Genomic DNA, 121,896 nt, shown 5'->3' with positions numbered 1-121,896 from the left:
GAAAGGACTAGGAGCATGTGAAAGGGGAAAACCATGAGATACTCAGTTTAAATTCCATGTTCCAATCCTTCTTTGAGGTGGGGCCTGGAGATCTCTTGGGATTATAGCTGATCCCCTGGAGAAAATGGCTGCTTCAGCTGCTAGACTCTACGGCATTATACCTTGCTAAGGTCCTCTCTCCAAACCCTGCCCTCCCTAGGCTCCACCCCCAAATCTCTAGACCTTTCCCAGTCTATACTTTTTTTCCATATAAAGATGACAGGAGATTTGAGAATCCAGCCACCATTTCTAGGTCGAATCCCCACTTGAAATTTGCACGCAGATCCAAACCTGTTCATTGTGAAACCGTGTCCTCTTAATCGGAGTTTCTCCCTCCCCACCGCAGCGAGCACACAGCACACATACCCGGTTGCAGAACTCTTAGCAATCCCCACTACCAGGGGAGCTCACTTCACTGGTCTCCCCTGATGGCGTGCCTTGATGGGGCAGGACCTTTTCCCACTACATTGTAGGGGTGTGATTCAAAAAATCCTAATGTCTCAAAAGCTTACCCGCTCATGAACTGTTTACGAAAATTGTGCAAACAGTTAATCTGCTACCTTGGTAAAACCCATTTAACAATTCAAAGCTACTAACATGATTGATTCTGTTTGAACATTTGTGTCCCTTCTGCTGGCCAATTCTGCAAAAGCGGAAACGAAACCAAGGAGGTGCTGTACGCGCATCGATTTGAGCTTGATTTGGTTTGCCCTGAATTCCACCTCACACTCCAGGGTAGGAAACAAGTCAGGGTTTCAACCTTCATCCCTCCCCTCGGATCAGCTCTGAACTGTGTTAATGGGGTCTATGCCACTTGCAACCAGGTCCTGCTGGAACGCGGATTAACGGGGAGAACGAGCGCCAGAAACGAAATCTGCCATGCAAGCAATGGGGAGGTCGTCCCTCAAACCTGGTTAGTTTGTGTTCTGAAACCTGGCTAAGATGGTAGTGGGGATTCAATCCTAGATTGCTCCATTTGTGTCCCATTTGCCTCCATTTGCCTTGGGGACAGAACTAGGTAGGCACCAGAAAAAGAAAGGAGGTAGCAAAAAAAAAAATCAGGAACTGTGGAAAAGAAGGTAGCGAATCTACGTTTCAGTTCCTGTCTGAGGTGTCCTTATGATCAGACTGGCCCTTTATTGAGCTACAGCACCATGCTAAGGGCATTTATGCTGAAGCAGAGGCACTTACGCCAGTGTTGGGGAGCTGCACAGGGGCATGATGCCTGGGCAACAGAGCAGCCATGATGCCAGCACTCCTCTAGGGCAGAAGCCCATGCTGGCACTGATATTCCTAGGGGTGGAGTGGCTTTAGTTGGCTTCATTAACCTTTTTGACCCAGGAACACCCACATTTGCTGGCACAGACTTACACCAGCAAAATCAGTGGTGTATCAATTTTAATGATATTGCTGCCACATTTTATAAGCATGGTAAGGAAAACAAATAACTAGTTTTGTCCCAAGTGAGGATTCCTGTGACAAACTCGAACTTTCAGAGCAAAACAGTGTATCCATGAAATTTAGTAACATCTTTAGAAGACATCCAGAATCTTCCCTTATGAGAGCCCTAATGTCTACTGAACTTCAAATGCTACTTCTTGCACCTCAGTGAATGCTTAGTTCAGGATTCCATATAATCCTCCTTCCTCTTTAGATATTTTCTTCCATGCACCATGAGAGAGAATGATCCTATTGGTCCACACCCTTCCTGCCTGGGGTGTCCTCATGGTTAGGCCAACCCTGTGGAGGAAAAGAAAAAAGGTAGCAAAAAAGCAGGAACTGTGGGAAAGGAGGTGGTGGAACTATGTTTCAGTTCCTCTTTGGGGTGTCCTCATGGTCAGACCATTTGTCACATGGTCCTGCTGAGCTGCAGCACCATGCTAGAGTCTTCTTAGATGTCTGTTTACATTGTTAGGGGCAAGTTAATCACTCTTCAGCCCAAGCTGCAACGTGAACATAGTTATACCATATACCAGAACTCTCCTCTGTAATTGTCAAACTGGTCAGAGGCCAGTATACTCTCACAGAAGGAGCTCCATAAATGCTACTGCTGATGACACTCCCCTTGATAAGGCATGGATCAGTCACAGGTCCTTTATGCATGCTGTGCTTACCCCGTGGCCTGTCGGACTGTGTCAGTCAAAGATTAATCCAAGTCCAGTCATTTCCTTTGAGACTGCATCATGTGCATTTCATTAGTTCCAGAGGGGTTGCTGTGCTAGTCTGTTAGGAGTCTTCTGGCAGCTGCTAGATTTAACAAGTCCAATGTATCATGAAAGATCTAGAGCATGTCCTGGATAATCATTCTTCTTTCTCACAGACCTTGAGGTCAAGCCTTTCCTTGTTTACAAACAGCTGCCTAATATAAAACAGCTTCTTACCAACAACAATACACCAACCCAGAGACCAGACTGTTCAACAAACCAGGATGTCAACTTTATTTCTCCAAACAGAAAATAGTGTTATACTACCTAATAACATCAGCTATACTGTTGTGGGCTCATTCACTAGGTCATCCTACAATGTGATATATGCCATCTTATGTCAGTGATGCGCTTCTATTCTCTGAATAGGGCAAACAGGTAAGTATCTATGAAAAAGGGCAAATGTATACAATTCAGACATTAAAAATCACCACATTCAGAAACTAGTGGCAGAAAAATGTAATATATCAGGACACAGTTCTTCTGACCTGAGAATCACAGTTCTTCAACAAAGATCTTCAAAGGAAGACTCCATTGTGAAACTGCTGAACTATGATTCATATTTTAGGCTGGCAAGCGGGCAGGGACACTTGGGAACAAGCACTCCCCCCACCTCTATGCCAGGGCTGTATGGTAACACAAAGGAACCCTGTAATCTACAACCAGCTGTTGGTGGATATCTGTGATACATTCCTAATACAAGGAAGGCATCCCAAGGGTTGGAGAAAAAGTTTTGATTCACTGTTAAGCATTTTAATGAAATCTGGAACTCTCTGTGTATTATAGATGTCAAACAGATCAGCAAATATATACAGTCAAACCAATACTGAAAGATTTGAGGCCAGCCAAGCCTAAAAAACAAGGACTGTATATATAGGGATACAAGGCAATGAGGTATAAGCAGTTAGTTTGAGTATAATTTCAATAGACACTTCATAAACCATTCATAAAGATTATTCATAAAGATATATTATGATTATGTAACTGGATATAAAGGTCATAAACAAACATATAATGAGAGCATGTCATAAACATTGTCCATGAGGCACGAAACCTGCAGTAGTCATATTGCGTTCCAGTCAGTTGAAAGAGTCAGTATCTCCAATATTCAATGAATCAAAAATATTAAGCTGAATTAAGACAGTGGCTGCTGTTGCTGTAGTTTCTTCATCACTTGCTGGAGCTGTTGCTGTCTACTACCACAATTCATCTTAATATTTTTGATTCATTGAATATTGGAGATACTGACTCTATGTTTGTTTATGACCTTTATATCCAGTTACATAATCATAATATATTTATTTTATTTATTTTATTTATTTATTTCGATTTATTATACCGCCCCATCCCCGTAGGGCTCATATCTTTATGAATAATCTTTATGAACGGTTTATGAAGTATCTATTGAAATTATACTCAAACTAACTGCTTATACCCTCATTGGCCTTGTATCCCTATATATACAGGGTCCTGAGTTTTTAACAGCTTGGTCATTCCTCAAATCTTTCAGTATTTATAGACAAGCTCAAATGAAGCCAGCTTAGCATAAATGGTAAACGGTTTTCACTTTTTCTTAATTAAATTTGAGGCTTGCATAGTTACGTTTCAGTTCATACTTTCTGCATTTCCTGGTCCCTGAACCCTGCTGTGTGTTTTCTTCTCATAGCTATTCCATACATTGTCTGCATAATGAGAATCCATTTGTCACATCTACAATTGAAGGGCTGTAGTCCACAAATACTTATGCTGGAATTCTGCCATAATCTACCTCCTGGTTATTATTCTTTATTCAGGCATCCAGCAACAGGGATTGATCCTGATTTTCATATTAGTACAGTAAGCCCTGAATGCCACCCTTGCTACAGGCTATAAGTGGCACAGGGAACAGGAACACTTGTCCACACAAAATGGAGTTTTCCCACAGACTTTGGGATTCCATTTTGTGTGTCAATGGCTGCAGGGGAGGAGCAGAGAAATAGCATGACAGCCATATTTTTCCCTTGGCCCAAAGTGTGCGTGGCTGAACAGTGGGGCTAGCTGATCCCCATTGTCTCACTAAGGTGATTGAATCAGTGCTTTGAGCATCACAACAATTACTCAGCATTCAGGTGAAAAACTTGCATCCATCCCAGCACTCAGCTGCACCCATCATGGCCATTAATCAGTCTTCAAGAGAATAACCAAGGCATTCTCTTGCATCGTGATCATTCATCAAGCCTCTCCCATATTATTGTTGGAACCCTGGAAAAGCAATCAATTCTTTGTCTCTGGCCTTCTTGCCAGCCTACTTCATACTGCTTCAGGACCCATTATTACTCCTGTGGCCATATGTAGTGTGTGCATGGGTCTTGGATCCCTGCACCACATCCCGTGATCATGTGGACTCCTTTCCTCTTTGAGCTGCTGCTTTGTTGGATGCCCTTCTCTGCTAGACTGGTATCACCAATCCCTGAAATCTATCCAGTTTCCTCCATTCTCCTTCTAGTTAGCTCTTGTATGCAGCATGTGCGTGAATGTATATACTGATCAATCGTAATCTGGTTTCTATCACTTTATTAATAAACATCTTTATTGTTATAACTGTCTCTACTGGAGTCTCCATTTGGATTATCCTGGTATAAACAGGTTATAAATCCCAATTACCCCCTGTAGCTAAGCTGTCTCCAAAAGCTAATTTCCCCCAACTAAAAGTGGAGGCAGTCTACTTTAGTTAATAGTACCTTGAGTGAATACTCAGGATGTCCTCAGGTAGTCAGTGGCACTTAAACACAGATTCTGTCCCGCACAGTAAGGGAACATTTTGAACATTTCCTTTGCAGCAGAGATTTCTGTACCGCCGAAGATCCTGAAAGCCCTGCAGTTAGTGAAAGCAGAGAAACCCTGATGTTTTCCCTCATTTTGGGGTTTAGGCTCCTTCCGGTCTCCCCTCCCTTTGTCCCTGTTCTGTGAGAGAGGGACAGAGAGAGAACTGTCAGAGGCAGCAGGCAGCAGCAGCAATGGAAGAGCTGGGAGAGAGCAAAGAGAAGGATCCCATGGGGTGCACAAGCAGACCGCCTGTGCTCCACCAAGTCAGACAATAGCTGGATTTGCTGCTTTTGTTTCAAAATCACAGCAGTGTCAATATAACAATTGTAATATTACAGCAATATTGATATAACAGCAATTTTAAGGGCTTTAATAAAGCCAGCAATCTTTCAACTACTAAGTGCAACCCAGAAGTGGGGGCAGGCAAACTCACAGCAGGCAGTAGGCCACTTTCTCAAATGTCAGAACTCTCTCAGCCCCACTTATCTCATGAGATGTCCATTGTGGGGACAACCTATGTCCAACGAGGTTCCCAGTCTCTGCTGTGAAACTCACTGTGGTTTCCGCCCCTCCCTCCATTGCTGATATCATCACTTCAGAAGACTTGGATCCAGCAGGGCTCCCAACCACTGCTGTGGAACCCACTGCCACTTTTTCCCTCCTCCACCCATCACTGAAGCCAACATAAATGACACAGACCCAACAGACTCCCAGTCTTGGCTACAGAGTCCACTGTGGCTCCCCCCGCCCCCATTGCTGCCACAATGAGGACGACAACCTGGGCCTAGCAAGGCTACTAGCATCTTCCTCACCTGAATGGTAAGTGTATTGTCTGTGCATATTTTGTATTGTTTTCATATTTCTCTGCAAACCTAGGAGGTCCTCTAATCTGCAGAAAAACATGTTGGGGTTAATCTGCATGCCCCTGTATGTGGATGTAAATATCCACGGGAGTGGGGGGGGGGGGGAGACTTGGGAACAGATATATTGATGATGATGATGATGATGATGATGATGATGATGATGATGATGATGATGATGATGATGATGATGATGATGATGATGATGATGATGATATTCATAGAAATTTTGCCATCTCTGAGAACTTGGAAAGGATTAAAAAGCTATTAAAAGCTTTAAAAAGACAATCTTTCACGTGTGCTGAAGAAGATTAATGTTGCTTGTGCTTATTCTGCTGAATGAAAATGCAATGAGGATTACTAATCATAGGACTACTTTTGTCACTGGACTGCATTACTGGGAAATTCCTTGTGTCAAAAGTCACAAAGTTGGGCTTCTCGGAAACCTGTTCATACTATGTTAGTTCAAACTAGGTTAATTTGGTTTTGGATAAACAGTTCAAGTCTAGCAATAAGCACAAATATTTCCTTTCATGTTAGCCTGCCTAAACCTTTTAATGTTCTAGCTCACCACTACTAATGGCAGAACTGATTGTTTTCTGCTATGATTTTGTTGTTCGAGTTATTATGCTACTAAATGCAACACAGATCCCTGAAGAGTTGCATACTGTAGTAATTTGTCATAGAAGAGCTTGTGCACTAATTATTTACTTAGTTTAGTTAAACAGTTCAAGTCTACTCATAAGCACAAATATTTTCTTTCATGTTAGTCAGCCTAAACCTTTCAGCATTCCAGCTCACCACATCTAATGGTAGAACTGACTGCTTTCAGAATAGTTTGTCTACTACGATTGATGTTGTTCAAGTTATTATGCTACGAAATGGTACACAGATCCCTAAAGAGCTACATGTTGTAGTACTTTGTTGCCACAAAGGAGCTTGGGCACTAATTATTTCCTAACATGATAGTTTGCAGAATTTGTGAACATGTTATTCAGTCTTAGGGGAGTTATGTCTTAAACAGTGCTTAACCATTTTTGTTAATCCCAAACATATTTTGTTGAGGTTAAATTGTATTTTTGTCCTCAAGTTCTCTAGATTCTAAAAGCCCATTGAATCCAGTTTCAAAAGTCAAGCTCCAACTGAGACCATTTATGCACTTGTGATCTCCTTCACATTGAGCGTGCATTCGCTTCGGGTTGGATTTTCAATTACGCATACCCGTCCCCCTCTTCAGAACTCACTTTGCACTCAGATCGGAGAATCTCCATGGTTTCTGAAATCTCTGAAAGTTCCATTTTTCTTTTCCCTTTGCAGGGAAAGTGAAGGGAATCAGCATGCATTTAGCTGTTCATAGGTTTCCTCACTCCTCTCCACCTTCCTTTCCCACACAACATCAGCTTCTCCCACTCTTCCAGTCTCTACTTCAGAAGGATTGAAAGGGCTGTTTTGCTTTGTAAATTTTTTTACACTGAAATTGACATAAAACTGACATGGTCTACCAAATGAATGCTAGACCAAAGATGGCACCAAACAAAGGCAGTAGGCAGCCTCCCCAAATGGAAGTTGCACAGAAACGATAAGAATGTGCGGGGGGGGGGGGGATGTCAGCTCAGCTAAGGACACTTTACAGCAATAGAATCCCTGTGTAAACAAAAAAACTGTGGGAAAAACCCACTGCAAACCAAACAACCATGGGGTAAGTAGTGCATGCATAAATGGGAGGAGTCTCAACAGTTTACCCAACCTCAAAATCTTCTCCACAGTGCACTGAACATTACAGCTTGTGAAATAATCTTGCTCCATGCATGAGGTCACCGATCTGATAAAACAGATGAGGGATGTGGAAATTATCATCTAACCAACATAATGGGCACATCTAATATATATCCTATTTATTTCAAGAGAGCTGGAGAACTCTTGTTCCAAGTATCTGTACCAACTCTCCTGGATTTTGTATAAATCTCCTAATAAATATTTTTATTTTTTAAAAAGAGGGCTGGAGCACTCTAGTTAGAGAAAAGGGTAAATGACAACTAAACTATGTGAGGACCTATTTATGTGCTACAAAATTTTTGTTTGTTGAGTGATGACATGACAACATTGAACCAGGCATTCAACATGACTTTTAATTCTCCTGGATACACACCAGCCTTTTTCTCCACAAAACTGGTGTACACAAGGAGAAGCAATGACTGCTTCTTCCCCTCCATTTTTGTTTTCTCCTCATTTGAAGTTTTCTAGAGCTGCTATTGGCTTCATTATGAAACTTACATGCAGCCAGAAAACACAGGTGATGATTGGGAAAAACTGGTGGGTTTTGTTCTGTTGCTGGAGCTTAGGTTAGAGGGTTGATTTTGAGTTCTTGTGTTCTAATGAGAGGAAAGAAGATGACAGAAATCATAACAGATGTTATGATGTCAGGTAGATTTTTTAGGAATTTTTATGGCTTTTTTTTCTTACTTTACCACATTGAGTTGCATTATTAAGACAGTGTCTCAGTTTTTTCAAATTCTCAAAATGTATATACATTGGTTCAACCTAAACTTCTATTTCTTTTTCTGCCTCAATAAATTATACATTTCTCTCCACAGATGTGTGAAATAGTCTGAGAGGAGGGAGTCTTGAGAGTGTGAAGTTTGTCTTGCCTGATAACCCATGCAGTCTACACAGAGAAAGCCCAAGGAATTTTTGGAGGGAATAAAGTCAATATGTTCCCCTTCCCACAAGGCAATGTCCTGGCAGCTGGGCCAGAGGCATAGCTATAAAGGGGCAGAGGGTGCACTGTGCACCGGGCGCACACCAGCAGGGGTGGAAAATCACTTCCTGACCCCACCCCCTTCCCCCGCCTGGCCTGGCCCCACCCCACCAACCTGGCCCATTTTCAGCCAGCAGAAGAAAGGTAAGTGGGGGGTGAGGGTGGGGCTGTGGGGGGCACAGGGGTGGTGGTGCTCAGGTGCCATTTTGCCCTGGGCACCATTTTCTCCCCCTATGCGCCTGAAGGGGTCATGAAGAGTAGTTAAACAGTACCAAGGGTGGTGCCTCCCCCTTGTGCAGGGCAACCCTCCTGAGAGGCGGCATTATGTGCCAGAGTATACCATCAGAGCAAGCTGTTACAGGATGGTATATGTTCATGTGAGAATTCAGTGCATCCTACTTTATTTTACAGAGGCCTGTGATGTACGTCTAAGATGTGAATTGGCTCATATCATCCAGCTAAAAATGACTGGATCAACAGAGAACTTGTGAAGTCGGCCCGCGGGGGTTGCAAGGAAGAGGCGAGACGCGGTGATATCATCCGGTGGAGAGAGCCAGCAGCAGGAAGCGCGGTCCTTCGACCGGGCAACTCTGCCGTGTGCTAGTCCCTGGCACCTTTTATTAGGGTTTCTCTGGGGGCGTGTAAAGGAGGTGAATAGGCAGGAGAGCGGGAGAGCGGGAGATCATCATGTGATGCATGATCTCATCGGGCTGCTACGTGCAGGAGGAAGCGTCCGCGTCTGGGTCTAATCCATACCTGGGGGCAAGAGCCCCCTTGTCCCTTGGTCTGGGACACCTGGTGACCGTGAGATCAGGTAGTTCATTGCGACCTGCTTGACTCACGGGGGACCGGGGGGTGGGGGAGCGTGTGCGCCCAGAAGGCCGCAGCTGGCACAGGCGGGGTTCCACATCAAGAGTCAAAGAGGCAATCGAGCATTCTGATTGGCTGGCACGCGTGTGCATCATTTACCTGCGATGGGAGTTGCAGCCAGCGAAGGCGGGAGCTCCATTTTGATTAGCTGACCCGAAAAGTTCGTTTTGGATAAGCTGGAGCGCATTGTTTTAAGGGCGTCTGCATGCGCTGGCGTCACTACCTGTTGCGGTGGCTTGGGCAGAAAAATGCAAAGTCAATCTCGGTTCCGGTTTACGCCGCCGACAATACAATAACTCAGCAACGCTTTGCCAGAAGCTGCAAAACAGTGGAGCTCGAGGCAAAAGAGAGCAAAAAAAAAAGAGCGAAATGTTGGCACATCTTATTTGTGCACCGCGTCTCAATTTCGAGAGCACTTTCTGGCGGGAATGCCCTCGGCTAAACAAATGGGCGGATCCACATTTCCTGATTGGCTTTCTGCGCGTCGAAGCCCGAATCAGCAGCGCATAAACAAAATGAACAGCCGAGGTTCCCCACCCCTCTGCGGCACCTATGGTTTTTTTGAGAAAATGTTGCTCTTTTCAAGAGGACCTAATTTGCCGCGTAGCGACAAGGAGAATTAGCGGCAAATTAAGGGCAGCAGCGCAGTGGCCGCTGGTGACGTGGGGAACGTCCATCCTCCTCGTGTCTTTTAAATTTATTTATTTATTTATTTATTGTTACAGCTTCTATACCGCCCCATCCCCGGAGGAACCTCTAGGCGGTGTACAACAAAAAATAGGCAAATAGACGAATTATAAAATCTTCACAAAACAAAGAATTAACAATAGCTTGGTAGAAAGTAATAATAGAAATCCCGACTAACCCCATTTTTAAAATTCACCTGCTAAAAAGGGGGAGGAGGGTGATGTGTCACATTTGATAATGGCCAAGATGAAAGGCCAATTGGGGGGGGGGGGGCACCATTTCAGCGGCTGGTCTCTCCAAAGGCCCGGCGGAACAACTCTGTTTTACAGGCCCTGCGGAACTCATTGAGGTCCCGCAGAGTTAGTTCTGGAGGAAGATTATTCCCGCAGGCTGAGAACTGAAACCGTAAAGGCCCCTGGCCACGTGGAGGCTCCAACCCCCGCATCATAGAGGGGCCAGGGACCACTAAAGAGGTAACCCCGCGGCTTATGGTGAGTGGGGAGTGGCCCACAGTGTTGGAAGGGACCATACAGGCCATCTAGTCCAACCCCCTGATCAACACAGGATCAGCCTGCCCTAAAGCATCCTTGACAAGTGTTCGACCAGGCAATGCTTGAAGACTGCCGGCGAGGGAGGGGGGGCTCACCACCTTCCTAGGCAGCCAATTCCACAGCTGAACTACTCTGACTTTTCCAGGTCTCATGCTGGGGGGGGGGGGGGGCAACCAGCCACAAACACCACCAACCATGAATAGCACACATCCTCAGCTGCTGCCATGCATACCAACTCTGTCTGCAGCTTGGACAGCCAGCTTCCAGCAACAATGGAGGCTGGCCTTGCACAGAATGAGGACCATCCTTGGCACTTGGGAGGATCAGGACTTCAGACTCACTAAGATTGCCCCTGAAGTGCATAATAGTAAAAATGTGCTTTGAAGGTTGGGGGAAGACACCTAATCTACCAGAAACAGAGGAGCAGTCCAGCTAGCAAGGAAATGAGCATTACTGTTGTGTGTAATTTGAAGAAGGTTGAAAAATGAGCATTGCCATTGTATGTAATTTGAGAAAGAAAGGCTTATCCCACAAGCCTACAAAAAAAGTGAAAGTTTTTATGCAGTTGAAGAGTGTATGTGGATATTTACTAGGGCAGCATAACCGCATTTATTTACCTGTGAATAATCCTTATTGAACACAGGGGGACTTTCCTCTGAATAAAAATGGGCTTACACTGAAAATAAACCCAAAGGACAGACCCGCACATGGTTGTGTGCATAACTGTGGAGAGGTTTGTTTATGCATGAGGCACAGCATCATAGGTGCTTATATGAATGGGCTTAGGACTCTGTGATTGTTTGTGTGAGTGATGTGAACTTATTGACCCATACTGACAACTGGGGCAGAAAGACGGTTCTATAAATCAAGTCTGTACAATGATCCCTTGCTAAGCTGTTAGCCACACATGATACGCCGGAATATGGAAACACTTCAAAACACTTTTTACATGAGTTTCAAAAACTTCCATTCATTCACATTTGTTATTATTTGTTTCCCTGCACAATTTAAAGTGCTAGATTTCACTTTTAAGTCTCTAAATGACTTGGGGTCATGGTGTCGGAAGGATCATCTCCTCCTACACCATCCCCCTGAGGCGCATGTGCACCTATCCTACCCTTTGAATCATGTGTTTGTTCTTCAAAAAATAGGTAACTCTCAAGGAACGAGTGGACTGCCTTGTGTGCAGTGGGTATGACTTAGTTGTGCAGGCTGTTTTTTTTTTCTTTCTGCCATCAAGTCAGAGCTGACTTATGGCAACCCTGTGGAGTGTTCAGGGCAAGAGATGTTGGGCAGTACCTGCCTCTGTGTCATAGCCCTGGTATCCCTTGGAAGTCTCCCATCCAAATACTACCAGGATCAGGGCTACGAGTGTGTGACTAGCCCAAGGTCACTCAGCAAGCTTCCATGATGCAAGTGAGCATCTGAACCTGGGTTTCCCAGGCTCATGTCCTACACCTTAACCACTAACCCACCAATGCTTGACAGGCTGAAGCCTAGGGCAAAGGTGTATGACATTTTAGACAGTGTCATAGGCCTTTCTTACACATCAGAAGTGTAGCAAGGGGGGAAAGTGCCCAGTGCACTGGTGCATCCTCCACCCCTGCCCTAGAACGCCCCCACGATGCCTCCAGAACACCCTCGCCATATCCCCACAGGGGCACGCACCTGGTGCGTCGCGCACTCCCGTCCCCTTGGAGCTACGCCTCTGTCATAAACAACTCTTCAGTAACTTTCCTTGCACTCCATGTCAGAATAAGCCAAGAACTCGACAGTAGACCTATAACTTAACACTAGCATTGATTTTGTCCTTCCAGGACTTAACTGACGTGGACCCCATTTTGTGGACCTTATCTTCCTCTAGTTGTGAAGGTGGGGGATTGGGAGGGGCCTAGGGCCTCTCTTCATCGAAATCTAGCACTGTACACCACACTGGGTTTCTAGACATGCCCTTCTTTTTTACTGACTTAAGGCAAACCTATAGGATTTTCAAGGCAAGAAATGTTCAAATATGGTTTGCCACGCCACAACCCTGATATTCCTCGGAAATCTCCCATCCAAATACTAGCTAGGGCTGACCCTGCTTACTTTCTTGGATCTGAAGAGATCAGGCTAGTTTGGAGCTAACCAGGCTAGGACCAAACATACTCTGAACAATTGGGGTGTGTATGTGTGTGTGGAATAGGCAGATATATTGTAATTTCAGTAACGAGAAATGAAACTCCAGTGAAACTAACTGGGTTTGCTTTGGAGAAACATATTAAAGATTGTCCTGTTAATGAGATAAAGGAAGCTAAAAATTACAAAGAAAGCAACACTAGAACGCAACCAGGAAGCTTGTTCAGCTGGAAAGGTAGAATTTATTCTGGTTTGGCTGCATTGAGCAAATTGGCTTTGTCCCAAGTAATCTCATTTAACTGTTTTGTGGACTGCAATTTTAATCCCTAGCCGTAGAAGATGGTGAAAAAGTATATTACTAGCATTGGAATTTAATAAGAGAACACCACGACCTCCAGCTGCCTTGACTCTACAAATCAGTTTGCTTGGGCTGGGTGGGGGCACGACCACACTCCTGTCCCTTTAAGGGGAAGGTGGATATCTTTTTTTAAAATCTCTGAGACGGAGTGAAACACGACGAGCTGCTAGTCGCTGCGCTTCGGTGAAGGAGCAGTTTCAGGGACCGGATCAGAACTTGGCAATCTCACTTGACTATTCCCCTAGCAGGTGTGGTATATAAGCGGTTTTCCCAAAGGGCAGAGGGTGCATGAGAGTATTTCCAAGGTTCAAGCCTCAGCAAATTTTAATTGAAAATATATCCCACCCAAGCCAATGGGGTTTCCTGCGGGCCAGGATCAAACCACAAAGACTCACTGCGTGAGCACATGGCCGGTGCAACAGCCCGCGAGCAGGCAGCAGCCCTCTTGACCGCCTCGCGCCCCGCTGCTTCCCCAAGCGCGCGCCCGGCTGTGACGTCATTTCATTCATACCTACATTTACAGAACAGGCGAGGCGCGGGGAGCTCTGAACAAAGGGACGGGGGTGTCAATTCCCCAGATCAATGCAACGGAACCGGTAACATCGGTTTTAAAACAGACGCCGGAAGCAAGTTGACCCACGAGCGTTTAAATGGAGAATTTTTCCCTTACTAATGTTTCCGCATCCTGCGTTCAGTTTGTGAAATGCCGTCAATATTAAGCCACCATGGAGTCCCTCCTCCCGCCCCCTTTTCAGGTCTTGGTGGTACAGTCCATTTGTGACATTCCCCAAGGAAACCTGTCTCGCTTCATTAACAGCAGAAGATGAGGTCGCTGCTCAGTTTAAAAGCTCATTCTTTTTAAAGCACAAGATCCAGCCAGAGTTTAGTATGTTGAAATTTACAGGTGGTGAAATTAAGTCCCATTGACTTTATAGTAAGTGAGCTTAGGCGTGTTATTTCTCTCCAATTGAAATCAGTGGATTTAAATTACTATATTTTGGATGCTTAGCAAACATGAAGATTTTGGAAAGAAGCAGGCAGGCAAAAACGTGAATGTAGGTGGTGATGTAGAATTGATAATGTTGTACATGAGCCTTAAACAAATAAAACAATAAAATAAAAATTTGGAATGGGACAAATTACCTTTAAAAGTTATCTATCCAAACAAAAGAGATATTTTAAAAGTTCATTACAATTATTCTGTGTAATGACAGCTACTGAAAATATTAACCAAGAACTGGTCTTATATTAGAGTTTGTACATTTGAGTATTGTTTGTTTACCAAGCTGAATGTTGCAGTTGCTTTGTTAGTGCAATTGTAGTGGAAAGATTGGCCTCTATTCTGCCAATAGGCCAGGCATCCAGGGGCACTGAGCTGTTGCACTATCTCCTGCCTGGAAACACCATCATGGGAAGAAAACCTGCCCAGACTCGGCTACTGGCCAGAGGACAAGCAGCTGAAAAGGAGCTTTCTTCATCTGTCTGCCAGAAAGAACTCTGCTCTAGCTGTCCTGTGACTTAAGGCCACTTGACTGCCGTCATCACAAGATTAAAAGCCACTGGATAAACGTACTGTCTGTGTCCTGGCAAGGCTACCACCAAGGAAAGATCAGCATGGATCCCACTGGATGAAAATCCCTGTACTTCATTCTAAAATGGTCAGACTGATCTTCCTCCTCTACCTGTTCCCACCCACTCTTGTATGCTTATAAACATCAGGAATGCCTCTTCCAGTTTGGCACTTTCTATCTACAGTTTGCCCTGACCTGTTGCCAGATTTTGTCAGATTTTGGAAGCTAAGCAGGGTTAGTATTTGGATGGGAGCCACCAAACATGTCCAGAATTACTATGCCAAGGCAGGCAACTACTCTGAACGTCTTTTGCCTTGAAAACTTTCTGAGTCACCATAAGGCCTTTCATCATAGGAAAGGTGCTCTAATTCCCTAATCATCTTGGTTGCTCTTTTCTGTGCCTTTTCCAACTCTGCAACATGAGATGTAGTGACTAGGACTATATATAGTTGGCTTGCAAAAGAACTGCCTTGGTGAGTCACATCCATCCAGCCCATTCCGTTTCCACCTGTAGAGGTTCAGATGCCATTGGATGCACCAAACAGGCATCTTTCTCATGATCTGCTCCGTCAAGTCAGAGGTACACTGTCATATGTTCATCTTCCATACACCTTTGAGCAAATGCCCATGGAAGTAATTCTTCAAAAACCATAGCTTAGCATGTGTGAACAAGATGATTTATTGTTCAATCTAAAGAACACTTTCATGAGAGTAGACCCATTTCAGTCCCTTCAATAAGGAGGAGTTTTTCATATTCAACCATGCGTAACAGTTTAACAAGTTTCATCAAGGATTCCTAGTCTGGTATGAGTATGATTGCCTCCTTTTCAGCTGGTCCCTCTAGATGTACCCTTAACATTAGTTTGATCTGCAAGCAATTAGGTGATGCTATTCATGCCCTGAAAAATGCTGGACATCCATTTTAATTAATTTAACTTCTGTTAAATAGATAGGACATTTACCCCTGGCAAGTTGGCAACCTTACTCATGAGCATAAAGGAAAAGCATACCAACTGTAGAACTTGATAGGACTATAAATAGTGATTTCATAGAAGTAGGTCATCAAGACTAGAATGAAATTTTCCAGTGCAAGGCTGCTTTAACTGAGACAATATTCCTCCTACTCTGAGATCACCTGGTTACCTTCTCATTCCTGAAGAATCTCAAGAATGGCATGGTGGTACTTTCCGAGTCTTGCACAATATTGATCTCCAGCAATAATCAACATATGTATACATACAGTCACTAAATGTAACTAAGTAGCCACTAACGTATTTCAGGCATGGTACTTGAATCTTTGTTATTATTTTGTCTATTGTTGTATAATCTTGCTTTCTGTTATTTGGGGGGGGGATCAGAATTTTTAAAGTCCTGTTAGTGGACCTAGAAGCCCCCCCCCCCCAAGCCATTACTCAGTAAATGAAGCTAAAGATCTGGCATTGAACAGTTAATTAACATAGAACAGGAGAACTTATCAACAAACACATGTATGTATTTAATTCATTTGTGCCCTGCCTTTCTCCCCAATGGGGACCTAAAGCGCTTACACTGTTTTCCTTTTCCCCCCATTTTATTCTCATAGCAATCCTGTGAGGTAGGTTAGGCTGACGGCATTCAAACCAGGGTCTCCGATATACTAGTCAAATACTCTTATCCGCTGTACTACACTGGCTGTTTGTACTGAGAAAGTGGCTGAAATTATTGATCTGACCATTAGGAAGTTGCTTAAAACTAGTCTAAGCAAACTTCAGGATGCAAAGTTAAACCTGTGATTTTTATGTGTTGCTGATCCCAAGGACAAAACCAGGAGGTGGTATTTATTCCACACTTGTAAACATTATAGTGCAGCAAGATCTAAAGCATATTTACACAGTCTCCTTGGAGTTTGATTACTTCCTAACAGGTGCACACAAAAGTCAATATGTAATAGAGACTATCAGCGGATACCAAGTGAAACCTGGTTGAGAGGAAATAGGGGAAGCCACCAATGTATCTCCCTTTTTTAGAGCAGGGAAGTACCTTTCCTCCCATATATCCTCAAGCTTTTAACTGCTAGCCACAAATTTGCACACTAATTTTTTAAAATAAAAAATCTGCTTTTGTCCAAGCCAGAGGCAAAGCCAAGAGAAATAATCCAAGTGACAATCAATATTCGAATCATTGTCTCAAGTAAACCTTGCCGAGTTATTAGCAACTTTTGGTGCTGGTGGGATCTACTATTCGAATTTGCAAACGGTGGGTTAAATCCGTTAGCAGGCCTCCCCCACTCCCCCCCCTCCCGGGTAGGAGCACTGTGCGGCTGGGAAAGCCAACTCTCCTTTCAAACGGAATGAATGAGGAGGCTGGCGAGCGGCACTAAGACCGCCCGGCTCGGTTCCCGCCTAGGGTGGATTGCAGAAGCCGAGAGGAGGAGAGATCTGTAGACACGAGAGGAGGATATAGGAAGAGGAGAAAAGCAATGCTCCATCAAGGATATAGCTGAGAGCCAACGCAAGGAGACCAGGCGATACCTGAGCCAGAGGCGTTCCGAAAAAGGGGTCCCCCGCAGACGGCACAGGGAAGCGGCGCCCCCTCCAAGACCGGTCCAATGAACATGTCAGTGCTGACTTTGCAAGAATACGAATTCGAGAAGCAATTCAACGAGAATGAAGCGATTCAGTGGATGCAGGAGAACTGGTAGGTGGCGGCGGCTCGACCCTCGAGCAGCGCGCCCCCCGGGGCCGTCTGGGGCTGGCCGGTGGCTGGCGCGCTCGCAGCAGCTCTCTCGGCTGGATTAGGCAAAGCAGAGCACCAGACGTGCGGAGAAAGGATGGGGTGAGCGGTGCGTCCGCGTGCGTGCGGGGGGAGTGCATGTGTGCGCGCACACGGTGTGGGGCTGCATCTCGAGGCTAGGTAACGCTTGCTTTGCCCGGGGCCAGTGGGGGGAACCTCGCGCCGACGAAACCGGTGGCTGTGGGGAGGGTAGGCTCCGGTGGCTGATTTCAGGGTCGAATTATGTAACGCAGACCGTCTCCCCCATTTTTAAAAAAAATTTCAAGCAGCAGCCAGGTGGTTTCCTCCGCTCATGCCTTTTTACGCCTGGCCTTCCGATTTCACCCGTTCTCAGCTCCCAAGCAGGCACCTCGCCTTTTACCCAGCCCAGGTGGGATGAGGAAGACGCTTGGGTCCATTCTACCCCGGAATCAGTGCAAAAACCCGCGATGTCGTTCAACCGCATCTCGGGTGCTATTTACTTTTTTATTCGGCACATCGGTGACTAATGTAGCTTGGTTCTCTTCCGTAACCACTTTGGGATGAGTAGGGATGGTGGCGCCAGGGGTGGGTTGCTTGGAGGTAAAGAGAGGTCGCGAACTTGGGAGAGCAAAGTCGCTACGATCCGGTTTGCACAGGGAGGAACGCTCATCAGGCGCTCTTGCATTTTACGCACGTTCCCCATTGCTTCCGCTGATACAATGGGACTCCGCCGTGGACTCTCCACCAGGAGCCCCGCGTTATGGTGATCCCCTCACCCATCTGATCTCCCCAGATTATACCTGTGATACCTATTCCAACAGTACACTTCTGAATACCCTTGGCCGCCCGAAACGTTGACGCCCTTCTGCAAGGAAGAGCAAGGGCTATGCAGAAAGGGGAGAAGGCCCCCAAATGCCACCGGTAGGATGACGATATTCATCTCAGCGAAGAGAACAGGTCTTTCCACACACTACTTGAAAGCATCCCCCAATCCAGCTCCAGCAGGCCAGACAGAAACTGCCCGTGCCCTTCTCAAGCACGCCCTGTTTGACCGGGGAGCTGGAGACTGAAAAGGAGGTTTGGCGACCCTGCACTTACCGGAAAACCGGGCCCAGGGCCGTGAAGTGTAGCGTGTGCCTCTGCGCATGAGCAAAGCGCACCCTTCCCCTTTACGGAGGCACCCCGGGTCCCCGACCTCTCGCACACCATCGGGGATTGAGGAGTTTAGGTCAAAGGGTGGGATTTCTGGCGCGGGGATGAGCCCCGGTGCTTTTTCTGTGAACTGCGGAGGGTAAAGCGGGATTAAACACCCCCTTTGCCTGCTTGCCTTCCAGGGTTTGCTTGTGTCTCTCCGAGCTGCACGCCAGCCGCCTTCCTCGCAGCAACACGTGCTTGCTCCTAGTCTGTTCACGCTCCCTCCGGTTTAAATTAGCCACTCCGCCCTGCCGGCTGCCGCTCCCTCCTCCCTCCGCCTTCTCCAAGCCGGGTTTGCAAATCCGGAGCCGCCGAGCTGCGCGCGCTTTGCTCAGCAGCAGATTCACCCGGGCGCGCAGGTCCCCTCCTGGGCCCCTCCCTTGCCCGGCCACGCAGCTTGGTGGCCTGAGGCTGCTGGGTCCAATCGCGGAGGAACCAGGCAACGGGGGCAAAATGAACATGTCACCATCACATGGCACCTTGTCTGGGGTGGGGTGGGGTGGATGATCGCAGGGCTTGGCGCCCAGCCCTGGCACATCAGGCTATGCAGCGCTGGTCCTTGGCCTACCTGGCTGGCTCCGAGTTGCCACAGTATATTAATCTACACCACTTCCCTCTGAGAAATCTGCCAATTGGGCAGTAAAACAGCCTGGCAGGCACTTGTTCCTTTGAACAAGGAAAGGCAGGGTGTTCATTGCTACAGAACAGGTTGCTGGGGTAGAGTCTGGTTTAATTGACTTGCTGGGTGGCCTGGGGCCAGACAGTCACACATTGTTAGACCTGACCCTGCCTAGTATTTGGATGGGAGATCTCCAATATCAGGGTTATGATGTGGAGGCAGGTAATGGCAGGCCACCTTCGAGCGCCTCTTGCCTTGAAAACTCTCCAGGGCCACCATATGTCAGCTGTGACTTGGAGGGAGGGAGGGAAAGTAACAGAATAAATGGTGAATAATCTGCATTGTGTTTTACAGTGTTCAAAGTATTTTCAAGCAGGTTTTTAAACTCATAATTTTAAGTGCTAACCCAGCCCAGAATTTGATCTCCAAGTTTACCCTTGGTCTGTGACCCTCCCCAGGGGTATTGAGAAATCTCAAGTCTTCTGCTTTACACCCTGCTTGTTCTGTCAGGGAGCAAAGAGCCCGATCTCCACCTGAGTGGCAGAGGCAAAGACCCTGATCATGTCAGCAGGCCTGCACACTGAAGGCATCTTAAAGGAGGGTAAGGTTTCCCCCTTCTCCCCCACATATTGTCTTTTTAAAAAGAGCCTGCCCTTCTCTCACTCTGTTCTTGTTCACCAACAGGAAAGGGAGAGAAGCCCCTCCACAGATACACACACACTGCTACTTGTAGGTGCTGCTGCTGGAGAGAAGGAAGGGGAAATGCATCCCCCCTCCCAATAACTCCAGCAATACAGTAGGGCCAGGAAGCACAGTTCGCTCTATGGGTCCATTCTCTCACTTGTGCTCTTGTGTGAGACTTTCTACACTAAGAGTGGTTGTCCTATCTCCCCTAAATAATCCTTCACTATGAGAGCCTTCATGGTATAGTGGTTAAGAGCAGGTGGATTCGAATCTGAAGAACCGGGTTTAATTTCCCACTCCTCCACCTGAGTGGCAGAGTGGTGATCCAGATTCCTGTTGGGTACCTTGGGCTAGTCACAGTTCTTCAAAGGTATCTCAGCCTCACCTACCTCACATGGTGTCTGTTGTGGAGAGAGGAAGGGAAAGGAGCTTGTAAGATGTCTTGAGACTCCTTACAGGAGAGAAAGGCAGGGTATAAATCCAAACTCTTCTTCTTTTTTAAATCAAGCCAGTAGTAATACTGAAAGAGTTGGACTAGGATTGGAGAGAATCAGGTTCAGATCCTTACTATGTCATAGAAGCTTGCTGGGTGACCTTGAGTCAGTGAACATTCAATCTCAGCCTAACTTACCTCAAAGGTAGAGAAGAAGAGTTTGCATTTATACCCTGCCTTTCTTTCCTGTAAGGGGTCTCAAAGCAACTTATAAACTCCTTCCCTTCCTCTCCCCACAAGAGTCACCTTGTGAGGTAGGTGGGGGCTGAGAGAGTTCTGAGATAACTGTGACTAGCCAAGGTCACCCAGCAGGTTTCATGTGGAGGAGCGGGGAAACAAATCTAATTCACCTGAGAATACCTGAGAATGCAAAGGGTCTCCTAACATACAGTGGCTTTTAACTCTCAAGAATTCAAGTATTCTTGCCAATGCTGCTATTGCCCCATTCCCTTCCTGACTCTTCCCAGCCCTTTCTAACATTGGTGGATTTGGACTTTCCGGCTGCCTGGCAGTAGCACTCTACCTTGCAAACCTCTTTTCCCTCATCCAAGATCTGTGCATAGTAATTGTAGCAACTTAAGGGGGAAGTAAGCCTTCTCTGCATGTTCTAGCTCTGGAGTTACACGGTGGTCCACATGAAGAGCTATCTTTGCCTTTCCACTGACTCCACACTTCCCCCACACAGCTCTACCCATTTTGTGCTGCACAACATACCGGTTGTGGCATCTCAGCCCTGTTGTTATCCTCCTCAGACTGAACATGAGTTAGAGCTAAGCAAAATATGTCTTGAAGCTTACCTTAGTAAATTCCCCTTAGTGGTTTCCCTTAGGGTCCTGTAATGGACTTAAACTGAGAGCTGCCATTCTCTCTTTCTCACCACACGGTTTTCAAGGGTTGAAATAAGGGAATGTTGAGGTTGTTTGCTATTGCCTTCCTCAGCACAGGGACCCTGGACTTCCTTGGTGGTCCCTTTTCAAGTTCTAACTAGGGTTGACCCTGCTTAGTTTGCGAGATCTGATGAGATTGGGCTAGCCAGGACCATCCACGTCAGGGCCTAGTTAATCAGAAATTTATGGTGTTTCTCATGTTAATTCAGTGGCATGGGAGATTCTTCCGTGTTGTAGGAATGTCTGTTGTGGCAGTAAACATCTGTACCATATTCACATGAATGGGACTAGTCAGTCACTGCTAAGGGGAAAAGGGTATGATCATACAGAGAGACCAACTGAAATTGGCCTCATGTTGTTCTCTACGTCATACAAATGTATTGTCGAAGGCTTTCACGGCGGAATCACTGGAGTGTTGTGGGGTTTCTGGGCTGTATGGCCGTGTTCCAGTAGCATTTCTCCTGACATTTTGCCTGCATCTGTGGCTGGCATCTTCAGAGGTAACAAATATCAGGGGAGAGTCCTCAAAGTGACTACCATATGGCTCCCAGTAGCATAGCATGACACATTGTAATTGGAACCACCCTGCGAGGTCTGTGGTTTCTGGCACTGTAGTTAAGCTCAGCTGTCTGTTTCACTGGTTAAACCCTGAACTCTAGAGCTTGTGCTCAGAGATAGAGGTTGACTGTTTGATGAACAGAGACGCCACAGTTTTAATAGGTGCAAAATGGCGGTCTAACCTGGCCATGGGTTTCAAACACTTGTCAGGGAAAACTTTCACCTGTTCAATAGTTGCCTGTAGTGCAGCTTTTCAATGCACAGAGTCCCTGTCCAGAAAAAGGTAGTCACTTTAAATGTGGCTAAGGCATTGCACATGAACGCCTTAGCGTTCCAGATACCAGATAATCCAATACAGGGTTAACTGCTCTAGTTAACCCCCATAATTTCATTGGATTTAGATGGGCATAACCCTGCATAGGATTGCACTGATAAATATCTTATGCCTGAGTATTGTGTGTCATGTTTGGTGTAGTGGTTGAGAGCAGTAGACTTTAATCTGGAGAACTGAGATTAAAGTCCTCCACATGAGCAGCAGACTCTTATTTGGTAAACTGGGTTTGTTTCCCTGCTCCTGCACATGAAGCCTGCTGGGTGACCTTGGGCTAGTTTCAGTTCATTCAGAACTCTCGGTCCCACCTACCTCACAAGGTATCTGTTGTGGGGAGGGGAAGGGAACGCGGGGTATAAAACCCACATCTTCCTCTTCTACTTACTCAGACTGGTGGGTATTTTGAGGGATTTGCTCATTTTTGGTCAGTTGTTTTATTTCTTCTTTGGAAAATTTGACCAGGACACATTCCTCTTGATGTACCTGGGACAAGCAGTGATTACTCTCTGGTAAGGGGATGACATTCTGAACATGTTCAGACATAGTCTTCTCTGGAACCTGCTGGTAGGTAGCAGACAACAGTTCCATTGCCAAACAGTCTTGGGTTCCACTTCCAGCTTCCAACGTAGATTTCAGGGTCAGACATCAGCAACTTTAAGCTGAAACTTTAAGCTTTCCTTCTGAAGAACTGAAACTAGGACTGCCATTGGCTATAGCAGGGCTCGTCTACCGTCTATTTAGTGATATTTCCTTCTGAGCGACTTATTGATTCATGTGTATCCTGCCTTTCTTCCCAGAGGGGTCCCCAAGTCGCTTGCACTGATTTTCTCCTCTCCATTTCTCCTCATTACAACCCAGTGAGGTAGGTTAGGCTCTCTCTGTGTGTGACTAGCTCAAAGTCACTCAGAAAGTTTCCATGGCAGAGTGAGGATAAATGGGAATATATACTCCTCCATTCCCTCTCGGCACGTTATCAAGTTTTATTGTGTCTTAGAGCCAGAACTTGGGCTAAGCAGCACAGAGAAAAATTATATAAAATGAACATTTTTAAAAAGTCTGAGAACAGATCTCTTTGTAATCTTTTCCTAAGTATTCTAGAAAGAGCATATTTCAAGACTCCTGGTTTACTGTCTTCAAAGTAGCCTCATTAACAGCATAGGACCATTATGCCAAACTGTAAGGTTTTGTCCCAGTATGGAATGCCTCAGTCTGCCTCTCTGCTGCTCTTATTGCGTAAATTTATCTGCAGCCTTCAATACAGTAAATCATGTCATCTCATTGAGGTGTCCTGAGAAAGAAGTAGGTGTCAGGGAATATGCACTGAACCGGTTTAAATCATCCCTCATGGATTGGACTCAAAGGGCTGCTATTAAAAACCAGTTGTCATCCACTTGGGACCTGTCTTGTGTGGTTCCACATGATGCCATTCTACCTCCCATGGTTTTCAGTCTCTGTGTAATGGCTGTAGCCAGAGGTGGGATCCAGCAGGTTCTCACCAATTCCCGAGAGTGGGTTACTAATTATTTGCGTGTGCCGAGAGGGGGTTACTAATTGGGTCTGCTTTTCCGTTAGAAATTCTGTTATGTCCAAAAATCATGAAGTCCTGTTGTTTCCTATGTGGCTGGTTAGCGAAGGTAGAAAACAGGATTATTCTCCCTGTTGGGCTGTTTTAAAAACATGTTTTAGAAATATGGTAAAGTCCCTTGTTTAAGGAAAGTATCCTTCTTTTGATTTCTAGAAACAAAATTAAGTATTTGAAAGTATTAAGTATTTGACAGGCAGTCAATTAGAGGAGAAGTAGTAGTTTCTGTTGGCATCCAAATACCAGCCAGCCAGGGCCAAACCTGCTTAGCTGCTGGAATCAGATGAGATCAGGGGTCCAGGGAAGGGGAGTGAGTGACGGGTGGCATGCAAGGGAGGGGAGGGAGGGGAGGGGGACCCGGCATCTGGACATGGCCCACTCATCCTAGCAGAGGGAGGGGAGGGAGGGGGGAGGGGTGCCATGCAAGGGAAGGGAAGTGAGGGAGGGGAGTGAATGAGGGGTGGCATGCAAGGGTGGGGGAGGGAGGGGGAGGGGGTGGAAAACTATAATGAGTTTAAATTATGGACAGAAAGATGCCAGCTGGAAATTAGGAACTTTTTTTTACAGTAAGAGTTTTTTTACAGTAACAGAGAAATTATTAATGCCCCGCCCCTGGAATGCCTGGACACGCCCCCGTCGTGCCCCACCCAGCCCCATTGGTGCTACGCCACTGTTTGAATCCCACCACCATGGGAACCTGTTACTAAAATTTTTGGATCCCACCACTGGCTGTAGCACAAATCTTTCATAGCTTTGGGCTAAAAGTGAACAAATTAAAACCAAACCCTGAAAAGACAGAGGTAATGCTGGTTGGGAAGGAGAAGGTATTGATGGACATCATTCTCTTCATTTTTGTTGGAGTCCAGCTGGCCTTTGCTGACTCAGTTTAAAACCAGTTTTACTATTGGATCCAGTTTTATTATTGGAGGAGCTGCAAAAAAGGCCTAGCCTGTAAAATGGGTCCCTTACCTTGATACAGGTGATCTGGATCCATGCTGCAGTAACACTGAGACTAGCCTGCTGTAATGCATTGTATAGTGGTCAACCAACATCCATCCCATTAACAGCTAAGCTGTGCCATTCTGGATCAGTTGGTTTTCAATTTAAGTTGAAAACTCCGACTGATCCAGAATGGCACTCCAACTGAAAACTCCATCTGACCCAGAATGGCACAGCTTGTCTATTAATGGGATGGATGTTGGTTGACCAACTGTTATCAGGCTCAGTTTAAGGTATTGGATATCACATGTAACCCTTTATTATCTTGGCCCCTCTTATCTGTCGGACCACTTTTCTTCCTATACTCTGCCACAACAACTTCGCTTGAGTCAGCAGGGGCTTCTGCAGGTGCCAACCTGAAAATAAGAAAAGTCAACAACTGCCCGTGCACATGTTTTCTCCATTGTGACTTCCATGGCCTGCATGAGGAGGTCAGGAAAGTTTCCACGCTCCTGGCTTTCTACAAACCAGGTAAAACTGAACTATTCAAAAGGGCTTTTCTGCACCAGAGTAATAAAACTTTTTCTCGGGCAATGGAAATGGTTCTTTCTACAAAATTTTCTTGGATAAAATGGGATTAAAGGGACCGTTAATGGTCAGTACCTCGCCATATGTAGCTTATTGTAAGTAGGATCCTGTTTGTGTAATTTCTGAACTGCTTAATGTGTCATGTGAATACTTGCGTTGTGCTTTCATTCACGCAACTATTAGGGCCCTGTGGGACCTTAAGCAGTTCCACAGGGCCTGTAAAATGGAGTTGTTCCACCAGGCTTTGGGGGGGGGGGGCAGTCGCTGATTGCCACCCCTCTTTCCACCTACCCGCACTATCTTCCCCAGTACTAAGAACATACTACCATTGGCCACCAAGTGTTATGCCTTGTCCTCTCCCAAGAGGGGGTGGGTAGGAGATTTTTCCAGGCTGCCAGTTAATATTAGACCTCTCTGTTGTTGAGGTTCTATTTAACTTGGGTTGTTTTAATTATTAGATTGTGATTTTATTGTGTTTTATTCATTGTACACAGCCCAGAACCCTTCGGGGGTGGGCAGTTTATTAAATCTAACAAATAAATAAATAATTTCTGGTGGCTCCAGACTTCTAAAATCCCAATATTTTTGCCCCATTTTGTTGATTGCAGTGAATCCACCTTGAGTCTCTGTGACAATGGTGGGCTATCAATAACAATAAAATAAAATCCAGCAAATAGGGAGAATCAGGTGCCACACATAGAATGTATGTGCATATAAACACACATCCACAGAGGATGAGGGAAAGAGTATAGGTGTTCAGAAATAAGGGGTAGGGCATGTGAGGTGCCAGAAGACAGAAATACATGGTATTTGGAAGATGGGTAGCAGGAACATATCAAGGAGGTAGTCCTCTTTCAGCAGGAGCTCTTCTTAATGTACACAGCCGTATGTCAGCTGAGATGCATCTTTGATCAGACTAAAGTGCTGCCACAATCCTTTCCCAACATCTTTGTATCTATTCCTGCCACCCTTTCTGAATACAGTGGTGTCATCTCTGTTTTTGGCTACCGGTTTTTGGCTTCCCTCCTTAGTCCTCTTCTATTGCCGCTCCCTCAAGCATTTACATTTTCTTTTGTGTTTCCCATACGGAATGCTGCTCAGCACCCTTCCATCTGTCCTTCCTCTTTTTTGACTGTGTACATAGTTGTCTTTCTGGAACTGCCGCATCTGCATTCTGTTATGTTTATTTGTACACTAGCAGGATACCCGTGCTTCACTATGGAGATTATGGGTCCCGCCATGAGGCTTCCTACCTGTGGTAGACCTGTCCCTGCACTTCGAATGTTGGCATGAAATTGCTCTCTCATCTCTCGGGCTCCAAAAGACGTCATTTGGAAGCATCCGTTGTATTTCCGGGAAGCAGAAAGAAAGTGTTCTGCCATTGGATGCTGGAGATGTAGGTGAGAAGGCTGCAAGGAAGGAGGTTTCACCGGGTGCAGGGTTGAATGGCAGGGAGCTGAACTTTACCACCACTGGGCAATTGTTACATTCCTGGGGGGCTCATCCTAAGCATCACTTCAAGTGGAGCATGACGAAAGCGCAAAGCACAGGGCTACTTCTCAAAGTCCGGAAATCAATCCACCTTGTCTCCCTACAGTGCAATTCATCAATGTGTGGGAGATCCGTATATTCAAAAACCTGACTGGAAATATTTTTTTGAGTCCAAGGTGATGAATTCTGATTTACGTTAATCTTATTTTTTTTTAAAAGCTGAATTTGAAACTTGTAGCAGTCTGATTAACATGAGGGGTTGTTAGAGGAATATTTTTTTCGCAGCCCTCTCTAAGTGAACTTCGGAGGTGACATCTGTCCAGGCATACCCTCATCACAGCTTCACCTGTGAACTCTTCGTGGAGTGAGAATATTCCAAGCATACTCTTATCACAGCCTTTCCATTAACTTTGGGTGACATTCAGCGCATGCACTCCTTGCATCAACACAGCCTCCTTCCTGTCTGTGGAACTTCTAGGGTGACATTCAGCATACTTTTTTTTCACAGCTGTCTTCCTATGAGACATCTGGGTTGTTTTAAGCATATTTTGCAGCGAGCTCTCCTGTAGTTGTTCTTTTTTCTAAACCCGAATCTGTAAATCACTTTCCTGCGCCTCTTTTTAAGTTCCTCTCCTCCCTTTTAGCTGTTACCTAAATTAGAAGGAACTAGGGTTTAGATATCGCCGGTGATGAGGAGGTGCGGTGGAGTCAGAATCCAGTTGGGCCACCGTTGGCTCAATTGTGCTTGTTGTTTGGTGGGCATTATCAGAACTTGTTGATTCGACACATGGAAGTAGAGCGTCAAAGCAGCTGCAGACCATGGGCTGAGAGTCAAAGGACCAAGCTGTTAGGATTTCACCTCTAGCCACGGCCAAGCCTTAGCAGTACCTGCACTCAGGAAAGAGGCAAAAGTAGAGGTAATATGTATAGCTGCCTATGTTCTCTCAACACTTGTGCTTCCTGTGCTCTTATTCCTGTATCCTTTGTTCACTTTATTTCCTCTACTCATCCATGGCTTCTGCACTCCCTTTTATTTAGACATCCCTATGTTCTTCATTCACTTCTACTTAGACATTGCAGTCTGTACCCTTTTTTCACTTGCTGTTTCTTTACTCTGTGTTTTTCTACTAATTTTGGCCTATAGTTTTTTGCTCTCGTCTTTTAAGGTGCCCCATCCTCTTTCAAACACCTGTGATTTCTGCTTCTGATGATGTCCTTTTTTAGGGCTTCATCCTTCCTTAATTCTTTCCTTTAATTAGCCACCAGGCATTCTCCATATATTTATAAAAGTAAAGGTAGCCATCCCCTGTACAAACACTGGGTCATTCCTGACCCATGAGGTGTCATCCCATCCCATTGTTTACTAGGTAGACTGTTTATGTGATGGTTTGCCGTTGCCTTCCCCAGTTGTCCACACTTAACCCCCAATGAGCTGGATACTCGTTTTACTGACCTTGAAAGGCTGAGTTAACCTTGAGTTTGCTACCTGAACCCAACTTCTGTCAGGACCGAACTCAGATTGCGAGCAGAGCTTTTGACAACTGTAATGTAGCTTTCCGATCTGCCCCACATGGCTCCTTATATTTATAGCTAGCATTTTTCACCAGTTTCCCATGATAGAGTGGGATAGCACTTCAGAGCTTGTTCAAACTTTGTGGTTCATTTTGGGTTTACTGTACAAGACACCTTCAGTAGTAATGTTTTTAGAGGTTTCAGTATGACCTCTGATTTCTTGTAAAACAGTGAAAACCAAACCACATCCATGGGTAATACCTTGCTCCCCTCAATAATAGGGAAAGTGAGGTTGGGAGAGGTATGTAAATGCCTCCTGGTTTTATTGGTTGTTTTCTTGGTTCTTCAAAGGGTTAAAAGCAATCCATATTGGTGGTCTTGTAGCTAAATGTAAAACAAAATAGAAAAAGATAGTCTTTGTTCATGCTTTCATACAATACATGTTAGCGTCCATGTTATAATCTGTTGCTTATATTTTAAATTGTATCTTTCTCTTCCTTCTGTTGGTGTTTCTGTTGCCTGGTTAACTTTGGGAAAGGAGGTGATACAGCAATCCTAAGCAGAGTTAAACTCGTCTAAGTCCACTGAAGTCAATGGACTGAAATGGGTAGTAACTCTATTTAGGACTGCTGGTAAATCTTTGAGGTAATTTCAAGCAATGTTCCATCAGTAATTTGAGACAAAGTTTAGGGAAGATTTGTTATTACACAGCAACTGAGTGAGGAAATCATTGCTATACTATAGTTACATATCATATTCCATGCAGTGTAATGTGTCAGCATACAAATATTGATTCATGGATGAATGCTGCAATCATCATTACTTCAGCACATACCATGGGTTCATAACTTCTTGACTTTAGTGTAATTTAGGCAACTCTGCTGAAGTAATGAGCTTTGGGAAGGAAAACAGCATAGTATAGGTTCAGTACTTGAATGGGAGACCACCAAGGTAGACTCTGCCAAGGAAGGGAATGACAAACCTCCCCTGCCTTTCACTTGCCTTGAAAATGGGGACGTACCACCCAGGGGGACATATGGGGTTAAATATCCCCAGGGTGCAGCCATTTAGTCACATGAGGGTGGAAAATTGCCTCCACACCCCTTCTCCTTCCCCCCGTGTCTATACACTGACTTCAAGATCTGGTGCAAAAAAAGTTGTTTGGTCATGGTGGGGGAGGGCGGCCGCCCATACAAGGGTGGGGGAAGGGTGGAAAACTCAGATTTTGCACCAGGCTACATTTTCCCTAGATACTTCTCTGCTTGAAAACTTCTTGCTGGGATCCCCAGAACTCAGTAATGACTTGATAGCACTTACATATGTGTAGCCCCAAATGAATATTTCAAGCAAATGGTGAGTGTGTGTGGGGGGGTCTTCTTTCTGATTGTTGAATATTAAAGTTGAATGTCAAATGGCTGAACTTCACATAAAATACTAACATCTCTCCAGCCTGCTATACATATTGTCCCAGTAAGACAGCAAAAGCATGTGGGTCCATCTCTACTCAGACGCAGCAAGTTTTGTTGTTTCTGAGAAGTTTCCAGCTTCACTGTAAAAGTCCAAGCAGCCCCTTGGAGTTGCCCTTTTGTAAGCTTTGTATTCGTTTAGAATTGGCTGTAGCTGGCCGGCCAAAGGTGCTTTCTCCTTCCATTTCCCCTGAAGGTTAGCCACTTAAGGTACTTCCACTGCAGCTTGTGAGGCTGGTTTGCACCTGGGGGAGAATGAGGTAGAGGCGGGATGGCAGAGATTGCCCACCTGAGCTGGATGGCATTAGAATATGCCTGAAAGACAAATAATTCTTATTATCTAATTTTAAGGGATGTTTTATCTTTAGTGGCTAGACAGAAGCTCCATTGAACAGTGAGATTTACATAGATAGCGTCAGGTTGAATGTATACTGTACTGCACTGTATAAAAACAAGATGTTACAACCATGGACAACCATGGAACACTACAAAACCATTGTTTTGATAGAGGAGCACTAATGAATGAGATGAGGGCAGAAGTTGCGCTATCAGGTTTAGAAGCTACAGAAATATTTTACTATCAAACGTTGCAGTGACTTACAAATGCTTGGCTTTTTAAAGTTCAGAAGTCCACACAACAGTAGAACAGGGTGAAATTTGCAAGCCACCCTTCTTGCAGGTTCACAACTTTTCTGTCTGTTGTGTAGAGGGTCAAGGCACAAGATTCCACCACCACAGTCCTAAGTTTGAGTTTTAAGGTTGCTAACTTTTCAGCCATAAGACGACTCATTAGAAAAGAGAATGATTGGAAAGTTGAAGGCAGTAGGACCAGAGGAAGACTCAACGTGAGATGGATTGACTCAATCTAGGAAACCATGGCTTTCAGTTTGGACGACCTGAGCAAAACTGTTAATGATAGGATGTTTTGGAGGTCATTGAAGGCAAACTGATCACACATGTGTCACAGGTGACATGGCATGATGCCCAGTATACCCTTTTTGCTAGACAGAAGGAACCTTTGCCTCCTTTTTTCATGAACAGAAAATCTCACTGGATCAAACCTACTATTTTCTATAAACTCACTGTTGAATATAATATCATGAATATTTTCACAGAATACCCAATGCTTAATTATTTTACGTTTAATTAAAGATGACTGGTTCATAACTGACTATTGTTGACTTGGTAGTAACTAGGCTTGGTGATTCGGTAAATTCAAATCACCTCCCCCCCCCAAAACCCTTATTGGGGTTTTTTCAGGTTTTTACTTTACCTATAAAAATGTTACCAAGCATTATTCATCTTTATTTAAACAGTCAGAGGGGGGAGGGTGAAAAGCTGTGATCCTTTATGCCAAGCTAAGTAACATGTAAGATCCACCCCCCACACGGGGAGAAGGAAGCATGATCCTTCAAGCAGGATGGGGGGAGAAGGCAGGACGATCCCACAAGCAAGATGGGGGGGAAAGGCAGCATAATCCCGCAAATAAGATCATGTCCCCCACCCTGTTTTCCAAGGCTTGCGGGTCTTGGAAAGGAGGGGGAGGCAGCACAATCCTGTTTGCACTGGTGGGGGCAGTTCTCACCCCCCTCCCCCGCCCAGGACTTGGGAAAGGGGGAGAGAGAGTACAGACATAATTTCGGGTTCAGTTTTTTAAAATTGAAATATTTTCAATAGGACCTGAACAGAGCAGATTGATATAGGTTCTATTTGGCTTTGCCAAGTCAAAAGCAGCTGAACCTAAAATTTACCAACAAAAACTATTGGTGCTCAAACCTAGCAGTGACATCTATTTTTGCTTTTGTTTTAGATCAGGGGTAGGGAACCTGCGGCTCTCCAGATGTTCAGGAACTACAATTCCCATCAGCCTCTGTCAGAATGGCCAATTGGCCATGCTGGTAGGGGCTGATGGGAATTGTAGTTCCTGAACATCTGGAGAGCCGCAGGTTCCCTACCCCTGTTTTAGATGTTGAACTTTTCCTGTCAGAATGAAGGGAGGCTTGACTTCTGAGTCATACTAACTAGTGGATTTCTTCTGTGGACATATTGCAATGACAATCTTAAACTGGTGTGAATTGTATACAGTTATCCCTTCTACATCGTGACTTTCCCCACTGTGGTTTAAATGTATTGTGGGTTGGCATAAGAAATTAAATGAGATTTTTTGGGGGAGTTTTGTGGAAGCCACAGATGACACACAAAGGCCAGCAGACAGCAAAGAAAATGTTTAGAAACTCAGAAATGTATAAAATGTATGTCAGTTTTGTATAATATCAACATATTTTATCTTTTAATACCATAAATATGCACAGTTTCTTTCTTTTTAGTTAAAACAAGAGAAAAAGAAAAATATCAGACTTATTCTTTGGTGCGAAGGGAGGACCAAAATTGTTTATTCAAATTGCAGGGTGCATCATGACCCTTACCCCATCATGCAGAAAGGATAGCTATATATTTATTGTCGAAGGCTTTCACAGCTGGGATCAGTTGGGTGTTGTGGGGTTTCCAGGCTGTATTGCTGTGTTCAGTGACGTGTTCAGGGCAGGGCCACGCCACCCACCTGCCCCTGGGGCGTGGCCACACCTCCCCAAGCCCCACCCTCGGCCTCAGTGCTTATAAAAGCAACTCATCGAGGCCAGGGGCAGCAGACTCCCCTGCCCGCCCCCCCCCCCACCGGCTGGGCTCCCAGCCAGCAATCCCTTCTGCCCTCCCCGCCCGGCAGAGGCATATCTAGGGGAAATGGAGCCCAGTGCAAAATCTGAGTTTTGTACCCTCCCTCATGGGCAGCCACTGTGATGCTGGAATCCATCCCCAAACAGCATCACTTTCAATGGTGTTTAAACTGGGGAGCCAAGATTCTCCTTTTAAATCCACCTTAAAGGGCATGGGGGATCCCCTTTGGGAGTCCATAACTTTGGACCCCCTGAACCAAGTCTCATCAAACCTGGATGGTATCATCAGGAGAGTCTCCCCAAAAATCTCTGAAATTTTGGTTCTGCTAGCTAGCCTAAAAGCTGCACCCCCTGTAGACCAAAAACAAAAAACACTAAAAATACAAAAATGTGGGGGCAGAGCTTCAGACATGCAATGGGGGGATTGAACCTGAGAACCCCCCCTTACCTACGTCCTTGGCTGTGTTCTAGTAGCATTTTCTCCTGAGGTTTCACCTGCATCTGTGGCTGACATCTTTAGAAGATGAAGAAGATAAATACTTATTTACGTTCATTTGTTGTTCTCCTTTGCCACTGGCACTAAAGACAATTTACAAGTATGATAGAACTCTTCAGTTAGCTGTTTACAAAATATGATAACATCTGAACTGTCATGGATTCCACCAGGGTGTTCTTTGAATTGTGTTTTAATCAGGAAGCTGGGTTTTTTTGTTCTCTTTTCTCTTTCACAGAACAGCAGGAAATTCATTGGGAAGAGACAATAAGCCTGTTTAAGCCTGTCGTGGAGATAAGCCCTTTTGTGTCTTTCTACTTAGAATCATGTAGTTTCAGAAACTGCAACCCTCCAAACCTCACCTGCAAGTTTAACAAGTTACTGCGGTATATCTACCTTGCACCTTTTCCTCATCTTGACTTGCCCACTCCTTCAGACACCTCCATCTACTTGGTCTTCCTGCTTCATGTTCAAGCTCCAATCAGCATCCTTTTCTTCTCCCATTTCTGCCCTTCAGTATTCCCTATTTAATCTAACATATCTGATTGCCCAGGGGTGGCCAAGGCTTAGATTAAGCAGAGTCCCATTCTGTCTGTTTCTGCTCTTGCCTTTGTTGTGGTAAAGGGCCATGACTTGTGTATTAGGCTAGGCAAAGATGGAGAAGAACAGCAGGGCTCAGTATCACATTGGGAGAGCGAAGTACGTACAAATGTCCTTATTAACGTGTCAGGCCCTTGATTGGCCTGGCTTGGTGTGTGTCCTCTCTGGAACTTTATTCTGCCCAAATCTGTCTGCAGGATGGCATAAAAATAAATTTGTCTTTTCTCAAAATTAGGGCTGCTTCCCATGGTAAAAAGTCTGTGGTATACATTTATGCCTATGGCATACTCCATACATTTTAAGAGGGATAAGCACCTTTTAATGACACTTTGCAGAGGCTGGAGGAGTCAAAGGACTGTTGATTCCTTTCAGGCACGTACATGAACTTAAGGGGGCATTTCTTCCTCTTGCATCTTATGGGTAGGTAGATTATATTTGGCAATTTCAAAAAAAAATATTTACTAATTTATACTTACATTTCTCCACAATGGGCTCAAACTGGTTTACAACATTGTCCCTTTCTCCATTTTATCCTCATAATAACCATGTGAAGTAGGTTGGGTTGAGAATGTGTGACCAGCCCAAGGTCAATGTGATAAATCTTTTTTTTTATCTACTGAGGGGATGTACACGGCCTCTTAAGCTTTTTGGGAACTAGATTTGTTTTGAACTATAAAACTTCTCAATTTCCAGATGTTCTACAGGAAGCAAGTGTATAGGCTTTGGCCTTGTTGCTGTGAGATAAATTTTGGGGTGCACAAAGAGATTGTTGAGATCCCCGAGGCTGGTTTAATATATAAACCACTAAGATTTGTGTACAGGTTGGTTTTAAAGGAACAAACCAACAACACAGGTCTCCAAGTAGACAAAATCAAAACGTGGCTGAGACACAAAAATTTAAACTAGTTATGAGAGAGCAGTTAGACTTTCAGGTCCAAACAGACTTTTATTGACTCACCACGAGGTTGGATCCTCTCTCACACACAGTATTCCATTCACACCACCCTGCTCTTTCCCCCGAGTCAGACTAAATTGTACAAGATCTGCTCGTCACCAGAGACAGGCCTAACAATTGAGCCTTCTCTTCTCTCCCAGAGATACAGCTAAACCTCTCTGCCTCACTATCAGGCACCGCTACCCTTCACTCTGTCTGCTCTTTTTCCTGAGCCAGACCTGAGCCTTCACTACTCTCTCCCTGAGGCAGAACGCCATTCCCTCTTCTTCTGTGTTCCCTCCAGCATCTCCTCCCTCTTCTTGAAAGTGATTGGATGTGGGAGCAGCACTCCTCTGAGCTCATCTGAGCAGCTGACTTCCCCTTCAGGAAAATCAGGACTGTCTGTCACAGTCACCCGGCAGGACTGCATGACAGATTGTGGAGTGTCTTAGATCCTAATCCGACACTAACCACTACACCATTCTATTGGGTGCATGATCCTTGACTTCTGAGGCTGGCCAGATTCTACCTTGAAAAATGTCCAGCCCATTTTTTTCATCAGTGCTGTTGAAATTTCTAGGAGATGTCTATCTTTTTCTGTGTATCTGTAGATGTCACCTGTCTTAATTCTCATGCTGTGTAACTTAGATCTGTACAATAAAACAATACAAAAATGTTTCCAAATTGTGGTATGTATCCATTGATTCTGACAGATGCCACCATGTTTGCTTAAGTGCAATCACTGTATAACTTAGGTTGCACGTGCGTAAGCTGTAATGTGGCATAAGATGGTTTAAAGTGTTTTGATCACAATCATCTACTTTTCCTTTTGTTCAGAAAGGCAGCAGTTCTCCAATGCCCTAGGTAGAGCATTACCTATGACTGTGGTGGCGAACCTATGGCACTCCAGATGTTCATGGAGTACAATTCCCATCAGCCCCTGCCAGCATGGCCTGATTATGATCTTTGGCATCACCTATGATCAGGTCTTTTAAATTGGAGATGCTGGGGGTCCAGCTTGGGGCCTTCAGAGCAATAGCCCCTTCTGAACCCCAACTAGGTCTTTTGACTTGCCCCCAAATTCTCGCAGCTTTCACCGTCCTAACTTATCAGAAGGACAGAAAATTGCAGGGCAACAAATAGTAGGAAAGGAAGGAACAACGGTGCATAAGGCCGGTCTCACCTTATTCTCTCTCCCTCATGTTATTTATGTATTGCTTCTAGTTTAGAATATAAACTTGGAGGACAGGACAATCTCTTATTTGTGTCAGCACATTGTGACTGCCTGTTGTAGGCACTTGATGAACATTAAATACTATTGACAGAGAACTGTGCGAATTATAGGCTGAATATTTAGACATAGGACAATACGTGAGTCATACCATCAAATCTGACTACCAAAGACTGTATCACCTGGTCTTTATATTTGAGCTGTTCTGGTTGACCTGCAATAGAACTAGCCATATTACATTTAGGCATAGGCATAATTATTTCAAACACAGAGACAACTTTTTTGAAAAAAAATTATTTAATTATACATTTAGTGTAACAAACTCCTCCACAGATAGGCTTCCCTAAGCAACTGAATAATTTTATTAAAATATATTCAAGCCATGCTTTTGAACTGACCCTTCTGCAGAAAGTTTGCTAACACACAAATTACAGAGGTAAAGTTACACTGAAATTGGGTGGGAGCTGTGAAATAGTCCAGCGCAAGTGTTGTGACATACAGCTAAGAAATTATCAAAAATTAGTCAGTGATTTAAAAATTTGCAACCCTCCTCCCACCCCCGAAAAAACCCCTCCCCCCCCAATCACTGTGCAAGCAGCGAAATTCCCACTCTCTTTTCACTTGTGCAGACTGTCGGTCTTTTGCTTTCAGCAGTAAATGACAGTTACTCCCCTTGCAATTGTCCAGCCAATAACAATCATCTTCTGATGTCTACTGATGCAGAGTACACCAGTAGGAACCCAGGCAGCCTGTGCTGACTATTCAGAGATTATGTGAGGTTAGAGCTGTGAGAGGCTTGCCTGAAATGGCATCAAAACTTTGCTCATTTGCCAGTGCAGCCCCTCCCCAGCCCTTAGAACAGCTTTGCTTTGCAAAGGCAGTCAGTTTCAAAGGCCAGCTTTGCTTTTAGATTCACCAGTTTCTGACTCAGCCCGCTTTTTTCAAAACTTTGGTGAGAAGCGTAACATGGAATCAAGGCTGATTGTAGATCAATATTAAACATAAATTTAACACTGCCTTTGTAGGTAGAAAGGGTTTGCTCTAAATGAGGCAATGTTCAAATGATTTAAAACATATGCTTCAAAAGCCCTAGTCTCTTTCTAAAACGGTGGCAAACAGACATGCACGCATAATGTTCTTTACAGAAAATTACACAAGCAGTTGCTTGTTCATTCACCACTTTTTTTATATGAGGCCAGCCCAAAATTTAGTTAAAGGCGACTTTCATTTAATGCTTCAATAGCAAAATATAAAAATATAGAGCTCTAAAATTCCCCCTTTCTCTTAAAAAATCAACAAATAAAGCAATTGTGTTCTAACTGTACCTTTTTATGGACATTTAGGTAACACTTAAGTACACTAATTGTGTATTGATCAATTGTGCATTGATTGTAAATCCGATTTTGAACTTCTTAATATAGCTTCTGATCAAGCATGCATGTGCCTTAGTAGCAAGTATAATATATTTGCAAGTAATTTAGTAGTCTTTTATATATTGTAGCAGCATAGTCTGAAACCTCTAGCCAGATATTCTGTCTGCCTTTTGCAGTACGGCATGTATTTCGGCTCAAAGAGCAGTTGTAAAATTAACAATTTATGGTTTGCTCTCTCCAGGCACATGTAAGGAAGCTAAGCAAGATGAATTACTTTTCAAAGTGCTGGAACATTCCATAAAGAAGGACTGGTACTTATCTGAATAGTGTTTCTCCATCACACTGCTGATTTACATTGTCAAGTTATGAATATTTAGACTACGAAGAATTCGGCTATGTCATATTTACATTGCTTTGCTTAAAAGTCACATAGTTTTGTCTCTGCTGTGCTATTTTTACACAGAAAACTTGGCATTATACCAATGTGTTTAGACCATTTTAAGTCGTTTACAGCCCAATACTATGAGGGGCGAGTTGCATCATGGAGCCAGCACAGGGCTACCCCAATACATTTGGCCCCTCTGCTGGAGCAAGGGGCACTCCTTCTGGTGGAGTGGGAAAGGCATTGGCTGTTGGCCACCCCCAGGTCCATGGCGGTGACACCCAGAAGTCAAGGATGTTGCAGGGCTGTGTTAGCATACAATTGGATGCTGAGTGAGGGGGGCAGGGGGACGTTCCCGAGGGTAAAGTCAACATTGTTTGGTTTCCATCCCAAGTTTGCAGGAAGTTACACTGCAGTCCAGAACTTGGACTTACACCATCCACCCGTCTCTTGGCGACGGTGTTCACCATAATTAATACGGGTATCCTACCAACAGCTGGTGATTTGCCATTATTGTATCCTCTATAAAAAGGGTGACCCTGCCGATCCTTCCAATTACCAGCCAATTAGTCTTGCAATTAGTTGCAAACCTAGCTGCATCGTGCTAAAAATTTTGGACCTGAGCAAGCTGGATTCCATAAGGATAAATCAATCTTGGATCACTGCTTAGTACTTTCCTATTTGGCAAATAAATATACTACTCCTAAAGCTTCCAAGTCATTTGCTGCCTTCATTGACTTAAAAGGAGCCCTTGATTCTGTAACAAAAAATCTCTTGTGGGACAAGATGAGGCTATTTAATGTTGACCCCAGACTTCTATTCCTCATTAGACAGTTGTACATCAATAGTGCTTGTCAAATTAGATGCTCTAATGAAAGTCATCTAACCAGTAGAATTTGTTCCCCAACGGGGTTAAGCAGGGTTGCATATTGGCCCCTATTTTATTTAATTTATTTTTGAATGATCTACCTCATGCTCTAGTGTTGATGAATGGTCATAGTCCTAAGCTACATAGTCCTAAACAATGTTCCCTTACTCTTGTATGCAGATGATGCTGTGTTATTGTCTTTGTCCAGCATTGGCCTTAAATGCTTAATACACTGCTTTGCCAACTGTTGCGAAGTGAATAGATTGGAAATTAGCTATGTTAAACCTAAAATTCTCATCTTTGCCAAGAAGTGGAAGCCCATGTCTTGGCAAATTAACAGCCACAAAAATCGAACAGGTCAAATACTTCTGATACCTTGGTATTTGTTTTAGATATAATTTGTCATGGCTCTCACAGCGACAATTAATTCTGCACATACTAACATTACAGCAATATATGGCTTTTTCTATAGCAAGGGTAACCAATACATTCCTGCTGCCCTGAAGATTGTTGAGGCTAGGATTGGTTCCCTGTTATTGTATGGCTCTCCCATGTGGATTTCGGCAATAAATAAATCACTTAATATATTACATTCCAAGTTTCTTCAGAAACTAATGGGGTTCCCTAGATGTGTGACTTACACTGTGCTGTGCATAGAGATGGGCCAAACTACTCTTGAAACTTTGGCATGGATGAGGGCCATAAAATTTTGGCTGCATATACACTTTCAAGCAGGTTCTAATAGCTATATTTCCTCTCTGTTATTAGATTTCACAGTGGTATACTCTGATTCTCAGCAAGATTAAAGCAATTGGCTTGCCTTTGGAATCACTTCTCATGCTTACAAATGTGGAAGTCTGCAAGTTAGTCAAGAACAGACTCTTGGATCTTGAATTTCATTACTCGATCCTTGCAGCTAAGACAACTTGTTCCCCTACCACATTATCAATTCCATGTGAGCATGGAGTTATGGCAGCATACCTTCGCATCTTGATTAACCCCATCCATCAGCCCTTTTGGATGGGAGATACAAAAATATGGAACGTTCTAAAAGAGTGATTTGTTACTGTCGAAACACTTGACCATTCTCTGTTTGTATGCCCCGGATATGATAAGATATGGATGAAATACATGAACTCCATTTTTTTTGCAGTGTTCCCAATGGCAAGAATGTTATAAAATTCCATATCTCCTGAATAGTTCTGATGCGCTTTTTTTAGAATGTTGCAGATTTCATTCTTGAGATTAGTAATTTCTAATTGTGTTTTTTCTCACTTGTAATTTTTCTTCATTACACACATCTGTTTTGTAATGTTTTGCTTTTGTATGCCAATAAAGGCCATTGTTGTTGTTGACTTACACCATCCATATAGCCCTATGGAGGGCTTTCCAGCAGTGGGGCTATTTTGTTTCGCTGCTTCTCCTTCCCTGCATCGTGGGAAAGCCCTCTGGAGGCAGAACAGTGATGTGGTAGTGACACAATCGGCAGCTGCTTTGGCCTGTGGATTGGGCTGCCTGAAGCTAAGCTTGGATATGTTTGCATTTCATTCAGATACTATTTTAAACTAGCTTATGTTGAAGGGGTAGTTTTAATTTGATCTATTTTGACTTTTTAATTAAAGTGAAGTGCCCGGAGGGGAGGGCAGAAGGAACTGCTGGCTGGGAGCCCATATGGTGGGGTGGGCAGGGGAGTCTGCCATCCCTGGCCTCGGAGAGCTATTTTAATAAGTACTGAGGCCGGGGCGGGACTTAGGGAGGCATGGCCATGCCCCCAGGGTTGGGTGGGAGTGTGGCCCCACCCCCAGAACCCACCCCATTAAAAATCTATACCTACATCACTGCCATCACCACATCCTTTGGCATCGAGTTTAACAACTGTTTGATGAGATGTGCATTAAAATCATTGCCAGTTCTTCCAAGCCAAACTAAGCTGGCCTCTCTCATATATTAAAGTCCGTCTTCCTCTGTATAGGAAATGCCACTATTGAGAGTTGTTGGCCAGTTTGCTTTACTGTATGTAAATGTGGCATTGCACAGTATTGCTCTAATTCAGGTTTTAGCAGTTCTCAGTCACAGAAAGTAATAAGTTTATTATAGTCTAAGAAGAGCCCATACGTTGTCAGGCTTCAGGTAGGGCCTGGAAATCTCTTGGAAGTACAGCTCATCTCAAGACAACAGAGAGCAGGTCTTCTGGAGAAAACAGCTGCTTTGGAGGTTATATTGTATGGCATTGTACTCTCTTGAGGCTCTATCCCAAACCACATCCTCCCCAAGCTCCCCCTCTCAAATCTCCAGGAACTTCCCAACCTGGAGGTGCAACCAAGCATCCCAGGTCAGAGTTCAATAGCTGAAAGTGAGAAGAGCACCGAACTTGTTCCTCTGTTGAAACTCCCGAGGAAACATCTTTTTACAGGCTGACCCTTGGACTGAATAAGCCAGTTAAGTCCTGTACACTTTGAACTTCCTATTCATTGAACTGCACTCAGAGCCTGCCAACTTCCGCCCCATCAGCCTCCTCTCAGTGATAGGGAAGATTTATGCTAAATTGCTACTGAAGAAACTTCAGTTGTGGCTTTCCCACTCTGGTGCAGTGGGGGCTGAACAAATAGGCTTTCGCAAGGGGAAATCTCCTCTGGACCACGCCCTGGTGCTAGTAAATACTCAATCAATGCAGATAACAAACTCTACGCTTCCTTTATTGATTTAAAGGCTGCCTTTGACTCTGTGCCGAGAGAATTTCTATGGGCAAAACTGGCTGCCCTCAACATTGATGCCAGACTCTTGTTCTTAATTAGGCAACTGCACACAAATACCAGTTGCCGGATCAAGTGTTCCTACGATGGCTGCTTTTACAGACAGTATTCCACTGCAAAGGGGTCAAACAGGGCTAAGCGTTCTGGCCGCCACTCTTTTTCAACCTTTTCTTAAGTGACCTCCCCTCTACTCTCACAGCAGTGAACAGCTATGCCTGTTCTGAGGCATTCCATGTATCAATTCTGCTCTATGCAGATGACGCTGTCCTTCTCTCTCGATCCAGAGTTGGCCTCAGACGCTTAATAAAGCGCTGTGTGGATTACTGTGAATCCAACAGACTGACAATTAATTATGAAAAAACCAAGGTATTGGTCTTCTCTAGGCGCTTTAAGAAGCTCACATGGGCAATGAAAAGCACCCAAATTGAACAGGTTAAGTGCTATAAATACCTTGGCCTCTCATTCTCCTTTAACCTTTCATGGGCAACGCAGAGGAAGGCCGCTCTCCTATCTACATCTATATGTAACATGTCAGCATTACTACGTTTCTTTTACAGCAGTGGCCACTCCTTTATCCCTCCTGCCTTCAAATTTTTCAATGCCAAAGTCGCCTCGAGATTGCTTTATGGAGTCCCAATCTGGATTCAAGCTATTAAGCACTCCTTGAATTCTCTTCAATCCAATTTTTTTCACAAGATAACTGGACTCCCAAATTGCATGCCCTATGCAGCTCTTTATCTGGAATTAGGTCAAAACTCCTTGGAATCAGCCACTTGGCTGAGGACTTTTAGATTCTGGCTGAGAATTCACTTTCTCTAAGACTGTAATTCCCTGGTCCACCGTCTGCTCTCTGACACCCATTCCAACCCCTGGTTTTCCATAATTGAAGAAAAATGGCCTCTATTGGACTGTCAATGGATTCACTTTGCCCTTTGTCCTATTCAGAAGCTTATAGAAAATTAAAAGGTCAACTATTGAATAGAGAGTTCTCTACCCTAATCACCGCAGCCAAGAAAACGTGCTCCCCCCTGTATTTTTCTCTCCCATTTGAACGGGGCCACTTGGCACACTACCTGTATTGCTTAATAAACCCTGTCTTAAAGGAGAGCCATAATGCTCACCAGGTTTAATGTCATGCGCCTTCTGCCTTGTTGCTATGGCAGATTTCCATTAAGCAAGTTGCTAAAAAGATTGTGCCCATGTAACGATGGCTCAGTTGAATCTCTGGCCCACCAATTACTACACTGTCTCAGATTCAAGGAAATCAGATCCAAGTATGTGAATCTTACTCCTTTACATTTACCCCATCTCCCCGATTAAATTAGATTACACTACTTGTTGGACAACCCTGATCCTCCTCTCTATATGATAGTGGCAGACTTTCTCCTGGAAATTACTAAATGCCAGTAGATTTCCTTCGATCTGTATTGTATATGCTTTTTAATCTTTTATTATTATTGTTGTTGTACTGTTGTCCATGCCAATAAAGGCTTGCTTCTTCTTCTTCTATTCATTGAACTGGTACATATCCCCATTACCTCTCTTTTTAGGTCCTTGTTTTAACTGAAGCAAATAATCTATTTAGCCCACCATCAAGAGGTCTATAAGCCTTCAAGTAAAGGTCTTTCATAGCTTTACTACCTAATCTTGTCCTAGGAATTAACTTTGGGGCTCCAGATATGATCTGTTCCATTGCTGTAAGCTTAATCAGAACACTTCAGCCAGTTGGTGGTCCGAATAATTTTATCACCCCAGCAGTTATGAAAAATTATGTCAACAACCAAAACAATTTTTTGAAAGCATTTAAATCCAGGATTGAGCCAAACTGCGGGGGAGGGGCAGGTTTTGTAACGCCCTTGATATTCTCATGCATACAGTCATATATGCATACGTTTCAGGATTTTGTCATTTTATGAAGGAGAAGATTTCAGGCCTTTCAGAAAGAATGGATGAATATCATCCTCACTCTAGTTTGGCTTTGGGTTGTCGTCATGGAGCCAAATCTGACTGGCAATGCAGTTGCGTGCGGATGTGTGGAGACTCGTTCCATTAATAACACTACAACATATTAGTTGGAAAAGTAACCGGCCGCAGCCCAAATTTATTTAACATATAATAATAATAACCTTGAAGCTGGGTGAGCATAACAGAGCACATCCTGACCCCCAGGCAGCAAGCCGCTGAACCTGGTTATAGGGCAGCCCCACCTGACCCCTTAGGCCCTTCGGACAACACCGCTGTCCGGCACATCCCCCAAGGGAACTGGAACAGGAAGTTACTAGGTGCCTCGTGGACGCAAACCCACTTTGTGACACCCCTTCCTGGCGGGCAGCGAGCTCTCGGCATGGCCCCAAGGCCTGCCCACACGAGCTCATCACCACCTCGAACCTCATAAGGAGGCCCCCGACGTGGGAAGGTCCGGCACACAAGCTACTGCCTTCCCAAATAGGATGTGCTCTTATGCCCAACCACCCAGTGAACTGCGACAAAGCATAACAATGAAGGAACAACAGGAAACCTTATAATAGGGAGGGATGGGAGGGCCTTCTCAAAACACTGGCCTCGAAAGAGGCCGAGCCCTGCCGGCCCAGCCTCTTATAGGCTGGCTGGCCCTTGTCACGTGCCGGTTCCCGGCCACGTGACCGCCTGATCGGCCGGCAGGGGAAGGAGGCATTCCACTCCTTACTCCCCCGCCACAACAGCGTCCCCAGGCTGAAGCCTGGGACGCGATTTACGTGCGGATGTGTGGAGACTCGTTCCATTAATAACACTACAACATATTAGTTGGAAAAGTAACCGGCCGCAGCCCAAATTTGTTTAACATATAATAATAATAACCTTGAAGCTGGGCGAGCATAACAGAGCACATCCTGACCCCCAGGCAGCAAGCCGCTGAACCTGGTTATAGGGCAGCCCTAGCTGAGCCCTTAGGCCCTTTGGACAGCACCGCTGTCCGGCACATCCCCCAAGGGAACTGGAACAGGAAGTTACTAGGTGCCTCATGGACGCAAGCCCACTTTGTGACACCCCTTCCTGGCGGGCAGTGAGCTCTCAGCGTGGCCCCAAGGCCTGCCCACACAAGCTCATCACCACCTTGGAACTCATAAGGAGGCCCCTGACGTGGGAAGGTCCGGCACGCAAGCTATTGCCTTCCCAAATACAATGTGCTCTTATGTCCAACTGCCAACGAGCTGCTAAAACAGCTCCTGCCCCAGCTTCAGTAGCCCGAGTCCCATAGCTCAGTGCGTGCCGAGAAGCCACTGCAACAGAGCATATCCAACGTTTTGTAACACCCTTGATATTCTCATACATACAGTCACATATGCATAAGTTGCAGGATTTTGTCATTTTATGAAGGAGAAGATTATAGGCCTTTCAGAAAGAATGGATGAATATCATCCTCACTCTAGTTTGGCTTTGGGTTGTCATCATGAAGCCAAATCTGACTGGCAATTCAGTTGGTGCAATTACTGGTTGAGGTTACTTCAGGAAGAAGTCTTTAGAACAATGGCACTAAAGTTACAGATCAGACAAAAGGAGCAACTGTGAACAGGTTGTAAACATAAAAGGTGAACGAGGAGGAGCTGATGCTGTCCTTGGAATTTACAACTCGACAGCTTGAGCAGGTGTTACTGGGTGCAGTAACTACATCAAAATGTGCTACATCAAAATAGTATCTCAAAATCTAAACTAGGTCAGTGCAAATCAGAGACAAGTAACTTCTGCTCATCTTTCCCAGCAACTAATCTCCACTTAAAGGTCAGCATGACCACCCCAATTTCCTCCACGCTTTTTCCCCACGTTTGACAGGCATTCTCATGAGTTGAACATATTTCACCACTCATCTGCTACCATAGACTGGAACTGGGGAAAAACAAGGGAAAAAAATCTGCTACCATGGACTAGAACTGGAAGGAACATCTCTCATATATTTTACTATGGACTAGTTTTTATAGAGGTTTTGCAGTCTATACTGTTTGGCTGTTAAAGAAAGAAGAAGCATCGTTTGCCATGTTCACGTGCAAAGCATGGCCTGGATAAACCACTTTGAAGTGAAACAGCGTGGACAGCATTTCTGCTGGTGCTGTCCAGTTGCCCCTCTGCTCCTAGATTTTTATTTCATTCATGTCAAATATATAAAGTATATATATAAATGGCAGGACCGCAAGGGGAGAATGGTGCATTGGAAGAGCACATGTACCACATGCAGAATGTTCCTGGCTCAATGCCTGGTATCTCCAGTCAAAACATGCTGTGGATTGAGCCCAGAAACCTGTATCTCACCTAGCCAGCAGGTGGAGGAATGGGCATTGAGAAGGACTCATCTCTGCCCAAGACCTCCCACTCCCAATGCTCACAGCTGCCCACAACCCCTTTCCCTGGTAGTATCTGCTGGAGTGTGTAATCCAAGCAACAGCGGAGGAAGCAGGTGGCAAAGGCTCAGCAAGGGGTGCTGGTGGGAGAGGTCCCCCACCAATGGCTGTTCAATCATGTCCAAAAGAGAGCAGGGCCCCCTGAGTTACGACGCCCCTGGTGGGGGTGTAGAACACTTGGCGATGGGAGAGCCAAGGCAGGGCGCCCCTGCTTGCAGATAGACACCACCAGGGGGCAACAAGAACTAGTGGCAGCGAGGCACAGGCCAGTGGCAGCGACCCTGAAACAATGATGCCTGTTGTTCCACCTTCAAGAAACTGTATCCGCACGCGCCAAAGACAGACCGCTGGCGGCAGCGGCGGCAGTGGTTGAGGTTCACTGGTGGTGTGAGAGCCAGTGGTCCTGCAATGGAAGAACTGAGGACTGCTGAGCCAGCTGTAGAGATATTCAGGAGCAGAGTAAAGATCTGTGTCTGTGAGCCTTATGTCCTCTTCCTTAGCCTATTAGCCCATCCTCAGTATTTTGGTTAGTTTGTCTTAAACAAGAGGATAGCTTGGAGTAGTAAGGTCAGATGTGGGTTCTCCCTTGATTAATGTATGTTCAGTGGTGAAATTGTAGGTTGACAGTGTTAGAATTAGATTTGGACGGTATCAGGCTTAGCCGGTGGCACTGGCAAGAGGGTGGGGTTTAGCGTTAGCGGGCCAGGCCAGGTTATTTTGTGCAAAAAAAGTGTGTGCGTGTGCGTGTGTGTGTGTGTGTGTGCGTGTGTGAAGTTAAGCGGCGAGGGAAACCAGCCTGCGAAGCGAAGTTGCTCCGCCATCTGCAAGTGTTGCGTTGGTTAGTTTCGACTTTTGTGGTTTTAGTTTCAACTTCATAGGGTGTATGTATTCTACAGTATTTCCACGGCGTGCTGAAAATTATTAGGTATTTTACTGATATTTAATTCGTTACCATATCTTGCTACAAAGTTGAAGGTTATACCGTTTGATTACTCGCAATTGTTATATTGTGATTTATGGCGATTGCTGCTGCTTACAATTATTTCGGTTATTGCTTCGCTGTACTCTTGCTGTTGTTCACCTGGGCCCTGGAGCCCCTTTGGGAGAGGGCGACATGTAAATTGGGCTATGAAATGAAATGTAGCAGCAGCGAACGCAACAGGCGCAGCTGGGAGCACAGGTAGTAGAGAATGGAATGTGAGTAGCTGGCAGCAGTGAGCCCTCCCAGGAGCACTGTTCCCTGGCATCTGATCCTGGCCTTGTTTAATAAGATAGTTTATTAGGGAGTTATTGGGCATTGGTAAAATCTGATACCTGCATTGCACGGAGCGAGGGATTTTGCTTTACCAGGTGCCAAATAAATAGGGCAGCATTTCAGAATAGTGTTCTACGCTGCCTGAGGGAAAATTCCTTTGAAAATGTACCAGGGCGGCTGTTCATACGCCTGACCTAAATCAGGGTGGCTGGTCTAGGAGGAGATCCATGTCGCCAGTCCCTTGAGCTAGTTCCATGTAAGCTGTCTTCCAACCTTCGTACAATCTCATATTAATCAGATGGTAGTTCAGTGAAATGGTGCAAATCTGTTTTCTGTGAGGAGAGACTGAAGAGTCTGGTGATTCCCAGTTTAGGGGGGAAATAGCTTAAAAAATAACAGAGGTTTGTAAAATTGTTCACCGTGCAGCGAAAGTGTGCACAGAGAGTATTTTTCCTTTCCTCTCCCCGCCCCCCGCCCCCCCCCCATCAATATAATAGAATTCAGAGATGGGTAATATGTACTGGACAAAAAAAAACAGACCGTGACCACACAGCCCAGAAAACCCACAACAGTCAAAATAGATACTTTACTTGCAAGTAATTCAACTATGGAAATCACTGCCAGTGGATATAGTGATGATCACAAGTGTATATAACTTTTAAAAGGGTGTTAGCTAGAGTTACGACAAAAGGGGACTTCCATAGTCATAGGCAGTAAACCTCTGAATACCAGTGTAAGGAGGTGATATCACAGGAAGGATACTGGCCCTTATGCCTTGTGTATTGGCTCTCCAGGGCGACTGTATGAAAACAGGATGTTGGACTAGATGGACAGTGGTCTGATAAAGTATGGCACCTCTCATGTTCTTATTTAACGTAGAGCATTTTAAACACAGTTTAATAAAGCATGATATTTCAATGAAAATCAGTCATGATTTATAGATAGAACCTGCATAATCTGAGGCTGTGTATCTCCAAGTAGTAGGCGCTGATAAGCAGATTTTGCCTTTGTATTCTGTCTACGGGCATCTACCTGATCACTGGCCCTTTCTGCACAAACTTTTAAAAACATTTTGAGGCAGGAAATAAAATGTTTCCTCCGTGGAGTTCCACTTTGTGTTTACTCCCAAGCGTTTTATTTGCAGCCTCAAAATGTTTTAAATGAATCCCCTTTTGAAACGATTCTCTGGTTGAAACATTTTGAAAATGTTTTTAGTTCTTGTGCGATCTATTTACTATGTTTCCTACACTTCTCAGCTTTCCATAAACTTCCTCCTCAGCACCATTTTCCCAGCTTACTCTCCGTTTCTCCTTGCCTGTTTATTTGCTCATTTCTGTTTTAATGTTTTTAATTGAGCAGGGGGAGGGGATAATCTTCAAGGCATCAAGTATAGGAGGACTAGAGGAACTTTGTAAAGGAACTTTGAGGTGCTGAAGCAGTGATTCAACACAGAACTCCAAAAAGGGGAAGAGTAAATCACTTAATAGCAGCCAGGAATTGTTTCAAGGGGATTAATGCAGCCATACATTGTGGTAAATGGGGGGGGGGGGAGAGGAGGGGCTGAAAACATTTTCAAAATGTTTTCGGTGATTTGTGCGGAAAGGGCCCTCATTGTGTGCAACCAGCTGCATGCAGATTTACAGTAAATTGGGTGTAATAATTAATCCAGCTGGCAAAGATGTAGTTGAACTCTGTGTGCTACCGAAAGCATAAAGAGCACTATATGCACATTTCAATAAACTGAACCTGAACTGCACCTTTTTGTGAACATCCAGCCAGTCTAAGTTAATTGGCCCCAAACCATGACATCTTCAGCCTTTGAACATTACATTTCATTTCATTTTTCATTTCACATTTAATTTATATCCTGCCCACGCCTGGAGGGCTCAGGGCAGCAAACAACAGTAGTGAACAAACAATAAACAGCAACAGCAATAAATCATAATCAACAGCATAATAATAACAGTATAATAAACAGCAACAACAATAAATCAATATCAGCAGCATAATAATGCATAAGAACATAAGAACAAGCCAGCTGGATCAGACCAGAGTCCATCTAGTCCAGCTCTCTGCTACTCGCAGTGGCCCACCAGGTGCCTTTGGGAGCTCACATGCAGGATGTGAAAGCAATGGCCTTCTGCGGCTGTTGCTCCCGAGCACCTGGTCTGTTAAGACATTTGCAATCTCAGATCAAAGAGGATCAAGATTGGTAGCCATAAATCGACTTCTCCTCCATAAATCTGTCCAAGCCCCCTTTAAAGCTATCCAGGTTAGTGGCCATCAACACCTCCTGTGGCAGCATATTCCAAACACCAATCACATCGCTATATGCTGAAGTGTTTCCTTTGGCTAGTCCCATTTCTTCCTGTATTTTCAAGGAATGCCCCCTGGTTCTAGTATTGTGAGAAAGAGAGAAAAATTTCTCTCTGTCAACATTTTCTACCCCATGCATAATTTTATAGACTTCAATCATATCCCCCCTCAGACGTCTCCTCTCCAAACTAAAGAGTCCAAAACGCTGCAGCCTCTCCTCATAGGGAAGGTGCTCCAGTCCCTCAATCATCCTTGTTGCCCTTCTCTGCACTTTTTCTATCTCTTCGATATCCTTTTTGAGATGCGGCAACCAGAACTGGACACAGTACTCCAAGTGCGGTCGCACCACGGCTTTATATAAAGGCATGACAATCTTTGCAGTTTTATTCTCAATTCCTTTCCTAATTATCCCCAGCATAGAGTTTGCCTTTTTCACAGCTGCCATGCATTGAGTTGACATTCCCATGGAACTATCAACTAAGACGCCCAAATCCCTTTCCTGGTCTGTGACTGATAGCACTGACACTTGTAGCTTGTATGTGAAGTTTGGATTTTTTGCCCCTATGTGCATCACAATGATATACTATAAACAATAACCAATTATATCAGCTAACCCCCAAATCACAGTTCCCACAACTACAAAAACTAAAATACAGTGAACTAGCATAGAGTCTGCTCCATCAAGCCTCCCCAAACAGTCCCTGAACGGGTGGTGCCCTTCGGCCGCTGCCCAAGTCAGCTGTTTTGGTCTGCTGGTGGAACTCCTGTTGTAGCTGCCAGACCCCACCCCCTGCAGGTGTTTCCAATGGGGTGGGTGGGGAAGGACTCTCACTCCTTCCCATGGGCAGCAGCTCACCAGGTGGACTTATGCTTGGCTAGCAGGCAGGCAAACCAACAGGGAGGATCTGTCCCAGGCAGCAGAGAACATGAACGTTACATTTTACCCATGCTCCCCTGGCACATTTTCCTCTATGACATCTTATTCCTGCAATGAAGATAATTCTTACATGCATGTGAGTTTTAAATCTCACTGAAGTTGGTAATGCAAACTGAAATCCATATTATTATTATTATTTTACTATAGCAAGGTTTAGGCATTGTTAGATGTCTCTGCAAGGATCGGTTTGAAGAAACCACAACGAAGCCTCCTTCTGTTACAAGAAGAAACAGTGCTTCTATTATGGCTGCTTCAAAACTATCCAGAGAACATGGAGTGTGTTAACATCGCTAAGGCTTTCAAGTTTCCCTTCTGGATGACTACAGGTGGGGAGGGAGTGTTTGACTCTCTTTGCTTCTCACTATGAGTCATCAAAGAACTACATTAGCTCCCTGTGTGACAGGAAGGTTATATCTTTTGGCACTGTAACTTCCCACTGTGTACTGACATGGGAATGGAATGACAGGGGAAAAAAGATGCTTGGAAGATGCCAGAAAGGCTTATCCAACTGTAGCATTGTTTTTTAGCTGCAGACTCTGCTTGCATAGAAACTAGTGATAGTAGGACAGCGGTAGCTAGCCCTGCTATTACTGAATCATAGCCTTGAGCAATACCAAAAAAATTGGTAAAATTCTGATTCAGCTTTATTAGGCTTTAAAAGTATCAATCCACTTTCAATTAATTTTGCAGCTGTGAGGAAATGCAAAATCCACTTGCAAACAATTGTGACAGTGGATTGGAAGTGCATTATTCTGCATGTGCGGAAGGGGCCTAACAGAAGCTGCCTTGCTGGTAAACCTCCAGTCAGCAGCATCCATGCATATGATTTCATGTACAATATGATATCGTCTTCAAATTTAGGAGGAGGTCATTCCCAGCCTCACCTGCCTCACCTTAACATCTAAGGGCAGAGAAGCCCATGTTTTTAGATGGGACTAAAGCCAGAAGGAAGAAATACTGTCATACTGAAGAGCCAGCAGTCAGCTCCTATAACATTGTTCTCATGGCTGACTCTGTTCTATTTGTTGGTTTATTTAGTTGTTTAAGAAATTTTTATACTGCCAAACCTGCTTGAGGTAGCCCACCACTAAAACACTGAAATGAAACCAGGCCATATTTAAGCAACAAAATGAAACCTATGTATTTATTTACGGTACTGTACTGTTGTTGTACAGTACAGCAAATAATGCAATAAGGCAAGTCTATACAACATCCCAAACTGGTAGACTAAATAAATAGCAAGCTGAACTAATTTTAAAAACCACATGAAAACAAAAAAATTGTATAAAATGATATTAATAAAATAGGCCTCCTGCTAGGAGTGGACCATAAAACAACTTTAAAAAGACCCTTTAGTTGAAAACCTAAGTAAAAAAAATACAAATGGTGGCTTGATGCCTAAAACAAAGGCAAAGTAGGCACCAGATGAACATTGAGAGGGAACCATGAATTTCCTGAGCATCCTTAAGCTTCTATAAATCATATAAAGGGTCATGAAAGCAGGTCTTGGTGTGGTAACTGGACAGAACTTCTTTGGGCATGTGCAGACTGAAAAAAATCAGTTAGGGTCCTGTTTTTAACAGATGCACAAAATGATAAAGAAGGGATGGGATTAATTTTCTAATTGATTGTTAGAACAACAGTTACGATTTCAGTGAATTCCTTGATCAGTTGTTCAAGCCTTTGTTGGAAGTAGCAGTATCTATTTAGAGACATTGACATTATATAGCATATAAAGGAACTGAGAAGACCCAGCAAGGGGCAGGCAAGTGGTCAGCTAGATAGGATTGGAAATGCAGCATCCCACTCCAACCCTGTCTGTCACTGTCCAATTGGAGGCTACTCTGGATGGAAAATTCTGAGTCTCCTCTGGTGCCAGAATACCGTGACTCCCTTTAGTTAGCAAGGTAGCAGCATGCTGTCTCTCCCCTCTTGTCTATCCTAAATGTAGTTGCCTAATAAACATTTACCCTTTAATCCTTTTGATCAGTGTGTTAACCACTTCTCTGTTCTACTCAGTGACTAAAGAGATCACAGGCACCAAAGAATTCCTCTTGGGATGCATACACAGCATTTTATGGTGACGTCCTGTGAAATGACAGTTCAAAATCCTCTAGTCAACTGATCCAGATAGTCACAGCTGAGGCGGGTACAGCCTGAGGCGTCTCCCCTAGCCGCCCGTCCCCCTCAGGCGAGTGTGCTGTCCCACCTTCCCTAACCTGGGGGTCAACCTCCCCAGCAGATGTTCTTTCTCCTTGGCCCAAAGGGTCAAGAAACAGTTTCGCCCACAGGGCGCCTAGATACGGGCGCACCCAGACACTCTCCTCGCACCCTGTCCTCCCCCTCGCTCTGTTGCTTCACTGAGCAGGGGTCTGTCAGCCTCCTAGGCTCTCCACCACTCCTCCTTCCCTGTTATACCCTCACAGGGAAAGGGCTCTCTACGGGTCCCCCAGCTTGTTTCACAGCACAGCTGGTCTGCACGACCCTTCCCCTGCCCTTCCTCTTCAGTCCAGCACCCTCTTTCTCCTGCTTCTCTACAGCTCTCCCTTCAACCCTCTTCTCCCAGCCAACGCCCCCTTGCCTCTCTTCCCACCCCCTTATATCCTTTTCCCCACCTCATTTCCCTGCCACGACCTAGCTGTCTTCGCCCTTGATCCCCTCCATTCTCTTCAGCTGGGGCTGGGCGAGCCCGGCCTGGCTCAGGGCCCCGTCCCCTCGCTCCCTCCATGCTGGGTGCGTGGGTCCGCAGATCGGAGGATTGACGGGACGGTGGATCAACAGGACGGTGGATCGATGGGACGGTGGATCAGCCGCCTGTCCGGATCCCGAGGCAGTGAGTTGCCGGGGCGGAGAGGCAGCGGATCGATGGGACCCCTCAGCATCCCATCCAGCTGGCGCAGCGTCACTTCCTCTAGGAAAGCGAGCGCAATCACGGCCACCCCCAGTGCCGCAGCAAGTCCGGGAGCCGCGTTGGGGCTCACGCCCAGACACAGCCTTACTGTATATAGGGAGCCATGTGTTTTAAAATTCTGCAGTATGAAAATTGGGTCCCATCTCAAAGCTTGCTTCCTCACGTAAGAGACTGGAAAGTCATTAAAAAGTTGAGCAGTGGTACAGAGAAATTTTCTAATTCAAATGGCAAGTATGAGCATGTAAGTAGTATTTATGGGTTCAGTCACTACCCCATTGTGTGTTAAACCTCAAAGTGCTTTATTTCTTAGGAGTGCCTGTGGCCCAGTCACTTGACACACACTCAATGACTATTATAAACCATGAAATAAGACTTCTGTCCTTATAATGTACCCCAAAGGCACATGTAACTTTGCTTAGAAGAAAAGGTAAGGTATGTTGAAAACACAGCCAGAGTAATTGTGAGGACATTTTAAAAAGTCGTCAAAATACACTGCTATTTTGAAGCTAATATCTGAGATAGTAGCCAATAGCAGACCTTTACTGAATCCTATTCAGAATCGCAATAATCTCCCATACAGTGAGTTACGTCCAACCAGCTTTTAAAATTTTAATTAATTTAATTTATTAATAGGTCGCCCCTCCCCTTCTGGCTCAGGTGGCCAACAGCATAGTTTTAAATCCATATGAACATCTAAAAATATTAAAAACATTCCAGTAATTCAACCATTTCAACAGACTCAAGAGGCAGATGTCACATTTCTGTCAGGGTGTAGCATACATCCATATCCCAGCAAGTCGGGGAACAAAGGAAGAAAGGGGAGGATGGACAAGGGAGGGGAAGAGGACGAGGGAACGGGAAGGACAAGGAAAGAAGGAGGAGGGGGACCAGATGGTACCATGGTTGCCTCAACCATAAGCCTGGTGGAACATCTCTTTCACCCAACCTCATCTAATTTCCCACTTCACTACAGCCACATGGTGTGTTCACGCAAGTCTTGTGGCCCGCTCCCGGCACAGCATTTTGGGTGATCAAAAGGGTTCTGTAGTAGGAGCAGGAAAGTTGATTTGATCATGCCCCATAATCTGATTTTTCTCCCCCTTATGTTTATTTTCCGCCTTCCTCCCTTTTAAGCAACTTTATGTAGGGATTCCCAGCAGGCCCCTCACTGAGACCCTGGAACTGCGGTTACCAGCTCTGAGAGTGGAAATAGCTGGAGATTTTGGAGGTGGGGCCTAGGGAAGATTGGGGTTTGAGGAGGGAGGCACTTCAGTGTGGTACAATGGCATAGAGTCCATCTTCCAAAGCATCCATTTTCTCCAGGGGAGCTGTTCTCTGCAGCCTGGAGATCAACTGTGATAGCAACAGATCGACAGGCACCTCCTGGAAGTTGGCAACCCTACTCAGAACAGAACAGACCAGCTTAGATTCAGCACAGCAGCTGTGCAGAATGAACTCGAAACAGGTGTGGCCTAGGTATAAAATGAAGCCATGTGACCGGAGGAGCCACTGGAGAAAAGGTAACAAAAACGCCCCCCCTTAGCAAAGCTGTGTTTGCACTGGCAATTGTTGCTTATGGTTTCCATTAAAAAGCCAAATAAAGAAACAAGTCTGTAACAAAAAGCAAACAGAAAGGAAAGACACGGTATACGGTACTTGGACAACCAGAGGGTACCTGAGACTGGCAAGCACTAACCTGCCTAGAGATAGGTGGGTAGGGAAAAAGGAAGAAAACGTGGGGCAGCTTTTAGCATGTGTTTGTCAAAGGTGGAGGTTTACATGGCAATCAGCAGCATATCTGGTAAATGTCGAAATGGCTTGGCAATTCCACTTATATACCGAGCAATTATATGCTTCCTAGATTTGGTAGCTCTGGCTGAGTGCCACATGCAGATTCAGTGGGGCATCTTGTGGCAGAGGTCCTTGCTTTGCTTTGGTTCAGCAGAAAACAGCCATTCTTTTAACTTTTCTTGCTGAGTTTGAGGCTCTTTCATAGAACTGAGCTTAGCTACCTTGTATTATCACTCCTCAAAAGCTTTCCAAGGCTTAGATTTCTTTCCAAGGCTTAGATTTGTTGTGAGGGGGGGTGGGGGAGGGCAAGGAGATTGTAAGCCCCTTTGAGTCTCCTACAGGAGAGAAAGGGGGGATATAAATCCAAACTCTTCTTCTTCTTCTTCTTCTACACTTCAGTGGCATTCATTGATAGTTACCTTTCTCTGCACGGAGGAAAAAAGAAACATTTATTACGTTTCTCATGTTGGAACCCAAGGTTATAGGCCAGGATTTTTTCCCCTGGAATTTCCCTTCACAACAATCCTGTAAGGTAGGTTAAACTTAGAGTGAGTGATTAGTCTGAGCTCATCAATTGAATTTTAAAACCAAGGAGCAGATTAAATCTAAACATCTAAATAAATAAATATGCAAGCATGCCCCAAAACTCTTGAATTCTAAATATGAAACCAAAGGATCCTATTTTTAAAATTAAAGTTCCAGATTTTCATTTTTTTTTGGAACACTAAGAAGCCAGAGTCTAAAGGTGGAAGATGAAGAAAGAACAGCAGATTAAACACTAACTGGTACTGACACAAAGATCAAGTAACGCTTGTAGCACTGTGCATATTCACAGTCCCAGCCTTAATTAACCCAAGACATCTCATACAGCTATGCAAAAACATTTTTAACAGCAACCAATTGGGCTCGTCTCAAGTTTGTGGATGAAATTATTGGAATAGTTTGGGTCACTACATATCCCCCCCCCCCCCCTTGGTTATTAATGTGCAGAACCTACCAAGGACAGACGACACTGATTAGGACGTTTAAAATACCTCCAAAATTTCACCTCATGTGAGTCTGTTGCCTATTCAGGGCTACTGAATAGCAACAAGTCATATTTTTTGCATCTAGGCAGTAATCGGTTGCCTGTTTCGCTGAATGTCCGGGGGATGGGGTGGGGAGCAAATCCCTTAACTGCCCTTTTCAATCTAGTTGCCATTCCCTCCAAACTCCTGCATAACTAACAAAACAGTGACTGTGCTTCCCTGTGTAGGTCTGTGGGACTTAGCCCTCTTATTTATCTAAACTTCTCATTATTTGCGTGCATTCAGATTGCTGTTCAGATGAATCATGTTACAGTATGTTGTCAATTTGGGTGTGGATTTATGGAGCAAAGAGATTTCTTTGCCTGCCACAATATCAGATATTTATTTACTGCCGTGCCTGCCCCAAGGCCGCCACAATCTCTGCACCTTCCGCTCCGCTGGCTCTTGGTCGCTCTCCACCCAGTCAGTGCCACTCCCACCCCTGCTTTAAAAAATCTGATCATTCAGACCAGCTAGTCAAGGCAGAGCAATGCTGTTTATACTGTGTTGCTGCAATATGTGGCAGAAATAGCCAAGTTTGGCCTTCCAAACCACAGTCACTTTTACTAGTTGCTTGGCTATACGACATTGCCTAGGACAGTGGTGGCAAACCTATGGCACGGGTGCCAGAGGTGGCACTCAGAGCCCTCTCTGTGGGCACGCGTGCACAGAGTTCGTAATGGGGGGGGTGAAAATCGCCCCCCCCCCACACACACATATCTAGGCTGGCCTGGGCCGCTAGGCGCGACATGTAGGTAACCCTGTTAAGTGCTATTAAACCCCACTGATTTTCATGGGAAGAACTAAAGCGCAATCCTTTACCTGGGAGTAAGCTCGGTTGCTGGCAATGGGGCTTGCTTCTAAACCCTACTAGGGTCATGATTCACCCATTCGAAGCTTTGCACGATTGCTTCAAAGCAAAGCCACCGACTACCACCAAGCTTACTCCCAAGTAATGCGCGCCTTGGAGCCAACCGTTTTTTCTAAACGAAAACCTCAGTATTCAGGTTAAATTGCCGTGTTGGCACTTTGCAATAAATAAGTGGGTTTTGGGTTGCAGTTTGGGCACTCGGTCTCAAAAAAGTTCACCATCACTGGTCTAGGAAAAGGAAAGGAAACAAGCCATCAGCAGTGCAGGTTCTAGACATTAAATACTACAACCACACTAAAGTTTGAGCTCTGTGTTTCATTAGGAAAGGCACTGAAAAACAAGAACATTTTTGCCTGCCAGAGAGAAGTTTTGTAGGGATGTTGCCTGATGAAACTCTGAACTGCAGCACTTGCATCCTTTGGATGGAAAAAGAAGTAGTTATTTGATTACAAGAAACCCCCTCAGGAATGGAAAAGGAAGAACTGCTTTAGGTTCCTTCCCAGAAAAAGAGATTCTCTATGCAGATTGACAGATTCCCGCTCCCCATGCCCTTGGCTATAGGAGGTTTGGTTCTTACTTTAAGGCAACAGCAAAATAATTTTCTCTCCCCTTCCCCAAATTTCCCAATTGTTAATCCAGACAAGGCATTATGAATCCAGATCCTATGGAGTTTAGTTGCTCAGGAGGCCTAATGATGGTTTGAGGGTATGCTGACACTGTTTACTCCTGGACAAATAGGAGGAATAGGTGCCAAGAATGGGCCTCAGTTGCTGGAGGACTTCCTCTGCTCCTTAGCAGAGGCCATCTGAGTAGTCCGGCGCTTTCCCAACCCCCAGTCTTGGGCAGCCTGTGTTGCCTCAGGTGGATGAAAGATTGCAGGCCTATTGCCTGCTTGTGTAGATTCTGCATATCTTTATGGTTGCCAGCTCTGAAAGGGAAATTTACAGAGGTTTTGGTGGTGGGATCTGGGAAGTGCAGAGCTTGGGGAAGAGAGGGACATCAGCAGAGTATAATGCCATGGAGGGCGTTTTCGCACACACTGTTTGTTGCAGATCCAGCATGTGAGTTCGTTGCTGTTTCCCACATTTGTTTGCACACACTTAAGCCGAAATGTGTCCCGACCCCCCTTCTGTGCCACATTCCAGCCGTTGTTCCACATTTTTCCTGTCGCTCGATACTTCTGCAACTTTCTTGGAAAAACCGGTTTCCCCCCACAATCTGGTGGCTAGGTGCAAAACAAATCTGGAGTAAGCAACAGTCAGGGTGACGCTTCCACAGTGTGTGACGCAATTTGCATCCAGCCATCGGGGAACGCTGATTGGGCTGGTTTCCGTTGCGCCGCCAAGCTACATCCTGCATTTGAGTTCCACTTGAGTCTCACTCGACTCCCTCCCCTCCTCGCGTTAGGTTGTGTGCGCCTAATAGCTCAAGCTACCAAGTTCCTACCTCTAATGGCACCGCTTGCTTTTGATTAGCATTTGCAGCACGGTGACTTCATTTGGTCGTTTCGCCTCCGTTAACACGGTAGCTCAACAGCCCGTCCACGGAAACGGGATGGGAAGCAATTTGGAAGCCTGCCCCCGGACGGCCCCATGATGGTGCGACAGCCAATCAGAGCGGTCGTTTGCACCGCATTCCTGGGCGATGCAGAAACCGAAGAGCTGCGAAGCAGGGAGAGGATGTGGGACTACCTGGTCATGTGTGTGAATGCCATATCGTTTAGCCAATTTAAACTGCATCAAAAAGGTCAGGAATCAATGCGGTTTGCTTTTATTCTAGAATAAAAAGTGTGTGCGAAAACACCCGGAGTGGGGATCTCCAAACTCTTCAAATGTTCATAGACTACAATTTGTCAATTGACTATTCTGTTGGCGGCTGATGGGAATCATAGTCCATGAACATCTGGAGGGCCATAGTAGTACAAAGACCCCGGGCATAGAGTACATCCGCCAAAACAGTCATTTTCTCCAGGTGAACTGATCTTGGTTGTCTAGAGATCAGTTGAAATGACAGGACATTTGCAGCTGCCACCTAGAGGTTGGCAATCCTACATCTGAGGACCCTAGCAGTGCCTTATCAGGGTTATCCAAAGCACCTAAACTATTAGGTCACTAAATCTACTTCCAGGGCATGGCAATTCACTTTTTATCCCCTTACTTAATAATCTTGTTCATCTAGCTGTTATGGGTTCGGTGGGTAAAGGATAACCTTCAGGCCCTTCACATCTCCATTCCACTAGCTGATTTTTATCCCATTCTCCAAGGAGATCAGGGTGCCTCATTCATATTCAGGTTTCTGTGCTCAGGAAAAAAATCCATATTCTCTCGGGAAGGGTGATAGTATTCCATTTCTAGTTCTCTACAAACACAAGGCTGAGGCCTCCTTCTGACACAGTACCAGTTATCAAGAATTTGAAGGCCTCATCCATGCTGGATGAAAGCTAGCATAATACAAAGTAGTTGTGGGGGAAAATATAAGGCCAGTACCCACCCAACATAGTTTCTGTAACTTGGAAGTATGTGTCTGTCATTGGGACTGATAATGAATCTGGTGCATAACTAGTTATGAGAGGGAGAGAGAGAAATGTATGCATACTTTTGATCCCCAAGCAGATTTCTATTGTCCTGGACAGACTGCTTCATGTTGACTTTCCGTAAAAGGGAAGTATGCAGTTAGGTAAGCAGAGACAAGCTAAGCTTTGTAAAGCTGCTTACCTTGTATTAGAGACTCTATAAAGCAAAGAGAAGCCTCTTTTTATTCCCCCTCTTCAGTTATGTCAGGAATGTCATTGGAAGGTACAGTGAATGCTGACTATTTGTTGTGCTCAGTTTCAGAAGAAAACTAGGAATAAAAAGGTGGGAGATCCACTAATGTACAGCAGTGTGTTGTTTTTAATAGCTTCAGTACAGAGGCAAGTAGCAGATTAGGTTACCTGTGTACCCAAAATCACAATGCAACCTTGATCTATTAACAGAATATGTTATTCTGTTCAATTATTGTGCAACAAGACTATGATGACCGTAACACTCCAGGGGCTATTTAAATGTGATGTTCTGGCAAGCTGGTACATCAGGCTACCAAACCAGTACAAAACTGTCATGCCACAAAGTAGATTGAAATGCATCATGCCAAGCAGAGCTACTTCAGGGCTGGCTGCAGGAGAGCAGTCACAGGTAACATGAGTTGGTTTTACTGGTTTTGATTTTGCTGCTGTCCCTTCAGGACTGTTTTGCACCGTCAGTGAATTATTTTTAAAGGCCTCTTTTTCCTTTTTCACTTTAACCCAGGGCAATGTTTCTGCTTTTGTTTAAGCGAGAGCATTCAAATAGTTGAATGGTATTTATTCTGGGAAATGTAAAGAACAGCCGCACTGTTGATATTTCTCCATCCCCTACTGTTGTTGTGCATGTGTCCAGGTAACTACATTTTATAAGAATGAAACAATTACCTTTCTGAACTGGACCAAGTTTACCTGAGCCTCCTGTTGGCAACAGCTTCAAATATCTGCCTCTGGGGGCTCATGAGGAGGGCCCAAACTTTCTCTTGCTTTTTTGTTTCAGCAGGAATGCTTTTGTGCAGGCTTGCTTCTGTGATTCCAGTAGCCACTGATGCTTCCACTGTCCTCTGAAAGCCAGTGTGATGCAGTGGTTAGAGAGCTGGACTAGAATAAGGAACACCCAAGTTCATAGAATCATGGGGTTGAAAAGTGCCACAGAGGCCATCTCTAGTAATTCAATCTCTTGTTCAATGCAGGATCAGCCTAGAGCAGGGGTGGCCAACCTATGGTACTCCAGATGCTCATGGACTACTATTCCCATCAGCCCCTGCTCACATGGTCAACTGGCAGAGACAGTGGGAATTCTGATGAGAATTCTGATGGGAATTTTTAGTCCATGAACATCTAGAGCACCATAGGTTGGCCACCCCTGGCCAAGCAAATGTTTATCCAGCCTCTGCTTAAAGACTGCCCATGAGGGGGAGCTAAACCACTCTCTCTAGGCTGCAACATTGTTGTGGCTGCAACACTGTTATATATGAGATTCCACTGTTGCACAACTATTACTATAAATCTCCCCCCCTAATAATTTAAACCCATTGTTGCGAGTTTTATTTTTTTCTGCCAACAGGAGCAGCTCCCTCCCCTCCTCTAAGTGACAGTCCTTCAAATATAGAAAGCAATCGTGTCCTTCCTCAGTCTTCTCTTCTCCAGACTAAACATTCCCAAGTCCCTCAACCTTTCATCATAGGCCTTGGTCTCCAGTACTCTGATCATCCTCATCGCACTCCTCTGCATCCTTTCCATTCTGTCCAGAACCTTTTTGAAGTGAGGCCTCCAGAACTGTGCACAATACTACAGGTGAGCTGTTCACTTGGTGTCATTCAGCCAGCTGGTGGAAGTCTTACCTGCTGGAAATTGAGGCCTAAGCCTAGTTGCCATCGGCACCTTGATATCACTTCCAGAAGTGATGTTATCACATTGCCAATGATGTGGTATTTGCTCTGGTATTTGGACAAAACTCTATGGTAGAAACAACTTCTGCCACAACATTTTTCTCAAATGCCGGATCATCTCCCACAATACCAGCAGTGTAATGACGTAGCTTCCAGAAGTGACATCAACATACTGATGGCAATGAGGCCTAGGCCTCAATTTGCTTAAGCCTCCCCTTTCCTGTGTACCTGGCAACCCTAATATATTGTACTAGCGGGGCCCGGCCACACGTTGCTGTGGCTATTGTCCTTCTCATCACAGTCTGCAACCCACACAGATGTCAATGCAGCATAGCCATGCAACCCACACAGATGTCCAATGATCTGCAGCATAGCCTTTTGGGATGGTCAAATGGAATCCCCCTTTCCCTTTTCAATTCACATTGTTATATGGTGGTGTCTTTTTTTTTAGTATAAGGTAACCCTTTCCATTCCACAACGGAACTGTCCAGAGTGCGAATCCCGCTGTCCATGAGGCTGGTTGACACACACAGTCCTGGCTTGGGTAAGGCAGAACTGGAGCAAGGAGGCTATCCCAATCAGGCAACAGAGGCAGGGTGGCGAGGTGCTCAGATCGAGGCCAGCTCCCTTGGTTCTTAAAGGGCCATGTGCAAAAGAAGCAGAGCCAGCAGTGTTGGTTCTCCCCCACCCCGCGGATTTTCTTGGAAGAAAAAGGCAAAGTCCAGCTCGCTTTTAGTAAAAGTGAGTTATGGCGAATATGGATGAGGAAGTGGGTAAGTGGTGGTTGGATGTGAGGGAGGGCAGAGTGAGGTGTGTGAGGATGAGCTGAATGTATATGAAAGTATGTGTGTTGTGTGGTAGCAGTGGGTGAGGCATAGAGAGTGAAAGTTACCTGCGTGAAGGGGGGAACCCCACCTGATGTCTCACATGGCAAAGTGTGTATGTGTTTCACTTCCAGTCATATTACCTAACAGTGTTACCTATTTACTGTTTTCAGTGCTCATCTCTGGCCATCTGAGCGATCATTGTAAGGGCATACCAAGCCCTCAGGCCACAGACATGCTACACTAACCTTCTATGGGTGACAGTTAAACAGAGGCAGCTTCATGGCCTGGTGCGCCAGGAAAAAGACGTTTTACCTGGCTCAGGTATGGACTTTCGGCGATTTGAAGGTCTGATTACCTGCCCAGAACGGGAAGGGATGTCCTGTGAAAATTTGGGGGTGATCCGTCCAGCCGTATCGGCATTAGGGCATGACTAACAAAGTCACAGTTAGCTTTTTATATAGATCGATAATTCTTAATCTGTTACACAGACTTCACTTCTCATTTTGCTACAACTGAAGTACAGTGAAAGTTAGGTGATTGTAAACAGTCTTCTGTTTTTAATGGTAAATCTTGTTTTCTTTTTTGGGGGCTGTGAATTCAGATAGTAGCAAATCAAAATACAGTCTGAAATATCCTGTGTTCAATAACCAAGGGATGATAGCTAATACATATGAATGACTTTCAGAAACAAATCTAAAATTTTGGGGTAGCATCACAATGTCTGTGGCTGCAACACTGTTATATATGAGATTCAATATTCCCTCTAATTATTCCCCAGACGCGGTGAGAACTTCCCAGACACTGCGAGGAACTGAGCCGCCTGGGAGAGGTCCCCCTGCCAGGCAGCCCCTTATCTTTGTGGCATCAGTAAGGCGGCTATGTGCCACTCGCCCGCTTGGTTTACAGGGAACATTGATGGGATTATGATGTTGCTATTATTAAAACATTTGTTATGTCTCTTTTCATTGCACCAATAGCTTTTTTCCTTTTTCTCATCTTAGGGTTCTGTTTTCCACCAGCATGAATCTTTTGCTTTCTTTGACTAAAATGAACTTCCATATTCAGATACAATAAAACTGTAAAATGCAATATTAGGGGAGGACCTTGGCCTCTATTAGTTGACCTTCCAGGGTGACTGTTCAGCTGCTGAAACAGAATGCAGCCAGGCTAGATGGACGGCTAGTACGATCCAGCAGGGCTCGTCTTGTGTTCTTATGGTAGCAGTTGAGCTTTCATGAATGCAGAGGGAGTGTAGGATTCATTTCATTCCACTGTGGATCTCAGAGGCTGTAGAAGCTTGGGTGGGGGGGAGTGCTGAGGAGCAACAACAAGTGCCAACCCTGCCTTTTGTCTTGTCACCTGTGGCAAGTCTTAAACAGTTTATGTCCAAGGTTCCTGAGAAATCGCCCATTGCAATATCAACTGGTCAGACATGTGACAGAATAGAATAACTTTAATGTCATTGTGCGCGCACATTGTGCCTTGCGCCCACACAATGAAAATACAAAACAACGAAAATACAAAACATCCCCCGATGAACATCTCTGCAATCTGCACACCCCAATTTACAGCCATCCCTACACAGCCATCTCTACACAGCCACCACCACGTCAACACATCACCATGGAGTTTAACATAGCCACAGCTCTAGGATAGAAGCTGCCTCTGAGCCGAGTTGTCCTGGTTTAAGATAAGCTTGAGGGAACTTGTGCACTCTAAAGAGAAATTGGCAAGGCGTAGCAGCAGCCAGCCAGATTAGGGGGTTGTTCCTTCCCCAAGAAGCGAAGCTGGTACCCCCTTTTGGAAGAAGCTGGACACTTTTCCATTCCAGGACATCTTTGAATCTGTAATTGAAATAGGAAGTGTTTGTAGCCCCTGAGTGGTTGTTGGTTAGTGTTGATGAATGTTGTGCTAAATATGGTTATTTTTCAATAATTAGTCTTTTTGTATTCTAGTGACTTGTGAGCCACCTTAAGTTCCTTGATTAAGTATGCCATAAAATAATTCAGTTTGTAAAGATGTTGGCATTGATTCTGGAGTGGAGGACATCAATTTGGTCAAATCCTGATGTATGTGTTGTTTTAAAAAAATCCTGCTTCAGTACACTACACTGCTAACAGCAGTAGCTGCATTGCGCAGATTAAGTGTCCTACAGGTAAAAGTGACCCTACACAGTCCCTGTAGACAGTGGACAGATTTGAACTAATGAACCAGAGGTAAAAGGATCTAGATCTCATTACGAAGCCGCTGTTCAGTCCCTCTCATTAACATTTTAGTGGTAAAAGCTCCAATGATTTATTTCATTAATAGTCATGAAACCAATTACATGGAAGTGTATCTGTTAGGGATGGAGGCAGCTAATTTTGTTCTACAGAATAAGCTCTTTGTTGCATATAGGTGGCATTCTTAGAGCAAACACAATGAAAACTAGTTCAAATTATGAAGCCAACAGCTGCATTTATGCAACATGCTGAAGGTGTGTTCCAAGCATAGGCTTGGATCCTGTGCTGTGTCTGGTTGTAGTGTGTACTTTCAATTGTAGAAGGGGAGTGGGTGATTTTTTGCCATTTCCACCACTTTGGCTTCCAACATGTTGTTCAAGTCTGCTGACCCGAGGGGGCTCAATTTTAGGGGGAATACGGGTTGGAAACTGGAGAGGTGGGACAGCAAAGTCTCCATTTATACATCTCAGTGCCCCTTTTGCTGCGTAAGATCCAACCCACAGAGCACAAGATTCCTCTGAATATAATCCACTAGCTAACTAGTTGGGAAAATGTGTCTGGTTGATAGAGATCAGATAGGGTTTTTTCATTAATTATAGCACTTGCAAACATTCTATCAAACTCTTATATAGTTAATAGTTGCAGCTGCTCTGGGACAAAGTTTTGTACTTTTGTAGAAGCAGGAGGGAGAAGCAGCAGATATGGCATGTGCTTTCTGGTTTATGTAGTATTACCCTAAACTGGATGGAGCTGCACTGTGCTTTAAGGCACCCACCCTGAGCTTGCACCAAGATCTGGCATTGTTTTGGATCCACAAGTCCCATCTATAACTTTGTTTCCAACTTCAGTTTCTTTGCCAGCTGCAAAACATTTCTGAAAAGCTTTGCTAGAGTTGTCCATTCTTTATTTACATCCAGGAACAGTCATTGTAATGCATTGTACCTGGTTCTGTTTCCAAAAAGTCTTGGGAAACTGCAGGTTCACAGTTTGGCTGCTCTTGAGACTTGTACCTGGTGCATAAGTTCTCAGTGATTCCCAGTTTGCTTGGGCAAACTTCAAAGTACTGGCTTTGATTTTTAAGATCCTCTGTGGCCTTTTAATCTGTGTGTCTGCTGAGATCATGTCTAAAGGTCTACTTAGAGTACCCCTTGCCTTCTGAACTTTGGCAGGTGGTAACCAGGGAGAGGGCCTTCTCCACACACTGTTCATAAAATTCCCTTCTGAGAGATCTACCTGTACATATTACTATTGGTTTAGGCACACAGAAGTCCCTGTAGTGCAGAGTGGAAAACTCTGCATCATTCTAATCTCTGCTCACAACCTGAGTGTGATCACTTGATTTCAGGTAGCCAGTTCAAGGTTGATTCAGCCCTCCATCCTTCCAAGATCAGTAAAACGAGTGCCCATCCTGCTGGGGGTAAAGTGTAGATGACTGGGAAAGGCAATGACATACCTTGTAAACAAAGTCTGCCTAGTAAACGTCCTGATGTGATGTTATTCTGTGAATCAGTATTGACCCAGTGGTTGCACTGGGAACTACCATTATATTTACATGGTCTGCCTGGACTTTTAGATGCAAAGTGTTCTCTGGGGTTTTTTTTTCCATTTATTTCTTATTGCCTGTCCAACTGCAAACTGGTCTGATTTTGAGATTTTCTTAAGTTTCATATTGATATTTTACCAGCTGGGAAACTTTTTTTTCTTGCCTGGTATTCACACAGTGCAATTCTAAAAACATTTTCACTTTCATTGAATAGTCTTGAGTAGGATGTTCAGATTTGGTTACAATGGCTCTTGCAGTTTCTACTTAGAGTCTCAGTATTTTGAATTTGGATTTGAGCACACCACAGTTTACACTGATACAATCTGGGATGCATTCACAAAATTATTTTTCTAATAACTGCTGCATAAGACTAATTGTTTGAAGCTTCATATTTTGTAATGGCATTTGTAAACGGAATGTGTATGCCAGTATAAAAATGGAAAGTCGTCACAATAAAGTAAATACAGTAATCACCATGTGATTCACCCTTTAAATAATGTGTGACTTGGATGAATCATATCTAGGCTAAAAATAAAACCACTGGGAAAATCTTTCAGGCTGTACATTAACACAAATTCTTCACATAATCTAAAAAGGAGTAGGGATATATAAAATGGGGGTGGGGGTGGGAATCCAACTGGCCCCTTTCTGATCTGAGAATAGAGGCAACGTGAATAATATCTGGGATGGAACTGACAGTTGACTACAGGTAACAGGAGTTGGGTCATCATGACTTTCAAGGAACACATGAATACCTGCCTCACTGATGGGAAACTAAATACTTTGGAGGTATCCCTTATCTCTTCTTGGGCAGGGCCACAATACCTGTTGCTTCCTCTAAGTGGAACTGAATCAGCCACATAGTTCACTGTTTGGCTTACTCAGAGTGTTTCGTGTCTGCTAGCTTGCCTGTCGCCCTTTCAGAAATGGGTATACATATGTTATGGAATAAGTATTACAAGAAGGTTCTACATATGTTAGCAACTGTTTTTGCCTATACGCTGTGGCAAGGGTGCTAAATTTATTCAGATATATTTGCACTAGTTATAATGGACAAACGGTGACCTTATTAATGCTTAAGCTTAAGTGGTTTATATTAAATACAAGTTAATCTTCTGCAGTGATAACCATCTAAAAGACGCTACAACACTGGATTAACAATATGTTTCAAAAGCAGTAAGCCAGACACCCCACAATCTATTTATATTTAAAAAATACAAAAAGTTGTAGAAATGTATTCTACTGGGGTAAAGGATTCCAAGCAGAGAATAACCAATTTATTTATTTTTTGGACTTTGCCTTTTTCTTCTAAGCTGGACTTTGCCTTTTTCTTCTAAGAAAATCTGCAGGGTGGGGGCGAACCTACACTACCTGCTCCGCTTCTTTTGCACGTGACCCTTTACGAACCCAGGGAGCTGGCATCGATCTGAGCGCCTCACCACCCTGCCTCTGCTGCCTGACTGTGATAGCCTCCTTGTCCCAGTTCTGCCTTACCCACGCCAGGACTGTGTGTGTCAACCAGCCTCATGGACAGTGGGATTCGCATTCTGGACAGTTCCGTTGTGGAATGGAAAGGGTTACCTTATACTAAAAAAACAAGACAGCACCATATAACGATGTGCATTGAAAAGGGAAAGAGGGATTCCATTTGATCACCCCAAAAGGCTATGCTAGGGATCATTGGACCTGCATGGGCATCTGTGTGGGTTGCGGACTGTGATGAGAAGGACAATTGCCACAGCAAGGCATGGCTGGGCCTGCTAGTAATCTATAAAAATCTATGAGGTGCTTCTAGTCAGTAATCAATATATTGTCTTTGATCAAATAAGTAAGTTTAGCCATCTTTGCAGGTTCCATCATCTTCCCCAATCATTCTTCTAGTATAGGTAATGCTAAGCGTTTCCATTTTTGAGCATATAATAATATCACTGCCATAGTCATATTATATATCAAAATAATGTTCCATGACTCCAGCAATGCATGGCCGGGCCCCGCTAGTAAAAGAATAAAAATACTCCACATCACTTTACATTTAGATTCAAGTTCAGCTTGTTCAGCTTCAGGCACTGTCTCAAGATATAGATAGAAGTTTCCAGTGGTTTAGAGTTAGACAATACAATGTAGTATTTCTGTTTCTGCAAAAAAAAACGCATTCAAAAATCAAATGTACTTTTCTCACACTTTCTTTCAAGTTGAACATTCCATATGATCGCACTGGTGGTCTATTTGTTATTCGGGATGAATAGCATTGAGAAGTAAGTTTGCTTTTGTGTGGTGGGTAGTATTCAGCACTGCAGTGAACCGAGTAACTTGTGTTGCCACTTATTCACGATTTACTAGATTGCTGGATTTACATATGCCCCCAAGTGAGCAAGGGCAGGTTGTGTACCATTTAAAATCCGTTCTGAGTGCATGTGCTAATTTTGAGTGCATGTGCTAATTTTGTTCATTCACAGTTGACATTCTCCACATTGAAACAAAACCAGGATTCACAGGATCAAACTACAGTTCCCAGCTGTCAGTAGCAGAAGACATGAACTATTTGTGATTCAGAATGCTTGAGCAATCTCAGCTTTGGAAATCAGGCAGGCAAAATGCACTCAGTAGAACTAGAGATCTGAAGTGAGGGGAAAGAAAGCAGAGACAGAAATGAGAGGTCCCCTTTTTTCCAAGGACTTTCCTTCAATTTTTTCCCAATGGAAAAATTAGCAGTTGTGAAACCTAGGTCTTAAAAAATGCCAATTTCATGTAAGGATGGCAACCATATAAGACGTTTGAATCCAGCTTTTCTATCAGCAGTCTCAGAGGTGACGCTATTGCTGGAAGCTTTGGAGGGCTTCTTTATCTGCTTCCCCTGGTGGTGCTGCAGCCCTCAGTAGTTACCATTACAATAGCATACTGTTTGAAGCAAAGAATGAGTGGACTCTTCTCTTCCAGAGATGAAGTTCCTCTGCAGCGATTCTAATTTTTGGCTCCAAAGCCTCAGGGTTTTCTGTGCATCCTTTTCCTACATGGTAGGTAGGCAGGGATATTAAAACTGGTTAGATAAGCTTTCTAAGAGACTACAATCCTGTCCTGTCTTGTACCATAATTGGGCCTATGCTGCAACATCTGGGCTTCATAGCTGCGCACCTGTCAGTTTAACACATCTAGGGTGTGACCACACATGATTCTGAAGAGCTACTAGCTTTTCAACATCACATAGGAGCTGTGTGCCTTGGGCTTCACCATTTTTTAAGTTAGATTGCTATGCGTAGTAAGTCTCAGCTGTGAGAACAGGACCTGTATCTTTTCCTTCCCATGTGTAGAGTTTAGAGACTGTTCTGAGGACACACCTCAACCTGAAGAGCAAGCCACTCCAGGAAGTTTCGCAAGAGCTTCACAAAGGTGGGATTTCTTGTTAGTTATTGAATTGTGGCCATTCTTATTTCACCTGAATAAATGGAAGTGGCTGATAAAATTCTACTCACAAGACATCTTTGTGTGTTCCTGCTGAACAAGCTAAAGCATAAACTAAAGAACCAAGCAATGCTGTTCAAAGTCACAAAAATCTCTTTTGGAATAGTCATTAAAAATGCTTGCCTGTAGTATAAAACCACAAAAATATATGAAAGATAAACATATATATTTACTTGGATCCTAGGAATCCACTGTTTTGTGAAAGCATGGATGCACAATTCTGCATTTGGTCATATGCAAAACCTATTGTAAAAGTTACTATTAATCCATCATTGTCGCAAAAAGTAGATACATGCCTGGAGTATTTGCTAAACCTTCTGTTTTTGCTCTGTTTCTTTTTAGCTTAGGTTAAGTAACCTATAAAGTAAGAGCTCAAACCACCTGTGCTTTTCACTTGCCTTGAAAGCTCCTTGCTGGGCTGGCTATAAGTCAGCTGCGACTTGATGACCCTTTACACACACAAAGTAACAACTGACCAGAAATATATGAATATTTAGTTGAAGTGTTTATGGCATTTGCTTGCTTGATATGCTACAGTACACTTGGAAAGTTAATTTTTTTTCAGCAGAGAAGCCTGTCAAATAAAGAACAAAAGCATTGTACATAACTCCATTTTACTTGCAGAAGAAGTACCAAACACACCCAGTGGGCGGCGGGGGACTACTTTACAAATTACTTTATGGAAACTACAAGCACACCATTACAAGTTTTCAGTGGGAAGAAGTAGTGCTGGAAAACTTTAATCAATCCTTGGTATCTGCTAAACATTCTTCTCATGATTCATGTACATTGAACCTTTCACACAGCATTAGGGCTAAGATCCAGTTCAGCCTCCTATATAAATGGTTGTGGTTATACAATATGGGCTTTGGAGGTCTGAATCTGTATGTGGTTTAAGGCTATCTGCTTTTTACCCATCCTTTGAAAACTTGCTACTGGAGCAGGCCTTTGAATATACCTCACTGGATGTTTGGTGATAAAATTGCACTCATGTCCTGCCTTCTTATGTGAGGCCTTATATAGGAGTATCTGTGCTTTTTCTTTCTTTTACTCCCCCAACATCCTCATGTGATTCAGGGTAAAAACAACGACAGAGTTTTATGGATAAATTAATCCAGGGAGGTTTCCTGCAACTCTGAATAATTTACTTACTTTGTTCCTGCTCCTTAAGGCTGCTCTTTCAGATTTGCAGCAAATCCTGACAGAAGTAAATATCCAGCAAGTCTTGATGTCATTCTGATGCTTCAGACTTAGAGTTATCAACCTCCAGGCGAGGCTTGAAGTTTTTCCAGAATTATAACTGGTTTCCAGTCTGCAGAGAACAGGTTCCCTGAAGGAGAGGCTTTGGATGGTAGACTCTATGGCATGCATCTCTGCTGAGCATCCTCCCCTCCTCAACCTCTGCACTCACCAAGTAGTGCCCTTCCCAAATCCCCAGGAAATCCCCAAGCCAGAGTTTTCATCCCTATAGAAGCTTCTTCAGTATATAGCCTGCATTATGCCATCTGAATATTTACAAGGAGCAAAAAAAACTATGCAGAGTTCTGCCCTAGCCACTGGTAATCTTGATCAGCCCACTTGGGGCTTCTGGATATGCTCTTTCATCCTCTACTCACTAGTAGGAACTGCTCCCATATTCACTGTCTCAGACCAAATAAGGGTCCTCCTCTGCTAGTTTGGAAGTTCTCCCAGGAGTTCTATACTCTGAAATTCAAGGACATCTTTTAGGCAAATCTTATTTATTTATTTACATTATATCCAGCTTTTCTAAATACATGTGATGTGGATAAAATAAAATAAAGCAGCAGTCAAACAATACATCAAAAATTAGACTAAACAGCCATAATGCACTTACGGTAACTCAGTGTATTATGGACCAAAAGCCCTCCGTGTAAGCACAGGTTCACAGGTTTCTCAAAATGATGAAAGGCAGATGGTATACCAGAATTTCTCCAATAACTTGTTTAGAAGAAGAACTGCTACATTGTGCATGAGTGGATACTTCTACAGTACTTCCAAGGACAGCCCTACATAGAGTACACTGCAGTAATCCATGTGAGAAATCTTCGATTAAGAAATCTCAACCATCATGGGAAGATCAGTATTTACACACCATGTTAATGTGGTAAAATGCAGGTCGTTCAGCCACCATGACTTTTTTTTCCCAATAACAAACTGAGTCAAGAAGCACCACTAAGCTCTTCACTGAAAGGACCATTTTGAACCATCCACTCGTTCAAACCATTCCTTTCCGCATTCCATTCATCATCTCCTCTCTCTTGTCTGCATCAAATTTTAGCATGTTTTGCTCTCATCCACTTTACTATAATATCCACACATTGGCCTTGAACAGAGGCTAGAGATCATGTTCAGGAGATACTGAGCTGGGTTTCCTCAATGAAAACAGATCAGAACTCTGCAGTCCGGTTTCCTGATTGGAGATACCATATGTATCGGGGGGGGGGGGTGAAACTACTGAAGATATGGAGTAAAAATCCTGAATTCCCTCTGCGTTCCCTAATAAGATGCTATGATTAACTGTATCAAAAATAGCAGATACATTTAACTGTCAGCACACAGGCAAAAACCCTTGTCCATCCGAAGACCTGGATTACCCACTAGAGATACTAAAGCAATTTCTATTTCACAGCCAGGCCAGAATCCTGACTCAAAAAAGGTCAAGGGAGAAGCATGCCAGAAGTCATTCTTCCATGACACCAATTATCTTTCTGGGGAAAGTGAGATTTGACACTGGCCTGTAATTAACTAGGATTTTAAAATTCCTGGTATAGTTTCTTTAAGTAAAAGTCCTGTCACAGTCTCTTTCAGGCCTTTTTAGAAGCTCCCCTAAAAATTCTGTTCCATAGAATGTTAATGTCATCTTGGCAAAATTATCTAAGGCACATAAAAATAATTAACAGGACAGAGGTGGATATAAATTAAATGTGGTAGAACTTTACAAAAGTTCTGTCAGCATCAGATCAGTAGACCATGCCAAGTAATCCAGGCAATATGGACCAGAAGGTGCATCCAACATACTTGGAGGCCGACCAGCACTGAATCTGATGTGGCATTTGGAACAGATGAGACTTTTATCTTCAAAGAATCTAGCACGAGATGTTTATAAGCCTCATTAATCTTTGTTATCTTTCGCCAAGAGTAGTACCACCAACACCACATTTCCCAAACCTGCCCAGCCCTTGATAAAAACATTCTGTAAAAGATCAGCTTCACCCCACCCACTAACAAGTATAATTGACGCTCCAGCAATACCTGAAGCAACAACCCTGAACATCCATCAGCCAACAGAACAGATGGTCTGTGAAATGGTGACCGTTCTTTTGGTCGTTGCCTTCTAAAGCCCTTAGCAGCAGCATCGGCTACATGAAGGCAACCAATCCCAGAGCACAGGGCCTTATCACACAGGAATGTGTACCACAAACATCCTGAATCACTTATTCTCTCACACAAAGAGATTATGTGATCCTTTCTCATAAATGATCTGTGCCTTGTCCATTGTGTGTGTGTGTGAGAGAGAGAGACACACAGAGAGAAATTGACAGAGAGAGACTTTACAATTAGGGGAGAAGTCTTAATCTACCCCGCCCCCCACAAAGATTGTGAGGGAGAGGGGATGCAGAACCTTAACTTTTCTTATGCCTCCAAGCCTCTGCAGCCCAAATTGTGACTGCCTGTGGGTTCAAGAAATCGCCAACCTATTTTTAACAGCAGGCCTAATATGAAATAACAAAATAGGTCATATAAACAGGGTCAGTATCAGAGTAGAAGGTTTCCCCATGCCTCTGAGACAATGCAGTGATGTATGGAAAGTAGAAATGCACCAGTTAGGATGGTTCTATTGGTTAACTCTTTGGGTTGAATTATGTCCCAGTCAAGCACCTATCTGCCAAATCAGTTTCCCCATTCTTCAACTTTGCTGTTTTCCTGCTCTTCATGTCTTAGGAAACAGAAACTGAACACTTATGGAACGTAACACACACACAAAAATTCAGAATGTTAATGATCTTCCCTCATGTGATTAACTTTGATGTTTAATTCAGTTATACTAACTGTTAATGAACTTCATTTCTGTCTTATGACTGATTCGTTAATTTCTATGAAGTCAGTGTTTTAGGTGATCACACAATCCTATTAAACACTTCTGCATTACAAATGAAGAACGGAGGTCTGAGTTAAAGGTTTTACCTCATATTTTTTAATGCTGAAGTGATGACAATAAATGGATTATTTGATGTTTGCTTCTGTACAAATGCAGAAACTTTGCAGAAACTGTACAATGTCTCCTTTCATGCAGAAACTTTGACAACTGTTTGTCATGAAAAATGTGCATTGCAATAAAGAAAGAAATATATTCCAACATGGGAGGAAGGGTGTCTGTGGGGGCAGTTTGTCCCAAATAATGTTCTCAGTAATTTTGACAAAAAGTTCTATGACAATGAGATTTACAAAAATAACTGCCAGGAAATAAATAACAAGTTATTTTGTATAACTTGCTGTTCTGCTGCTGCTTCCTATTATACATTTATTGTTCTGTTTTACTGCCACCGTTGTTTGTAGATGATTGATTGCTAATGTTCATTCTGTGGCTTTAGTCCATTAGCTTTTACTTGTTGTTTTTATATTGTTAGGCCCTACACATTATAAGGGGAAAGTGCTCATAGTGGTGAATCTTTTTTAAAATCAGACTTTCCACCCTATCAGAAGACTTTTTGGAAGCCAGTATGATAACAATCTTTGTGTCCTGGATCCTTGTTTGGCTCTTGACTGATAGGGGATGGAGCTGTTGGCTCCCATGACCTCTAGCATCCTTTAGCAGCGGGATGCAAACAAAGCCTCATTGGGGGGGTTCTGCCTTGCTCTAATCCCTCTCTCTCTTGCTCCACACCTCGCCCCTGACTGCAAGATTTGGTCCCTCTGCCCTCCTCCTGCCTTTTAAAGGATTTCCAGTGAGCGGGGCAGCCCTGGGCTCATTTAAATCCCCATGAAAGGAGACATGGTGCTGCTGGATAGGGACAATAGAAGTGGTTGGATTCCTGGCCTAGGCCTTCTCTTCCTGTAATCACCCTCCCCTTCTACCTTATAGGACCTATGCTCTGGTCCACACTGGCCTAAGAGGTGTGAGGGTGCAGCTGGCCTCATCCATCCGATGGTCTGTTAGCATGATTGAATAGCAGAGCCCCACCTCCTTACTGCACTGCATGGAGATCATGTTTGATATGGAGAACATACCAGCCAAGCTTCCATGTGCTGGGACCTTCCACGGTTGCCAACCTTTAGGTATTAGCTGGAGATCTTTCACTATTACAGCTGATCTCCAGGCAACAGAGATCAGTTCACTTGGAGAAAAATGGCTGCTTTGGTTGGAGGTCTCCATGGCATTATATCTTATTAAAGTCCTCTGCTCACCACCCCCCACCCGCCTCAATCTCCACCCAAAAAATCTCCAAATATTTTCCAACCCGGAGCTCACAATGATATTGTGAGGCCCACCCAGCCCTTCCTTGCTTGTTGCAGGGTATGCATCTGTAGGGGGCTTGCCAGAGTTGCTATATAGCCATCTATGTGGCCCATTCTCGCCACCTGGAAACTTCCATGGAACCAAGTTCAGGTTTGTTTCCCTCAACCCCAGACAATCCTTTTAACTTATATTGCTATACTCTCTTATCTATATATTTACCACCCTTCAGGGGAGGGCGGTATATAAATATAATAAATAAATAAATATAAAAATGCGTTTTTTTGCTGACAGGTAATCTCCCAAACTAACGGACTGATTGCTTTGAAATTTTCACACAACATCACATTCGCGTGCTGCCAGGTTTCCATACTGTTTCCACACCTCCTATTGTGTACATATTAGAACTGTGCCAGTTGTTGTGTACATGCCACACCTGTGACAGTTGGAACCACAGTTCTGTTCCGCAACAGCGCCATCTGCTGGTTGTCAAAGCAACACCCTCTGATACAAGGGAACCAACCATGCCTTCCTTGAAAACCACTGCCTTATGGAGTGAAAGGAATGGGGTGGGCCATCTGCACATGGCCCACCCACCCTAACAGAGAAAGGGGAAGGTGAGGGAGGGTCCAGGGCTTTGCTGGACCAAACGCTCTGAAATTTGAACACAACATAGTTCATGCCTCCCAGCGTGTTTTATGCTAGATAATTCGCCTGCAAGGGAAGGGAGTGAAAGGGACAGGACCAGCCACCTGCACATGGCCCACCCACCCTAGCAGAGGAAGGGGAACATTAGGGAGGGACTGGCCAGGTTGCCATGCAAGGGAACGGGAGAGAGGGAGGAGCTCCTTGCCCCTCCCCTCCCTTTCAATCATTGTGCAATGACACATGCTCAAACCATTCGCTTCCCCTTTTCTTTCTTTTCCACTTCACCACACTAAGCCACAGCAATGCGTGGCCGGACCCACTAGTTACAGATAAATTTCCTTCTCTTTCTATGTCCTGGCTGTGCATTCATAAAATAATTGCACATCACTGCATTTAGTCATGGTTCTCCAGCAAATATCACAAGTCCTTGGTTAAAGAGTGAAAATGGCTGAATTTGTAAGGAAAAGATCTTTGCCTGGTTTTGGAAAAACCACTACGTATTCCTTTCAAGCTTTCGGACACCATAATTACTTTTTTCGTTCATTTATACTCTGTCCTTCTTAAGACGGGCTACAATTAAAAGCGGTGCAGTAACAGTAAAGTACTTAAAACCAATAAAATTAGAGAACACACTAATATAGCCAATAAAGTAACATTACGCTATTGGTGAACAATGCCTTGAAGCATATTGCATACAGCAGTAATGTTCAACCCATGTGATGTTGTGGTTAGCATGTGGGACTAGGATCAGAGAACCTACGTTCAAATTCCCACTATTTCATGAAAGCTTACTGGGTGACCTTGGGCTAGTCACATACTCTGAGCTTAACCTATCTCCCAGCATTGTTGTGCGGATAAAACAAAGCAAAGGCACAATGGAAATTCCTTGGGATCCCCCTTGGGGAAAAGTTGGAGTATAAATAAAGCAAATAAATAGCAAACTGGCTAAATTTGAACTACAATATTCTACAAAACTACAAAAAGTAGCCTTTTTTTCATTTCTTCTCAGTATATTAAGTAGAAGTTTATGTGCCTTATTGCCCCTTGAGTACTTTTGCTTAAAATCTCTCTTGAGGGTTTCCCTTTCTCCTTTGCTGTTCTTCAGATGTAGCTGGTTCTTTCTAAAAAGTTGTTGCAGAACCTATCATTTTATGTATTGCTCCAACTTCATTCATGGATTACTCAGTTTTTCAAGTACTTCCCATCTTTGTTACAATCCCACTACTTACACATTCTGAATGGCTTGTCTATTATCCATTATCATAATCACATACAAAAACCATAGGTTGCTCAGCTGCCATTATTAGGCACCATTGCAACGTCAGAAGATCATGAGCTGCAAATAAAGAAGTGGTCTGGTCAATATGCAATATTTGCTGCAAAAAGAATGGTGAGGCATCAAGTAAAAAAATATAATTCGTGTCATTTAGATTATAATAGTTCCATATGTCGTTCCATGGGAAATCTTCTAAATCCTGGATGTTGACAGCTTAGCAAACTGTCTGGCTGCGTCGTCCAAATGTCAGTCTCAGCCATTCCATTAAAAGCATCCCTATCATCCTGCCCTTCACGATGTGATCTAAAGATTTCATTGCATCACTATTTTACATTGATGAGAGTAAATGCATCTTATTGTTATATTCTGTTCAAAAACAGATATTTTATTTATTTATATATTTACTTCATTCATAACCCCCCTTTCTGGCAGTCTTCAAGCAGCAGCTAGATGAACATTATGTATTAGGCTGATCCTGCATTGTGCGGGGGGGGGGGGGGTTGACCTAGAAGGCCTATATGGCCCCTTCCTACTCTATGATTCTATGCTTCTCCCCAATGGCAACCCCCCCAATGCCTTAAATCAGTGGTTCTCAACCGGTGGGTCGCAACCCCTTTGGGGGTCGAACGATCCTTTCACAGGGGTCGCCTAAGACTCTCTGCATCAGTGTTCTCCATCTGTAAAATGGATAAATGTTAGGGCTGGGGGGTTACCACAACATGAGGAACTGTATTAAAGGGCCACGGCATTAGGAAGGTTGAGAACCACTGCCTTAAATTGTCCTTCTTGCCTATATTTTATTCTCACAACAACCCTGCGAAGCAGGTTAGGTTGAGATTATGTGACTGATCCAAGGTCACCCAGTAAGCTGCCATGAATTTATACCCTTTTCCACCAAAAGCTCTATGTAGAATTGTAAATTCATCCGCCGCTTCTTCCTGGACCTTATTTTTAGTAGAATGAGCTGCAGAATCCTAGTGACTTACTTGTTATCCCTCCCACCCCAAAGTTTGAATTAAAAAATAAAGAAAATCTCCCATACCACTTTGTGGGAGATTGAGGATTAGGCCAGGGAGAGCCCCCCCCCCCTTAGAGCTCCTACTTTCCTTTTGCTTGTACCTCCCATTTTTAGTCAGCTTCAGAAGCCTCTGTGCTGCTTCCGCCACCATTTCCAAAATGTTCTCAGTATTGTTCTCTGTTTGTAGCTTATTCGATGGCCATTTCACTATAAAAAGTTGATGAATGAAGTTTGGTTTTTCCTGGTGATCCTATGCACATGTTGTTGTTTTTCCTTTTTTTTTTGGTAGCTACAACACCATCAAAGAATTGCAGCTGTTCGGAGGACAGGTCTACCTCCCATTAAGAAGCAACTGGTAGATCTGTCCTCCAAGGAGGAGAGGTCTATCCAATACTTCCATAAACCAGTCTTCTATAAAGGACAAGTCCACCCATTGTGGCTTAATGGGAAGTAGATCTGCCCTCCAAACAGCTGAAATTCTTTGACGGTGTCATTGTAGCTACAAAGACATCACCCTCAAAACAAAAGGAAAAAATAACACATGTGTAGGATTGCTAGGGAAAACAAACTTTATTCATGAACTGTTTACCAGAAAATTGCCATCAGGTGAGCTGCAAACAGAGGAAACTTCTGGGAACATTCTGCAAATAGTGGTAAAAGTATGGAGGCTCCTAAAGCTGGTACAAAATAGCAGGTGCTAGAAAAACAAGCTATGACCAGTAACTACAATGAGTAAGATCTCTAAGGTGGGGGAGAAAGTTTTGCTGATTTATACTTCAATGCACTACAAATGCTCTTTTATCAAACTACCATGTTTAATAGTGCACTGAAGTGGTCTTGATGAAGGCTGTGCTTAAAATTGATACGATACCTTCACTTCCACCGAATCACGACTTGCCACACTTAGATCTTTTGGTGGAAAAGGGCATAGCTGTTCTTAAAATTTTATAATTCTTCATCAGGCAGGTGAAAGAAGTACAAAGCTGCTGCCAAAGCTGACTAACATTTCTGTATTGTTAGCTTGTCATGGAGAAAAGCACAGATGGCATTTCAAGGGGAAGCCACCACCATCGACATTTAGTGTTTCTTACATACAGCTCAAACAGTCTAGAGCAGTGGTTCTCAACCTTCCTAATGCCGTGACTTTTTAATACAGTTCCTCATGTTGTGGTGACCCCCAACCCTAACATTTATCCATTTTACAGATGGAGAACACTGATGCAGAGAGTCTTAGGTGACCCTGTGAAAGGGTCGTTCGACCCCCAAAGCAGTCTCGACCCCCAGGTTGAGAACCACTGGTCTAGAATCTCACCTGTCACTCTCAATGAAAATTTTCATGCAGTATAGCGGGGATGTTAACATGTAAAGCAGCCCATTAACTTGCTAGCGTTTGCATGTATCTCACGACACTGGGGCAATCTGTCTACACAAGAAAAATATGTTTTAAATAGCAAATTACCCCAACATTAAATGTTTATTATACAAGCAAAGATCTTAATTTTTAAAAATCTATGGGGCCCGGGTAAAATAAAATCTATGGGGCCCGTTTATAAGGGGCTTGTTTATAAAAGAAAATGCTCAGTGGAAAAAGGAAAAAGAGAAAAATGAATTAGAAATTAGGCAAAAAATCAGAAAAACAACTAATGACTGATTTAAACAATGAAAAATTATTGAAAGAATTAAATAATTTACAAAATCAATTAACAATGCTCTATTCTAATCAAATGGAAAAAAATCTAAAAATATTAAAAACAAAAGAATTCAATAGTGCTAATAAAAGCAGCAAATGGATGGCCTGGAAGATCAGAAACAAGACTCAAAATAGAGTTAATAATAAAAGATGAAAAAAGATACACTAAACAAGAGGAAATCCTGAACCAATTTGTGGAATTTTATAAATCATTATATAAACAACAAGATTTTGAAACCCTTTGCATATGCCTTTGCCTGTGGTCTATCGTCATTTCAAAGAAACTTAAAGCAGTTACAAATTGGAACATCAGCGATTGGGGATTTGAACATTGTATTCATATAGGATTTTATATTGTTCATAAAGATTTAAGATGCTAGAACATCCCGGTATTTACTAAGGACAGTCATCCTTTCATGTTTATAAATATGACTCTTTTAAAAGAAACTGTGAGGTGTTTGCCCTTATATTTTGTGGCAATTACTGTAATTTCCTCAGTATTTTACCAAGGCTTTGTGGTTGTTTATTGCTTTAATATTCTTCTTTTCTTCTGCTGTGAAACTCATGGGAATTAACGCAGGGTTCTGAGGAGGTGGCCCATCAAGGCACTATGTCTACATGCGTAGCTGCAATATGGTTGCTGTATTTTGGCCTTTCCAACAATATCCTGAAAACCATAGAGACAGTTTAGAGAGAGCAAGAGAGCATGAAGAGGTGAAGCATGAGTTGACAATCCTTTTATCCTTATGGTTCTCTCTCTCTCTGTCTCTCTGAGCTTTTTCTTTCCCTAATGCCTGAATTGGCTTTCTTGGAGGCAGAAGTTCCTCTCTATGGCTGACAAGAAGCACTCTGTTCTAAGCAGACAGATTTTATCCTTTTTTGTTTTTCCTCAATCGCCTCACCCCCTTCCACAGTCTGTGCTTTATTCCTTCCTGCTCTCTTCTACAGTCATTGTGATAAGCAGTGTACTCACCAGTCACTGCTAGTACCTGGTCACCGGTATCTCCCCATAACTGTTATTTTTTTCTGTTCTGTCATAAATGAATGTCATAATGCTCCATAAGTCTTCTATAGCACAGTCATTGGGTTTGCTGTTTATATGGTCTGCCAGACTTCACGCAGTAAAATCTTTAAAAGACATGGATAGGTTGTCAATGTCATATCAAGTCAGGAAGAAATAGCTAATTAAAAACTTGTGAGTGACCTGATAAACCAATTAGATTAAATATAGTTGTTGACCTATTTGAATTAAATCAGACATAGGAACTGCTTTGGTTCCATTTTTGTTAAGAATGTACAGTTGGCTCATTAGAAACTCAGACTTAGATGGGATCTTAGATTTATGCAGTAACACTTGAACTTCTTTTGTATCCAACTGTGGCCATTTGTGCACTGGGTCTTCTCCACAGTAAGGGCACATTACCTCCAGGTCAAATTCTCTATTGTGCACACATTTTCCTCTCTCTCAAACTCACCATGTCACAGATGAGAGAATCCCTGCAGTTTCTAAAAGCAGGAAAAGAACAACTTTTTCCCCACCTTTACAGGAAAAGTGAAGGAGTTAGCCTGTATTCGAGTTTCTCACTCCTCTTTACCTTCCCCATCCAAGTTCCACCATTTGAGATGCTTTGGAAAGGTGTCTTGCATTTTTTTTACAAGTCTAAAGATCTATTGATGCAGCAAAGGATCATGCCAGTGAAGCATCATAGAAGTGATTTTTGAAAAGCAAACAAACAAAAAAGGTGGCTGGCAATGGAAACAAAGAAGTGGTGGGCAAGCAATAGTTCCACCAGTTCCACCATTACATTAAGCCTGATCTGAAGGGCTTTTAAAAAATATTAGCAGTGAAGATCTGTCTTATTCCAGAAAAATAATGCTAAACCAGAGACAGGAAACAAAAAAGGGTCCAAAAGGAGGTTGCAAGCAAGCCAGTGGTGGGCGGGCAAAGGGGCACATAATCTCATCTAGGAATGCTTCACAGCAGAAGAAGTCCCTTTTGAACAGAAAGCCGTGGGGAAACCCCATTGTGAAACACACAGCCACACCACAAACAGTTAGTGCACAAAGGCCCTGTAACAGGAGGGGGGCGGGAAAGTGTCATCATTTTATATATCTTGGGAAGATTTATTTTGGAGATATTAATGCTATTCTATATCAAACTCATTCTTTAGTTTGTGAATGTAGAAAAGTTGGTGCTTCTCATTGGACCAACCATGGGAAAAACATTTACAAGTAATGCAAAAATCCTAGTGTAGTTAGAGGAGGATAAAAAAAAATGTGAAGTGCCACCTATTTTAAAACTTGTTAATTCATTGTGAGGAACTAGGAGGGGCTGCTGCAAGCCTATCACTGTAATTTTTTTCCTGAGTCTGTATTAAATATAAGATTTTTAAAAATACATTGGTAGAATGTTTGAACTAGAATTCCACTGGTTGATTTTGAAGTAAGACCTAATTTGAACAAGTCAGCCTAGTCCAGGGGTAGGGAACCTGCGGCTCTCCAGATGTTCAGGAACTACAATTCCCATCAGCCCCTATCAGCATGGCCAATTGGCCATGCTGACAGAGGCTGATGGGAATTGTAGTTCCTGAACATCTGGAGAGCCGCAGGTTCCCTACCCCTGGCCTAGTCCATTGGGGAGGGGGGAGGATAGTTTCACAGTAGCTGGAGAAAGTGCAACCCTGCTGCCTCACACTGCAACCCTGCTGCCTCACAGCAGTACAGGCTGTGAGAAAACAGAAATATCCCCAGTCCCCCTGAAACTCCCCTATGCTGGGCTCCACCACACTTGGCCTAAGTTGACGCCAGAGGGGGAGTTCCCATGATAAAAGCCCCCAGGAAACTGGCTAAAGACACTTGGCCTAAGTTGACGCCAGAGGGGGAGTTCCCATGATAAAAGCCCCTGCATTCTGATTGGTGGAGCAACCAGCTGTCTCAGAGTGGGAGGACGTATCTCTCTGTGGAGAAAAATTTTGTGAGCTTTTGGATTTGGATTCCTGCAAGGTAGCATCAATCCCTTAACTGTGGGTGTTAAACATCTACTCTGAGGGGATTTCAGTCAGGGAGTTGATCTGACTTGAAATATACTTGGGTGCTGTGTGGTTTCCGGGCTGTATGGCCGTGTTCTGGCAGCATTCTCTCCTAACGTTTCGCCTGCATTTGTGGCTGGCATCTTCCTCTGAAGATGCCAGCCACAGATGCAGGTGAAACGTCAGGAGAGAACGCTGCCAGAACACGTCCATACAGCCCGGAAACCACACAGCACCCAAGTGATTCTGGCCGTGAAAGCCTTCGATAATACATTGAAATATACTGTCAGCATGTACTTATAGCAGAAAATACTCAGACAAGAAAATTGGGAGTTTTATTTTGTGGTCAAGGCTGGAGGTGGAAAAGTAGTGAGACTCCATGGATGACCATAAATAAAGGGAAGGGGATATATCTTCTGGATGTAGAAGAAAAAAAGGGCTTGGACAGATTTATGGAGGAGAAGTCAATCTATGGCTACCAATCTGGATCTGCCTTGATCTCAGATTGCAAATGCCTTAGCAGCCCAGGTGCTCAGGAGCAGCAGCAGCAGCAGGCCATTGCTTTCACCTCCTGCATGTGAGCTCCCAAAGGCACCTGATGGGCCACTGCAAGTAGCAGAGTGCTGGACTAGATGGACTCTGGTCTGATCCAGCATGCTAGTTCTTATGTTCTTAATTCCAAAATCAGTTAGAATGGGAATTATACACACAGGTGGATTCCCAGTCTGGCACATTAGTGTTCTGCTATAGTTATTTCAGGAGGGAGATGTATGTGAAGTGGGTAGCTAACAGTGTCAGGGATGTATGTGTATTGTGTGAAAGGGTACCAGGTTGTTAGAATCCAAAATCACTGTGAATCCATTAGCCAGTAACTGTACCATTTTAAAGTAAAGAACCTGTCACAATATCTGAGCAACTGAAGAAACTTATAAAGTTTGGTTAAGAACTGTGTCTGTGTCAAAACTGATGTTTGTGTATAGTTACACAATGCCTGCCTGATTTCCATCTACTGAAATATCTCATGATCCCATCTAGTTTGTTCAATACATTTTACTTCATTGAACTTGCCTCAGTTCTTGTTGGTGTCTTGAAAGGGGGAATTTGGCAGAGGGAAAAAAAGCTCCCTTCACTTTTTGGAGTTCCTAAGGCTCAGCAGACCAGCATAAGATACCTCATGCATTACCATCAAAACAGCTCAGTCATTAAAAAAAAAAGGTGGGGAAACCTGCCCAGCATGGTTAGGAGGCTGCCTGAGCCTGCCACAAATAGTTAGGAGGGTGAAGAGTCGGTGACAGCAAGGAATAATTTTTTATTAATCATTAAGGTGCCAATGGACCTGTGTTAGTTTTGCAGCCACAGGCTGAGGCAGCTATCCTACCAGTATTTCAGAAGTATCTGGAAGGAAACAGAATCCCCCAGGCCTGATTCCTAGCCAAAATTATAATTGCTTCTGGCTGTCTCTCACATTTTCTCCTGCTTTTCCTCCAAGCAACTCAGGTTGGCTGATGTAGTTCTGCCCTCCTCTATGTTCTCCTTTCAAGAAACCTGAAAAATTGGTTAGACAAGAGCAAGAATGGCTGGTCCGGTTCTACTCAGTGAACGCCATAGCTGAATGGGGTTTAACTGAGGTCATCATTGTCTGATGTTAATCATTGCACAACACTGGCTCTCCTTGTCTTCATCGCTGTTGATCTTTAAAAAGTAGCTCAATTAGTGGGTTCTCTTTTCGAATGCAATTAAGTTACAGACAGTATGGGTCAGGGGAAAGTGTCATAATCTCAATGAGGATACAACCGCCACAGTGACACCCAAAATTCATGACAGATGATTCTGTATAATAAAAGATCTCTCCTTATGATCTTCCATATTAACCATATACTGTAGAAGAACCAGAAGCAAATAAATTGGATGCTGTGATAGAGATTTGTGTGACATGAATAAACATAATTAAACAGAGATCTCTCATGAAAGTGATCACAGATAAGTGACAAGGAATGCTCAAAGATTTGCTGAAAGAGTAACAGATGAACAGACAGAGCTGTCTTAGTATATACTGAATCTTCTCTGCCTGGGAGTGACACTCCAGGGTCTCAGGTAAACAAAGGTGTGGGAGACAGGATACATTTGGCCTCTCCCTAAGAGCAACCAGTGAGAGTTGATAAAATATTGGGGGGGGGGGGAGAGAGAGAGTTGGAAAACAGCAGTTGGAAATTGGCTGCTAGGGAGTGGAGTTCTGATGGACTGAAACCGAGGCTAAAGCTATCTGACTAAAAAGTGTCAATTTTGATCCAAAATACAGTTACTTTCTCCAGTGTTACATTCATACCATGTGTGCGTAAAGTGCTCCCTTATGTCACAGCTGCCTTATGGTAATCCCAGTAAGGAGCTTTCAAGGCTAGTGAGAAGCAGAGGTGGTATGCCATTGCCATCCTCTGCAGAGTTGTCTTTGGTGGTTTCCCTTCCAAATATCAACCCTGTTTAGCTTCTAAGATATGACAGGAACAGGCTATACCAGGGGTCTGCAACCTGCGACTCTCCAGATATTCATGGGCTACAATTCCCAATTGGCCATGCTGGCAGGGGCTGATGGGATTGGTAGTCTATGAACATCTGGAGAGCCGCAGGTTGCAGACCTCTGGGCTATACCATGCCACCTCCCCTCCCCCCGGGTTCATAAATAAAAGTTAGCTTCTTGTTTTGTTTAACCCTATGGCTTGGTGTCTCAGAGAAAGAAACACATGCAAGTTAATGTATGTGTGGTGCATTGTATTCTATGGTTTATATTGTAGAGAATGAATAAATAGTGGCAGCATGTGAATAGAACAGTGTTTGAGTTTCCAACACACATAACTGTTTAAGTGAGTACCTGTGATTAAACAGGGCTGGTCTATCCTGTCTGCAGATGTCTCTGTGAGAGAGGACCTAAGGTGTGAAATGGTCATGTTAGTCGTATTTAATGCATATAGCCATAGGCTATTGCAGTATGAAAACAGAATGCATGTTGTTGTTTAAGTTTTATACCTGTGAAATGGTCATGGCTCTCCATATATTTTAAAAGCAATGAGAATGGTGGTGAGTGTGACATCATGACCTACATGCGCCCAGGCTGAACCTGAGAGAGAGAGAGAGAGAGAGAGAGAGAGGGAGAGAGAGAGAGAGAGAGAGAGAGAGAGGTAGGCACTTTGTGTGAGGAAAAAGGTGTGTGTGTGGAGGGGTCACAAATGGTCTTTCCAAACAACTGCTACGTGAGATCCTTTAAGTAGGTATGGCCAGCAATTGAACCTGAGAGCTTTCGTATGAGAAATGTATGCTCTGTCCACTGATCCTTCATGCTGCTTAAGAATAACCTACATTAAGATGCACCCACTTGAAATGCCTATTCTGAACATTGCTCCTGACTGGAAGGAAGAGAAAAGATACTAAACAACCTTCTCTTGAGGACAGATCATTATGTGGTGCCTGGGTTAATCATACCCAATTCAAAGATGCAAAATTACTCCTTAGCAGATCAGCAGTGCAGAACAGACAGCATCTTCTGTCGATGTCTGCTGTTGCTGCATACTGCTGGAACACCGACTGAATATCATAGAGTGATTATAGTTTTGCTTTTCTTTTATAGGAAGAAATCTTTCCTGTTTTCTGCTCTGTATGCTGCATTTATATTTGGTGGCCGGCATCTAATGAACAAGAGGGCAAAATTTGAACTGAGGAAACCGCTAGTGCTCTGGTCCCTGAGTCTTGCACTCTTCAGGTAAGCCTCTTCTTAAAGGCAATGCTCGTACACATTTCATGGACAGGTTTAAATAAATAAGAACATTGCAGAAATTCTATAATTATTATCCTTTCATTACTTCAGGGTTTTTTTTAGCTTTGTAACATGCCTATTGCTTTTTTCTAGAATGTCACAACAGGAAAGTAAAATATGCTCTCTAAAACCCAATCGGATGTGAATGAAAAAATTATATTGAGCTAGCAAATGGCCTTCACATTGTAAAGTTTTGCAAAAACATGTGCATTTTTCTGGAAAATGTACTTTTACAGTAGAAGTCAGAACTCAGGTTTGCTGAATTTCTCAAGGTTGTGTTGAAATTTTTAAAAAAGTGACATTGATTTCATAGCTAAAGGCAATAGCCAGGGAAGGACATTAATTTCCCCCTATACCTGAGGGGTTTTTTTAAAAAAAAATCAGCATATTGCAAACTTCAACATCAAAGGCTCTCTGATATTGAGCGTACTCCACTGGGAACAAATCTGTCAAGAGCTCCAATAAAACAAATGGGTCCTGGGCAAGCATGTTTTCCATGTGGTGAAAGCACCACCATGTGGTAAGACTATTGGTATTTAAATCACAAAAAAAAGAATTCCCTGTTTTCTGGCTGTTGTATAACTCTATCTTATTCAATGGAGGTGTTGGTCAGACCACCAGTCCTTACATATTCAGGCTTATCTTTCACATTGGGATCATGGACTTTGGCCAAGGAAAAAACAGCATACATGTTTCTCTTTTCCCTCCATTTTGTCCTCACAACAACTTTATGATAGTTTAAGGTGACAGCAGAACCTCCCAGTGAGCTTTGGGGCTGTACAGTAAAATAAGATGTATGGAAATAAATGAACATTTGCACTTTCAGTAGTCTATTTTGTACATTTCAGACATTATGGAACACTTCATTGCATTCTCTTTATTGGGTTGCTGTAAGGCCTGTTCTTCAGATTTCCTTCATGCTGAACTGGTAATGACCAAGTTCAGTTTCCCCAGACTCAATGACAGCCGAGACCTGAGGAAACCTATTATTGGCTGTCTAATTGCCATTTGTTTTATGGTTCTGGTCAGTTCATTATAATTGCTTGCTCTCAAACTCTCAAATAATTTCTTAGTAATTTCTGTTCTGTTCCAATTATTTTTTATCTTTTAGTTTTAGTCTTGTTGGGCACGATGATTTACCTTATTGCTGTCTTACTTTTCACATTATTGGCCTAAGGTGATTTTCTAGTTGAGCATACATTGAAGCAGCAAATATTATAATTGCTATAACAATTTTGATCTGGTAAGAACCTTAAAACTTTTCTCTTAAGAACAGGTATTCCGTTGCTGCTGGGTGGAAGGATTACTCTTCAAATCTCCAGATTACTGCAGTTATTCCAAAGAGATACTGTTAGGAGTTAAGGCTCTTTCAGTAATTATACTGAAGTATTTCTCCAAATAAGTATTTAAGGATGATTTAAGTATTATATCATGCTCATGAATTCCTCTTAGGTTATTTTAAAGTTTCTGAAATGTCTTCCCTAATTCTTACTTAAGATATTTCTTTTCAAACATAGGGTTTATGCTAAAAAATGAATCTTTCCCCTTTAACATGCCCCCTTGTGTTTGTAAAACACCAAAAAAATCGGGTTACTTTTCCCATTAAGCATGTTGTTACTTCAACAACAATCTCCAGTGGGACAACTTTGGGTTCCACACTGCCCATTGGGTGTGTGGTTCTGCATTTGCTTCCTTTATTATCCAAAGCCTTCCTACTTCCCCACCTTACACAAAGTCCCTCACTGCCACCACTGCTCCCCCCCCCCAAAGTCAAGCTAGGCCCTCTGCAACCCAGCAAACCTCTTCCCCACTGCCCCTGTGCCCCCAAAAGTCTCCCCCACCTCCAAAAAACCAGTAGGGCCTGTGAGGGCGGCAGAAACCTTCCCCCACCCCAAAAAGCCAGCAGGGCATGCAGGAGGCCTGACAGAGGCGTTCCCACCACCTTTCTGCCCCCCCCCCCAAGGCCACTGGGCCCTCTGCTGCCTGACGGACCCTTTCTCTGTCCCCCACCCCTAAAAGTACTGTTGGGCCCTCCATGACCCAGCAGACCCCTTTCCCGCTGCCCCCCAAAAACATCTTGTGAGACAAAAGCAGCATAAACCATCTCAAGGCAAGAAGCCCACAGAAAGGGGAGGAGGTAGTAATAATGTCCAGCTGGCAAGCCAATGAGGCTAGTGATATGCCAGCATTCAGTTAGTGAATACGCTCCGACAAGAAATGCCTGTTAAAAGGCTCCTAGTACTAAGAGCCCGGGATGCTCAGACATCTGCTGGTTCAGCTCATATCCTATTCACCAGCTGTGAACAGGGAGTGGATTCTATGATGATTGATTCAACTGTTTGTTTATCTGTTTGTGGCTGTAGCAGTTGCTTCACTGTATTTCTTCTTAACAGAACAGTATAAGGCAAGAGGTTTTTTATGCCTCCCTGGCTTGTGGAGAACTTAAAAAATAGTAACCACTATTGCAAAAATACGCACCAGAAAAAGGGCTCAAGGCTTTTTTTTCCCAAGAAAACTAGGGATGCAGGGATCATAGCAATAGAGCATTAGAATGTTGGCATTAGCAATTACCAGTTTTTAAAGGAAACCCTCCAATGGCACAGCAGGGGAAATGGGGACTTGCTGTCACATAAATGAAGTTAATTCAGTCAAAAAGCATACAAATCAGTCATAGATAACGACTGGGGGTGGGGGTTAAAAGAAAAAAGCATACAATTCAAGTTAGTCTAAGGAGTCCTTAGCAATAATCTTTGCAAGTCTGACTGGGCTGCATTTAGACACATTCTCAGTTTTGAAGAAAAATATGCAGATCTGTTCAGCAGGAGTTCTAGTGGTTCAGTGTGAACTGAACAGCCGGGGTTATCAGCTTATACCTGATTGGTACATTCAAACACAGATTAGTAAACTGTCTAATATGTCAAACTGCTCTCAGACAGATGGGGATAGAAAATATGCACAGGGAGACAGTTTATCTGCCAACTTATTCCTTTTCACTAGATTGTTGGAGTAGACCTCATACACACACGCTGATACATGCCACTGTGTGTGCATCAGGATAGCCCATGTATCAGCATCTTATGATTAGGAACCTGCTTTTTTTCTAACTGAATAAACATACGGTTATTTTCTGTGGGGTGAGAGGTCTGGAGTTTATTTTATTTTGGTTGTAACTAAATGTTGTTAGACTATTATTGTAAGCAGCCTTGAACCATGAGGAAAGGTGGGGTATAAATGTTTTAACAAACAAACAAAAATGTAAATAAATAAATGGCATGGGAATTCTCTGCCAACAATCTAGTGAATGTGTATAATTTAAGCTGGGAGGAACCTCTTACTGTAATTTGTACCCTCTCCCCTTACACAAGCAGAGGTGCATGCTTTGTGTAAAATATTGCTTGAAAGGGACTCATGCACCTCTAGATACTGAAAATCTTTAATAAGGAGGAGAATAGTGAAATGGGAGTATTTTAAATAAGAATGGAACTGTGCAATATGATCTTTCTGTTACAGCTATTCAGTAATACAAAATGTGCTATCCCATGTAGTGTGTCATACTGCAGACTCTGTTTAATTATTCTGTTCCTTTTAAAGTGTTCAGTCTTCCACATATCTATTGTTCCTAACAAAGGGGGGGAAACTAATGTGAAGTGATTGTTATGTGGAATGCAATTGAGGTTCACTCTGGGATCACTCACCATGAATGAAAAGTTAAGGTGCAAAGACAGGGGAAATAATCAGGGACAGTATTTCTCATTAACTATTTGTTGCCTTGTGTGAGATGATTTTTATATTAGTTCAGAGTCTTCTTCCCTTTAATTGTATTAGTACTACTGAATACTAAGCCGTATTGAAATAAGCATGATAATTTTGGAATATACGTGTCTTGTCTCAATCAGAGTAACACATAGGCATTTTCCGCATGGTCCAAATATCCTGGAATGGGGAGGTGGAATATCCCGGTCTGCGCATGATTTTCGCATGGCTTCTGGTCCTAAATCGGGCCCACCCAGCGAGATTTCTCTTATACCGAGGTTTTCAAAAATCGCTAGATTGGTGGTTCTTTTAAAATATCCCACGCTGCCATGCAATCACCACAGGAGAAGGATTGGTTTATTTTTCCTGCCTCACTTCCTGTTCTCCCTGCCCCTGCACCGGTCCAGGGTCTTGCCACTGCTGCCCCTTCTCCTCCTCTGCCGTCCCTGTTGGCCCCGTTCAGCAAACAGCGAGCTGGGCATTGTCCTGCTGGAGGGGCAGGGTAGCCCCTTCCTCCTTCTCTCCCTCCTGCGCTTGGATGAGTGGTGACAGCGAGGTGGAGGAGACAAGCAAAAGGAAGAAGCCAAGATGGATGGCCAGGCAGCAGCAGCAGCAAAGGGAGCCCCCGGAGCGGAACACACACACACACACCCACACACACACCCTGCCCATTTGCATTGTAAAAACAAAGAAACTAGGGGCTCATGCAAAATTAACTGGAATACGTCAACTTAATTCCTTCATGGAAATGGACAGCCATGCAAAGGGAGAAACTGAGATATAAATAACCCGGTATGTATGATCCTGGTTCTACCCCAGGGTAATTGTGGTGTGCGGAAAATGCCATAGTTGTGCTTTAAAAAAAACCCTGTTCCCTGGTGATGATCAGTCCGTGTCTTAGGAAAGGTGAGATAAAATAATCCAAAATGCAGAGGAGCTGCAAGCAGATGGGACAAGTTAGATGATGTTTGTAACTCTCAGATGGCTTGAAAGGAACTTGTGCTAATCTGGACAGTGAAAGTCTTCATTAAGAACAAATAGTAAAATGTATCTTGATGTTATTTGTAATGGTTCTTGTTGCTGATATAATAAAAATGCAATGCATGGTATGCAAATGTAACTAATACAATTATATTTGCCCATTGTAGCCTTAACATGTTTGTTGGGAGTGGGGGGTGGCAGGGGCCGTATTCTGTGTTCTTGGGTGGCTGCCCTCTTCTGCCTTCACACTGTTTCTCATTAGCCTTGTGCAGATGATCTGTTGGTGTGTTGACTCACCACATGGAGAAGAAGATGGCATGAGTGCATTGGCCCACCCTCTACTTCCATGTGATCTCTGAGTCATCTACTCGCAGGGAAAGTGCCCGTGCGAATGCCTCTTCTCATTAGACAACACTCATTTCCAAATGCTACTGATCATGGGGAGGGGCATGCACGCATGTAGGCACTTCCTTCACATATTCTGACAACTCTGCAATTGCTTAGGGGAAGGAGGCAGGCCCAGCATGCTTGTGTTCTTTTTCCATCTCGGTGTGATGACTCAATACATGGCTGCACTGCCTTCCCAGGGTTCCTGGTTCCAGATGGGCTCCCAAGATCTTCACTCCATATAGATATATGTCACAAATAAATAGATGCAAATAAATATGTTTCTGTTAATATCCTCAAGCATGATTTAACCTCGTAAAAGGGAATGTGTGTGTGTGTGAAACCACTAGCCATTTTATGCTAACAGCCTCTTCCCTAGCCTTTATGAATTGGTCTAGTTTTCTGGCATACTAATCAGTGCTTGTTCTTTGTGTTCTCTTTATGGTCACGAAGTATATTCGGTGCTGTTCGAACGGGTGCTTATATGCTATACATTTTGATGACCAAAGGGCTAAAAACGTCAGTTTGCGATCAGAGTTTTTACAATGGACCTGTCAGCAAATTCTGGGCATATGCGTTTGTTCTAAGCAAAGCTCCAGAACTAGGTGAGTGCCTCTTCTCCTTTTGAGTTCTTCTTCTTGAGAACATATTTTGTGCAGCTCAAATCCCTTTGACAGTTTTCTGTTTCTTTGCACTTTATTCTCCCCATTAAATATACACACACGTTTCAGTGTTGCTTGTGTATCATTGACATGCAGATGGCCATAAACAAGCAAGGGAATCAAGAACACCCCGGACAGAAATGAGCAGATCAAAAAAAGCTTGCTATGAGAACATCCAACGGCAGAAATAAATGTTAAAGGGGCAAGTTCATACAACCATATCCTTAGCCCATGCCGTTTTGATTTGGATTAGTAGGACTTTTGGGTTCTTTTTTCAGTGTTGTTCCTTTGCTGTGTTCTAGTCATGTCCTTGAACTGGAAAGTGGCATTCTGACAGCAACATTCACCAAAGCAGGAACTCATCAATGCAGCCACAGAAGTAAGCTTTCACGGCTTCAGGGGCACTTCTTTATCTCCCACATAGCCGTCTGCAGTTATTTATTTTGGACTAGTCCCATCAGAATCACACAGATGAGTAATGCAAGCCACCTTCTGCTGTCAACTGCAAATTGCATAACATCTGACAGAATAGGAAAACACACAAAGCAAGTATTCAGCTTCCACAGTATGGGGGTCAGGAAGTTTTTGTAGTTCAGATAACTGCAGGTTGCGTTTTGTTGTTTGTTTTGTCAGGTGAAAGAGCTGTCTTCACTTCTTAAAATATATTTTGAGAACAGGGTCGAAATGAAAGCAGTCCTTAAAATGCAGAATGTGGGGTTGTTTGCTTTCCTCAGAATCGGCAAGGTGTTCTGGAACTGTGAGTTTTGACTTCATGGTTGTGACAGATGGAACCTGTGTTTGAAACATGTGGAACTTGCCTGCCAAGTGGAAAGGAACACTCTACCACACCCTTGCATCCCTAGATGTTTAAGTGCACATATATGAGAAAATTCTTCCCACTATTTTGGAATATTTTAGTATATTTCCAGAGTGATAGTATACCCTGTGATATAGCGTCATCTGGTAAATGGGAAAGATGTCTGGAATCTCAGTCCATGAGCTTAGCAGGGGATCCTAATGGCAGTCTATGGCTAATCATCACAGTGGTAAACAACTGGACTAAATATATACCATGTGTATATTTGTGGAGATGGTAGGCTGGTGAGCGCAAGCCCACTGAATTTGAAGTATATATTGACCTTCTGTAAAAGGAAGGCATAAGACCTTAAGTCCAGGATCTTAAATTACAAAACTGCTCCAGGGGGTCACAGAATCTGAAGACATTCGGTTTAGGAGAGAAAAGAACCAAACAGTCCCGTCTTATTTGTGTTTATTCTCCAAGTGTCCACATCTGATTGAGCTTGGTCCTAAGTAACCATGTGTAGGATTGTATCCTAAAATTTCCAAATCTGGTTTGAACTTTACTGAGACAGCTGAAATTGAGAAGGGCAAATGGAATGGATTTTTAACAAGGTTCCATGGCATTTTTAGTACTCAGCTTTTCCACAAAAAATGTCGTATAAATGTTAACTACTTAAGAAAGAGAGCACCTCAGTGCCACTGATTAATTAAAAAAAACCAGTCCATACAAATGATTATCAGGCAGGTTCCCTGGAGTTGGTATAAAAATTCCCTAAGTAAATATCAATATAATTGTTCGTGTGGGTTTGTGCTGTCAAGTTCAGCTGACTTATGGCAGCCCCATAGGGTTTTTAGAGCAAAAGACATTCAGAGGTGGTTTGTCCTTGTCTGCCTGTGTGTGGTCTGAGAGAGTTCTGTGAATTGCCCAAGGTCACCCAAGCAGGCTTTATGTGGGGGAGTGAGGAATTGAACCCAGTTCTCCAGGTCAGAGTTCTCCGTTCTTAGGCCCCTTCCGCACTTTCAATCCACTTTGCAGCTGGATTTTATTGTGCAGAATAGCAAAATCCACTTTCAAACAATTGTGAAAGTGGAATGAAAGTGCATTATTCTGCATGTGCAGAAGGGGCCTTAACCACTACACCATCTGTCCCTTTTGAACCATGAATCACAAAGTAGTCTGAGAAATAGGTCTAACAAGCTGCTTATTTAGAAATAAAGGTTACTTGCATCATGCAAATAATTAATTGCAGAGTACACCTGGCTTCATCCCAAATCTCCAGGAATTTCCCAACCTGACACTGCAGACTCTAACTGTGGGCCATAACTGAATGGTTCCTATTTTTTATTTTCTTCACCAGCCATTTCAGAAGCTTTTTGGCCCCAAACCTGTCAGGTTTGTTCTAATATGCACATCAGTGTTTGCTTATCCTGAGGTTTCAGTGTGGTTCTAATTGGAAACAGGAAACAATGATTCAGCAGGCTTTACAGGGCTTGTTTCTGAGGAAACTTCACAGCTGCAGACTTCATTGAATAATGATGAATATTAAGATTATGTTGTTTCAGTGATTTTTTTCCCCCCATCACAGGCTAGGAGAAAGGAAATGTATACAGCCTTTATGTGTCAAGAGTCTATGAATCCCTACTGTTTGATATATGTGAAAACCTACTGAGATTTAGCTAAATTAGTCCTGTGATTGCTTATGGATATGTGACTTTGCATTCCTGCAGTTAATGAAGCAGTCAGGAGGCATGGGGCCTCAATGCTGATCTGGGTTGTTCTCCTGAGCATGTTTACTCTGGTTTGAACTTTATTGACTTCATGTTTTTACAATGGACCTGTTATACGGGGTAAGCCCCAACAGGCTTTTATTGCAATGCATCCTGTTTAGAGTTGAAGTATTGGTAACTGAGGCACAGTTCTCATTCCACCCCTTATTGATAGTCATGATTTGAGTTTCAAAGGATACAGATGCAGAGAAGTATATTCTGAGCCTTGGAAGTAGCCCCAGGCCCTTTTCTTCTTCCTAACCCCTGCGGCTTTAAGTTGATTGATATGTAGCAGGCAAGTAAAGGGAATTAAAAAGAACATTAAGAGACGCTGCAAAAACAGCAACCGGTTTGAACATGGAGGGAGAAGTTCACAGAATAAAAGACACGTTTCTGCAGAAGAGAATAAAATCTGACACTTCCATCTATAGACGTTGACCCAGTTCAGAAAACCACGGAACTAGTTGTGAGAGCCAAAGGAGCCCTAGGCTTGTGTTTTTCCTGCCCAACAGCATCCATTTCACATAGCAATGGGCTTTTCAAAACTGAAGAGCATTTGAAAAGTGCTTTATGATATGATGTTTTGTGAGAGAAGTGCAGCTGTTCAAAGAAAAATAAGCTAAAAATTACATCGTGCGGGCACAAGCTGCTTTTTAGTCTATTGGCAGCAAGTCCTAGTGCATTTGCCAGAAGTAGTGCATGCAGAGCCAAAGACTTCTGTTTACTTTTTGTGGCCCCCAAAAACAGACATTCCAGGTGTGAAATTCTGCTTTATTTAGACTTTGTTCTGTGGTTTGTCAGGGAACTGCTGGAGCAAAAAATATAAATGAAACGCCTGGATCTTTGTACCACAACTGTCTTTTGGGAGGAAGGGCTGATTCAAGTGTTCACCAGTCTAGGCGTTATGGTACTGTCACTGGACTATACCACTTCACTGGACTATACCACCTCACTGGACTATACCACCTCACTATTCACCACCTCACTGGACTATACCACCTCACTATTCACATAAGTAGCGCATGGGTCATAATAAAGAGGTCTTGTTTGAAACTGGTTGTTCACGTTACACGTCACTTTGGGCAGCAAGTTGGTGGGAAGTTTAGACCTGGATGTGGTATTCATATTGGGAAAATTTCAAACCAGCACCTCCTTTCATGAATGCTAAAACAGTACAGTACTGTGTGGGGCAGTTATATCTTGGGCCAGTGAATGTTCATTTTAGTAGAGCAGAAGGTCAAAACAGATGTGATGTGTCTGTTACACGGGACAGACACATTTTAGGGACAGGATCTGTGTGACCTACACCCATGTTTACTGGTCTGTGTGAAATGAGTCAGAGAATGAGTGTTGCAACTGTTGTTATTTATTATTTTGTTTATACCCTTCCTTTTTCCTAGGAAGGAATCAAAGTGGCACATGTCATTCCCCTCTCCTCCATTTTTATTCTAGCAGCAGCACTGTGAGATAGACTAGTCTGAAAGTGTGTGACTTAAGGTCACCCAGCTAGCTTCCATGGAAGAACCGGGATTTGAATATGGGTCTCCCAGATCCAGTTCTGCTAAGCTCCGGGTTAGACACATGGCCATTAACCATGTTTAGATCAAGTGTTGCATACTCTCTTAAATATGTCTTGAACTCAAGTCTTTTTTTAAAGTAAAACAATGCAATTTTGAAGCACAAGCTGATCTTTTCCTACTGACATAAACCTTATCTTCATTTCAGAAAGACCACAAAACAGATTGGCTCTGGGTTCTAAATCTCATTTGAATAGCTTCATGAATCATCCTTAACCGCAAATTAAAGATAAAAGTTCCCCAAGTACCCTGTTTGTTGAGTTTTGACAATATATCAATGTACCAAAGTATTAATTCTTTATACCTTGTACCCAGATCTTAAAAATATGCTCTACTTATTGCTTTCAGGTTTCAATTCTAATGTTTCTCTTTCTTTCTGTTTTTCTTTTTAACAGGTGATACAATATTTATTATTCTTAGGAAACAGAAGCTCATTTTCCTCCATTGGTACCATCACATCACTGTACTACTTTATTCCTGGTACTCTTACAAGGACATGGTGGCCGGCGGTGGCTGGTTTATGACCATGAACTATGGAGTCCATGCCGTCATGTACACTTACTATGCCTTGAGGGCTGCTGGCTTCAGAGTGTCCCGCAAGTTTGCCATGTTTATCACTTTGTCACAGATCACCCAGATGTTCATGGGCTGCATCATCAACTACCTGGTCTTTGCCTGGATGCAACAGGGCCAGTGCCCTTCGCATGTCTCCAACATCATGTGGTGTTCTCTCATGTACCTCAGCTATTTTGTGCTGTTCTGCCATTTCTTCTTTGATGCGTACATCGGTAAAACAAGAAAAGCAAGGAAGGCTGAGTAAAACCTAGAAGCAGGACGAAAGCCACCGCTCAGGTCACCCACAAAATAACAACACAGATTTTTTTGAGCAAAACAAAATGGCACAAGGAAATATTTGTATATGGTGCAATTAAAACTCAACAACTAAAGAGGGGGGGCAGCTAGGGTTGTTGAAACCAGTAAGTTTATGATCCTGTCTGGGTGAGGACTCACTGAATTATCTTGCATCGCAAAAAAGGACTGCTACAATAAGGTATCTTCCTTCTTGCATCTATCTGCTCTTAAAATGCAAATTTTAGGGAGGAAAGGAAAGAAAAACAAAAGAAGACAATGATTTTTCAAAATAAAAATATGAAAATAAATGGTTTCCCTGATAATAGATGACTTTTATTTAAAAAAACTAGTTATTTCTATATCCTTTCTAAACTTTTTTTAGAAAATTCAAAACATGAACAACAGGAAGCAGAGGACAGATGTAGAGTTTGTGTCACGTGAACGTATGAAGCTGCCTTGTCCTATCAGAGCATTGGTCCAGTTTGACTGGCAGCTGCTTGCCAAGGTTTCAAGCAGAGGCCCTGCAACCTAAGATCCTTTTAAAACAGGAGATCCCAGGATTTAACCTGGGACTTTCTGCATGCAGATCATCTGCTCTGCCACTGAACTATGGCCCCTCCCCAAGTGACATCAGTGTCTTTGCAAAATTGAATAGCTTTTTTACTTGAAAGGTTGACGCGTAAAAGCCCAGATGTGGAAATGCTGTTCACTATGTTGCGACCAGATCCAGTCAGTCAGCTAAAGAGCCGACTGTTCCTTGAGATACTGATGCAACTATCAACAAGTCCTGTTGAGATGCACATATCAGCAAAGTTTATTCAAGTGCATTTCCTGGCTGAAGAAAGGCATGAAGTAAAACAGGCTGTTATGCCACTGATTGGTCTTAGTTGAATTACTCGGGTCTAAAATACAAAAGCAGGAGAAAGGAATATGAGGGAAAAGGAAGGAACGGTACATCAAATCTGGCCATTTCTCAAAGCGTTCTACAGATCCTGATCTTGTGCTGTAGACAGAGTTCAAGGATCGCAGTTCCCTCTCCCCAGGGTCAGTTCTAGCACACTATTTCAGATGCACAGAATGTCTTTCAGCATGAGTACCATGTGGTGAGTTTAACTGGAAAACAGGTAGTCCACGCCCCTTGTCCAAAGTCAGTTCCATCAGCTAAGTCAGTCTGGGTCATGCAATATCTTTGGGAAGCTGAATGGATAATCTCTTCTGCTAAAAATGTGCTCCTGTGCTTGCGACCACAGGAATCGTTCCAAAAGCCATTTTGTGAATGCAAAATATGAGGGTGAGTGTGGTCTTTGGAACAGGACCCAGTGCACAAGCGTGCCCTTGTTGCAGTTGCTGTAGCTTTTTTCTTCCACCAGTGGTTCCAAGTTCGTAGCCATTGCCACAAACATACACAAAGAACCCGCCAAGTTTTTTTTGTATCCTGTCCTACAGTCCAAATTTGACGGGGTTTGTTCTCGCATGCAATATTTGCAGGCTTGCTATGTAGGAAATGCATCAGAGGATCCACTAACTATGAACAAGGAGCTGCCGTGGGTAGAAGAAGCCCGCAGCTGCTACAAGCACGGCGTAGGCCAGCAATTACAGCATTAAGTGCAATTTGAGCGAAAGGTGCAACCACAAAAGAAATTCCAGACAGCCTTTTAGAAGGTGGTGGTTCGGGTTAGATAGGAACTTCAGGAACAAAGAAACCTGTGGTATGGTACATATTTTATATTTTTATGAACTTCAAAGAATAGATATCTGCAACCTTAACGGCATTTTACAGGACTCTATGTGACTTTAGGTAACACTATGCTTTTGCATTTGCTTTTCGAGCAGTGCAAGGATGCTTAAAGTGCCCTCCTCTGGTTGCTTGGAGATTCTACAGCTGGAAGTATTGGAATTGTCATATTGGAAGCTTTATTATACGGGGTGATTCCGTTGCATCACATTAACTGTGTGGTCTAGAGAGAACTGTCTTTACTTTTTTTTAAAAAAAAAAAGAATCTGTAGAAATATATACTGTAGCATTCTTGATCACTTAAAAAGACATCTGGTTCTTCGGTCAGCTGCAGATATAAGGACAAACTATTCCACTCTGAAACTCAGAATTAGCCGAAAAGAGCCATATTTTCTACAAGAAAAACAGTAGATTGCATTATCTGTAAGATTTCAGTCTTTACAAAGCCAAATACAATGTGTTAAGCGTTCCTAGTACTTCAAAGAAACAAGTCTGTAAACTTAATGTTATAACTGTGTGTTAACATAGTGTTCTCAATTGTATCAGTTTGGTAGTTGAATTTAACAAGTAGAAAAACTAGAGGGACAGATTAGGAACTGCTGTTCTATGTAGAAAATGCATACACACCTATAACTATATTCGTAATACCCATTATTCGAGCTGTCCAAATGCAAAGAAGTTGGAAGGGAGGGAAAGAATCGGCTATTTTTTTTTCCTGGCTATTGCAAAGGATCACCATTAACGTTTTTCCTTAAATCTGATACTGAACAACACAAAGTATTTTTTGCTTCGATTGTGCTGTCTTATCATTCATGACACAGAGCTGATATATTTGTTAGAAATAACAAGGGCTTTCAGTGTTTCACTATGTGCAGAAAAATACCTGTTACATTCTGTATTATGTGGATAGTCCTTTTAAGAGCAAGAAATTCAAAAGCTCTCCAGAGCTGTCGTTAACTGTGAAAAAAAGTGAAAAAATATATCTGTCATTTAAGTTATTGATGTTCTGATATTGTTATTCATTACAAAAGGAGAGGCAGAGCATTATATTACATAGAAAATATAACATGAACTTAAATCATAGGACTCCTGTATAAGTGGAAATATTAATTAAGATGTAAACAATGTTATTTTACAGTTTTGGGAGCAGATTATATTTTACAATAAGTCTTTTTTTAAAAAAAAAACCTCACTCTTAAGTATTTTTCTGTTATGTAATATTTGAAGCAAACCCAGATCAAGTATTATAGAAAGGCGATGCCATTGGGAATTGCATCTCCCTTCCCCCCCCCCCCCCAATTGTACCATTCACTTTGGTATCTCTCACTTTTCATTTAATTTTCTGTGTAGGCTGAAAGACAGATTTCTCTCCCCCGAACCTATCATTAAATAAATGAGAAAAAAAGTTTTACAAAGGACTCTGAGAACTGCTTTATTTTTTTGCTTTTGCCAACAAAAGGATGAAACTGCATTGATTAAGAACATATATTTAGGGTTTTTTTTAATATTCTCCCACTTTGAGATTTGCATTAGTAGCAGTGACATAAATAGCAAGTGTTCATGGTACCCCATCTGAAGAAAATAAATCATCTTCACTTTTGTTGTGCAAACATACTCACAGATCTCAAACTTATCAGCAGCATGTATGACACTGCACTTGAAAATCAGTGAATTACAAGGGCAAAAACCGCACACGTTAACATGTGGGTGTCAAAATGTGGGATTGGGCATTTTTTTAAAAAAAATAATATTTAAAAATTACTTCACAGTAGTCGGTGTGTGTTTTGCAGAAGTGATGGTGGTGGGCACAAGAAAATGCATTATGACAGCACTTTTTCCTATCACGTATTGTGGATAATTTACTGATAAATTCAACATACTTTGATGTTTGTTCATTAACATTGGAACCTGGCTTTGTGGCTGAATTTTCTTTTCCATTTCAGAATTATTTGAGAATTGTTGCATTGCTTTTGAACATGAATGCCTAGCTTAAGTCTTTGCAACTATTACAAAGTGAAAAGAGATAGCTAAAGTCAACAGAATAGTCTTCTCCTGTGATATAAAGTACATACACATAACACAGTGCACGCTATGTCTGAGGCACATATTTTAAAGTTGGGTGTCAGCACCATAAGAATGTACTGGCTTTACTCTCTGTTTCTATGCTGTCGAGTAAAAATGGCTTTGATAGGACATCTAAGGCCTCTTCCACACATGCAGAATAATGCACTTTCAATTCATTTTCACAATTGTTTGAAAGTAGAATTTGCTATTCCGCACAGTAAAATCCAGCTGCAAAGTACATTGAAAGTAGATTGAAAATGCATTACTCTGCATGTGCAGAAGGGGCCTAAATGAATAGATGGGAAACACTGAGATAGATGTAATCTCAAAAAGTATCTCATACGAAGTCTACAGAAATCAGTGAAAAGGCATGGCACAAGCTGAATCCTAAAAGTCATAAATAACTTGAAGCCATGTCTTGTGAGCCAGATTCTGGGAGCTTTTCTGCCTCTGGGAGCTAATTTAAATTAGGCTGTGGCCATGCATACAGCCTGGCATTGCATTTATAGGGTCCTTGTGCACCATCTACACACTGGCAGATTCCGCATGGGCCAAAAACAGTGGTGTGAAAATGGTTTAAAATGGTATAAAAGAGTTTATACCGTTTTCACACTGTTTTCAAACCGCTATTTTTGGCATGCAGAATCCACCATTGTGTGCCTGCACATCAGTGGTTGTGACCCCAAGGGAAATCTTGCTGGTGGATAAATGGTACATGTTGCAGCAAGCACATGGAATAAGGATCCATTAATCGTGATGCTGGGTTGCATGGATGTCTGCTCATTTTTCCAGGACCTCACTTCAATCAGGCCCAGGAGACAGAATCTCAGAAAAAATGCTTGAGGCCAGAAGAGTTCATCACCCCTCAGATGCACTCTTTTGTTGCTGTTAAAAAAATTTAAATCCCATTCTAGCATTTTTAGGGCTTGGGCAATTTGACATTGAAACATATAGAACTGCTGCCACGGTCACTAGTTCAGGCTTTAGAATTCTCTACCATATACTGAATTCAGATGTGTAAGTTTGCCTTTCTCCAGGCAAGGCCAAGCTCTGCTGGGGCTCACATTTCTCAACCGCGTTGATGTAGTAAACTCAGCTGGTTTACTACATCAGTGAATTTCCCCCCTTGTTTCCACACAGCGAACTTGTCTTCTGAATTCATTTTACTGATTTAGGAAAAGAATTATACATTCCCTCTCCCATGACCTGCTTGACAGCTGAGGCTCGGCTTCAGATTGCACAGTGTATCATAATAGTGTTCTTTCTCATAGCAGTTGTCCTCATCTAACAGGTGGCTCATGCAGATGTGCATCCCAACGCTCACCAGCATCTATTGCACCTGATGGATGTGGTTGCAGCAGATGAGGATGTGCATCCTCGTCCATGTTACATAAGATATATCATAAGTCGAGATGGCAGCTAGTCATGGAAAGATTAAATAGTGGATATGCTGTATCCAATAATTCCCTTCCTCTTCATAAGGAACCTTGTTTTGACAGACCAAGTCAGTGTTACATACACCCATGTATGTGTATATAGAGATAATATATACATTCGTAGTACTGTCCAAACAGTGGTATGTTATGTTTCTACAGCAGATAGTACCACCTAGTAACTACAACCACCTTACTCCGTGCAGCTTTGCTGAGTTCTAAACACTTGCTCAGCTGTTCTGTGGATCAGCTTTGCCTCTAGTGGCACAAATGCTGTTTGGCATCATGCTGCTGAAGCTATAGCTGATAGTGTGTAAAAGGCACAACCTATCCTGCTTGTCATTCATTCCCATTACTATGTGGACCTTTGGTGCCTCCCAAAAAGACGGTTGCTCAGCTTGTATAGTCTTTTTTGCTAGGCTAGAGTACTAGCAGAACTCTGTGGACAGCGGCACTGGCCTCTTGCACAGGGTGGGGTCCGAGTGCGCATATCATTTAGGACTGAGAGAAAAGTTGTCTCTTGTTAGCAATAGAGTTCCGTGACATTCAAAGTGACTCATTTCTTCTTGAATCTCTGTCTGTGTTGGTGTCAAAGATGGGCTCATCTCTTTCTGGCAATGCTCTACATGTTCCCCAGTGCTGGGTAGCAACACACAAGCCTTCTTACCAAAACACGTAGCTCACTAACCTTGTCTGCTTTGACTGAAGCCTTTTGGGTGCTTTAGGTTCTTCTGTGTCTTAAAGCTTCAGCTAGGTGTATGTTCAGATTCAAGTTGTCTTGTACAGTATCTATGACATAATGGCTAGGGATAGCTTTATTTTTTTTCCCCATTTCAAATGGATATTTCACTACACAAAATGACTTTTTATTTTATTTTTGGTATATAAATATCTGAAATAAAATGTTAATTTTTGGTTTAAAATGATAAATATGTGTGTGTGTTCTTCACTTACAGTTGGGTGAGGGGTTTTCTTTCAGTGGGACTGGGTAGCACTACATGTACATGGGTGGTATCTGGGAGAACTATTTTGGGCCCATAAATTGACCAAATTGCATCTAATCTCCTCCTGTGCTTTATGTATGGTCATTTTCCAGGTTGCATTTCCTATATGGAAACCTAACAGCATGATCATTTATCTCCTGGAGCAGCAGTGGTGTAATGGTTAAGAGCAGGTGTACTCTAATCTGGAGGAACTGGGTTTGATTCCCCGCTCTGCTGCATGAGTTGTGGAGGCTTATCTGGGGAATTCTGATTAGCTCGTGCACTCCAGCACACACCAGCTAGGTGACCTTGGGCTAGTTCTTCTGATCCCCACCTACCTCATAGGGTGTTTGTTGTGAGGGGGGAAGGGAAAGGAGTTTGTAAGCCCCTTTGAGTCTCCTTACAGGAGAGAAGGAGGGATATAAATCCAGCACTTCTTCTTGGGATCCATCAGATGTTAGTAAAGTGGATTTTTATTTACTTTATGCTGTCATCCCTTACATTCTCTTCCAAGCCTCATCTATTCAACGTGCCATCTTCCCCTGAAGTTCCCTACTTTTACATTCTCGTACAGTGCAGCAACTTTAACTATATGTATCCTATATACCACTATAGGATATGTTCTATGTCCTTCTATATTCAGCCAGCAAGCTTTGCAAAATCTCTTGATCTGATTGAGTTAAACTGTATTTTATACATAAATAGGGTTAAATCTCACTAACTTTTCAAATCTGTATTGGCCAGTTCTTAAGTTACATGGCTTTTCTCTGTTCAGGTCTCATGATGTCCACTCTAGCCACGTTTGGCGGTCAAAGAGAACACTTTCATTGCTACCAGCAGAAAAGCTGGTTGGATCTATCCTGTAGTGTGGAATGTTTTTTGCAGTTTAGAAACTATTAATGATTTTGCCAACTCCAAACTTTAATGAAAGAGCCATTTATATAATTAAGTAACTAAATATGAGAGAACACCAAAAGCCCTTCATTTTTCAGTGCCCTGACAACTGTTCCCACCCATCAACTTTTTTGATAAACTGAAATAACCAACCAGGGATATTTACCCCATTACTGAGGAAATTCGACTAATTGGTAAATTGGAACAGCTTATTTGATAAATAAAAACTAATAACAGTAAATTGCCCTCTGATGAAAGATTTTCTTTGTATGCATTAAAACAGAACAGGGTGTGTGTTATTTATCTCAATTTCTTCTCCAGCCGTCAAGTCCTTTCGTTCAGTAGAGTGCCTTTCAAAAGCGCAAGGTGTGAAGCATGCAACTCTGTGTTGTTTGATGATTCATAGCTGCTTTAAGTGACTACATTGGTGGTATAGACTGGCAAGAACAGTGTTGAACTATACTGGCAGTTTAATAGAGTCATTCATAGGAAAGGGAAGGTTTCTGGAACATGTATTTGTATGCAGCTCACCTTTTCCTGCCAGTTATGCTTATGTTCCACTGTTCTTATTTTTCAGAGACAATTCCAGTTTTTGTCATTGGTCCTGGTAAATCCCATAGGATTGCCCACTCTGGTTTGGGAATCCCTAGAGATTCGGGGGTGGTAGCTGGAGTTTGGGAAGGGACTGCAGCCGAGTATAATGCCATACAGTCCAACCTCCAAAGTTCCCTTTTCTCCAGGGGAACCAATTGCTGTCCTCTGCTGTCTGCTCTGAAGTGAGTTGTAATATCAGCCACCCACCCCCCACCCCTGGTAGTCAGCAACCCTATTAAAATCACAGCCCGGAAACCCCACCACAACCAAAGGAGACCTCAGTCTCCATCTGTAGACAAAATGTTTAATGATCTTGACTTATTAGTCAGGATACAACTCTAGAAATTAAATATCTGAGCAGATCTGAAGTGTCTGAAGTACACATATGTGAAAAGACATGCGTGTAAACAATTAGCTTTAAGTACTGCAGAGCGTTCCATATCATAGATTGTAATGGCTGGGGCATATTTTGAACTATAGATTATACAGTGTAAAGCAACTGTGTTTTTCATCCAATCGCCCCAATTTTTGGAATCAGGAGAACAAGTATACTCTGTTTCACATATTTTAGTTTGATCAGTTGAGGTGCAGCAGTTGAGAAAGTTGTATTAGAATATAATCCTGAACAAATATGAGAATTATCATTCATTTTTTATGCACTGCCTTTGTCAAAACCGTTATTTTGTGTTTTATTGAACCTGGTACTTTGATATAAGAGCATTTATGCCAAAATGTATTTTTACTTTCAAACAGATGGAGAGAGCCAGGCAGAGTATTCTACAACAAAGAAGGTCCAATATGCTTTGTTCTGTGGTATAAGAATATACAATCTACTAATGCCTTTATGTGAAACAGAGCATAGTGAGCACTGCTACAAAATGTCTTCCATAGGGAATGGGACTAATAACAATATGGCTGCTGTGGTGACAACTATTTCTGAATGGATGTTGGCTGCAGACCCAAAGGAGACAACACTCTGAAGCACCCCACATTCAAAGGAGGTGGAGAAAAAACTAGGACTGGCTTTTTGCTTTGGGAAAGAATTACTTTGGAGAGGAAGAAAATGGGTTCCAGAAAACACATTGGCATCCACCATGTTGCTCCTGAGTACCATGATGGGGATTGCCGCTTCAACCAAAGTAGTAAACACTTCTTGGCTCTTTAAATGCTGCCTCTAGATATTTAACGAACAATCATAGAAGGACACACTCAGTGGTTTCCTGAAGGCACATTTACTTCTCTGCCTTAACTTCAAACCATAGGAATCCACTTGTTAAGATTTTCAAATTCCTTCAATAGGCAATGATTGTTACTGAATGTTTATTAATTTATTTATTCATTTATAACCTGCCTTTCCTTCTCACTGGGGACACAAAACAGCTACTGCTGTTCTCTCCTCCATTCTATTAGCCCAATAATCCTGGGTAACCCTACTGAAAATGTATGACTGGCCCAAGATCACCCAGCAAGTTGCCATAGCAAAGTGGGAATTCAAACCGGAGTCTCCCAAATCCTGGTCTGACATTCTACCTTCTTAGCACACTGACCATGAATATGGTCGTTGTCAAGGGTTATTGGGCCAAGCAAGTCCAAAACAGGCCTGTGGACCACACAGCCTACATAGGAGCCTACTACAACTTTTATTGAAATCCAGATGAAAGGGATTATGTCTGAACCTTAAGAGCATGAATAAACCTTCACTATTTCCTGCTTTCTGACAGCACTGAAGATTGATGTGATACTTCTAAATATTATTCAATAAGACCAAATGAAAACCATGTTGAAAAGATCTTGGTTTGGCTAAAACATCAAGTGCATGCCCTACAACATTTTTGAGAGGAAAACAGATATACCTTGTATGTTTCACATTCAGTGAACAAGGAATTTATAGACTGATAGCAAGCAAACCAAATGAGCGAAGCATTTCCATAGTCTGAGAGTAAGCCTTGACAAAGAATGTTTGAAATATTATCTTCTAAATGTGAACTTTCCTACAACCTAGAATACACATTTTTCACACTTTGTTGTCATATATTTATATATTGCAATCATCAAAAGATGCCCAACTCCTATATACTATAATGCTCAAAAATATAAACATTCAGTTGATCCTGTTAAAGAACAAGGTAGCAGACTAGTTGATCAATATTGTCCAAAATAGGTATGGCTGGCAATTGAATTCAATCAGAATCCTCAAAAGATAAGGCTGTTTCCGCACGATGGCAAACAGCGCCCTAGGGACGGTAAAATCACCATCCCTGGGGTGCATCGCAGCAGCGCCATGCTGGACCCACTCAAGCGGCACGAAGATGCCGCTTCCAAACCTCACTCCCTGAAAGCGGCGTCTTCGCACCGGCGTGAGGGCACTGCTGTTGGCCCCTCCAGTGTGTGCAAGGGACTTATCTTGCCTGCCTGTGCAGCTCCAGGCAGCTGGAAAGACACACCCACACTGCCCTCTGCCCCATTTCTCAAAAAGACCTTCTTGACTGCTACCCTGCTGTATGGGACAAAGTCAAAATGGCTTCCCAAAATCATATTTAGTAGAGCAGGGCTTCAGTGCAGTCACCCAGCTTCTTTTCAAGCAGAGAAACAGGCTGAAAATTACTGAATGTAGGAATCTAAGACTTCTTAGTGACTTGCAACATGATCAGGGGCGTAACGAGGAAAACTGGAGCCCTGGGCAAAACCTTTGATGCCCCCCATGGGCGGTGGAAGAAGGCGGAGCTCCCCTGTCCTCCTCCCCTGGTGGCTTGTGGCTTCCCCCCTCCCTGCCGGCTGAACTTAGGCGCCCTCTTTACAGGCAAAAGGGCATGAGATGTGGGGGCGGGTGGGTGGTGGCAGGCAGCAGTGGCATCCAGGGAAAAGCGGCGCAGTCGGTGGGTCAGCCAGGTGTGCGTGCACCCCTGACTGCTAGTCCTGCCACCCCACAAAGATCCATCCAAGGATGCAGCAGGGCTGACAAGAGGCGGAGTACAGGCAGCAAGGCTTGGCAGTTCAGCTCGGCCCGGCCCAATCCGTAGATCAGGCCGAGCTGAGCCGGTTCGGAGGCGCTTGGAGGGCCAAGGGCCTGAGCCCGCCCCCTCCAAACTCTGCGTGATCTGAACTTGCGGTAACATCCAAGATTCTCAGATGTGTTTTTAATTTTTGGATTTTTTGCATTTTGACCTGCAGGGGGCGTATTTTTAGAGATATCGGCACCAAAATTTCAGGGTATCATTGCTCCAGCACATGAAGCCTGCTGGGTTCCACAAAAACAGCATTTTTAAAGCTAGTGACTCCCAAAAGTGGTGCCCCATCCCCCATTGTTTCCAATGGGAGCTAATAGAAGATAGAGGCTGCCCCCTTGAGGGTCCATAACTTTAGCCCCCCTATACCAAACTTCACCAAACTTGGAGGTGTCATCAGGACAGTCTCCTGAAGATACCCTGAAAGTTCTGTGACTGTGCCTTCAGAAATGTGCACCCCACAGGCTGCAACAGAAATTCCCCATTGACATCAAAGGAAAAAATCAATGCAAAAGTAAGATTATTGCGCAAATTTCTGGGGGTGCCAGTCAGGGGTGCAATTGTTAAGCTAGTAACACCAAAATTTCAGGGTATCATCAGGAGACTGCCCTACTGACCCCCCCAAGTTTGGTGAAGCTTGGTTCGGGGGGACAAAGTTATGGACCCTCAAAGTTGCACCCCATTCCCTTAGCTCCCATTGGAAACAATGGGGGATAAGGGCAACCCATTTGGAGGTCCATAACTTTGGACTCCCTAAACCAAACTGTACCACATTTGGAAGGCATCATCAGGACAGTCTCCTTATGATACCCTGAAATTTTGGTGTTGATATCTCTAAAAATGCGCTCCCTGAAGGCCGAAATGTGAAAAAACACCAGAAAATAAAAACGCAGGAGCATGCCCTGCAAAATTCCTGAGCCCTGGGCAGCTGTCCACATTGCCCAATGGACATTATGCCACTGAGCGTGATGTTGAGAAGCTGATATTCTTGCACATCCATCCCATTAAAACTCTGAAGACATAACATGTGAGATGCAAACATACACTTTCATATTACTAAAACAGCTCAATAAACTGGTTTCCTTTTATTAGGTCATGTTTTACTGTGAAATACACATTTGTGTTTACAGTGTTAGAAGCTGTTTTGAATTTGAAGTAGGCCTAATGCCAAGAGAGAGATGTGTGTTCATCTGTACATTTGGGGGCACTAGGGATGCAGCCTGGGAACCAAGGAGGCGGCAGCCTGAACAAGTTGGGAACCACTGAACTAAATCTTGAAAGAACCTTCCTGAAAGAGCGACCACAACTTACCGTGGCCGCCATTGCTAATGAGGAAGGGACAGCCTCCTTGGTGGCTGCTGCCTTCCCTCGTGGCCTCGCGAGCTTCCAAGTGCTCACGAGGTTTTCCAGGTTAGGGCGCCAAGCAGTGACACTGGGTGCCCTGACGTTGGTGGGGAGGTGGGCCTAGGCAGCTTTTATAAGGCTTGGCCTGGCCGACTACCTCCCCATTTGCCAGAGCTCAATCGTTGCCCACCCACCTCTCCCTGTTTTGGCCTTATGTTAATGCATGTCTGTTTTGTTAGAGTGTTGTTGGTTTGCGCATCGTGGACTGATCTTTAGCTTTGGGTCAGTGGGTAAAATCCTCACTTTACTGGAACCTCCTTATGAGGTTTGGGGTGGAGCAAGCCAAGGGGTAACCTGCCCAGACGTGGGCTTCTATGGCTTGCGTCCCTGGCAGGAAGTGGCAACCACCCATCTGGAATCTCACAGCTGCTCCAGCGTGTGATAATTTTTCATCAGCAGGCGTGCTGAAAAAAAATTAGGTGTCTGGGGGACAGCACTTGTGCTGCCCAGCACACAGATCAGACCCCTATGCTGCACCTTACGCTTTGTTTACCTTGAACCAATTTTTGTTAATAAAATGGCTATGGCCAACTTTTCTCCACACAAAAACAGCATGTTGTACTCTCATTTATTCCTGGAATAGCTAGGAGGCCTTTAGTTACTTCCCTCAAACAGCAATGGTAAGAGATGTTCCACTGTAAAACAGACAGCCTTGATGTGCTGCTCTGCCAGTTGCAAGGATCAGGTTATAGTGTCTTGCTTGGAAGCAGTAACAACAAGGGATGTTCCAGGAGCTAGAGTTGCTCAATACAGAGATCAGGTTCCCAAAGGAGAATCAAACAAACAGCATGGTCCAGTCCAAGGCTGAGTTGCAGGATTTCAGTCAGAGGAGTGGCAGCAGTTCAGCAGTTGCTCTACTCATTGCAACCATGCCCTGTAGCATTTCTGGGAGCCTTTTATAGCCCTGTTCCTAATGCTTCAGCCACAGTCCTGCAACAACTGAAGCACTACACTGCCTAGCTTGCAGCTTCATTCACAGCCTCTTCCTATTTTATTCCAAAGGTACAGGTGATCTTGGAGTGCTGGGAGCATTCTCCTGTTTCTCTGCTGGCTCAGGGCTGAGGGGAAGGTTTGATTCCACACCCATCTCAGTCTGTACTTCTTTGTCTTGCTGACTGCCTTCTGCTGGCTCTGGACTAGCTACTCGGTGCCTCTCTTCTTCTGTGGTATCTGCAACTGGCATCAAGTCCTGGATGACCCATGGCACTCAGATCGTGTTGGACTCACCTTCACTAGAGATCTTTAAGCAAAGACTGGATAGCCGATCGGATGAATGTGAATTCAAGGAATAAGCAGTGGGTTACACTAGGTGATTTTCACAGTCCCTTCCGTATCCAACACTACAACTCTATTCAGAGGGGTTGCAAAATTATATCAAAACTGTCTCATAATAATTAATGCCTATAATTGCTGGATTAAATTCTGCTGGTAGAAATGTTGGTATGTGTGATTAATATAAAATAATTACATTGATAGCAACCTTGACAAACAAGGAAGACTGAAGAATGGAACCTTCTTCCCCGACAAGTATACAGTGCATTGTACCCTGTTACTGTGCATTCAGCTCTTGAAGGACGTGTTTGTCAGAACGTAGTACACTTTCCTCAACATTTATTTATTAACTCATTTATTTTAATCATTTTTATGCCGCCTTTCTACTCGATCAGCATTTCCATTGACATCAAGTGCTTGTATGATTCTTTATGTACTGAATTGAGGAACTCTTGGATAGTGAATTACTGAATACTTCTCACTTGTGTGAAAAAAGTTTTGCAATTGCTTGCTTACTATGTATGTATTTTATGTCAAGTACTGTTTTGCTATACATAAGCAACCCATGCATGCAGTTAGAAAATACATACATTGAGCCTATGAATGAATGAACGGGTTTCATAAGTGGAAAAGAAGAGCAGGCCTGCTGGAGCAGACCAAAAGTCCATGTAGTCCAGCATCCTGTTTCCAACAGAGTCCAGCCAGAACCCTCCAGGAAGCACACAAGTAGGTCATGAAGGCCATAGCCACCCCCCTCTGATTGCCTTCCCTCAGCAACCGGTATTCAGATCATATTTTCTGAATACAAAGATTCCATTTAACAACCCTGGCTAATATCCAGGTGGATCTGTCCCGCATGAAAGGATTTTTTAAAAAATCCTACCATGGGATGTAGATGGCAGGCAATGTTGATTGCAAGCTGGGAAACAGCCAAGCTAAACCTAAAAATAGAACTTGGATGGAATACTTACGGTATGATGGGAAGTATTTTCTGCCATAGTTTTTATCATCAACCTGTCAGTGGATTTTGAACTGGCAACCTCCTTGGAGAATATTCTCAAACATCTTCTTGGTCTACCCTCCAGCACAACATTTCCTTTTTTGCCAAGAAATCACTTTGTCAGCTTGTACATGAGAACCAGATATTTGGCTCTACTGCCTAAGCAGTGCTAAGCATCTTTCTGAGGCTGTGTCTGAAGAAAGGAAAACAGAGTTCACTGCATCGCTGACATCCAACTCTCAAACCATCCATTTTCTAACAAGCTTATACAACTATCTCCCCACAAGTAATGTGTAGGGATCAAGAAAGGTCTTCCTGTCCCCTAAGTTTCTGCAAGCCATCTCAGTGAAAACATATTGGGGGAAATTGGTTTCTAGTATCCAAGGGACACTTGGGCTAATTGAAAGTTCCTTTGAGCTACTAGCATTTGCAGTACCAGCTACTTCTTCAAAGGAATCCCTCCTGAGGTAATACAGGTGTAAATAATTAAGCATCCGTTACATTGCCAGAGAAGTATGCCCAAAGGGAAAGAGGGAGTTGAAAGTTTGTTTCAGGCAGTATGGAATTCTCAAATAATCTTGTAATTATTGCAGTATCCTCTGCGTTTATTACCAGCCCCAAACCCATTCTCCAACCTCCGATTGGGTGGCCAAGGGAAGGGCCCCAAGTTAGTAAATTATTTATAATAGATACTAGAAGTTTGTTGGTGTGGTCTGTACATGATTTTAGCAGCCAGAATGGGCAAGGATCAGGGCACAAGTAGTGGCTTTCACTGATTCCAGGTTCTTGTTGACATCCATCACAGAAACTGGGACAAAATGATCCATTAATAGACTCGGTGATGCATTAGTCCGGTCTTCTGATATAGCTGTGTTGACATCCAGATCGGAGCATATTCACAGTATTTTAACACAGCTGTCTCCTCCTGAGACAATAAAGACTCAGATTTTGGCATCAGCAGATGCTGAGCTAGCTTGAACAACCAGGATGGTAGTGAGTTAACTGATGATATAGAAGCACAGTAGTAACATTTATTTGCTGCCATCACCACTGTTTTATAGAACCTTCAGTGGACTCTATAGTGTAATCTGTCAGATTTGGGATAGGTTAATTGCCAAAAAAATTGTAGACCTCCTGGCCCTCTTCAGGTGATCCAGTTCTGTAGTAAACCCTACATCCAAATAAAATAGGCATTCTTTTGAGTGTGTTGGCAAAGTTTGCCAATCTCCAGGTGATAGCTGGAGTTCTCCTGCTTTACAGCTGATCTCCAACACCCACTCCACACAGCAAATGTATAATGGGTTGCAGTTGCGATAAAGTAAACCGTTTGCCTATTTTCACATTCGCATGCATCCATGCAGGCAGCAATTGGAGTCCATGAAATAATCCAGGTTGCTGTCACGCCTTCACACGGAGGCGCATCTATTTTTTTAATTTACCTCCCACTGATGCATAGCTATGCAGGCATGCACAAATGAACCCCCACAGCCATGCTGATGTCTCACAATACCATGATATGACCATCTGCACCTGTGTGACTACGTAGATTTAAGCCATGAATTTAAAAAAGAAAAGAAAACAGAGGCAAATAAAGTGCCTTCTGCCTGGCTGTTTACTTGCAAGTGGCTGCAACCTGGGCTTTTTCAAAAGACTTGCGAATAGCGTGATTCTCAAAAAACCCGGTTTGGGGAAAGTAGCATGGGGCAGACTCACTTTAGGGGTGGGAGCTGTGCGAAATGCCCCCCCCCCACACACACACACACTCTCTCTCTTTTTTTACTGTCTGGATTAAACTATAGAATAACTTTGGCCAGATATATCCTTGTCATAATAATTAAGTGTTGTTAAATTGCAGCTGACTTATGGCAATCCTTCATGGTATTAAGGGCAAGAAAATGTTTACCTTTTTTGCAGTCTTGATCTGTAAAGCAGCCTCCCTGGAAGTTGTATCTGGGTCTTGAACAGCACCCAGAACAGCCCATGTTCTTCCCATCACATCTGTTCTGCAATTACAGGTCGAATCCCCACTGCTGTCTTAGTCAGGTTTCAGAACACAAACTAACCAGGTTTGAGGGACCATTGCTTGCGTGGCAGATTCTGTTTCTGGCGCTCGTTCTCCCCATTAATCCGCGTTCCGGTAGGACCTGGTTGTAAGTGGCATAGACCCCATTAACACAGTTCAGAGCTGATCCGAGGGGAAGGATGAGGGTTGAAACACTGACTCGTTTCCCGCCCTGGAGTGTGACGGGGAATTCGGGCAACCAATCAGCGCTGTGATGCGCACGCAACCTTTCCTTGGTTTCGTTTCCACTTTTGCGACCGGCCAGCAGAAGGAGATGCAAATGTTAAACAGTCAAACGTGTAACTTTGAATCGTTAATGGTTTGCACAGGTAATGATTAACTGTTTGCACAGTTAAACTTTTACACGTTGGGTTTTTTTTTATCACGCCCCTACAATGTACGTTTCCGCAGTGGGAAAAGGTCCCACCCCATCAAGGCATGCCAGCCAATCAGGGGAGACCGGCGAAGTGAGCTCGCCTGGTAGTGGGGATTGCTAGGAGTTCTGCAACCGGGTGTGTCTGCTGTGTGCTCGCTGTGGTGGGGAGGGAGAAACTCTGATGAAGAGGACACGGTTTCACAATGAACAGGTTTGGATCCGTGTGCAAATTTCAAGTGGGGATTCGACCACAGACTGCCAGGGAATAAGGATTCACATTGCAAATTATTCTTGCACCACGAGCAAGAATGTATCCAACTAGGGTGTTAAAATGTATTGAACTTGGGTAATAAAATGCCAGTTTTACAAGGTGTTCTTTTACTGCCCTCACTAGTTTAAAGTATACATCAAGGACATAATACATTGATCCAGTTGCCAATAAAGTCCATTGTCTTTTAACAGTACTGGGTATTTGTTTTCAATGAAGTACTGTGAAAAATTCCATTCTTTCCAAGTCCAATCATATCCCAACATTGTTCCCACTCAGCAGAGGCAAAGATGAAGAAATGTGTTTAAAACCCTAACACCTCACTGGAAACGTTTCAGTCATATGCATTTAGTCATCTTAAAAAAGCAACAGCATTGTGAATGCGATATGTAATTTTTAGAGAATTGAGTGATCAGTTCCCTTTTGCCTGTTAAGACAGTGGGCCCCCAAGCCTTTTATGGCATGTGACCTATCAGATAGAAACCCATTTCAAAGATCAGCTAAACCGGGGTTTGTGGGTTTAAGCTGCTTTTGTTTAGTTAGCTTTAACTAAACTTGAACAAAACCAGCTGAAATCTCTGTATTCTGCCCTACTTAGCAGTGGGATCAGGTTGCCGCTTTTGAAACCAGTCCACGTGTACAAATACTCTTGCTGTGATTGATTAGCTCTGTAGTGTGCAAACAGCCCCCACATGTGTAAAGAGTTAACACTCTCTTCTACAAGATGGACTTCATTCAGGCACAAACCAGGAAATATGGACTGTTTTCCTATTCCAGATGATAATGTGAAATTCCTGAGAGCAGAATGAGGAACTGGACAGCAGTTATGAAACACGCACACAATATTTGGATGTAACAAGAACATTGCATATTTCCCATGATACTATCCAGGCCATGGATACTATCCTGCAGATGTATGTGTTTTGTGCTGGCTTTTGAAGTGGAGAGATATCCTCAACACGAATACAGAAAACAGAGCCCAAAAACACACACAACAACCAATGTATTGTTGAAGGCTTTCACGGCCAGATTCAACTGGTTGTGGTGGGTTTTCCGGGCTGTGTGGCTATGGCCTGGTGGATCTTGTTCCTAACATTTCGCTTGCATCTATGGCTGGCATCTTCAGAGGTGTATCACAGAGGCAAGTCTGTTACACACTGTGTTTTCTCTATGGACAAGGTTTGTAAAATTGGAAGAGATATTTAATTAGTTTCCATAACATTTATTTACAAAAACTTTTGATCCCAACAATTAGTAAATAACAGTGCCAATTTTAAAAAAATGTTATTAAAGAAGCTAAATGGTATATATGTTTGAACATCAATGAGAATGTCTTCGGAAGTCATATCTCAGATACAACCAAGACACAGACAAGAACGCAAGAAGTCCCTCACTGATGAAGGATAAGACTCTAAACTACTGGGGAACTGCTTATGAGCTTCTAAGCACTGGTCTCCAAATAGACTATCTTTGTTGTTTTTTAAGCCACTATGTTATTTTCATTGCAAGATGAGTCCTTCACTGAAAGTCTCCTGCTTTGTTAAATGAAGAATTAGACAAAAACTCCTGTTCCCAGCAATTATTAAAGTAGGAAATTTTATCGCTGAAGTTGTCAAACTCACAGCAGCCAATGGTAAGAACAAACCCATTACAGAAAACCACTTTGCAACAGCACTAAAGGACTGGGTTAATACACATTGAATTGCCACTGAAGAAACTCTTGTATTCACTTCTTGATGAGTTCAGATTGATTTCCAGTTTGCATCAGATTCTGGGATAGTATGCTGTTTTATTTGAATCCTTTCACACCAGATTTTAGATAGCCCACAACTATAGTTCCCCAGTACTGAGAGTATAGTTCTGCCATATTTTTTCCCATACTATAACTGCACGATATATTTGTTACCGCAACATAATTCAGATGATAATTCAAATGATTCACAAACTCCAGAGCGGAAGTTCTTTTTCTGGTGTCCATTTACCTGCTGGCTGAAGTGAGCATGGCTGGCCTTTGAAGTAATATCAAGAATGTATTAACACAGGGAGATCATATCAAAAATATTTCCAGTGCTTCCAGCATGCACAGTACGAGTGAGCAGCGTAGCATTTGCCTGGGTGCTTCTTCCATGTTCTTTTACATGCTGTTTCCAGAGATTACACATTTCCCCTACTTAATGAACCCTCACAGTATTCAGTTTAGCTGAAAGGCTCTCTGAAATGCTTGTGTTTGCTGACTACATGAGACTGGAGATAGAGAAAGCTGCTTTCCAAAAGGGGCTTATAGGGCAGGCGTGCCACTGAAGCTGCTGAAAGTCACCCTTTGATGTACAAGACTGGATCTCCCACCTATCTGAGCCTGATGTGACAGAGGCCTGTTCAATTGTTTCCTTGGCTGGCAACAGTGAGTCCGGGTTTCTGTAGCTCAGGCTGGACAAAAACAAAAAGGGACATGGAGAAAACTGAATCCAGACGCCAGCAAAGAAGGACAAGAAGGGATATGACAGCACCAGTCTAGTGTAGCTGCTGGTGTCATCAGAGGTCAAATTCCTACTCAGTCATGAAGCACTTTTGGGCCAGTTGTTTTATCTCAGTCTAGCCTGCCTCACAGGATTGCTGTGATGATAAAATTGGGAAGGAAATAACCATGGATGATGTCCTAAACTCCTGGTATGATGGGTGGAATCAAAATGCAATTGTTATTCTCCTGAACCTAGGCAGGGATAAACAGTGCTTAGGGTGGAGGGGAGAAGAGGAGAGACCAGTGGTGGGATTCAAATAATTTAACAACTGGTTGCTTAGAAGCACCATTTTAACAACCGGTTCTGGCAAAGTGGTGTGAACCTGCTGAATCCTACCACTGGAAGGGACTAAGAGTTACTGCGAGAATACATAAAAGGGGTGGTTCTCCAGGGTGATTGTTTTTGCAAACATACAGACTGTGTACTTTTTGAAATGTCAATCAGTGGAGATGATAGTGAGAGATGCTAAACAGTGTGGAAACCAGATCACGTGGTGCCTGAAGTAGCTCAGCTAGTTTGATTTTAAAGTGGAAGTAACCAACCGCGAGGCCAAAATCACTATGATCCAAACGGAAGCCTCTGTAGACACCCTGTTCCACATGTCATTTGTGTTACACTGTCAGCTATTTCATGACACTTCATTGCTGAGAGGTGGAGTGGGTGCCCTGTTCTTCTTGCTGATTAATTCACCAGGGAAGGAATTCCACTGTGGACAAAGAAAATCCCACTTACATTGTTCTGAGAGGCAGAAATAGCCAAGACCTTCTGCCTCGTGGTCTTTCAGTTCCATTGGTCTCTCTTTGATGTGGTCATCACATTCCGTTACAGCTATCAACTGCAAAAGAGACAAGATACAAATGCCAAGTGAGAGACAGAGTCATATCTATGTAAAGGTTACATGTGCAGACTTTACTGAAGTGTATGGGAGTTGCATAACTAGCAACGTAATCCTAAAGAGTTTCACCCTTCTAAGTCGATTGAAGTTAATGGTCTTAGAAGAATGTAACTGTTTAGGATTCATTAGAATCCTACAAGCAACTGTTTCACTGAGACTTGCACAACAGAGCTCTAATCTCTAGCCATTACAGCATGCCCTCTAATACTCTAGTTTCAGAGGGCCCATAAAGTTTGTTTTGTTTCAAGTTTATCCATAAAGCTCATAGTAACAGTGCTGAATAAAGATTTCCTTCTTTCTAAAGGAGTTTCTTGAACATCCAAAGATCCTCTTCTCTAGCCCTGTTCTCTAGCAGAGTGCAGGGGGTGGATGGTGTCTAAAGACGGGGCTTTTACAGTGGTAGCACCTTGCTTTTGGAATGCCCTCTCCATGGATTATCCTTTATGCCAGTGCTGCTGCTCAGCTTTCTCTCTCAACAGAAGGGATGTGATGGGACTTAAAACCTTTTCACTCTGCTGTGCTGTCAAATTTCTCCAATCGATTATCATAAATTCAAAGTAATTATTTTCCTTCTAAATGTAAATAGCATCATCCGTTGTCTTGGCCCCTTGATAATCATTACCTCAAGAAGATCTACCAAATTAATTATCTAGGTTTACTGTTACATGCCTCTCTCTCATGGATTTCTTACTGGTGCTGGTTCTTAGCAAGTACTAGGTACAATGTGGTAGCTGTCCCTAGATTTTTCTTCTTTGTGGTGGACAACACCCCCTAACCGCTTTACAGATATTTCAGGCAAAAATGACAGCCCAATTCTCATGGGAGTCTCCATCTGGATCCATGCTTTTGAGTCCATTATGGAAGATATCCAACTTGTCTTTTCTTTTTTATACATTCAGATCTGTGTCATCAAGAGTTCTTTGATTAGCAGCTGGTACAAACTAGCTCACCACTTCTGCCTGGTTTGCTGCCTTAAAAGTTCAGATTAGTTTTACTTCTCTCAGAATCACTTCCACCTCTTTTGTTCTGGTTGTGCTCTGATTTTTTTTGTTAGTGCTTGCAGTCAGCTGTTGGACTCCAAAATTGCAGAACTAGGTTTTTCTATTCCAGAGCTGACTGAGTAGGGCTTACTAAAGCTTGTATTTTTATTTAAAAGGGGAAAAAACAGCTTGACTTGCTCAATGGGGAATATCTTATAACAGATGCCACACACATTTGCTCTCTGTTGCATTCAGGCTTTATGTCCACAGCATCTTTTGCCCCAAATAAATACCTTGACTTTCTTAGTGTTCCCTTGGCCGTCATTTTTTTTCTCATTGGCCCATTTTGAAATTTACAAATTTAAGACCTACAGGGATTTGTCCATGTGAACTTGAGGTCTCTGAAACAGTAACACGCCTTTCCTTCTTTTGCAAATCCTATGGTAGCTCAAGAGCTCTCTTGACAATCTCCTTTCTTGTAACATTCTCTGAGTCAGATCATGATCCCACAATTTATCTCCTGTCTGTGTGTGAAATTTGTGCTATTTGGGTTGTTGCCAAAAAAATTCAGTGATGAAAATTTGAACCATTGCTGTTAATTTAGTGTCAGAATAATCAACAAGCTGTTGCCTTCTCAATGAATTTTAATTTAGCCCATGTTAAAATCTGTAAAAATTTCCTTCTTTGAAAATCAGGCATAATGTTCTGTTCCGTTGTTTTTTTACTTTGATTATTTTTGTCTAAGAGCCAATATATAATTTGGACTTTCTGAAATGATGAGTTGCTTGATTTGGCTGTATAGGTTTAACTGCAAGCCACTGTGAACATATCGCTAAAGAGGTGGTGTATAAATTTTCTAAACAAATTACCGTATCCCCCTTTATTTCAGCTTAGAATTTCATAGTTTTGGAGTCCTTTAGCTGCAACCAATCACTTACAGAACACATGGATACAACATCAGGTGACAGAATCAACAATGAACAAACATACCGCAACAGATTAGGTTAAATTCAATTTATTGTCTCAGTCCACTATTTAGACATTTAATTAACCTTGGTACTCAATGAAAATTATGTTAGCAGCAGGGATTAACTGTAGCAACAGCTGACACAGCTTTGTCAGTTCTAATCAAGTTTGACTGCACTAGGAGACGACATTCTGCGGAACATTTCTCCTTTGAGAAGTTTACAGGCATTTCCAAATGATGTGTTCCACCTATTGCCCAGCAGAGAGACAGCAGACTGCAAACAATGCAAAGCTATAATGCGAAGACAATTTTATCCTGACAGGGAGGTACATAGTTGGGTCTCATGTAAAAGGTAATGCGTAAACATGAGGATATCTCACTGGGTCGTTTCTCATTCCCTGTGCTGCACTTCTCAGATGTCCAAAGAAACAAAGCGTTCCGATCCATAGGCATTTCTGCCTCCCCACATCCAAAGATTCCTGGGCAGCATGCAGAACTCTTGGGCTGCAGTTCTGCACCTTGTTCTGTATGTTGAAGCCTCCTGACCAGGATGGGAGCAAGCAGTGATAACTAGTTGCAGGACTGCAGCCCCGGTGTCTAGGAAACGAAGCCACATTTCCATCTCTGATGGGAGAATCAGTCACTGATATCCTGTGTCATCACATTGGCATTCCTTAATTTAGAACACATCCCTCCAACTGTTGTGTTCAGAGCTAACAATAACATCGTCTCCTGATTGCAACACATTCAGGCAGCTGTGAACTCGGAAGAATAGCATAGCAGTGAGGTAAGAGGAACTGGACTTCATAGCAAAGCGCTCGATGACCCCAGTGGTTATTTAATATATTGAATATGTGAATTATGTGCCTGATAATCTCAAGTAGATCCCTAATGTCCTTTGATCCTTCCTACTGCTCTCACCACTCCACATTTCTATGGAATTACCAATGGATCGTCGCTTGTGGGCTTCATGTTCTCACTGTCACTGTTGCCGCCTGTAGCATCTTTCATTATTTCAGCACAGGGATCCTTCTTGCCAAATCTCTGCTGTCTACTGTGAAAGAAAAAGTGTATAGACATAAAATGCCCTCAGGATAAAGGGATACTGTCCAGGCAGTTCAGTTCAAAGGCCTTATCTGTTTTGACAGCTGAGCTCTGTTTTATCATTACAAAAATGAACCCTCAGAGGAGGCCCCATTCTGATCCAGGTAGCAGCGCCTGAGCAGTACAGTGAAGCTGCGCTGACCCATATGTAAAGCAGTAGCAAGGATTCTCCTGGGGTCACAATGTGGTGAACACTAGGCTACATCATACTAATGTAGCTTACTGACACTATTACCTAAACAGCTTACAGTACAATCATGACCAGAGTTGTGCCCTCTTAAGTCTAGTGAATGGGTTTAGAAGGGGATAAAAGGAAACTTTACCTTTTTAAAATTCTGCCTAGAAATGCACAGATAGGAAAGTACATACTTTTCAAAAGTGTCATGCTTCAACTCACAGTTACAAGTTAGTCATGACTCCTGTGTATCTATGCCCAGTTACTGAAGTCACATCATGCCTATCTGGAGGTACAATGACTGAGAACGAGGTTGCTGTTGTTTTAATTAATTAATTAATTAATCATTTGTCTTCCTGAGAAAGGAAGACTATAGAAACCAAAAATTGGGGGACTTTTTAAACACCATTCAATAATCCACCACCTACTACAAACTTCTTCCTTCCTCTGGCCCACCACCGTACCTCACTACAGTTTCTGAAATGAGCCACCCACATTCAGACCACCAGGACAAATACAAATGCAACTGCAAATGAACTCCACCTGGACACTTGCAAATGCAACTCGCCCGCTCCCACCTGAGAGGATGACAAAATAGATACTCACCACACAAATCACTCTACACTGTGCCATGGAGAGAAACACAGCTCACCTGATAAGTTTCTGAAGATGCCTCTGAAGATGGCATGCCTTTAAAGATGCCAACCACAGATGCAGGCAAAACGTTAGGAGCCAACACTCCCAGACCACAGCCACACAGCCCGGAAAACCCACAACAGACAGAAGACTAAAAATGCTAGAGGATGCATTTAATGCTTTATGTAGCACCCTCAGTGTTGAAAGTGCTTCACATATATTGTCACTGAAGGACAGCCTTGAAAGTTAGGTAAATATTATACCCATATTGCAGAAACGGGATTGAGGCTGGGAGAATGCAGCTTGCCTAAGTCACCACAACTTTTCGCTTATCCATTTTACCACTACGCTGTGGTGGTGGGAAGTGTCGTCAAATTACAGCTGACTTATGGCAACCCTGTAGGGTTTTTAAGGCAAGAAATGTTTGGAAGTGGTTTGCTATTAGCTGCTTCTTCAACATGGGCTGAAAGAGTTCTAAGAAAATTGTGTGAAGAATAAAAATGTAATTTGCTGTCTTTGGATTGAGAAAATTTGGTTTAATGTAGTTGCTCTGCCTAGACACACAAATCTGCTCCTTCTG

General features: G+C 43.3%; 2 protein-coding genes and 1 long non-coding RNA gene across 6 annotated transcripts in view; 1 reads left to right on the top strand and 2 right to left on the bottom strand.

Moving 5' to 3' along the window:
• Nucleotides 1–1,422: 1,422 nt before the first annotated feature.
• Nucleotides 1,423–17,617, bottom strand: LOC125439709. 2 transcript variants are annotated; one of them, XR_007245567.1, is made up of 4 exons: nucleotides 17,332–17,617; nucleotides 4,964–5,097; nucleotides 2,154–2,286; nucleotides 1,423–1,779 (listed from the first exon to the last, which is right to left on the bottom strand). It is a non-coding gene; the product is annotated as an uncharacterized LOC125439709 (long non-coding RNA). The 2 variants fall into 2 exon arrangements; XR_007245568.1 differs by lacking the exon at nucleotides 17,332–17,617 and adding an exon at nucleotides 13,646–13,954.
• Nucleotides 17,167–100,419, top strand: ELOVL6 (ELOVL fatty acid elongase 6). The gene is made up of 4 exons (XM_048508840.1): nucleotides 17,167–17,497; nucleotides 85,985–86,116; nucleotides 91,745–91,896; nucleotides 96,494–100,419. The coding sequence occupies exons 1-4, from the start codon at nucleotides 17,409–17,411 to the stop codon at nucleotides 96,916–96,918; spliced, it is 798 nt and encodes a 265-aa protein (XP_048364797.1). The 5' UTR covers nucleotides 17,167–17,408; the 3' UTR covers nucleotides 96,919–100,419.
• Nucleotides 100,420–115,210: 14,791 nt separating this feature from the next.
• Nucleotides 115,211–121,896, bottom strand: part of EGF (epidermal growth factor) — a 62,885-nt gene continuing 56,199 nt past the window's right edge. For 2 of the 3 annotated variants that reach the window (XM_048508837.1, XM_048508839.1), the window contains 3 exons: nucleotides 120,347–120,455; nucleotides 117,292–117,394; nucleotides 115,211–116,467 (listed from right to left, as the gene is read on the bottom strand). In XM_048508837.1, coding sequence (XP_048364794.1) covers nucleotides 116,463–116,467; nucleotides 117,292–117,394; nucleotides 120,347–120,455 — 217 coding nt within the window. In that variant the 3' untranslated portion in view covers nucleotides 115,211–116,462. The remainder of the gene's footprint in view (nucleotides 116,468–117,291; nucleotides 117,395–120,346; nucleotides 120,456–121,896) is intronic. The other variant, XM_048508838.1, reaches the window with a different exon arrangement.

This window comes from Sphaerodactylus townsendi, linkage group LG10 (genome assembly GCF_021028975.2).
Source record: "Sphaerodactylus townsendi isolate TG3544 linkage group LG10, MPM_Stown_v2.3, whole genome shotgun sequence".
Taxonomy (NCBI): Eukaryota; Metazoa; Chordata; class Lepidosauria; order Squamata; family Sphaerodactylidae; genus Sphaerodactylus; species Sphaerodactylus townsendi.
Note: the sequence above shows the minus strand (reverse complement) of the source record. Positions and strands in the feature narration are given on the sequence as shown.

Excerpts from the sequence above, each read along its gene's own strand:
- ELOVL6 (XM_048508840.1), top strand. The coding sequence starts at position 17,409 with ATGAACATGTCAGTGCTGACTTTGCAAGAATACGAATTCGAGAAGCAA. Across the intron at positions 17,498-85,984 it reads CAGTGGATGCAGGAGAACTG|GAAGAAATCTTTCCTGTTTT; the intron begins GTAGGTGGCGGC and ends TTTCTTTTATAG. Across the intron at positions 91,897-96,493 it reads AAGCAAAGCTCCAGAACTAG|GTGATACAATATTTATTATT; the intron begins GTGAGTGCCTCT and ends TCTTTTTAACAG.